General features: G+C 39.1%; 1 protein-coding gene and 2 long non-coding RNA genes across 16 annotated transcripts; 2 read left to right on the top strand and 1 right to left on the bottom strand.

The window, feature by feature from the left end:
• The first annotated feature begins 27,691 nt into the window (after positions 1-27,691).
• LOC124153414 lies at positions 27,692-32,701 on the top strand. The gene is made up of 3 exons (XR_006863640.1): positions 27,692-27,808; positions 27,918-28,037; positions 32,441-32,701. It is a non-coding gene; the product is annotated as an uncharacterized LOC124153414 (long non-coding RNA).
• Positions 32,702-71,533: 38,832 nt separating this feature from the next.
• Positions 71,534-75,736, top strand: LOC124167563. 14 transcript variants are annotated; one of them, XR_006866739.1, is made up of 8 exons: positions 71,537-71,551; positions 71,963-72,021; positions 72,121-72,230; positions 72,470-72,687; positions 72,953-73,153; positions 73,240-73,669; positions 73,924-74,120; positions 74,260-75,736. It is a non-coding gene; the product is annotated as an uncharacterized LOC124167563 (long non-coding RNA). The 14 variants fall into 14 exon arrangements; XR_006866737.1 differs by having other exon boundaries at positions 71,958-72,021; XR_006866736.1 differs by having other exon boundaries at positions 71,958-72,021; positions 72,102-72,230.
• A 7,647-nt stretch (positions 75,737-83,383) lies between these two features.
• LOC124167557 (3 beta-hydroxysteroid dehydrogenase/Delta 5-->4-isomerase type 1) lies at positions 83,384-141,506 on the bottom strand. The gene is made up of 7 exons (XM_046545524.1): positions 141,316-141,506; positions 117,857-118,003; positions 93,051-93,158; positions 90,062-90,232; positions 89,068-89,352; positions 84,127-84,285; positions 83,384-84,055 (listed from the first exon to the last, which is right to left on the bottom strand). Exons 2-7 carry the CDS (start codon positions 117,903-117,905, stop codon positions 83,496-83,498), a joined length of 1,332 nt encoding a protein of 443 aa, XP_046401480.1. The 5' UTR covers positions 117,906-118,003; positions 141,316-141,506; the 3' UTR covers positions 83,384-83,495.
• Between the last annotated feature and the right edge of the window lie 2,673 nt (positions 141,507-144,179).

The raw sequence follows: 144,179 nt of genomic DNA, 5'->3' as shown, positions 1-144,179 counted from the left end.
TTAATATAAGAGATACATAGGTAATTGAACGATCTACGGCCGTTTAACAGTTGAAAGAAAATAAATTTCCCAAGGCCGTACTCTTTTCTGATCAAAGGTGGCAGTGGGAGTTTGGAAGGATGACAGTGGGGTGATGCACAAAAATAAAGCTGAAACACAATGAAACAAACAAATGAATTGGATGGATGAGGCAGATACTTTGTGGATATCCATTATGAGATATGAAGTGAAACACTTTGCACTTTCCACGTAAAAATAGTTTCATAAATTTTTATGTGGAAAGTGCAGTGTTTCACTTCATATCTCAAACAAACAAACCCGCAAGCTCACTTACTCACCTCGCAGGTTTGCTCTAAGGAACAAATTTCCGCGTAGGTCTCGATCAAACACACACTCAAGTTTGCGAAGCTTTCGCTTACGACAGTAACCCACTCGCACCAAAGAAAGACAAAAAAATAAATCTAGGAAAATCACGCTGACACTCGCACCACGCGGATTTTCTCAGAGGAACAAATTTCCACAGAGTACGACCTTGGGAAATTTATTTTCTTTCGACTATAAGAGATATTCATAAATTGAGATTACAACAACTACAATAACCTGGTAGCAGTGCCTTGAAGTATACGGCATATTGGAAGGAGAAATTACTTCTTAGCTTAGGAGTTGAAGAAATAGAAACTTGCTTTTTCCGCGTGGTGATTTATTGTGACCGACCATGGTTTCGTTACAGTGTAGCATTATTAGTCCCCTTGATAATGTCACGCTGTAACGAAACAATGGTAGGTCACAATGAACCACCATGTAGAAAAGGTCAAGTTTTTACTCCTTCGACCCCGAGTATAAAGGATTTCCACTATGTTACGCCTGCTCCTATTAGTTATACTTCTTAGCTTGTTATGGCTGTTATTAGAGCATTAGTTTATTTCAAAATAAATATGACCACGCCACAAAGTTCTTCCTTTTCTTGACCGAATATTCTTCCAAATGATCTTGCTACAATCGCTTAAAAATTTTTACTGGTTGAGTTTAAAAAAAAGGAGGAAATAGTGCCCAAATTTACTTATTATTTGCATCTATGTTGATGTAAAACATTTTTGTTCGTTTATTGAAAGTATATTTTCATTTTAGGGATGAGTAGTCGTTTAGATTTTTTGCAATCATGGCATCAGACACCTTGGGCGGTGAATTAACCGAGCAATAATTCGACGAGGCGTGATTGAAATTTTGACTGTAGCCGCGACCGGGCTCGTTGAAACCACGAGTGTAGCCACGCGTTTTTTTTGTACCTATCGTAATGATGGCGAATAGAGAGCTGGAAAATGCGTCCTTGTATCAATTTGCTCCCCTATCTAGCTTTCGCAACTTATCCCTGTATAGTCTCGCCCGCAATCACCGAGTTGGTAGCGGATAACTCCGACGGAACCATCTCTATTTGTAATTTTCCGTCAAATTTGGCCCTGCGTGTAAACAGGCAGCCCTAAGTGGCTCCCGTTTCGGTGATAATGAGGACTCGGGAGAGAAGTTGCGTGACAAAGGGAGGCAAAAGGTTAAAGGGGATGGTGAGTGGGCCGGAGGATGTGGCGGAAAAAGGAAGAAAGGAAGGATTATAAGGGACATTAATATTAATACATTAACATTATATTAAGGGAGTCTGATGAGCAAGCAAGCTTTGTCCCCCCCCCCTCTCTCTCTCTCCACCTGGCTTTTCATGCATGTACAATGAAGTAGAAAGAAATAATCCAATGAAAGTACAAAGGAAGAGTGCGGAAATTCACAAAGCAAAAAGGGAGTACGAAATGTGACGAATAATAAGAGGACTGAGAGAGGAAGGGAGAGAGGGAGGAGGTCATAAGAGGAAATCTGGGTCCCTGAGGGAACAAAAGAAGGAAAAGAGCGGAGAATATGCATGTAAACTCAGAGAGGTCGCTGAAATTAAGATGGATAAAACAGAGGAAAAATAGGAGGCTAGAGTGGATGGTGAGGATTAATATGTAAGGGAAGAGTTTGGATGTAGGGAGAGAGAACCCGTTTTACTGCACACAAATAGGGAGTCCATATGCACCAATCATATGATAAATTTGTGGACGACGTAATTTTCGAATGAGGAAGAACTAATTGCGACTTTTTTTGTGAAAGTGAACAGATTATGACCGAAAGTTCGAGGAGGAATAATGGCAACAGGTAAAGTAAGCAGGAACGTTAAGTTGCGAAACAAACAAACGAGGGAAATGGTGTCGATAAACAATTTAGACGAGGGATTTAAACTTATTTACCATTGAAAGAGAGTTGCGTGAGTTCAATCAGGCAAAATGTTATGACCACAAATCAGGATATTCTTGATTCTCCCGCAGTGCTTTGTTCAAAAGCAAAATAATCTGTGAAATCGCCTCAGGCGACTTGTGGAAGTTTCCAATCTTCATACCGACACTAGTTAACTCCACATTTCATTCAGTATTGAACCGACCTAGGTTTGGGCAGATCAGTGCTATTATCTGTGTATGTCGACATAGGATTGTAAATAATGCAATTTTGCGTTTTCCGTCTGGTGTTCTCTTTTCAATTTTGAATCAAGCCGCATTGTTGACATTCGCTCCGCTTGGAGGCGTAGGAAGGTGAATGACGTAGGTGCGTCGGCTTCTAATCCCAGTGGCCTACGCTCAAGTCCAGATGACAGAAAAAAGGGAAAGGTTTAAAGAAAGAAGTCGGTGAAAGAAGAAAAACGAGAATAGATGAAGGGTATTATAAATCATGTATGTTTTTTGGAGAGTAAAGAGAAAGGGATAATGGAGGAGACGCAAGGGAGTATGGTGATGAGGAGAGATTTCTATGGGCCAAGCTTTGTGAGTGTAGCACGAAATGGCGGGGATGGGTGGGGTTTTCCAATGGTGCGCGTGCCGGCGTTTTCGGCGAGAGGATGGAAAACACGGCGACACATTAGCTGCAGCCGGGCCCCCACGAGTGCGCCCGACTGCGCGTGAGCTGCCGGCAGTTGTTTTTTTTACCCCTTCTCTCTCTCTCCCAATCTCTCCCCTCATTGCCCTCCCCTTTCCCTCCGGGCACAATCCGCTCCGTGGAGTACCGTCCCGACCAAAACCTCTTCCCTGCTGTAAACGACGCTATACCAAACTCACCCTCCCACTCCCCCACACATGCCCTGGAATCCTAACCGCCCTGTCGCTAAATTCCCTCCCGCCCACACTTGAGGACCGCAGGGGAAAGGGAACGGAGCGAAAAAAAAGCGGAAAAGCGCTTCATCCCAAATCCGAGCCCAACCCCTCGCCCCCCCCCCCCCCTCCCTCCAATCTCCCGGGCACCCCATCCTCCTACACGCAGAGAGGACCGAATCTTCCTCGCTCGCTCCTTTCCTCTGGAATCATCATCTCCCTCTTGCCGCACCATTTGCCCTCCCCTCGCTTCCATGCACGCATGCAACCCTCTCCGAATACATTACTACATCTGGGATTACCATCACTGTCTAAGTTAGCACCGTTCAACTCATATAGTATTATAATATATGATGTAATTCTTTCCCGGCGAATTATTTTCGTGAAGTTCTTCCGAGATTACCAGTGCTTTAAACCTTTGCTTAGTAACAGCTACGGACGACACCTCCATGTCTGTCAGAATGAGTGAATTAGTGATTGATGAAGGTAACGATGGTACTATGCAATGGTTTAAGCTGCGCATCGCATCCGCTCGATGAGCTTTTTCTTGATATATTATTTCTTTAAACCTTTTACTATCGTCTTGAAATCATCGGGAAATTAAAAGTAAATCCCCTCTATATTTATCTGTGTCTTGAGTTCGAATATTTTCCTTGGTATTCCTAGTGTATGTTTTTATAGTTGAGGTAATGGTGATTGTTGGCGAAGGTCTACTCTGTTATTATTGGAGCATCCTACAGGTTAAGAAAGGTTTTTCATAGAGAATTTTGTGAATTACCCAATTCTGTGTCTCCTCCAAATTTGTACTTCAATTCACATTAGGTCAACTTTGCTTTATTCTGTTTATAAATCCTTTTTCCATATTCCCTTCCCCAACAGCATAACATTCTCCCTTTTAACACGTTTTTAACATCCCCTTTCCGCTCTGCACTGGTTACATCCGAACCCTATGTCGCCTCCGTACCCCATCTAGACGTTTCCTCTCCTCGCTCACCTTATCTAGGACTTCGTCGTTCCTCTTTGTCCACTTCACCCTCTCTTTACTCCTCCACATCAACATCTCCCACGCCTTGGCGGTTTTCTAGTTGTCCATCCTCTATGTCGACGTCTCCGCGCCGTAATTAGCTTCAGACAAGACTCTCAACAAGTATTTTCTTTAAACAATTACACAAAGATCCTCTCATCAGTTATTTTCCGTTCTCGAACACCTTCTTCGATAACTCAATTATCTTCCCGTCGTCCTTAAGGTTGTGTCCGTTTTACATTTAAGAGGTGATAAAAATCATCGCTCGAATATAGAAAATTGGGGTGGTTAACTCAGACTCGAAGTTTCAATATCTCAAAGGAATTCGGTAGATGAGAAGGAAAGATAATTTTTCTAGGACGAAAAAAATCTTCTCCAATCAACCATTCCTTCGTACGTGTAAAATTTGAAAACTCAAAATTTTCTACCAACCTTTCATGAGTTGGTGACGTCATTAAAGTTGGGATTCATTCACTCGTTAGGGAGGAACTTTTCACTGACGGTTGTGATCGCTAACAGAGTTTAGGCAGCGGCGAACGACCGGAGGCACATTTACAAGGCCGAGGAGTAGCGATGAAGCGCAGACACGCTCGGTATGAGTTCGTGACGCCATCAACTCATCTGCGAAAGGGTTTCTCGCAGAGATTATCTCGAAAAGTTGGCATCAGATCTAAATACAGATAATAACTGGTCTTTTCATTATTTAAAATCTTTCCACCGTCAACAAGAAAAGGAAATTAATGAACGATTCCATTCCACAACAAAAACGCGTCTACCAGATTTCGTGCTGCTCAGTCTATGCGTCGTGCCGTGGAGTGACAATGTCAATCAGCAAAGAAAATTTATTGGCAGCTTTATCAATTGAGTGTGTGTGTGTGATAGTGAACCTCGGAAAATGAAACGGAAGATGTGGTGTAAACTGTCTGTTTGAGTACTCCTGTGATTTTATTAACCACAAGCAGGATTACTTCTGTATGCTTTGATGAAGTTCGGCAAGAAATGTACTGAAATAAATGCGTAAGTGAAGTGCACACGTATGAATACCATTACCCTTTAACTTCTCCCAAACAAATGCAAGTTCTCTTGATCCCTGAGGTTCTTCTTTCTTGCATCCGTTTTTCTCAACCCAAAATACTTAGCTAACGGCCTTCCTTGGAAAAATTCAACTAAATAGCTATGTATCTGTGCACTTAATAAAACTTAGTAAAATCTTTTTCGTTCGTTTGGGCTTCCTTTTCCTTTGCCCACCACCTCCACCTCCGTCTCGCATACACCGTCGTACAGCACAAGTATGCAAATCTACTTTCGCGCATACATGCGTTCTCTGGTCTGGTCTGCGTTTGGTGCCTCCCCGGAGAGGGGAAGACCTTGTGAATTATGTGGTCGGAGTGAGTGTCCCGCCCCTCGGCGGTGGCCGTCGGGAAGCGGCCTGGGGATCGCCCAGGGGCCCTTTCGCCACCGCCGCACCGCCCTCCTCCTCCCTCACCTCCAACTGAAACGGGTGAGGACTGCACGGGATTGCCACTCGTGTCGCTCGAGAGGTATCGCATTGAAATGTTGAGCCATCATTGAATATAGCTTCGTGTCGCCCTCGCATGACAATTTGATCGCATTCTCATCTGTCTTATACTTTTGAACCGCGTATTTTGTCTGTCTGGTCGAGACAAAAGTGTAATTTTCTGCTTTAGTTTTATTATTGGTAATAAAACTGTATCAGATACCTGGAGATGCACCTTATTGCCCTATTCATAATCTGAAGCTTCCAATCAATTTGATTGAATTCCCGCAAAAGAATATGGCTAATGTTTTTTAATTTGGTCCAAAATAGCGAGAGACTTAAATAACATTTCCTTAGAAATGGAATTTGAGGATGAATGACTCAATTAATTTGGCTGAATTAAAATTGGGAATAACTAATTCTTCCTCAGTTCCCTAAAAAATGCACTTGTTCTCAACAGATAATTCTAGAAAAAGCAGTCTTGGTTGAAACCCGCGATATGTGTATGATTGAAACACATATGCCATTGTTTACCATTATTAATAATCATTAATATAGGCAAATATAATTGGACCATTCCATACAAATTCGGCCCGTAAATTGGCAAAATTGACCCTTGGGGTGACCGGTTTCGACTAAATTTGGCGAAAAGTTTTCCTTATATTACGAAATGAAAACCTCAATGCAACCTTTTTGCAACCCAAACAACGGTTTACATGATTTTGCAATCTTGTAAAACTTAAATTGTACGAAAGTGCGTTCGTATTAGACGCCATATTCCCGAAAATTAGAGAGATATAGAAGCACGCAATCGCTCATTTAAAAAATCTTGAATTAAGGAAGATTAATAAAGGACTTTTAGGGCATTCAAACAATTTTATAAAGTCAATTACAAATTCAAAAGTTCAAATCGATTTTTGACAATGCAGTTACCTCTTCGGTTTTTCTCATTTCACTACATATTGTGATACAACCTTCCTCTACAAGTTTAAAAAATTTGGTAGGTGTATTATTTATTAAAGAAAAAAATTGAGTGTAGGCGTAAAGCTGGCCTACCGCCGTAGTGGCATCAGGCTCTTCGCAATGGACGCCACATGTCAACAGATAAGGAAGGTAGAAATGCATGCCGACGGTCATATTAAAGGTCTTTAATTGAAAAATTTTAATCGTTATTTTGCAAAATTAAAAAAAATTACCATCGTTTTTTACTAATTCAAATTTTGACATCTTTTTTTGGTGATGAAGCAACCCATTTGATTTTACTCATTTTATTCAAATATTCTATTTTCCTCATATGCCTTCATTATGTTCCAAGAAAAATGTTTACATATATTGCGCCCAAGAGCATCCTCATACATTAATTGATCAAATCAAATGCTTGTAAAAAAAATCAACAGTAATTTCGTAGTGCCATCCGTACGTGCCACACAACGGAAACTTTGTTTTCTTAGTCAATCGAATTCCTTTGAGGTCTTTCAAATGAGCCATGGCATTCTTCAATATCTTTCTAACTACAGAAATTATGACATTTTGTGCGGAGACACTAAAGTAAAATTTTATTCTCACAGCATTGAAATATCAATTAATCGTTGCATAAATTTCTTTGATACTTTGGGGTTCTCGTTTTGTAATCAAATGAATAAGATTTGCCTAATTTGATATAAAGTAGTGAACCTAAAAGCGATCAATTGTTCACATTTGATGGAATGATCCAAATATAGCTCACTAAAACAAGGCCCTTCCACTACACTGTAATAAAATGGCCATGATGTTTTTCCCATAAAAATTATGCATGGTGTAAGGTTGTCCACTAAAAATCTATCTTGCGTTTAGATCTTGAATGCCCTTGCCAGTGAACGAGAGTCATGTGAAAATCATATTCCATATTTATAATTTTGATTCGTGTTTTATGTGTTAAAAATCAAAACCTAATATAAATTTTCTTGAAAAAATGGTTATGTGATGTCAATAAACGTGAGTTAAATCCAAATTCACAGTGTCTTTTTTATCTTGCTAGTTACTTTTGTATAAGCTGTACAAGTAAAATGAAATTTTGTACTATGTATTTTGAGTAATCGCAATATGTCATACTGAAGCTAAGAAACGTTGTACTCCGATTATATTTATACAGCCAGCTAGAGTCAAGGTTAAAATAAGAAAATATCGCTTTGCAGTGTTTTTCAATTTAAGGATATTTTTTCGCCCTGTTTAATCACCAAAAATGCCGAAACGGAAAAATATATAGCTTTAAAAAAATCAAAATCACGCCGTAGAAAAAATATATTTACTTTGATGCATTAGTAATCACGTATTCCTGCTACTCCTTTCGTCTGACCCAACGAAAATAATTGGCTTAAAAAAACCAGCATCACGCCGTAGAAAAAAATACATTTACTTTGATGTATTAGAAATCACGCATTCCTGCTAGTCATCTCATCATATCCACAAAAAATAACGCGGAATTAATTGAAAATCAATCTTACTCGGCTCTTCAGTAGAGCGAATATTTTTTTGTGTGATATTAAAATCGTAACTGGACCCTAATAATTTCATGGGCGAAAATAATTATTTTCGCTTCTTCTCCTCGTCCCTTATCCTAGTGAAATGGGAAATGGAGGTAGGAGGGAATAAAATGGAAGCGATCAAAACGCCTCACGTAGCGGACGGTGGGTGGCAGCGGGTGTCACCTTCAAGCCATCCATTCCTCAACCCCCCCACCCTCCACCTCGCCCATCGACTATAAATCTGAACGATGAATCGCGCACTGCCCGAGATTTATTTTTCGCAAACCACGCCGGATTTTATGGGTTCAGCTTCATGACGTCATCCCGGACCTCTTCCCCCTCCTCCTGCGCATCCTCCTTCATGCATCCATTGATTCGCTTTCCTTAGCTTTCTCCTTTTGTCACTCAATTTCACATCTATTGAATTGGATCGTCAAATTCCTAGTCTTAGGAGTCCTATCTATCCTAAATAACGTGGACGAGTCGGTAGCCTGTTGAATAGTTTTTTTTATATACTATTGTGCCTTTTCCAGATGTGATAAGTAATTTCGAGGTCTCCTCTGCGTTAATGTTTACCATTTCTGCGACCGATCATGTTGATTATTTAATTTTTTCCGCAAATAAGTGACGAAAATATGTCTTTCAATTGCGATCTAAATTTTTGAAAATTTTCGAGCAAACGATTCAAACATCCGTAATCACGCAAGGTTTAGGGAAAGCTTGAAAACCCACTCACAGGTCAGAGGTTAGCAAGGCACGCATTTAAATGAAAAAAATACCTAAATCTTCATGAAGTTCTTGTGGCAAATAATCAAAAACTGCTTTGATTGCGTCAGAAGACCCCTCATCATCATCATTACTTGGCGACAATCCAATGAATGGTTTAAAGTTTCTGCTTCCCAAATACGAGAATACATTCATCTCTTCCTGTTTTTGTTTCTCTATTTTATTGTTAGTCTGTAAAAATAGTGTTCACCAAATGCTTCCCAAGGGTGCAAAGGTCATGATTACATTTTCGAAAGTAAAAAAAATTGGTGGCGGCTTCGTTGAAGCAAGCAAGCGAACGTAAATCACATGAATATGCAGATCAGAATTGATTGCGTAGCTCAAGTAAGAGCACTCTATTTTTAATCATCTATCACTTAGCATCTTATATGGAAAGTTCTAAGGGGTAAATTTATTATTGTATTACTGTAGACTTAGCAAATCTAGTGAGTTGGAGCACCTCTCCTCTTGTTTCCTGTGCACTTCCTGATCCCTAAGAAAACCTTTCTACTTTCCACTGCTAATCATGGTTTTTTGACGTAACTGAACCCTTTTTATTCACCATTTCTTTGTTTTTCAAGGCCTCGGGACCAAAGGGACCCAGGGTAAATTTTTGTGGCGTTCCAGAAAGTGAAAAAAGGGGTAGAGACACCATTGTTCCGTGCCCAAAAATAAATATATCTGGACGGCCTTGTATATTTTCATCGCAAAAGTTCTCTATCTAAGCAAGCATTGACAAAATAAATACGTATCATTCGATTCGTTTTCATTTCATGATTTGAGTTTTGCTATTTAATATCTTAAGTTGAAGTAAAGTTATGCTAGACGACTTATGTGCCCCTTGAAATTGCCTTCAAGGTTTCTGCGTGAAATCTAGGTTTTCAATTGGCACCATAGCCTAATCACTTAGATTTTGAGCATTATTTCGAATTACCAGTTACGGAGCTAGAAGTGCGAATGTGATAAATGAAAGCTTTCAATCAAAATTGTGAATCCAATCTGCATTGTCTTCTTTTTCATGTAGCAGCAAAAAAAATCAAGAGTTACGAAAATGCAAACAACCATTCGATCTGTCAGCCAGTTGACTTTGGCCATTCAGAATATTTTTACCTACAAAAAGAGGTGCCATGATGACATGATTCGAGGATGGTCCCCTGCCCAGTTTTTCTGCCGAAATCTCAGCCCAGAGTTCCACATCTCGCAGCGAGAGTTCCCGCTCCGTGTTATGTCGCCGTCCACTGCCTGTGGAGACCCAAAACATCGGCCCCACCCAGCCTCGCTCTCGGGCAGATAATCCCACCCTCAGCCGCCCACGCGGCAATGGACCGCGTTCCGCCTCATCTCGCAGAAACGCACGCGTGACACTGTTAACACCACCCCACCCTGACGCGCCTCCCGTCAGCCAGCCCCGCGGCCACCCCTATCTATCTCTTTATGGGGTTGCCACGGCCCGAGGGGTTATAGGGGGGTCGAGGGCGTAAGGCATGGGGTGCCAACCATGCCCATCCCACTCCCTTTCCCCCACCCCACACTACGTCACTATCCCGATCCCTTCCGGCCGCGTACCCTTCTCCCCCCACCCTCCTTCCCCATCCTCCCACCCTTCCGCATCGTGAAACCCACAAATCATCGGTGCAACTCGCTGGCTACGCCCTTCACCACCCACAACCTATAGCATGGACTCACCCCACTTATCTCTTACTTAGTCTGACCGCCATTTACAGCTTAAGGATTGATGTTATAACACTCCTCAGCAAAAAACACGTGAATCAAGAAACGAATGCGAGATTTTTTATCGCCGTTACCTTCACCTTGTTTTTCCAACAACTTCAAACATTGCTTTGAGATCAAATGATTTTCAAGACTGAATATTTGAATAAAACTCAGGTATCGTCACCTGTAAAAATTATATCAATATTTTTAACTCGAAACTCCTTCAGACTTTACGGAAATTTTCGATGTGATTATAGGTTTAGCTATTGGTGTTCTTAAAAAAAATTTACCTTCACTGATAGAAGTTGCTAGTTCCGACAGATAACCTGACAGTTGGCTTTATACTTTAACGATCAGCCGTGTCTATTAAAGCCTTCAGCTCACTATCGCCGCTCACTGCTGTGTTCATTCTGAGTCTTAACCTCCAGACAATCTCATGGAGCGAATGCCTCTTTTACCTCATTATTACTTAACTTTGACTTTTTCATGCATGGAAAACATCCACGATAATACCATCTGCATGAAATATATTTTTTGGATCCTAATACGAACTTGCAAATACCGATTTCATCATTTTAAACAGTACTTATTAATAGAGAAACAAAGATAATGATTTAAGTGTGTGGATTAAGGCATGTGGTACAATTAAGTGAGCCTCTCTGAAAGTAAGGCGGGAATAATCTAGCGTAATGTATTTTAGAGACAGCATAATATGGATGACGAAATGATCATCAAATTTAAGAATATAGGACGCAGAGTGGACAGGAAGGATTATTTTCTCGTGAAAAATAATGAGGAACAGTGATAGCACCTCTAATATGTATTTAAAACCTGGCATTCTATAGGTCCATTTGGCTATTTGGTTAATTTATAACCTATTAATTTCGATTTTATATGTCCTTACTAACCGTACGGCATCAATAAGTTCAACCGTCCTGCAATAGCAAAATACGGCTGCATTATTGCTTCTGTGATTGTCTGCCAGATATCATCAAAATGTATGTTTAACCAGGTCTTACCCTGGCTACTCAAAACAGATGATAGTGCAGAGCTATCTGCATCAATGTAGCAGGTAGTAGAGAGTTCATGCATATACCTATTTCATTCCAAACACCCCAGATTTACTCGTAGCTATAATTTCCTTATTTGGATGAAGATCAACTTTTACCGTGCATATATCACCCAATCTCAAAAGATATCTCTCTTCGTGTGGGTATTTAGGCGTAAAGTATATTTGATTAACCCTATGAGCACATAAAGTGACCAAAACTCGTGTAATATTCATCGTTTATTTCCCAAATACCCTGGCTACCATTGCACTTTCCGTTAATTTCATTTAACTCCACCGCCCTCGCTCTAGACATCCAAGCGAAGGCTCTCGGGATGAAATTTGGACTTTTTACTTGCCTGTAAGTGAGCCCTCTATCCTTCCCCTATTCTAATTTTACCTCTTTTTCTGCGTAATATTAATGCGACGATTAGAAACATAGGATTAAACGCACGCTCTGCCTTACACCCTGGGCACTGTAAACAATTTCATTCCGCCCAAAAAATCATTTCCTATTCACTGATTTAACGTTCCGGGTGATGAAATAGCTTACGCGTAGAGTTCAATTCCTAAGTTTGAGGCGTCAATAATTTATTTATTTTTATATATCGAGTTAGTACTGGAACACACCTTCCACCTTGCCATTGCAATTTGTATATACATGTGGACTGCAGGGATAAAAATGTTTCCATCCGCTTTCTTAGATTCAGCTGCCTGGGTGTGGTTGTTTGGTGTGGCGTAGGTGAGGATGAACCCTTGCAGTGAACCCTAAAAGATTATATCCCTCACTCTATCTCCCGAATCCTAACCCTTTTCCCTTTCCCACCCTACGTCTCCCTCCACCCCACTCCCAACACCGGCACACCCTCCCCTTTTCCGCGCCCAGCTCCATGAATGCCCCGAGCACCTCCTTCCCCCCCCCCCACCCCCTCTCAACACTTCCGAGAGCACCTCCTCTCCTCCCCGCGCTGTCACTATCAGTGGCCATTAGCTGCTAATCGACTGGTCTTGCCTGATGTGTGGGGCTCTTGCGCTCACTCAGCCGCGCCCCCGGGAGTGGAAATGCGTGGCGGGGGTGGTGTGTTGGATGTGGGGGTTGATGAGGGGAGAAGCGGTAGCTAGGTTTGAAGGCAGGAGGGAGACTGAAACTGGCTTCAATCGCGTCCGACGGTAAATCCAGGGGAATGTGGCCCGAAGGACACAAACGGTAATGTTGAAGTCATCAACTTCACAATCTTGTGGATTAGGGTCTGACAGTCTCCGTACTTCTCGTCATTGAATAAATCTTTTAAGATTCTGTATTGGTGATTTTTCATTAGCTTGGAGCTTTAGCATGAACCAGTAGGTTTGAGGTGTTTTAAACGGCAAATAGATCGAAGATCCCCTTCATCCGTTATACCATGAAGCTGATGACTTACAATATATAAAAAACACCTACGACACACCACACCCAGCCAGTTGGATCAAAAACGGGGTATGTCAACATTTACATGCCTGCAGTCCCCATACATAAACTTGACTTGAGGGTAGAGCTCATATTAGACAAAGAAATCGGTTTGTGAGTATCAAACATTTAGGTGACGAATGGCCAGTTCCTATCTCTGGGCTAGTTGCGATATCTTAACGATTTTTTCGGTGTATTTCGCGCAGACTATTGTAGTTGTTTCCAGAGGCCTAATATACTTATTGTTAGATATAAATTTACTTCTCGCTTTGATATTCGGAGAAACAAATCCAGGTTCGAAGAAGGCAAAGGGATTGAAGTCGGGAATGAGGACAAGGGAGTTGAGAGAAAGGTGAAGGAGGGAAGATGTTGAAGCGGAAGCAGTGGACAGGTGAGGAACTGAAACTGGCCTCCTCTCTTTTAATGTAATTATAACCTAAATCCTACCGCGTGAATGGCGGCGGTGAAATTCACATATAGTCCCACATAAAAAAATCCCCTGGGATTGGGGATGCGAGTTTTGATGATGAGGAAAGGGGTGAGGTGAACGATGGGGGGATAGGTAGCTTACTTTGTGGACAGGAGGGAAACAGAGTATGGCCCTTGTCGTGTGCGACAGTAGATACGTGAGAACGATAATTGAATTATTAGAGCCGTCAAATTTGCAGTACGATGGATTGCGGTGATCTCCGAACTTCTATCCTTTAGCACAACTTGAATAGTTTCTCTTTGGAAATTACATTTGCACCTTCATTAGTGCTTACACCCATCTGCTTGAGAGAGACGAAGGTAGAATCAGTGCTTAATTCCCTGTTGTAATTTTCACTACAAGTTTAAAAAAACTGAAGTTTTAGGGGGTGAGGTTTTATTTGAAAATCATGAGTCATTAAATGTGTGGGTATTCGTTCCGGTACCAAGAATTTTATAAATTGAGCACTGGGCAGAACTAATCCTCGACAAAGTTTTGGGTGAGTGAATATTAGTGCTGCTAACCGTAGCCAGTTCCCCGGTGATTGTGTCGTTGAATCAGAGTCCTCTGGATGGCCATTCTCAACACTACTCCTTCACTAAGTCGAGTCCTCGCATTAGTTTCTACTTTTGGAGAAATGAACAGATACCATGCATATTTGGGGTTTACTGAGCGTATGGAGATCGTCAGGCATTCATAAAAATTTGAGATTTTTTCTTGATCCTTTGAGAATATAACTAAAAAATTTTGAAGCTTGACAACTATTGGATCGTCGGAAATGAAGGGTAAAACGGTGAAGTAGAATTCTCCTTTGAGATTAGCTTTATTTTATCCTCCACTTTTGTATAACTAATGTAACTTTGTTGTTTAAGTAATTGATCGTCAATGCTAACCACTTCATCATGAGATCATTCAAGGTCCTTGAGGTCCAACTTTCCTACTGAGGATGATGCAGTGTTTTGAGATGAAAAATTTTTCTGGATGTAACATTGATATAAAATATTTAAGGCAAGTGTTTGTCCATGCGATCACTATTCAAAGCAGCGTGAAATAGAAACTGGTTCTTTAAGTATAAACTGCGCGCTAAACATTCTAAATGGTCACCAAACCGGAGGGAATTGAGAATTATGAATTGAGAACGATCGACAGAGGCCAATGAACTGGCAGGGGACGATAGAGCGAATTCATTGGCGATCGCTCGAAAGCCTTTTCACCGGCTCAGTTTTCATCGGCTTGCATGGGGGTCGCAGATGGGGATGAGGACGAAGGGGAGTAGGCGTAAAGAGAGTCCAAAAGCCCGAAAGAGATAGAGAAAGGAAGTGTCGGGAAGGGGACAATGGCGGCTGCCCCCCCGCCACCTCTTTCCACTCGCCGTAATAACGACTCTCACTTGTTTTGCTGAAATGTTTCGCGCGCCCGCCGCTTGTTGTCGCGTCGTCGCCGGCGATTCCTCGAGCGGACGCGGTGAAGAGGGTTGCTTCAAAAGCGTTGACAAGGGCAACAACATGACGGATAACGCATTGGTGTGAAGGAATTCACTCCCGCCATTACACGGTGGCGCAATTTCCAGCTTCTTTTTTTGTCCGTGCGCATATGAATCGTTGGGATATGGAGGCGACCAACTCGCAGCGAGAGATAAACATTGTCGAGGAATGTACGATGCGAGGAATGTGGACGCCGTTAACTCTAAATTAATCAGGCCTGCAGAAAAAACACTGGGCGAAAAGTGAATATAGTTATGGAAACTAAATATTGTGTTATAACAGGGTTGGGTTACCAAAAAGATAGTTTCTATTGGGGTTTACAAAAATCATGCCCTATCCTTGGGTTTAATTCTAGAATTCCACTAACTAAGCAATGCTGGCGGCTGAGAAGAAATAAATTTCTCGTCTTGGGGAGGGAAATTTTATTTGTAAAAAGTGGCTTACAATTACTTTTACATTCCAGGTCTTCATACGCTCACAATCCCTTCCCAAATTGCATAAATTTAATTTTTATAAGCCACGAACTTTTTTATTTATTTTACAATTGATAATGGTGATAAATTCAACCAATTCTACCCACTAATTATGATAGCGCATAAAAATAGGGTAGAGGATATTTTATATGACCCTTATGTTTTGACATGACGTATTTAAGACTCCATGACTTCACGGAAAGAGAATATAAGCAGCCAAGTCAATGAATAATACAAGCTATTGTCGACAAATACCTTTGCCCAGTTAATGTACTTCAGGGGTTTAGCGGTAAATTTGTGTAGTTCACAGAAATGTTTTAGTAAAATCATATTATCTTCATCTGGTGGCAACGAAACCTATTGGTTGACAAAATATGTGCACATTTTCTCAATTTTGGTCTCGGCTCGATGTTGTTGAGCTCGGTAAATTAAATTAAAAACATCATGAAAGTTGATCGGATTACCCAATGTTTAAAATCACAGTTATTTTTTCTCGCCATCACTTTTTACTGCTTACTTTAAGGTAATTTTCTGCGTGAAAACCATAAGTAAGTTGCCACGCAGACAACCATCATTAAACCGACCTTGAAGCCTTGTTCCTTGTTATCTAAATTTCTATGGATTCAGGGTTTGTTTTGTACCTACAAGAATTCCAAAATGTTTAAACGAAAATATTCATCCAAATACTGAGCCAAATCATAAGTTTCTGTGTTTTCCAATTTCTCAGATAGGTGTCCAAATTCTGGACTCATCCGCGACTGAAAACGATGAATTTTTATCTAGATAGCAGAAAATTTACCAATACCTGTTCAATGCAATATATTTATTTATGGTTTATTTAACATACGTATTTTAGTATATTTATAAAGAAAGGACGAGTCTTAAACTTAAGTGGGAATGAAATCTAAAAAATTGTTGGTTCTCTTAAGTGGGATTGAAATCTCAAATACAAAAGTTTTGTAGGCTGTCCAATGCAATCGACGAATCTGTTACAGAGATTTTATTACTATAGACTTACGAATTATTCCTATTTTTTTAAATATTCTATTGAATATATTTAGATCAGTAGCTTCATTCACCAAATTCAGTATAGTCATGGTGAAACGTATCAATTTTATTTATTTGATCTGCTAAATAAAGTTTAGGAAGCCGTGTATCGAAAATTATTTCTATTCGCTGATTTTGCAGCTTATGGCTGTTGACCTTAGTGAATGTATACATGAAATTTAGAGGCTTGCAGGTAAAAAATAAAAAAGCATATCACAGTTATACTAAAGTTACCATAATTTTACAATGCTATATTCCATATTAAGATAGACTCACTGAATCAATAAGATGGGAGTTACTGCAATTCACAGAAGGAGAGAAAAATATATGAGTTAATTTAAATTTATTACGTTTGTCTTAAATGGGGTTCATAGAACAAAAGAACGTTTTCATTCAGTTCTGCCAAGAAAAAGTGGGCTTAATTCATTTTCTCACTTGATTTCGGCCCAACCTGCCTTATTTAACCTGATGTCTCACAACTTGTTTTTTTTTCGTTCCGATTCAAATATAAGTATTTGCTTAAGCTCGTTTTAATATTTCATGCTCCATTAATATTTACTTCTTTGAATTTCCAGTCAATTTCAATTGAATTTAGGATTTGAAACCGAATTATATTTCGTTACTTTCCAGGGTGAATATGTTCTTCACTATCCACTGCCATATGACACACAGGTAAACAATGTAACTCCATACGGAAATGTAATTCCGATATTAACATGCAACCACGAAAGTCTATATGTCGCTAGTATTTTCCTTTCGTTGTATTTTATTCTGAAAAAAATATGCAGGCTTTTTTCATTATATCGAAAGATAACCTTACTCCAAATTGCTATAATGGGCCATTTCCATAAACTTTGTTATGCATCAGATCTTATCCCTTTTTTTCCTGTATAACACGAAAATGTTAACATTAAAGTCGAACAATGAATATTTACGCTTAATATTAAGCTTAAATGTATAAAAAAAAGAATTAAGGTATCTGTGAATTCTTCTCGGGTTTCCATCCGGGTGAGCTCCATCTCCATCGCTGCCGACGCGTCGGCAGATTCTATCGAAACGTCGCGACGTTTCGATAGAATCCTTTTCTATCGTCATCAGGGCCGATGATGGCGATGGAGCTCATCCGGATGGAAACCCGAGAAGAATTCACCGCCATCATACGCCGGGAAAAAGTGAAATCTTACAATTAAGGTATATGATTGGCTGATAGCCCGTATGGCGTAGAACCATTAGTAAATATCGTGAAAGACGCCCGTAACACTCGATCTCCGCTATCCTGATAATATACGAGCTCGCTGTGGCCGGTTGCGTTGATTATTTAGCGATTACTAATAAATACAGATTATCCGAGGTGTTTATTCTACTACCTAGAAATGATTCCAGCATTTCCTAAAGGGCAATCAGACAATCTACCAGCTATTGACGCTTTAATGGTAACGGAGTTCATGAGAAACACGTGGCATGAAAACGACAAGGTTGGTTTTTTTTGTTTTAATTGCATCAATTTTCTCATAATCATACGAATGTAATGCGTGATGTGGTGAAATAACCATCATTTACACGCACATTTACAAGTCCTGGAACGATAATTACCTGCTTTCAATAAAAACAATAAACTTTCTTAGCTTAAAAAGTTATAAATATCAATTAATGAGCGTTTTACAGCCGTTTTTTCGTTGAATAAAAGATTTACCCAAGGCCCTCTGACTTATTTGCATAATCCTACCTAATCCTTTTATGTAGCCATTCCATTTCCTTGCCCGCTGAAGAGTACGGTACTAGTAAATTGTTATATTCAACAATTACAGGTGGAGTGACTTGAAAATGCTGGTCTCTGTTGTAATTTTTGTGATTTCTATGAGCTGATTGTTTGGATGTGATTTTTAGTCAATTTTCTCACGTATCAGTTTGAGTGTAGGTTTTCTTAACGCTGAAAAAACGGAAGAACACTAAAAGAGAATAATAGATTTACTTCCAACGCTATCGATCACTTTCATTTATATTTTCCATAAATGGTAAATAAAATAACATACGAAATTTGCATTCCCTTATAGGTATTTTACTCTTTTTCTGAGAGTAGAACTTTGCAAACGCGATAACAAAATTCCTACATGAATCCTCTCGACGTGAAGTTCGCTACCCATATCGGTTGACACTTCCTGGACATTGGTCATCCTCAAATCCCGTATAAATAGATGACTGTATATAGCCACGAGGTTGGATTGGCTGATTGGATTCAGTTCAGCCAAATGTCTCAACCGGGAAGGGAAGGGAAGCCAACAGGGAAGTTACCGTTAAAAGACTTTCTGAAAAAACGCTCATCTTAATTTCAATCTCGACCTAATTCTTAAAATTGGTTTTTTACCACATGCGGTCATTTTTCGAAAACAGGCTATACTGATCACTGAAATCTGCAGATTTCTAACAGACATTTAATTTGGAACCAGCTGCATCATGTTTATCCTTGTCACTTTCTGCTAAAGTTGCTTTCTCCCTACACATAGTCGTTTTATCGAAAAACAGGCTATACTGTTCACTGAAACCCTCACATTTCTAATAGAAATTTAATATGGGAGCAGCTGTACCATGTTTATTCCCGCTAAATTCCGCTAAAGTTACTCATAAATAATTCCGAATTAAAACTGTTGATTCTTGTACTCTACAAAACGTAGAAATAACCGTTAATGTTTTCCCACCGAGCTTATTAAGAGTTTTATCATTTAAAAAAAACACACACAAGCAAAATTATACGTCGCATCGAAATAAACGGAAAATGAAGAGATAATCTTCATTTCCCCTCACTAGTTAAAAGCAGCATTCAATTAAGGGACCATGTAGAGTCGTTTCGCTTCATTTACTTTCAGGATCAGCCGCTTTCCGAGCGGTATTTTGCATAAATTTGAGGTTGTAGAAAAAAAATAACGGGTACATTCGCATAAAAACCTCCGCCCGATTAAATTGGTAAAAGGTCCTATCCCCACCAAAATGTTCCTCCCCACCCCTCGCTCCGAGCGCAATCCTTGCGGTTGACTCCGCTAGCCCACGCATTTTAACTCCGCACGGGACGCGCGGCAGCAATATTCGACGAAAAATCAATCGGTTGCCTAAAAGGGTGAGCTGGGTGTGTGGGGGTGGGGCGAGGCTTGAATGGGGAGGTTTGCGCGAGGTGCCTGTATGACCCAATCAGTATAACCATCCGAGGGAGACGGCCAACGCAAGGGATAAAAAAAAATGAAGGGGGTGCAAACAGTATTTAAAGATAAGGCCGCCCGCGGAAGGTGGAGGATGGCAATTCCGATAATCGAGTTATCGACCGTGGTCCACTGTGCCAGGTCGCCATCCTATTCCCAAAACTTCCCTATCCCAAAACCTCCCCGAAAACCCGACTCCGCCCTAAATTTCCCCAACCCCCTCCCTCCCTACTCCCCCCACCATCACCACTTTCCCCTCCCCCTCTCAATCTCCTCCCGGAATCTCTCCACTCCGGCATACGCACCCGTTTCCCGAGCTCTTTTCTTGCCTCAATCTCTTCCTTCGGGTTTCATTATTTCTCCTTCCCCCCATCGCCCACTTCTCCTTTCCACCCGCCTATTCCTTGCTCCCGATCCTCTTCCACCCCACCCACAGTGAGCTACCTACGTTCGTTATTAAAGGGGTTTCGTTCATCGTAAGGATAGCTCAGTGTCGAATTTTTATAGTCGGTCTCCTCTTTTGTCGTTTCCTCATTGAATGGAAGTCGTCTATCTTTTTGAATTCTTTCATTGATAAATTCAGTATATGGTGGTAAACACTGTGGTCTAACTCAATAGAAATAAATCAATATTTGGGAGTATATTGGCCAATATCTTTTCTTTTTTATTTCCAAACCACCTAATACAGCTCATACTGGCCATTATGTTATCAAAAGTACCATTTTTTTATAACTCAAGTCAATTTCTTCTATTCCAAGCCATTTTCCCCCTGATTCAAATTTCCTTTATAGATCCTCGGTATTTGTCATAATCCACAAAAATCACAATAAAAACCTATCATTACTGTTCGATTAAATTTTTATCCAATAAATTTTCTCTTTTTATGAATTCCTCTCGTATTTTCTGCTCCGAGGACTGCATCCTCTTCGTGAATCAAAATGGAGCTATATAGCCCGATTTCTGACCACGGAATATCCCCAATCCATCTTACAAATTGGTATTTGATACCACCAAATGTTTTGGCAGTATGTCACAAGATTAATATAAAATAATCCTGAATGGTTATGGTTTCGTTATTTACAATAATTGCTCTTGAATCGCTCAATTTGTATCAAGAAAATACCGGCTCTTTAAAACATTTTATTGACGCAAGTTTCGGTTGGGTATTCAAAGGAAGAGAAAATGGAAATTATTTTTCAACATGAACAATTCTAGGAGGTATTTTGGCCCCAATAATTGGATTCTTTTTGAATCTAGAAAAAAGATTGGTGAAGGGTAATACATATACTAAATCATTATAATTGGCTTTTTCAGATGTTTTTGGTTTGTTTATTTGTCACTGCAAACGATTTCACGTTTTTTATCCTCTAAGTAGAACATTTTCATCTATTATTTTCGAATTTCGATTACTAGAGGAACAATAGGAAAATACTTGAACGTAGGTTTTCGCAGCGAGAGGCATCGTTGCTAACGGCTTTCGGGTGCAGCTGCGTGTTGCGCTTCGTCGTGCAAGCTTTCGCGACCGTTACAGGGCGCCATTCATCGCCTGATGATGCACCCTGTAACGGTCGCGAAAGCTTGCACGACGAAGCGCAACACGCAGCTGCACCCGGAATCCGTTAGTAACAATAGGAAAATATGTTTGATTGTACGTATCAAGTGTGACATTTTCTCCACCCCACTCGGGAATTAATTTGAATACCAAAGTTTACATTGATCTGCTACAAAAAGTAACCACTGCTTTTCGAACAATTCATCATTTTGTTAATGACTGCACTGTACATGTTTCCCACTTATGTTGAAAAGAAAGCTTTTAGCTTCCCACTCACATCTTCTTAATTTTTAATGAAAAATTGCTTAAATATAAATTTGTCATCGACGCATACCTAATAAAATTAGAAAAATGATTCAAACTCGTCATTGTAATCACCAATTTCATTAATGCATGTCCGTTTTTTTTTATTTTAAACAATAGCCGTCTTACTTTTAGCAACAGATAATAATTAATGATTTAATCGAATAGCATATTTTTTTCGAATTTACTACTATTCGAAATTAAATTAAATTGGCCAAAAAATAACGTAGCTTCAGTCCGCGCGTGTTTATCCTACTTCGCTGACCGAACTAGAGCATTTACTTAATAAGTAAATAAAGGAACAGCATTGCTTCAAATTGTAGCTCATCTGCACTTTGTATGCTGAATGGTTACAATCTGAAGCAATGCTGGGGGTTACAAGGTGCCATTTGCTTCCTATTGTCAAGACCCGCACTCTAATCGAACCAATACTTACTCCATTTTTTTTGAAAAAAAAACGATCCAATTTGTGGTCTACTACCATCTCAAGTGGAAAACATTTAATTCAATGTTTATCTACCCATTACATTAATTTTTTTCTTGCCAATTTCGTCCCAATTTCCAGGCAGCAACCAGGGAAAAATTAGTGGAATTCAAAAATAAGCTAAAAAGTAATCTGATCTGAGTGTGAAATCCTACATTGAGACACTAACACGCTTTAATAATGGAAAACAAGTCGTTTTCCAAAAAGCCGGCTATTACGAGAAATAACGTCGTGTAGAACCCGAGAGGATTACTAGGATGTTATTCACGAGGAAAACTTTAAATCGTTCAGCATCTCTGATGATTCCTTATTTCATTTTTTTGTGTTTTGATTGGTGCATGTGGAGTACTGCACTCCGTCCGATCAGGGGTGCAGCTAGGAATTAAGGCTGGGAGGGATTTAGGTGCAGCTAATACCGATGTGTGGTGGTATGGAATACCCACCAGGATAAGCGGTATGTGCGAGATTAATAAATTGCAGAATTTTAAAATAAACGGTTCAAAATGGTGAGTTTTAAGGCTTTCTGAGGGACATTTTATTAATCCTTACACTATACTATTAGTAAAATCAATCCGATTAAGTAAAATGGATTAAACTTAAAAATTTCTCTGAGCTATGGGGGGGAGTTTTATCCCCCAAAACACCCTCGCTGCGCCACTGCGTCCGATGGCGAGGAAACTGTGCTCTCGGTGCTCATCGTTACGGTAGTATAAAGCTGGCACCAGGTTTCTCTCCTCTCTTTCTTTCCTTCCATTTCCTTCACAATGGCCTCAGCCATCGGTCAGCTCCTTCCAATACTCAACATCTATCTCCTGAAATCGTCCAGCGAGCTGAAAACATCCTCCTCCTCCTACGGCTAACTCACCCTCCTGCCTTCACCCGCCTAATTTCCTCTCCCCCCGCCCTTCTTCGGCTTCGCACGACCAATAAAAGGACATACACAGCATTCGGCAGGGAATGGACAGTTTGTCGATTGTTTTCTCTCCCTCCCCCATCGCCCATCTCCCAACCCACTCCTCATTTTTCCTCCTATCATCTCCCCACTCCACGCCGCCTCTGAAAAAAAAACCGCCCACCGCTGCTGCCCTCTGTCCTTCGCCAGCCAGTGGCGTGCACAACCCATTGACATCATGGATGATTGACTCGTCGCTTGAATCGGCCTCGTTTCCTCTTCGACGCCCTAGATGGCTCTGTTCGGACTTCCATTGTAATCGTGACCGTTCTCCCGTTCCACCGTGGGTGGCTCTATCTGTCTATCCCTCTCTCTCTCTTACCCGCCGATGTGCAACTCAACAAACTATCCCTCCAAATACTCTCCCTACTATCTATCTCTATCTCTTCCACACTCAAACCCGGCGTAAAATACTCTCCACTCCGCCCGAGCCGCGAGTCCCGAAAAACCGAACCGGTTCGAAAAAAAAAGTCACAAAAATAAAACGACAAAAATTTCCATCTCCGATGCATTTCTGCTCCTTTCCCGTCTCTCCCCTTTTCAATCAATCCACTACACTCCCCTCTCAGCCCTTCAAATCTATCAGCGAATCCCCTCCCGCCCGACCAGTGCGCGCCCACTGCAATTTCTCCCGCGCGGGAGAGAGAGAGAGAGAAGTAAAAACTAGAGAGGAAAAGAGGCAAAAGAAGAACAGCGGGCGAACGTCGCGCCTCGCCTCAATATCGCACCTCATCTTGTGGAACACACGTCACCATTCGGAGCTACATTGAATCCCTAGAAATATTATTTTTTGAAACGGACGTTTATTTTATTATAAGTAAAAAAAAAGATTGATCCGAAGAAAAAGTGAGATAAAAATTAACGCGAGTGGAGTAGATAGAACTGAGTGGAAGCGAGTGAAGGGGGAGGGGGTGGAGTACAGGGGACAAACGGATCAGTTTTAATCCCGCGAGATTGCCTTTCTTGTTTCCTATCGTGGAGTCGAAGCGTGTAGAGCGATCGATCATGCCAGTGGTCTTCGGTCGCGCTCCAAATTTACAAGGGCCTCCGTTCGAGCCAGTGAAACATATTTTAGGGATGAACGCAAAACGTTTTTTACCGTCATAGCTGGGTGAAAAAGGTGTTCGTCACTTCCATTATTATTATTCAATATTCTCGCGGTAATAGATAAAGCAATTTATACTCCTGAACATAGGTATAGAATTTCGCGTTGTAAGAAGTCGCGTTGTATTGCTCGATTGTAGCTTTTGATCAGAAAAGAGTTTCAGAAGAGAGCTTTTTATCAGAAAAGATATCGGAAAAGAAAATGATCTCGAAAACTGCTCTTAGTAAGCTCAGTTTATTCATGAAAACTCATTTTGCCTATTATAATATAAGCTTCAATGCCTCGTGAATGGATTAAACTGTAATCTCCAAATCTTTGTTCATGTGGCGAAAGAAATATTTTTGTGAGTAGTGCCCTTATTCAGAAGCTCTTTGTATGTGGATATAAACAATCTTCAGCCTGAAGACACTGACAGGATAGTAGCGACGCGGCGGTACTGTCGTCCAATCATCATTCAAGACGGATACGAGTGCAAAAAAATGCAGTTAGCCTTTTAACTCCGCTATAGCCGTCGTTCCCACGAAGAATAAATGATTGCATAAAAATTAATGGTTAAACTTAGAAATCTGTCAATCATTCAGGACTATAAACAATCCAACCCTTATTTATCACAGCGAATTTGAAATGTATCCATTAGTTGCTACGAGTCATTATATTGACAACAAGATAATATGGCCTTTACCGCCACTTCATTTTACTAGATATCTTCAAAATTAAAAATTGATGTAATTTAAATACATGATAATTGACTTATTCTAGCTGAAATTTTTATTTACGTAGTGATATTTTATTCGCTTGAAGAATTTATTGCGAAATTGTTGCCAAACATTCCACTAGTGGATTAACAAACAATCTTTGAGCAGTCTAAAACATTCTTCTCACTCGAAAAATAATTTCCAGGATGTATTATTTATATATGTTAAGGGTTTTTGTTCATGCAAAAAATAATGGTGGAGTAAGGTACACATTCATCAAGTGAAATTTTAACATTCTGTTTGATTCTGTTCACTTTCTAAATTATTTTCCAGCGTTACTTTTTAATTTGAATTACATCTGGCATATGTTTACACACATTCAAAAGTAAAATTCTCAATCATTCATTGAAAACTAACACTTTTTATTCTTTCAGTAATGTAGCTGTATTTTTTCAGACGTAACGATACGATATTCATGCAAAAAAATAAGTTTGAAATGTGTCCACTCCTTCTCCGCATAATATTCACAATCAGTTTTATATATGCGTGGAACGATCAGATAGCTTAAAAAATATTTATTAGTACCTATGTTTACGTTGCAAATATTTATTCTCGTCTGTTAACACGCATCCACCAAGTGAAATATGCAAGCATTCTTTGGATAACTTGGAAATTTCACTCACATTTAAAAACAATTATCCAATCCATTATTTTTGGTTTTGTGATACACTTTTCACGTGTAAATATTACTGGTGAAGATTTGCCGTATGTTTACTAATTGATATTAGAAATCACTCCTTAATAAATTTGGAACATTTAGCTCAAATTTAAATTAATATACCGGCTATATTTTTTGCAGTATTCTAATATTTTGTTCAGGCGAAAAATTTAACTAAATAAATGTTGGTCATTACATTCATTCCGTGAAATTTTAAAGCTCTAGTAGGTGAACTTTGAACTTCCAGATTGTTATAAATAAATTTCCTTGTATTTTATTATGTGCTGTTCTCATATTTTGTGCATGTGAAATAATGTAATGCTGAAAAGTGACGACACTTTTCGTGTGAAATTTCTTAGCAAGATTTCAAAATCTAGGATTTTTAGCTTTAGTGTAGGCAGAGATTTCGTTCGGGAGGGATTAAAAAAAAACAAAGAACATTTTTTGAAAAATAGGGTGCCAAATAGAGGATTTTAAACTAATTTATATACTTTTCAGAATCGAAAAAAATTCATTTTTCAAATTAATCTTATGTAAATTCATGGTTTTTCAATACTCGTTTTCTTTCAAGGCAGTGTACACTGCACACACTCAGAACTCACTGAAAAGCTCACAGTCTAAACTCGGCCAGCTATACAAAATCTCCATTACACTCCCCAAGCGGGCGAACCTGAACCTATCATTTGATAATTTATTATTTAAACAAAAGGAAAAACTTTTTTAAAAAACTGTATGATAATTTATTATTTGTAGACTTTCCCTTGCTCCACCCTAAATTTATTTTTTATATGCTTAATATTTCGGGAGGTCCGGACCCTCGCCAAGCCACTGATTTTTAGCTTACTTTAAAAATTCCAAATTTTAGTATTTTTCGCATTTAAAATGAGAATTCTATTAGTAAAAAAATATTCACCAAGTGAAATTTATAAGCATTCATGAATAACCTGGACCTTTGACTCATGTTTGAAATATTGAACCAACGGTATTTTTTCGTCTTCGTGTAATCTTATCGAGTAGAAAAATCAACGATTAAGAGTTGGTACACATTTACCAAGGGAAATTCACAAGTAAACAACTTATAAGTTGATTAACAAGTAATTTTCCGCCTATTTTTTGCTATTCGCACCTGTTATTCGTGCGAAAAATATGCTAAAGTCAGGTCTCACAATCAGCGAGTGAAATTTTAATCTAGTTCTTTATTCTCGTTAAATTTCATCTTACTTTTACATTCATTTGTAACCTAGCGCTAATTTAATTTTTCTGCACTATGATATTTTGGTTCAGCGAAGAAAATAAATCTGTTTTTTTTTACACAAATTTAAAGATTGAAAAAGTAAGTATTCAATAAAAAACCAATACGTTCTGGATGACTTTTATTTTACTACCCAGCTTAATGTGGTTGGTTTTTTACAATATTTTGTTCAGATGAAACGTAATCCTGACTTAAGGTATACACACTATAGTCACATATTCACCAAGTGAAATTCGAAACCATTTTCATAAAATCTAGACCATACACCTCGCTTTTAATTTAAATAATTTTACAGCTGTACTGCTTAAAATATTTGCTCAAAGGAAAAAAATAACACGCGAGTGTTAACACACATTCACAAAGTGATACTTTCCTTCTCTTACAAAGCATGACTAGTTCGTTCATACCGGGACGACATATGATACAGAAAAATTAACGTTTTTCCGCAAAAATAACTGTACGGACTAGTGGATTATCATAATAAGGTTTTTACATGCTCCAACAGAAAAGGTGGAGACATGAATTTGCGCTTGATGTAATAATTTCCTTACTTCGTTCGTACTTCGACCACGGAAGGTATCAAAAACAAGTTTTATTAATAAAAACCAGTTTTGTAAATTTAAGAAAATATTTTAACTGCTTCTGTAAGCTGTATAAAATGCTTGAGACAGTCATGCGGTTGACTGGCCAAATGTCGCTGACCGATTCGTATTTGAAAACCAGCGGCCAACATTAATGACACCTACCGGGACATAAACGCATTGACCACCAGGCGCGATGTTCAGTTACTGCGTAGTTCATTTACTTCTTCCATCGAAATTTAATATTCCTCGTGCATCCGAATATGAGTTTACTTTCCAGTCGTAAAAAATCCGCTGAATATCTTCATTACTGAAAGCCAAATTCCATTCATGATGTTGTTTGTGAGTAATGGCATGTAATGATCTGATTTCTTTGTAATAACATTTGTTTTCAAAGTTTGATATTTTTAACAGACATTCTTCCAATACGATTGGCAATTTGTGATTTTAGGTGCATCATTGATATGGATATCGTGAAATTTTGGCTAACTAATTATGCCGTCAATAGGATCGCCGCAAACTTTCCCAAGACGGGAGCAATACTTCTTGTTGAAAGACTCGGACCTTCCCGGTAAGATCAGTCTTAACTCATATCGATAACTTCGATTAGTTTTCTGTGATCATTCTCCGCTTTAAATATAACTTCTGTGCAACCACTCTAGGGGGACGAACTCTTTTGGCAGATTAAAATTTTCATCATCATCATCACTGGTCAACAATCCTAGGATTGGTTTGACGCAGCTCTCCACTCAGTTCTCCTATCAGCTAATCTTTTCACTCCTACGTATTTCTTCTCTTTCACATCTCTCTTTACTTGTTCCATATATTTTGTTCGAGGTCTTCCTTTTCCATTCTTGCCTTCCACCTGTCCTTCGACGATTGTCTTCATCAGGCCATCATGTCTCAAGATGTGGCCTATAAGGTTGTTCCGTCTTCTTATTAAGGTTTTCATGAGGCTTCTCTTCTCTCCTACCCTTCTTAGGACTTCTTCGTTACTAACTCGGTCGATCCATTTGATTTTCATCATTCTTCTGTAGCACCACATTTCAAAGGCCTCTATCCTTGCTTTCTCCGCTGCGGTCATTGTCCATGCCTCACTTCCATATAGGAGCATACTCCAGATGTAGGTTCTTATAAATTGTTTCTTTACTTCCATATTTAAGTTTCCCGCTGTAAGCATGTCTCTCTTTTGGTGGAATGCTCTCTTCGCCTGGGCTATGCTGCTGATAATTTCTTTCTTGCTTCTCCCGTCACTAGTTATCTTGCTTCCCAAATAACAGAATTCATCCACCTCCATCAGTTTTTGCCTCCCTATTTTAATGTTGGTCTTGACTTCTTCTCTTCTGCTGCATACTAAGATCTTGGTTTTCTTCGTGCTTATTTTCAGTTGATATCTACTCATTACCCTACGCATATTAACCAGAATATTTTTCAAATCCTTCTCTGTTTCTGCTATAACGGCTATGTCATCGGCAAATCCTAGCATGCTAATTTTTTCTCCATGGATATTCACTCCCAATTCCTTTTCTTTGATTTCATTAATGGCTTTTTCAATGTAAACGTTGAAAATTATGGGTAACAGTGTACAGCCTTGTCGCACTCCTTTCCTAATTCTTGCTTCTTCACAGCTGGGCCCTGATTTTATCACGGCTACTTGGTTTTTGTATAAACTGTGGATGATTCTTCTGTCATTATAAAGAACCCCAATTTCCTTTAGGATTCCAAGCATTGTGCTCCAATCCACGTTATCAAATGCTTTCTCTAAGTCCACGAACGCAACGAATGTTGGCTTGTTCTTTTCCATTCTCTTTTCTATGAGCAGTCTTAGGGCCAATATTGCTTCCCTTGTGTCTTTGTTTTTTCTGAATCCAAATTGGTCCTCATCCAAGTACTACTCTTCTGCTTTTCGTTCTATTCTTCTATAGATGATCCTTGTCAGTATCTTTGATGCATGTGTAGTAAGGCTTATGGTCCTAAAATCTTCGCACTTCTCCGCTCGTTTCTTCTTAGGAATAGGGATTATAATGTTCCTCTCGAAATCCTTTGGTATCTCACCTGTCGTATACATTTCACTAATGATTTTGTATAGCTGGTTCAACGTCTTCTCTCCTGAATTTTTGATTAGTTCTGCAGGAATGTCATCAATGCCAGACGCTTTATTTATCCTGAGGTCTCTTACAGCCGCATCAAATTCCGATCTTAAAATTGGGGCTCCCATGTCATCGGCATCCACTTCCCTCTCGTTTTCGATAGCATTCGTTCTGAGGCGACTTCCTTTGTACAAATCTTCCAGATATTCCTTCCATCTCTTCCCTTATTCTTCGGTTTCAATCAATAGTTCTCCGTTTTTGTCCCTAAGGGTATTACATCTTACGCCCCTTTCCTTAAAGTGGTTCCTCACTATCCTATAAGCGGCCTTTACTTTTCCATGTTTAAGATTGTTTTGCACGTCTTCGCAAATGCTTTTCATCCACGTTTCTCTAGCCTTCCGCGCTTTACGACATATTTCGTTCCTTATCCTCTTGTAACGATTCTGTTCTTCCTCTGTTTTCGCAGCCTTGTATTTTCTTCTTTCTTCAATGAGATCTAATACTTCCTGCGTGATCCATGGTTTTTTCATAACGACTCTTCTTTTACCAATAACTTCCTCAGCTGCCGCCTGCAGACCACTTCTAATGGTTTTCCAACTCTCTTCCATTGGTTTGTTGGTCGGATCCTCCCCTATTTTATTTTCTACAGCCTCTTTAAAAGCCAGTTATTGCTGAACCTCCCTCAATTTTTCAACCTGCCATATGTTTTTCACGGCTTTCTTCAACTTTTTAAATTTAAGGTGGCATTTCATCATAACTAGGTTATGGTCACTATCGATATCTGCCCCTGGATAGCTTTTGCAGTCTTTCACCTGGTTCCTGAATCTTTGTTTCACTAGAATGTAGTCGATTTGGAATCTTCTACGGTCTCGTGGCATCTTCCACGTGTATCTTCTTCGCACGGGATTTTTGAATAAAGTGTTGGCAACCACTAGCCTGTGCTCGGTGCAGAATTCAATTAGCCTTTCTCCTCTTTCATTTCAGTTACCCAACCCATATTTCCCAGTTATTATTCCGTCTTGACCTTCGCCGACGACAGCGTTCCAGTCCCCTAAAATAATAAGATTTTCTTCCCCTCTTACCTGCTTGATAACTTCCGCTATATCTTGGTAGACATCTTCTACTTCTTCGTCTTCATAATCTGACGTAGGCATGTAAACCTGTACCACTACAGTAGCTACGGGTTTAGTATCTATTTTCACCATTACTATCCTTTCATTAAACTGCAGGTAGCTTTTAACACGCATCCCGGCGCTCTTTCTAAGCATTATGCCTACTCCAGCATTACCATTTAGCGATCCCGTGTGTATCATTCTGTAGCTTCCACTCCAAAAGTCTCCTTCCTGGGGCCACTTCATTTCGCTGATGCCTAATACATCGAGGTTCATTCATCGCATCTCCACCTTCAAGTTCTCTAGCTTACCGCAGGTACGAAGTGATCTGACGTTCCATGTTCCTATCCGTAACATTCTATCTCGTTTGACCGATGTACCCTCTCGAGTAGTCCCCGCCCGGAGATCCGAATGGGGGACTAGTTTACCTCCGGAATATTTTACCCGAGAGAATTCCATCATGTCATTATATAAATTGAGTGGAGTAGCTGTGACTCCTCGGGATGATAATGTGGTGGTTTCCCCTTGCCTTCCACATCGCAGTACTACAGCCATTAAAGTAAATGTTACCACGCCCTTAGTGGAATGTGTGTCGCTGTACCGACCAGTATGGTCTCCACCTTCGCACATGTGTAGAAGAGCTGCTGCCCTCTCCCCCGGGTGATGAGAGGCATAATTATTGGCGGCCCCCAGTCGCCAAGTCAAGGTATCTTCACAGGTTTTGGTATCTTTTAAATGGCCTACCTTACCCAAGGGTAGCCCAATACCCCCTCAGAATACCGCCGCTTTTTGTCCACGACTGCTTATTCGACGAGAGAACTCGCTTATCTCGCAGCTAACCTCTATATCTAAAGGTCGACTCACCATCCGCAACCCGGTGGATGCACTTGGTGGCTTTAAGCTCAGCCGCGAGATTAAAATTTTATATAATGAAAATATTGGATCATAGGACCTCTCATGTACTCTCCGAACCATGGCATCAATCGTCATACCGAAGCACAAAGGTTCGTGAATCCTCATTTTTCTCAAATTTTGATTATTTATTAGTAAAATAGATGTGATATGTTTTCTCATATGTCGTATGTATGCGCCAATGTATTCATGGGATTGAATGCATAGAGCAGACAGGTGTCTGGTGTTGATTTATTGTTGTGGTATGTGTATCCACATAATCCATATAATAAGCTGAAATTTCAGTTTTGTATCAGACTTGATCTGTGGATGCTGGTGTTCTGTTGCAGGCACTAGTGAATCTTGTTAAGATCATTATTTACCTTGATGACATGGAGAGAAAAACCTGTTCGAATACAGGAGGCAAGCAGTATAATACTGTGTTATTACATCGAAGTTTCTCCATACTTTTGATGTATCATAGCCTTTTAGAAATTTAATTTTACGAGTAGCATTGTCGTACCAGAACCGCCTTAGGAAGACTCTTTTGCTCGTGTTTGTGGCAGCATATATTTTCATATGCACAGAATATTTGCATTCCCATTGCCTGTGAATGCTTTGAGCAATTACAACTTCTCAGTTAACTAAAAAAAATATCAAAATAATGAATATGCTGAAACAAAAACCGGCAAAGTCCTCTTCCCTAGGAAATTATTTTCATTAATTGCCACTACTATGATGCTAACTTCAAAATAAAATACAAGGGTAGAGTTTAAACACTCTTAACATAAAATTCAAGAAAATTTGCTTACTAATCTGATACATATATTCTTTGTTGTGAATTAACCGTGTATGAAATGTATTTTTAAAATCGGCATTAGCTTGTTAGGGAGCAGAAGTGGACATCAGATAATGGGGTAGCAGTTTCACTCAATAGAACAAGAACTCCAAAAATGGATGGGGAGTGAACTCTGGAAATTTCTCACCTTACCAGCAGAAGGCACAGCATCAGCAATCGTGGCAAAGAGGAGGGCAGCTTCAAGATGAGATCCAACAGCAGAATGGTTTGTTACAGCTGTGGCGAGCAGGTGTGGTCACAGGCTTCCAAGTGCTGACTCCAAGCAACATTGGAACTACAAAAGTCAGAGTAAGAGCATGCGATTAACTGGTAACAAAAGCAGACAACCTACCTAATGAAGTCTTCTTGCTGGTATGATTGATGTTAATGAAGGTATGGATTGGTATACCTGGCCAGGGTATAAACAATAGGGTATATATAAGGGTGTTTTAGGAGGAATCAGCAATACTTCAGGAGGTCCTACCGCCTAGATCACTGGAAAAATGTACTGCAGTACAATTGCAAGGTTTTTCTGAAAGTGCGTCCTATGTATCATCGCTTTCAACTCTGATGGGTCTCCGACAACTAGCGACGTAGCCACGGGGGTTTTCCAGGTACAATTCCCCCTTGGGCCTTTAAAAGCGGCAAAGAGAGGACTCCGGGACCCTTTACCCTGGGATATTTTCCATACACCCCAAAGGGCCCAGAAATCTCCAGATAACCCCCCATTTCAAAATCCTGGCTACTCTACTGCCTATAACTATGTACTCCTGGACAGCAATATGACAGGATTTGATTTATTTATACCTGATCAATATTTTGTTACCTGCTTCAATTCTCCATTTCTGGAGAACAAATACGAGGTGAGTGACTTTTTGGACCTGAAGATGTCTCGATAGTTTTCAGCAATTGGATGACGTGCACAGGATTTAAAAAAGAATGAGGCCGAATGCATCACATTTCTAACATATTTAGGTTTTTTAAGGTCAAATTTATTGAAACGAAGTTATTTTTAGTTATAATAAGACTATACCAATATTCAACATTGTCCAATAAGCAAAATTTTCAAAGAAACAGGCGTGGCATTAGTATTATATTAGTGGCATTAGTCAAACAAGAATATACAGCCTGGAAACGCCAACTGTATATGTATATCACATAGATGGACCGGCTTCACTTTGAAGCCAACAGCATCACAAAATAGCAAGATCTGACATGTTCATCCTTGACTCCCTCATTTGTTGCCTCATTGCTTGAAAGATGGGGGAGCGCACTCCTTCCCTTCCACCTATCCTTCACGTACTTCTGCTGCCCACCTCTTCCTCTTGCCGAGCGGTCATCTCGTTCTGTTTTTGCAGCTCATTGCACGTAATGCTACTGTTGTTCTAAACATTGTGAATTGTGTTGCAAATTGCGCAGTTCCAATTTAATTTAGTGATATACCGTTAAAAATGTCTTTCCTTCTGTAGAAACATTTTAGTGGCATAAAGAGAACCATGTGCGTGCACTGTGACGTGATATTATCCCGATGAAGTGCAAAATCGTTGACCGCAACTGAAGCATTTGCCGGAGAAACACAAGTCAGTATGCAATGCGAAAGTGGCAAAGTTCAGGGGAAACTTATGTGAGGAATATTAAAATTCAGGCAATGGTTTTTATGAAGATTGAAACCTTTTTTTATTTCCAAACGCAAGTGTAGCAGTCTAGATCCTGAGCGTGTAAAGATTTTATCATTAAAAAAAATAATTTGAAAGCTACTTTGTTTCCTAGCAGGAATTAGAGAAAGCATTTGGATCCAAAAATATCTGAAGATCCAGCTCCGAAAATCAAGCATCGGATCCAGGTCCAAAAAAAAATTTATTCACGCGTTTGAAATAAACTCACACGAGCATTATAAACAATTTAACAAAACTTTTTCTTGCCCTAGGATTATTTTAGATAGATAACTCCACGGCATTAGAACTTAAACTTCATCAACAAAAACTATTGAGGTGGGCATATGTGTGGCAACTAGACAAATAGCACTGAAGTACAGTGGAACCTCGTTAAAGCGAGTACGGGCTATAACGACACCCCCGCTATTACGAGAGATAGCCGATGCACCGTCAATTGACCCTATAACAAGCGTGTTAAAAAATTCGTTTTTACGAGTCCCTTTCGGTGTTGGCTCTCGCCATAGCGAGGGTTTCACCGCCGGAAGACTTTCATGAAGACTCCTTAACCTCTGTAATTGCTAGCGATCTGTTAGAAATGAAGTTAATGGAGTGCTCAGTCTCAAATTTATGTAGTAAACTGTCGTTCGATAAATATAATGATGACAAAACAATGCTTTGCATGATTTTTATTCAGTGCGGCGCTTATAAATTGTTCGAATAGTTGGTCGTTATTTGAGTAAGGAAATTTAGTGATGCAAAAAAACATCGCCTTTCGTCTGGATTTATGCTTACGTTTATCGGATAGATGTTTATCTGTCGCCGCACCACTCCTGTTCCTGTATATCTGTTCGCAACAGGTATATTGGCTATTATTTGCTTCACCTCCGGTAAAGCGACAATTCGCTATAGCGAGTGTTTATTAGTGCACCGTGGGGTGTCGTTATATCGAGGTTTCACTGTAAATGTTGGTGGTTTTATGTTAAGTGCCCGTCGATATGCAGAATAGGACTTGCCAATTTTTCTCATAGAACCTAAGCGCTTCGATATCAATGTTTTTAGTACCATCAACTTTGTTTATATTAAGGAAATGGAACGTAACAAATCCAGTAAGTGTCTGTTTGGAATATGGTCTATCTTTCCTTGGACTAGTCAACATTCAAATGAGTGTAGTCGTTTTTGCTACTGTGATGTCTCTGCCGTTTTCTGGTTGGATCAGTCAACCAATCTTCACAAACACCTAAAAAAGGAACTATATATCTTTGCTAATTGGCCTATCTTGATTTAATTCTGCTTCTTGTTTTCAATAAGATCTACAGGGAATGCATTAGCCACATCTAGACTGTCAATTATTGATTCATGGAAAGAGTATTAGAGTAAAAACTGTGCTATGGTAACTGCAGTGTGACTGTGCTAAGGCAACTGCTCTGTGACTGTGCTATAACTGTACTGTGATGTTTCAATTTAAGTGCAGTCTAAGTAGAGTCATAGTACAGTCCCTTTAGCACAGTTACAGTGCAGCTTTAGTAGAGTCGCAGCAAAGATTTTTTTGTATGGGTAGGCCCTTGTGGCTGTCCTCAGGCAATTCTCGGCAGCCGGACTATATAGAGGGGTGAACTCAATGCACCCGATCCTATGAGCACGATCCAAGGCAGAGGGCTGATGGGGCCTCAGCATTCAGCTGAAGAGAGGGATTGAAAAACTTCTACCATCCCGTGGACTGGATGTGCCCAATTACACGACAACGGAGAGTTGGGGTGTGGGTAAGGGGTGGATCTTACTCGCTTGGAGGGGTGGAGTGTATATTTTTAGTCTTAGAGGCATAGTTTTTTCAGGTTGTTTGCACGAGTGCATTATGTGTGGGAAACGTAAATATTTTGGTCTTAATAGCAAAATTAAAATTGTAGACGAGTGCGAAAGTAGCTGGACTTTAATGACTGATATCGGGAGACAGCTTGACCTAAATGACGAGACACCAGTGTCTCGTCTACAGTCCCCCAGCAAAGAAGTCTAGACAAGGGCGAAGGAGCGATCGGCAAGTGGAAGCATTGGTGGAATATTTCATCGCCCATCCCCATGTGGCTACTGTGAAGTTTGTGGGGATGATTGGGAGGGAGAAGCTCTTGGGGAGTTGGGAAGTGTTGGCCATTGAACTGAATTCCCTACACAACCCAATGGAAAAGGAGAAGAATGTCAAGTGGTTAGTACTGAAATTTATGGGCACTCAGTTATTGATAGCCTTGATTAACATGCCTTCATGATTATACCCACACAGCACATAGTGAATAATATGCATTTAATATTCAAATGTTATGTGAATATTATGCCACCACAGTGGTATAAAATGTGCATAATATGTACATAAAACGTGCATATAAATGGTATAATGTCCTCATAAATTTCAATACTGGCGGTCCCTGGCTTTTGTTCAATTCACACTTTTGTGCATTCCTAATTGACACCTTTCACTTGACTTTGGTACGCTAAATTCGGACTTTCGAATATTTGTCTGTAAGTAATTTTTTGAAATCCCTGCGATGTTCACTGTGCATCCCAACATTCAACTGTTTCATAGGGCAGTATAAGCGGACAATACGAACATGTACCATCAAGGGCAGTGTTCACTTTAACCCAGGTGATTGTTTTGAGAGAGATACTGCCTGCTTTAGGCTCCTTTATCAAGAGAAAAATAAAGCTGTAGTCCAGCCTTCATTGGAGAGATATTTCAAAAAAGTTGACTGGACACCATAAAGCAGCTTTCAATGAAATAAAGAAATAAGGGTGCTTCTTTTTATTTGTGTTATTCCATTTGAGTGCTGTGTAATCTGTGTATGACATTTACACCTTTAGCAGTGATATTGCACGAAATATCATCGAAATTCCTCATGTCTTTTGTCTTTGAATAACGTGCAAAAGATACACAATCACAAGATACACTGTGACTAGATGTCACCCGCCGACCAATTTTCATTCAAAAATTTAAAGGTATCAAGATTGAGGGTTCAACAAGTGCATATTCTTATGCTTCTTGATGTGTCTTTTTACCTATAGTGGACATTATAAGTGGAATGTCAACTTAAACACAGAGAGGAAGTTCCATTCAGTACCACACAACTACTTTTATTTACATTTTCTGCGTGTTTTTAAAAGAAATTACATAAACTGAGGAATTTTATTAATTCATTAATAAATATTAAGTATTAGTTAGTAAAAATAAAATCTGTGTAAAAAATATGGTTTTAGGATGTATAATTCGCTCTTTTGGAACATAACCCTTAATTAGTATGGAACTAAATGGTTCGACTATCGTACATTCGACTATTGTACAAGTTTTCAGGAATACATTGTGTGCGAAAGTCGGGGACTGCCTGTATGTGCGCATAATATGCGGAATATATGCACTGAATGAAATGGCATAACATTTGCATATATGTATGCAGGGCCGCTTTATCAACTAGGCACAGTAGGCACTTTGCCCAGGGCCTACGAAAGTCAGAACATAAAGTGAAAACAAGTTCAGAATGCCAGTAAAATTTAATAATGTTTGCATTAAAGTAACTATATATGTATGACCGTGTGAGATGAGCACCTTAGAAAGTCAAGCTGCAGTGCTGTAGATCTGTAAATTAAAGTATATTAACTTTTCGGCTTTTGTCTTAGCAAAGTCACATATGACGTCCTCAAATGTTTTTTCCCTCATCAAATCCTTTTCAATTGAAAGTAATGCCAGGGAGGATAGTCGTGTTTGTCCCATCGGTGACCGAAGATACGTTTTTATCAATTTGAGTTTAGAAAAGGAACGTTCCCCTTCAGCACTTGTTACAAAAATTGAAATATAGATCTGGAAAGCAATATTTACATTTGGAAAAATTGTCACCAACCTACATATTCTGTGCACTGAATTGTTGAGGCCTTTACTTTGTAGAATTCCATTATATGGTTGGAAGGAAATTACTTTGCTTTTCTACAAAACAACTACTTTGTTTTGTAGAAAAGCAAAGTAATTTCCTTCCAACCATACATATTATGTGTTTGTGCTGTAAGCATTTCAGCCACAGTTTTCTTGTCAGCAAACATCCATGAGAACAAAAGAAATTCATCAGAATACCTCTTCCTGATCTGATGGGTACATCTCAATTAGTGACTTGGCTTTAGAAACTGTTTGATCAGTTGACAGAGATCTGTCCAGGGGCCGTATTCTGTATTTTGTCGGTACCGCACCGATCGGTTTCCCTTCCCAGCCCACAGACTGGACATCATTCCGTACCGACGACAGTTTCCATACCGACGACGGCACGTTCAGTGATTCAGTATGGTCGTCGGTATTAAACCAGTCGGTACGGTTCCCCCTCTTCCCAAACAGGGAATAGCCAAATACATCCGAAGTTAGAAGTTATTTGACGTGTCTCCATCAATGAAAGGTAAGTGTGGAAACAAGTGAAGACTGAAAATGTTGAATGCCCGCTAAAACTACAAAAGATGGAAGGAATTGGCACATACTATGTTGTCATTGTATTAATCTTTTTACTTGTGGAAGTTGTTATTTAGATTAAGATAATTGATATTGTATAACTTGTTAAAATATCTTGTATAATGTGTGGTAGTAGTGCTCAGCCTACAAAAGCGAAGGAAACAATATTACAACATTGAATATAGTTTGGATATGATGGAGATTGTTGTTGTTGGAATGAATTAATTCAGTTATCCTTGATGTCGCATTTTCATGTATAAATATTTGTACCGATATTTGTTGATTGGTATTGATAAATATAGCTATATCATAATACCTATGAAATGTAGTTGTCATAAAGAAAGTTCTGTCTGAATTATATCAATGGATGCAAGAATGAATTCAGAATTTTTTCTGGAGGGGCACAAGGTTCTGACAGACAAACGGTCGCCTCATATTGGAGATTAAAAACAACATGCAACAATTACTGCGAAAATTATTCTCTTTATTTTAATTTGAAAGTTATTTGTGTGGAGTTAAATATTTAATTGAGGCTCCGTCCAAGATAGCACAACATTTTGTATTACATCAGTAATACACGAAAAATACATGACCAAAAACATATGTATTAGATGGAATTCGATCGTATTGCGTCTCTATATTTCATGTAAAAGTGCTTCAAAATTCCCTCAGTATGTATGTAAACGTGCATATCACAAATTAGAAATCTGAATACCCGTGCATGAAATATACATTTGTATCTACAGGCCCTCGTACGTGAATTAAACATATTGATTTTCTGGCCCACATCCACTTAATATGCTATTCATAATAAGTGCACCTATGCAAAATTTAAAAGTTACAATAGTTATTTTTTAAATTTAAAAGGTATTTTATTCTGTTAGAACGTAGGTTTCCATGGTGATGGTTTGATCTCTGCATTTCTTCAGGGTTTTCTTCCATGTCAGCTTGTTTGTGGACAACAGTTTCGCTGGCTATCCTGCCAGCGTCTTCAGGTCGAAGAATTTTATTCTGTTCAAAAGCGCTGAAAAAAGGAAGTTAATATAAGGAAACCAGGACATACACATGGCAAAACATTTATTCAAAGAGAAAAAATAAAATAATTCACACAAAGAACAAGTGTGGACATGAAAATTGCTTACAAGCGTAAAGGGCCAGCAAACAGGAGATGAGAAAATAGCACAAAGATATATCAAGTACAGTAGATTCCGGTTAATTGGGACACATTGGGACTTGTGCACTATGCCCCACTTAAGCGACTGCCCCAATTAGGCGAACTCTCTTGTGTATGGGCATAAAAAACTTTGAAATGGTAGAAAGAAGGCTAAAGAATGTTTATAATGCAACATAAGTTTATTAAACTATTAATTCAATTAATAAATCAGCGAGTTTAGTTAATTTATTATCATTTTTAAAATTTACTACATTTTTGTTAATAATATTTTTCACAGTCTGGGGCGACGCTGAATGAATGCCTTTTACGAAGTCCTATTAAAGAAAAGTCCTATCCTCTTGCGGATAGTAAAACAACAAGAGCTTTCAAAATAGGGCAAGAATAGGAACATTTGTGAAATTTAAGAGTAAATCAAATGAGGAAAATATAAAAAAATAGTATTCTGAAAACAAAATATTTTAATTTCGTCTCGAGTATAGAGTCTATGTCGTCGACTCATGGCCCAATAAAGCGGCATGCTGTCCCAATTAAGCGGAGAATACTCTGGGATATTCCTCTATTAGGTTCTGTTCTTCAAGATCTGCCCCAATTAAGCAGCTGCCCCAAGTAACCGGTGGACCTATTAAACGGAATCTACTGTACAAACAATTGTTTGAGTTTGAAATTAGCAAAAATGTTAACACGGAACAAGCGTTGCAACCCATGGTACAAGATGAAACCTGAATTTAGGAAACCAAGTCTGCATCATCAGCCACTTCTTGACAGGAGGAAAGAAGAATTCAAGTTTAAAAGTCATGCCAAAATATATCCTTTTGTAAGATCTGAATAGAGCTCCAAGCCTTTCAATTTGACCATGAATCGTATAGGCAGTCAGTCTTCTGTGAAGTCTGTAGTTTTAATACAAATTCTAGTAATACAAATGAACGTAGAGGACAGAAGGGCAAAAGGATAATTCCCTTCATAGCCATTCTACTCCAGCCTACTCAACTTTCATACATATCCTATTCGTAGAACCAAGATTAGGAATTATATTGTACACAGGGGCTTTGTGATGATTGGTGATTCCTTTAAGGTTAGCACAAACTCCTTATTTCTAAGTTTCTACCCATTTAATTTCTTCCACTTGATGTGTTTTTCAGGTGCTAAGAAGATCTCCAGTCAGCAAAGGGAGGTGATGCTGGATTTCATGATAGAGAGTGTTGACCTGGCTCGTGGCCGAATTAGTGGGCCACAGGCAGGATTGAGGAAGACAGAGCTGTGGAGGGAGTTGGCAGATCTCCTTAATTCCTGCCCAACTGGTGGGAGCAAAACCCCTGAGAAGTGATCATGGGTAAACTTCAACACTGTGTATGATCTAATTGTGGTTCTATCACCACGTAAAGGTATTTAAATGGTATTTCCTGTTTTATCATAGCTATGGATGGACTGGCGGTCCGATGTGAAGTAGAAGGCCATCAAGATCAGGAGGTCAGCCCAGCAAACAGGAGGAGGGCCACCCTCTGTCATGCCACTGACTGCCCTAGAAGAGAAGCTAATTGCTTTTATCGGGGAAACGGCAGTTAGTGGCATTCCGGGGATCGTGGACCCCCTTGAGGTGAAGCACCCTGTCATATATCGTAGCAGTGAAGGTAATATCCAATTGATATTTTATGGTGTAAGTTTGCATACTTTATCACATTTCAGATTGTGACAGTTCTGCCTGCTGGTAGCCTGCCCTTCGTAATCGAGGAGGGAGACGCTTCCACCCTAAGAGATGCTACCACCCCTTCCACCTCAGGAATGTCTCCTCCTGTAAAAAAGAGGAGGATTTGTGGTGAGTGGTGGTTCAACCATCAGGATAAAGACTTCTAAAAATTATGTCATTTACCATTTATTTGATACCCATTGATTAGAGTCAATATTTGGGCAAATTACCTGACAGCAGCTTCAGTGATAAGGTTGCTCATGTGAGAATTTTATTTTCCTTCTCTTTAGATGCTGATCTCAATGAAAAGGAAGAGAGGGCCTTGGCTGCAAGCGAGGCAATGGCAGATGCTATGAAGAGAATAGCATCAGCTGTAGAGGTTGTGGCGAGGCATTCAGAGGAGACGAGGAAATCCTTGGAGAGCCTCACCTCTTCTGTTAAGGAGATGAAGGAGATGTAAGTAGTGCAGTTAGACTGCTAAACAACCTTTCATAGAAACAAAACTGACTTAATGTTGAAGGTGTCTGATAATGTCTCCCCTCATCGCTCTTGCTTTTAGAATCAGGGCCCCAACCCTTTGTTCCACTGGCAGTGGTCTATCAATTTCATTCTCCATATGGAATTCATCTTCTCCATATGGAACTCCACCCAGCATACACAAGTTGTGCAGGACGCTGTAGGCATTGACAAATTGGCATACTTTGCTAGGGTCAGACTCCATTTTCCTGGCTTGTAGAAGGCATCTAAACCTTCCCTTCAACAATCCAATGCATCGTTCCACTGCTGAATGTGCCTTTGCATGAAGGCGAGTGAAACATGCTTCCGGTGTGCCCTATGCTGCTTCCAAAATTGGGGTATGGAGCCATAGCTGATGTGGATAACCAGAATCACCTATGGAATTATTTTACACAGAAATTAGAGATTCAATTTTGAATTTTTGAAGAAATTTTCATGACAAACTTAATTTAAGAAATACATACTAACCTAACAACCAGCATCTCTCACCCTTAGCCCTAAATTCTGCCAGCTTCTGGCGAATGGTGGAATTAGCCCACACAAAAGAGTCATGCTGCTGCTACCCGGGTGTCTCACCAAAATATTATAAATTTTGAGATCTGAGTTGCTAACTTGAAAGTGGAGGATGTTCCACGTATGAAATAAGTCAGCCAACCATGCACGATAACATGCTCATTTGTCTATTGCAAAATGATGTAACTTACTATTTGCTCATTAATTGAATGGAATAGCTTTCTGTTCACATATAAGTGCTCTTCATCCCTTGGAGCTTTTATGGCTATATGGGTGCCATCAACATACCCCAAAACACCAGGCATCCCTGCATTTTGTTAGTTCCTGGAGATGTGGAAACCTTTTTTATTAATGAATGCTCTGACAGACATGGAGAAATCAAAACTTTGCCCGAGATCGTTAAAATTTCTCATCATTCTGGATAGTGGGGAGTTAAAGGCATTATTAGTCCTGTGGTAATTAACAACAAATGGGTGTGGATTCCTAGAACTATGGCAGGGTGCATTAAAATTTACTAAAGAAAGAAGAGGGGAACAATCGATATAAGAATTAATAATTTTGTAGAGGAATAGGGCATCGATGGAAGAACGCCTGTCAGATAAGGGTTTCAGATTTAAAAGGGATAGAAGATATGAAGCATTGTAATCAGACTGCAATATTCCTAATTTGTATTTAATAAATTCTTAGACCATATAAGTAAGTAGACCTGCCATTCGGGCGGAACGCTGTGGCCTACATCGCACGGTGGGGAAGTGAGGGGGATGAGGGAGCGTGACGTCACGGTTGGGAATGCAGACGATATTCCGTGTACGCGCTTGAGATATTTTAACGCTCACACGCTGCAAAGTCGCTGAAAAGTGAAGATATAGTGCATGCAAAATGATTATAGACTGAAAAAATATATTTTTACGATGAACTAAGGCATCTTATAGCCTTGACTGTGCGCAAAAAGCTAAATAAATCAAGATAAAGCGAGAAGCGATCGTATTAAATATGTACATTGGTTAAGAATGTCATATGCAAACATGGCCGTACCCAGCGAGGGGCAGGGGGAGCAGCTGCCCCCCTAGAAGCAAAAATCGCAAAAGTCTTTAAGCAAAATCAGTACTGAATTGAAACCAAAGTATTCAACAAATTGTCTTCAAACCAACGAAAAATGATATGTATTAGTATAAGATAATTAACTAAAATAAAACTATTTTTTCAAGGAAATAATCTCATAAACAAATACAGTGGAACCTCGTTAAAGCGAGTACTGGCTATTGCGAGACCCCCACCATTACGAGAGATAGCCGAGACATCGTCAATGGACCCTATAATAAGCATGTAAAAAAATTCATTTTTACGAGGCCCTTTTGGTGTTGGCACTCGCCATAGCAAGAGTTTCCATCGCTGGAAAACCTTCACGAAGAGTCCCTAATCTCTGTAATTTCTTGCGATCTGATAGAAATTAAGTTATCATGGAGTGCTCAATCTCAAATTCATGTTGTAAATGGTCGTTCGATAAATAAGCAGTTCATTTTAGTGATAATATTGTGGCATTAACATTGGAGAATGTTAACCAACGAAACTTGATCTTCTTTTGTTCCTTGGGCGGCAGAGAGCAGACGTCAACATATCCATGCGTCCGTGATTTGCGTGAGTAGAAAGCCTTTGATGGCTGACACCATGGCCGAAAAATACCAAACACGTCGAAGCAAGAAAATAATAGAGTAATACGAGAGTGGCGTATCAAATTTATCTTCCTATTCGCTCTTCGCAATTAAAAAAAAGCGCCCAAGGAATGCAGACCATGAAAAGTTGGAAGGAAATTTGTTCATGTGATTTTGCTCATTTCAATCAGCTGGAAATTCTGAGAAAGCCTTATGCTTAAGCCTAAAGTGGAGTATTTAAGGGATAGATTGCGAATCAAGAACTTCAAGAGTATGGAAGGTTGGTTATACTAATTCAAAGCACCAAAGCGTTATCTCCCGTCATAATTGCTGTTGATGCCTACGGCGTAAACCCGAAGTTGTGGAAGAAAGGACTCCGATCCTAAGTATCTTAAGAAGTATTCCCCGCGTGATATAACATAGATGAAATGGAACTCTTTTTACAACCTACTCCCCGGCAAAACCCTTGCAGTACAAGGTATTTCTTGCAATGATGTTTCTAGAGATAGGTAGTGTGCCGTAGCGATGGTGTAGGATGTACGATACATTGATACTCCGCGTGAATTGTCCGGATGGACGTATTTATTCTCTGTTGCGGTTACAAGTAATAGTCACGATCACAATGTGCTATTCACAAGGGTAAACTATTCGCGCCAGTGGTCTCAGTCGTACTGGTGCTCTTTTCCGTCACCCAGGTGGCCGCTGGAAGAACTCACAGAACAACTGACTCTGGTTTTTGCACCATGTCGTATGCATTCGGTGCCGCCGCAGATGGCATATGTGAAGAGCTGATGCTGCGCTTTTAGTTTATTTAATTAAAAAAATTCTGCATTCCTTTTCATGTTTCTCAGTAATTATTGAAAATGTTAAATTAATAAATTCACACTCGTAAGTTTTTTTGGCCGTAGGGTCCATCACATGCGAGTGCTTTTCCGTCTCTTTGCCGCAAATACCGTATTTGCACGAATCTAAGACGAGGTTTTTTTCCCTCCTAACTCCTGCAGAAAAGAGGGTTCGTCTTACAATCGGATGCAAAATTCTCTACGTCAATCGGGTTGCATAATTTACGTCGGAAAACTTATGGACACTTGAGTTTGCCACCTGATAGCTTTACAACGAAAAATAAACGTCAAAAATAGCTTAACAGTAATTTAGCATATTTAATTTTGCGTTCCAGTAAAAAAAACATTTTCCATTTTTGGGCAGCAGGCAAAGATTCGGTGCGTGCCGATCAGCCGCCAGGTGCAATTCTGCCGTGTCCGCGAGATTGCCTACTTTACCCTGGGTTCGGCTCCATTCAAGTTAAAGCTCGATCAACTCACAAAATGTTCGTGTTATTGGTTACAATTTACCTAAATTGTAACGTTACAGCCTCAATGCCGTCGTGGAATAAACTGCTACAAAGTCGTTGCATTTTTCTCAGAGCAACGGTAAGAAGGCAACATGATTTGCCTCTGATTAGAGAGATGATTCAGTTGTGATTCCGTGCCTTTCAGAGTATTACGATGGCAGAAAAAAGTTATTACACTCCCGCTTTCAAAAGAAAAGTTATTCAGTGGAACCCCGATCTATCGTACCCGTATTAAATTGTTGTCAGTTATGTCTGAAAAAGGCCCAAAAATATCAAAATTTCAAATCTTTAAGTGTGATGCAGCACATATTCCCATTATCCAATTGCAAAAATATTTCTCACAATTTATTTTCTAACCAAATGGAACAAATCTAGGGGGCGTCCCAAAAGAAATTCCGAAACTTCAAAAATAAGGATACCCTGTCTTACATACATGATAATGAGTGTGATGTTAATCTTTTGATGATTTTAATGATTATACTCTGAATAAAAATTCAATCACCTTCCATTTTTTTTTTCTTCTCAATTTCCTTCCTTTTCAACATTTCAACTATATGTTTCTAATCTATTAAATTGTATGAAACTCCTTCCCCCTTTCTTTTTGACATGTCTTATATCTTCTTTTAGATCCTTGGACAGATAAATTATTATTTTTATTAGGAGTTTAGAGGCTAGTTGGGGGAATGATAGTGAAGTGGTGCATTAATAATGCAACATGTGTTAAGTCTACTCAGTTACCAAGTGCATTGCCTTCTTTTTAAAGAGCTTTGTGGCAGAGCAATACAGATCATCTCAATTAGCACTCCGCAAGGCTTCAGTGTGATAGTGGAACCAATGTTAACATGTTATATTGTTCTTTATACACTTCCAAGGGTCAAATAATATTGAATTTTTTATGGAAATGAATTACAGCCATTGTACCATTCAGAGAAGATTCATTTCATACTGACTGCATTTTTATAATTAACAAATCTTACTTTTCAGTGTTGGCATGATTTACAGTCGGCCACAAAAGGCAAGGCATCAGCTCTTGCTCTTGAGGGCTGGAGGGCTAGAGGTGGCCCCATGGAAGAAAAAGATGTTGATGACTGTCACAAAAGAGTGTATGCACTCATTAGGCAGAATGCTATCAATGAGCACCAAGGTACCTCTGAGAGTAGAGGGATGGTAAGAGATTCTGAGACTGCTATCATGCTATGCTATTAAATATCTTGTTGAATTGTGTTCTAGGAATTTCTTTCATATGTCATATCAGTTACAAATTTATTTCCTTTTACAGAGGAAAGAAGTAGGAGATGCAATTTACCCATCATACATGACCCTCCCACTGCCTCTGCATCCATCATCCACAACTCCACGACTGCCACTACTCAAATTACCCCTACTTCACTATAAACCTACCACAGTAGCGTCACCAAGTGTGCCCACAGATGTCCACCCATCATTCTCCAAAGTAGCTGGTAGTGTATAACGGTTGTGTTTTGTTCAGATCCTTAAAAATGGTGCCTATGTTTAATTTGATGATGTTGCTGTGTAAGAGTAAGATGGAACTTTATGCAATGGAAGAGCTCAATGCAGAGCAAAGCAGATTGAGAGATTCGTAAAATACCTTAGAATTACCTGAGGAATCATTCGAATCTTTCTTTTGGGTATGTTGGGAGATTGCATTAAACTTTGTAGCACGCTAATGTCTGTACTGATAAGAAGAAGGAAAAGCGGATTAAGTGTTCGCTCCCAGGTGAATTGGGTATTTATTTATCTTTTGTGTGCCTTATACAATTTCCATTCATTATTTTTTTTCATTCATTTCATTCATTGAATTTTATGTTCATGTGAGATAATGATTGTGGCAATTAGTTCATACAGCCCTTGGAATGTAAATATCTTATAAATCGATCTGTTTCTTATGCCTTTACATTTACCTACTAGAAGGGCAACTACAACCATAAATCCAACCTTAATTTTGCTATAAAATGACTCTTTGTGAAACAAAATTACCTTTTGAATAACATATCCATTGACATAACCTACTGCCGGCGTCAAAATGATGTGCCGTTGTACTTTGCAAATTTATATCTGGACTTCGGTGCATGACATAATAATGAATCATGCGTCATTTTAAAGGAAATTTTATTTTTAGTTCTAATCTATTTTTTTGTTGCATGAAAAATTCAAAAATGTAGACACGCCGGGGCAATAAATAACTCCGCGCACCGTAAAATTAGCCGTTTTGTCAACTTCATGAACTTTGTAACTCAGCCTAGGGAAAACTACTACATTTACAAGATTCATTTCCCACAATAAGTTGCAAATACCATATTTCTCTGAATATAGTCCCCCTCTGAATATAGTCCCCCCCCCCTAATTTTGAGGCTTCAGTTTCGGGAAAAGTAAAAAAAAATGTATTTCAATGTAGTCCCCCCCTTCACTTTTACCACAGGCATTTTTGAAAAAAAGGGGGACTACATTCAGACATATACGGTATTAATGTAGATTAATAGAATGCCTTTTGCTTACTTTCAAAATGCATATTTCGTTGTAAAATAACGAAAATGTTTCAAAATTATCTCGTCCCACAGTTTACCCCTAAAGAAAAAAAGAAAATCGATAGAAACACTTCTTAATTTATTTTCAATTTTTATATATTCCAAAAATACATTATTCATGCGTGGTACAGATATATATGGGCATTAAAAAAATATGCCCGAGCGAACAAATGCTGCGTCTTGTGCGTGAAACTTTGCTTCCTGGTAACCAGCACTCAAAGAAACTGGGGTGATCCCCCCTCTAACCATCAGAGAATGAGAAGGAAATTTTAACGAATACTGATTGTTTCCTTGTTGTGATGATTTCCTGTGGAATTACTAGTGCAACCCAAATTTTAAGTGTCAAAATGATGCAAATTGTATTTCAAGGCATGTTATTTTTCGAAAAATTTCTTCAAAAACTTCTTGGATCGCCCCTCCAGGTTCGCCGTCCCCCCTAAGCATATACGTAGTTATGCCAATGGCCAGAACGGAGGAAAGACGCTTTCTACGCAGAGCATCGATAAAGGAAACCCCTGCCACACTCCCCATAGAGGCGGCTGTTAGGGTATCATGTAGAGGCAGCTGTAAAAGTTATCGGTGCAGACGAATGCGGAGCTGATACCTGTGATATGTACTCACATGACATATTAGTGAAAGAGAGGGGGGATTATTATGGCATATAAGCCCCCTGCGGCGCATGGGCGCACCCAGGATCAAAATTCGCCGGCCTCGGTGGCGGTGGGGTTAAGTCCTCGCCTGCCAGTCCGTAGGTCGCGGGTTCGAATCCCGCCTGGGTAGGTGATCCCTAATCAGGGCATGGATGTTTGTGTTGTAAGTTGTTGATGTTGAAAAACCCGTTATAAAGGCCGCAAAGTGCTGTTTACGGGGAAATGGGAAATAAATAAAAAATAAAATAAATAAGGTGGTAAAGGAGAGGTGGTCTCAGTTCCCTCGCCAAAGTCCTGTGACGTCGCGGCCGACACCAGCCATATTCGATGGATGCACCGCATGGGAATTCAGTTTCTTCTGCAACGAATATTGCGCTCCATAACTAATATTGCCCCTTTACTACTCTTTTTGCGTGATAAAAGCATCATAAAGAATGCGTTGTACAGTGGCTACTTGTGGTAATAGCTCTCACAAAGCTAAGAAGAGCAGACTTCAAATATCCTTCCATAAGTATGTAAATCATTGCGTTGTTGTGATTATATTATTTGAGGCATTATTCCTATTATTAATCTGTTTATCTTGAATAGTTTTCCGAAGGATTCTAGAATAAGGAAGGAGTGGATCATTGAATGCAAGAGGGATATCGACCAATTCGGAGATTACATCCATTTGCAATTCCAAGTTTAAATTTGCCTGCAAATGTAAAAGGTCTTCACCCAGCTGCTGCCAAACAGAAGGCAAAAAATGAGGCTAAGAAAGTTCTTTAGCTGAAGGAAGTAAGTTCTTTATGTTTTTTATGAATATGCTTACAAAACTAGTTCATTGGACGGTGAATTTTGTTCGTAAGCATACAGAAAGTTGATAAAGGCTTCGATTTAATCTCGTATAAAGGATCGAATTGCCTGAAATAGAAAGAAAAAACCTAGTAACCAAGACTGATTACATAGATATTCTTGGAGAAAGAAAAGAAAAGTGAGAAGTCCTACTTGTACCTTTGTGATTGCTTATTTAACACAAAGTTTTTCTTCGACTTATCTGTAGTTTGCTCTTCATGCCACGTATTATTAAACTTGTGTGTTATTCAGCAATATTTTAATTTCCTTATTAATTAGAATATTGGCATTAATATTATTTTTAAGGTCCATGATGGCACAATAGAAAATATACTGCAAGAGCATGTAAACACTGATGAGAACATTGTCTTGGAAAGTCCTTTGCCTACTAACTACCAAGATATGTTTGAGAAGGAGCGTGCCGCATGGATCTGGAGCAAAAAGTGGTTAATTTAAATAAGAAAATTGTCGAGCTGGAGAGGGAAGTTGCAATGTTGAAAAATAAAAGTGCCAAAAGCATGCAAACTGAAGTGGAAAATGCTTTACAAAAGGTTAGTTTTCATTGTAGTGATTTTGGTTTTTGCTGAAGTATTTCCATCAATTGATTGTGATACTTAAGTTTTGGTCTTATGCACAATTCTTTTTTAATCTTGCATATGATGAGTCTGGAGGTGCAGAAATTACAGAAAAGTATAAGCTTATAGCAATGCAGTGTATGTAGTAAACAATATATGGTATGAACAATTATAAATGTGAATATGAAATACTACAGTTACTCAATATTTTACATAGTTCTTTTAGATAGAATTTCTAAAATGTCACTCTTGATGGAGCTGAAGTTCTCTATATGATTTAGACTTCTGTGTTTAACTTGCATGCTACATTTTAAGTAGGTACTATAGTTATGTATCCAATTTTTTATGAAGGCCATCACTTAAGCTTGCTTGAACATGGCCACCCTTGACCTACTGGGGTGTGGATACATTTTCTTGGCATGCATGCGGACACTAGTTGAATCACTCAGCTTCTTTCTCAAAACTTTGGTCATTAAGAGTATTTTATTTTTTAATATTTTCTCATCCATAATATTTAAATAGGTACCTATTGATATTCACTGCTTGCAAATATTATTGCTATTTATGCCCCAGATGTTGCTCTTCTTGTGTGGCTGGCCATTATAAATAAATTTTGCTGTACATGTTCACTCATCACTCAGTCTCACTTTTATAGTAAGCATGCATATCTAATTATGTTGAATTGAAAGTGGGTTTCCCATTAGCCTTACTAGAGATTCAATTAGCTGTCTTTCTGAATTATGAAGTGATTCATGTAGAGCATATCCGTTATTATGAAGTGGTGCTATTGGTCTACGTACTAGTGTCATTTTAAACTTCTTTCATGGTGCTAAATTCATAATTCTGTAAATGTTTGTGTGTATATATAAATAGGAATGTTGTAATTTTATATCCATTATCAACTCTCACTGCGTGAAAGAAAAAAGTTTCAATTCTACCAGGAAAGATAAGATGATTTACTGGCTGAAGTTAGTTCTAATACAATACATTGCTTCTAATTGGTTCTAATACATGGCACGAGATAGATGCGCATCAAATGAAACGAAACCATAATGAGATTGCTTCTAAAACCTCCCCTTAATCAAGGTTTTTGCTATACAATCAAAGTCCTTGGGCACTATTCATTAGAGATGTGCGAATAGTATCCGCGAATACTCGAATACCTCGAATATTAGAAAGTATTCGATATTCGAGGTTTCGAATAGTTATGCGAAAAGTACCGCCTCGAATACCTCGAGTACTTTGAATTTCGCGTCATACACTGTCGCACGCACGTCGTTGGTAGTTGACTCGGAAAAATGTAGAGAACTGTAGTCATTTAATGCTCGCCGCGCCGTTTTACGCAAGTTGACGAATTACATCAAATTCGTGGATTTTAGCGGTGAAAAGAGTTCGACGAAGGGAACCGAAAATGGTCGGGTGAAAAAATACGAATATCCCCGATTCCCCCCACCAGGAGAACCTCAGTGCCGTGGGATAGCAACCTTAGGGCATTTCCCACGATCCGCTATCCCCCTCCATTCAGCACTCGCCTCACCCACTCTGACGCTTTCCTCTTCTCCGAAATCAAACAAAAGGTCCCACCTCGCGCAGGGATCGCATAAGGAATACCCCTGCTTCGAAAAAAATATCGAGTTACGAGAACAATAAAAACTTGTTTCACGCCCTCCCCCCTTTTCTCACCCACTGACCTTTTTCTGGCTACCTGCTTCGAAGTTCCCCATTTCTGGAGGTCGACTGCTGTGTGAGTACCGTGGGATACTTACATTAGCGCATTTCCCAAGATCCGGTATCCCTCTCCATTCAGCACTAGCCCCCCCCCTCTGAGGCTTTCCTCTTCTTCGAAATAAAAAAAAAGGTCACAGCTCGCGCAGGGATCATATTACGAAGACCTTAGCTTCGAAAAAATACCAAGTTACACGAGAACAATAGAAACGTGTTTCGGGCCATCCCTTTTCTCCCCCACAGACCTTTTATTCCTACCAGCTTCGAAGTTCCCCATTTCTTTGGAGGTCAACCGCTGCATGAGTCATCTATTAGCACAAAAGGTGTCTAAGAATGACTTTCGTCAATTGATGTGACACCTTTATTGAATTGAAACATTAGTAATGTGCGCGTAATTTCAAAAAGAATAAGACCAAACACGACGTATTTCTGAGTTTATTTAAGCATTTTACGCAAAGAAATAAATGTCAAAATACGACGGAGACTTAGCATTCTGGCGAAACTCGATATGAGCAGCAGAGCTTCTCGGAAGTTGATGCGGTATTTTTTTCCGAAAGCATATATCAAGTTACAATAGGGTAGTTTCCTTCATCAAAGAAAACGAAAGGCATTGATTGCGATTCATTACCCACCATTAGTGTATTCATAATACACAAATTATTTGGTTTTTGAAATACCGGTTTAGACGAATGGCAAGGGTCAAATTTTATCCTCATTTGAAAAAGGCCAGATTGGCGCCCATGCGATTCCACTCCACGTGACGTCACAGGGACCTAGTTTTTACACGAGAGGATAGGAGTTATACATCGTCTGACGTTACCAATGCATGCATGAGGCACAGAGCTCAGGGAAACATGTCTTTATAATCACCTATTAAAACTGGCTAAGGTCGGAAAGTTTTCTTCGTTTGATAAGGTATTAATAAACCTTTTTTAATCCAAGCGCTACCAGCCAGCAAGGTACTCAGCTACCCGCTAGCATCCTGCGTCCTATCAGCGCTCAGAGCCTCGTTCAAGGTCACCTCACAAGGTGGGAGGGGGAACCAGAAATGCGTCGCACTGACTTTTTCCCATCATTCCTACTTACGCGTCGCGTTTTCGCGCGCTTAAAATTTTCACTTTTCATTTCATCGCGAAAAATAGGTATCGTCACTTAAAAATCTAAAACGTGAAATACGTACTCCAGGAGTAATACTCTTTCGATTTAGGCAATAACAAAATAATAGGAAACCACCCTATTAATGAGTGGTGCTATAAATCTTTATTGTTACAGTCCCAGACAAAGGGATATTTTCTCAGAATATTTGGTTTCTCCCTGATAGCAATTCCAATTCATCTTCTTATCTCGTGAGAACTCCCAAAGATGGACTGAAAATAATTGAAGAAAATCCGGTGGAATAGAGCTTGTATTTTGCAAAATGCCTCAGATTGTCAGCTAGCACTTGGCAGCAGAAGTGGGGGTAAAGCGATGTTAGTTGAATTAATGATATGCCCAATTGTTTCCATATAATTAAAATATTCATTAATCAGCTAAATTCCTGTTCGAATCATTTAAAGGAAATCAAAATTACTCCCCAAAATCTTGTGTTGCCTGCTGCATAGGCAACCGAGTCAAACATTCCAGCATTCATCATTTAGTATTCGAGGTATTCGAAATTCGAGGTATTCGAATATTCGAGCAATGATTTAATATTCGAATTCGATATTCGAATTCGAGAAATCTGCTATTCGACCCATCTCTACTATTCATATGTTTTTGTTTGCTATACTCAATGCAATAGTGCATTTTTTCATTGTCCCAAGTATTTGGACCTCCAGCTAATTTAAAAATGAAGCCAGGATATGATTTTCTATCAGTCCTGGTAGCGCAACTTGTAGAGCTTTACAATTACATGAATCTTTTCAATCATCAGTGTCATTATTTATTGAATATAGTTTAAATACAATACTACTGTGCATGGCTCTAGGAAGATGCCCATCAAAGGAAATTAAACAATAGTGATAGCTGGTAGATTTTTTCCAGCAACTCTGAATCTTTGTCCATATCATTTGTTTACTTATCTCTGCTTATAATAATTATTAAGTATTACTATTGTTTGCAGGTGTTCTCAAAAATCAAGTAGCACTTCTGTTGAAGAAGAAGAAGAAGCTAGTGCATTGGACAGGAGATGAAATTTCTCAAGCATTTACCCTACGGTATTTGGGAAAAAGAGCATATATATATTTAAAATCAGAGCTCAACTTCCCATTGCCAGGTTGGTACATGGTTCATATCGCTGGGGTAACTTATATAAAATTCAGTGCCTTGGAGTTAATCAATATTAATGATAATGAATTTTAGCGTTATGATTTTAAATGTCTTTATAAAATAACATTATGCATTATCGTTACTTTCAGGGTTATAAAGTCTGCAAAGGTGGGCATCTAGGATTGAAATGTGCCATGGTATTTTACCATATGTTATGCGTGCCCTCAAAGTGACCAGTGAAGGCATGGACAATCTTCAGCGATTGACTGTACTCCTATTTGATGAGATGAAGGTTGCATGCACTGTAGAATACGGCAGTAAGCATGATGAGATTGTTGGCCCTAACTCATCAATGATGGTGGTCATGGCAAGAGGGCTCTGTGGCAAATGGAAGCAGCCAGTATATGTGGACGATAAAAAAATGACGAAGTGCATTTTTCATAGAATTATTACAGACCTTCACCATTCATGGTTTAAAGTGGTGAGCTGTGTGAGTGACATGGGTGGAGGTAATGTTGGCTTATGGAAAGAGTTGGGGATTTCACATTTTGCTTCATCTTTTGACCATCCAGTGACTCGGGAACCAATATATTGCTTTCCTGATGTCCCCCACTTATTTAAGCTCTTGAGGAACTGGCTGCTTGATACAGGCTTAGTGCTCCAAGGTGGCAGGTCAGTAACCTGACAGCCTTTGGATTTCTTGTTGAATTTTACCTCAACAGAAATGAGTGTGTGCCACAAGTTGCAGGAGACGCATCTCACATGCAAAGGAAGTCAGCGGCAGAATGTAAGGTTGGCAACACAGCTGCTATCCCATACTACTGCCACTGCTTTGTTGCACTATCTGCCTGGCCCAAATGAGGAGGTTGCAAGGGAGACTGGTCGGTTCATAGACTTAATGAACGATTGGTTTGACTTGATGAATGTACCTATATTTCTTCCAACTTACTTTCTATCACCTTGACCAGCACTGGCCCGGCGCTGCCCCGTTTGGCAACATGGCATTAATATAAGTTATTAACATTCACAAATATCAATATTTTTATAGATTATGGATCATAGAAAAATAAAAAATAAGTTAAGAAGTGTTTCTTTCAATTTTATTTTTTCTTTTGGGGTAAACAGTAGGATTAGATAATGCTTAAAGATTTTTGTTATTTTACAACAAAATATACGTTATAAAAATAAGCAGAAGTCATTTTATTAATATAGATAAATATTTGCAACTTATTGTGGAAGATGAATGTTGTAGACGTAGTAATTTTCTCTAGGTTGAGTTACAAAGTTCATGAAGTTGACAAAACTGCTAATTTTACGGTGCGCGGAGTCATTTATTGCACTGGCGTGTCTACATTTTTGAATTTTTCATGCAACAAAAAAATAGATTAGAACTAAGAATAAAATTTCCTTTAAAATGACGTATTATTCATTATTATGTCATGCACTGAAGTCCAGATATAAATTTGCAAAGTAAAGCGGCACATCATTTTGATGCCGATACATAGTAGGTTTTGGTCACCCTACAATTTCTTGCAGAGGGATCATATCGGAAGGGTTTATGGCAAGACTTTGTAATCACATTTACAAGTAGACATCGCAAAAGTGATGTTCAGGATCTACTGTATTTCTCAGGATATAGTCCTCCCCCCCCCCCCTAATTTTGATGCTGAGTTTCGGGAAAAATAAAAAAAAATGGGTTTGAATATAGTCCTCCCTTTACTTTTACCATGGGCATTTTAGAAAAAAAGGGGGGACTATATTCAGACAAATACAGTAAATGTTGATGTTATTTTCTGAAACTACATATACAGGTAAGGCAGAAAAAGTGTCAAGGCTTTCTTCCACATAGGCCGAGGTTCGAGAGAAATTTGCATTTGGCGCACAATGACTTGTCTTCTTTGTCTCTCTTTCGCACACGTCTTCATACAGTTTGGCCTCAATGCCTCATTGAGGGATTAGCTAGAGTTAGCTGTGGAGGGCAGGTTGTTGGGGTGGAACTCTTTGAAGGGTGCAAGAAGGCATGTCATAAAGGAGACAGGGTGGATGGAAGGGTATTCTGTAGTAAGAAATGATAAGGTATGTTTGGAAGATAGTGGGTGGGTTGTGGAGAAAATATAATGCAGAGAAAACACGGTGGAAATGGTATTATGAATAATGGAATGTTGAAGCCGAAAAATCCCAGTTTGAGCCTTTATTTATTTCAGTGCTGAGATGGGTTGTTCTGCTCACACAGCAATGCACGGCAGCTGTGATAGACCGTCATTTTTGCCAGTTCCAATCCAGCTCTTGATCAGTGAAGGTAAAGTGAAGCATAGCTCAAGTATCCTGCAGCAAGTGTTTTGCATTATGTATTTAGTTTTGCCTAATTAAGGCATCGTGTCATTAGTTTTTGGAAGCCAAATGGAGGGTACTAGAGAATTCTGTCCATCATCCAGCAGCAGCTCCTCATTGTCAGACGGTGATAATGACGCCCTACTATCGGTGTTGTCATCATCCCAAAGGAAAGAAGACATTTCTGGTGCTGTGGGTTGCTTTGAAGGTAAGTGAAGTGATTTTTAGTGAATTTCTCCCATTTTGTGATAATTTTGTATTCTCATCAAACCTGCACCAATACTTAATGCACTTTCTTGTCAATTGCAGACACCTTAAAGACTATACAACTTATCAGGAATCTATCCAGCTCTATCATTTCTCAACTATCTCAATTAATTGGAGAAGAGGCTGCTTAGAGGTTCCTTGAAATGCTAGATGAATTTGAGTTCATTGAAACTTATGAGCTTTTCATGAATGGAGAAGATGAAGGCAAAGCAGAAGATATTCGTTCTCCCAATAAACAAATGTCAGGAGTTTCGGATGGGACCATGGCCATCAGCTCTAAAGCACCGCAATCAGAGGGGAGCGAATATGTGCCCATTCCAAAGAAAGCGAAGCACAAGGAGAGGCCTCTGTGGGTGAAAATCAAAGTAGTGAACTTGGCTAGGGAGCATCCCAACTAGAGCCTTGCCACCCTACAAAATCAAGGTTTGGTGTTTTTGAAGCACAAAGGGATGCTTCAAAAATGGAAGAAAGACATAGAAAGTGGAGGCACCCGCCTCGGCAAACTGTGAATGATTGATGAATGGGTGAGCGATTGGTTCATTGAAGCGAGGCAGAGGTGTGAATCATTGAAGATGAGGACTTTGCAGGAGTGAGCTCTATCGGCAGCCAGTCAGCATATTTCCCCGACTTTTTCAATCACAGTGAGTGCTATGTGGGTGATCTCTTTTAAAAAGTGCAAAAAAGACGAATTTTGCAGTGAATAATTATGAAATGGGAATCAAAATAAGGTCAATACACGCTGGAGGATGTATTAAAATCTACAGAGATTTTACAAATGCAGACGAAAAATTTAATGACAAAATATGATAGGGACTTTATCATTAACACTGATCAAAGTGGGTGCTCATGTAGAGTAGACATAAAGAGAACGTTAGCCTCAAAAAGGCAAAAATCTGTACATGTGGCAGTTGGAAGTCTGCACAAACTCACCCACTCCTGCACAGTGCAGTAAGCAATAACTGTGTCTGGGGAAACACTCCCAAAAGTGTATTTGTTTATGCAAGAGCCTACAAGTGAATTCCATCCTCGTGTGAAGGGCACTGTGAGAACACTGGAGCAAGAGTATGAAAATGTTGCTGTGGTGTGCTCTAAATCCGGGAAACTCACAACGCAACTGCATCTAACTTCTAAAACCTTGCGTAGACGACAAAAACATTTTACCCCTGGTGGATTCCTGGGGAGGGCAAACTAGTGATGCAATCTACAACAAATTCTTCACAAATTCCAAAGGTGATACAAATTGCAAAAGGGTCATACCAAGTCAGTTAATCCAGGCATGACACCCAGCGACTCGGATTTTGATGATACGTGGCAATTTTCATCCTGCCATGTAGAAATGAAACTGTAAAATATTTCTTGGTCATCTCATTTTTTTTCACAACCATTTGAAGTTTGGGTGAAACTGAAGTTTTTCAATCAATGCTGTTTAGATAAAAATAATTCCACCCTGGTGCACACCATTATGCCAGCCTTGCGATATATACTTCTACAGACAAGTGAGGCAATTCATTGCACAGCTGAAAAATAGTAGTTACTCGATAAAAACAAAAAGAGAGATTGGATCACGAGAGGATTGTATTAAAATACATTCTTTGTTGCACCACCAATTGTCATCACCTGAATTTGGTGACACGTTGAGATATGCATGGTATGCATCAAAATTAGTTGATGACAGAACAGTTTTTCAAAATGTTTGATTTTTGTGTAAAAAAAGTATTTATTCCGATTTAGGCTTCATAAAATGTGCTTAGTGCAGAAATGTACTGTGTTTTAAATGTTTGTTTTTATAAATACCACCCAAAAATTTGTAAAGTCACAAAATGAATTAATTAAACAAATGTGAAGTGGAAAAAAGAAAACTGTGTTCTCTCATAATGTTTCAGCAGACTGGTTTTCGGGGTTACTACCGTTTAGATTCATCTCTGCAGACGACAGTTTTGCTGGCATTGCAGCAGGCTTCTTCAGGTCAATGAAGAGATCCATGATCTCTTATTCACCCCGTCGGAGGCCGGTGTCTTCTCATTGGCTGGTTCAGGAGGCCCGGGTGGCTTCTCATTGGTCCGGGTGGCTCTGTCTTGTCTCTCCGGGTTTACTCTTGAGGACTCTTCTCCATATGTTAGGGAGCTGGTATCCGTCCTCCCTATTGAGGTTGTTCGGTGTCTTCATAATCGCTATAGCTTCCCTAATGATCTGGCGGAAGTATCTCTTTTCATTGGCAATGACTTTTGCATTGTCATAGTTGGGATTGTGATTTGGCCCAATCCATATGTGCTCTGCTATGGCCGAGAGGTGCAGTTGTTGGTTTCTCATGGCTCTTTGGTGTTCTTGGAGCCGCACCTTTGAGGGGTCTGCAAGTTTTCCTGATATAAGCTCTGCCACATGCTGAGTCAATTGCACCTGTGGCTGAGCAAATATCGGACATTTGCAGCATAAATATTACTTCCTTGAAGCGAGTCACTGTAAAAGTATGTAATTGATTTGACTGGATGGGGTATCATAGTGACAAAATTTAAGTAGCCTGCTGTTTTATAAGCAGTAAAGATGAGATTTTGTCCATTGAATCATCCATTGAAAGTGAATTTGTGACTTAAGCTGTGGAAATATGAATGATAAAAGATAAGCACACAGTATTAGTTCAATAGTGATAGAGGCAATACACAATTAGTTTTTATTGTTAAAATAATTGCATATTTTCACCTGCTAACTTGGCAAATACAACTCCTACTGTAATGGTTGGCCCCATCACACCGTGTACTCCATTGCTAGATGTTTCTCCCACTTTCTGTTCTTGACCATAGCTTTACCCCACTTTCTCTAAACTCGGCCCATGGAAGAGGGTGAGACAGAATGTGAGAGTGAGTGATGCGTCAAGGTTAATGGAGTAAGTGTGGAACAACTGTAAGAAGTGAAGTTTGAGATCTTGGATTTTTGACCTAACCCATCCCCCATAATGTTTCCGCTCACATTGAGAACCCCACCCTGTCAGTAAAGGGGTATTAACAGATTCAATGAGGATGATATTTTTGCCGAAACTTCCAGTGACGGATGGGTGATTTTCCTTCATAATGGTGGTCTTGGAAGTAATACAACAGAATTTGCAATTTTTTTTGTTTCTATTTCTCGCAATTTGTAAAAAACGTTAATGACATACATGTATGCCACCCGTCACCAGTAATTGACAATTCACGCAACCTGCATTACACACATGCAATTTTCCTTGTATGAACGAGGGAACTTTTCATATTTCCGTTTATTATACTTCTTCTACTCTTGATTCCTAAGGTTAATGACGAAAATATCGTGGAATTAGTCTTTACGTGTATTTTTTTGTTTCAACGGCCGTAGATTTAATTTTTACAAGTCACAGAAGTAGAACACAATTAACGGCAAGAAAAATATAAATTTATGGAATGAACATTTTTTTAATCAAAGCAAATCTATGTTACCTCAGAGTTATTGCAAAATTGAAACATTTCAATAAAAATTCTTACAAATTTTTATGATATATTTGAAAGCAAGGCCTTAGACAGAGCCCTGGTTGACCTTCACATTCTGGGCAAATCGTAGTCACTGTCCTACGGATGCCTTCACGGTTAGCGGAGAAATGAAGAGCCTGCATCATTCCTAAAAACCTATCACGGCACATTTTCTCCCGAATATCGGTACTTGCACTAATTCTGACCTCCAATCATTAGAAATCGTGTTACCCTTATTGCGCCCCTGTGGAGAAGAAGGCCCAGCCAAGTTTCCAGTTCTCCCTGACCAACGGCTTCCAATCCATTATGCCCTTAGTGAAGGCCCTCGGTGAAGGATTTCGGAGGAAAATGCTTTCTTCATTTTTCTCCGTCTATGAGAGGATTATTCCAAAGAAAATATCATTTGCAAGTAGAAATAATCCCTGGGAGTGCCACTGGTAGGGAGGGACCCCAACCTTGAGCCTTAAAAATTATCCAGCAAAATAGTACTATTTGTGTAATGTAGTGTTGCATATGTGATTAATATGTTAGTTTTTATGAAAATTAAGGCTGTATCTGTACCTATCACTAGAATGTATTATTGACCTACAAAATGAAAACACCATAATGAGCAGAGGACAAGTAATTGATGTGGAGCAATGACTGAGAAAATATGCCGTAAAATTAGGAAAAAAAAACAAAATATGTAAAAAAAAAATGTAATTTGCAATAATGATTTTAAAAATTATTAATAAAGTATAAAATATATGACCTTATGGACCGCATGGAAACATTTTGGAATAAAATAGTGAGTTTTGCGACGGGAATACACTTTATTAACAAAAACTAAGTCTGATCATAATTTTTGTGGTTGCACATAAGATATGAATAAATTAAAAAATAAGATAAAATACTATTTAAAGGGAATAAATAATGGTTAAATGCCGTAATGCTTAAAATACCTCTTAGTTTATCTATTCATTTCCACAATTTCATTTACAAAGCTAAGGAAACAAATAAACAAGTAAAAACATACAGACCAATACTGTACATAATGTAATGCAGTGTTGCATACGCGATTAATATGTTATTTTTTATGAAAAGGAAGAAAATCTGCAACTAACCCCAACACGTATGAATAACTCAGAAAATGAAATAAAATTGAAATGAATACAGGATTGGTAATTTACCTAGAGAAACGAATGAGAAAATATGCCTTAAAAGAAGGAAAAAGACCCAAAAAAATCACCCAGGATAAACGTAATTTGCAATAATAAAAAAAGTTCCAAAAAAAAGAAATTCAAATACAAATTATTAACTGAAGCACCGCACTAAGATCATTTTTTTATAATGTAGTGAGTATGAAACGGGGATAAATATATTTAATAAAAAAGTTAGTCTAATCATAATTTTTGTGACAGCACTTAAAATATGAATAAATTAAAAATGAAGGTAAAAAAACAAATTTAAAAAAATAATCCATATGTAAGACATGATGATATTTACGATAAGAATAATGAAAAAAAGGTGAAGGAAAATAAAAGAAAAATCTCAGCATGCCAAATTGTTCCAAAAATAGCACTAAAATAAACAAAAAAACACTAAAAATGAAGGAACACTTAGAGCTAGAAACGGACACTTCCGCAATGGTGTAAGGTCACTCCTGAACTGCGGGAGGGTGAAAAAGTAACGCTAGGCGCGCTCGGAGCACCCTAGTGACCAGTGGAAAAACGAACTCAAGAAGACATACATTTTTGTCATCCGCCTGAGTGGAAAAGCCTTCATGGCATATACATATATATGTCATCCGCACTGAAAGTGTTAACAGTGTTAAGACAGGAGGCGCCAATGCCAACAAGTGGATTGATTGAAGAAACTGGTTTGCAGGTGCATATTATGCCCGTTAAGACCTACTCAGGTTCACGGATTAAAGTAGTGAACATTCAGGGAAAGACGTCTAGGAGAAGAAGCTATGCTGCCAGTAGCATGTGGTCGCTGAATTGTCATGTGCAGTCTATTACAAGGGACCCCCTCCCCCTTTTTTGAAGGAAGCACAGCAGTGTACCTCAATCCAGGGCATCATGTAAGTTCATTTCATTGGTTCATCCTTCATCAGCGGGAGAAAAGAAAAGTCTTCTTAAAACCTTAAGCAGAAAACGGCACAACTTAGTTGGCCACATTATGAGACATAATGGCCCGATGAAAAAATTGTAGAAGAACAAGTGGAAGGGAAGAAGGGCAAGGGACGGCCCGGAATGATTTACATAGGATAGGTTGTAAAGGATGTAAAAGAGAAGAAATGCATTGAGGTGAAAAGGCTAGCGGACATGAGAGAGGAATAGAGAACTGTGTCAAACCAATCTTAGGATTGCTGGCTAATGATGATGATGATATCAGAAAACAACTCCTCGCATTTCATGTCAAAAGCGCTTTATTCAAAATAGCACATGTTATATTACACACCATTGCACATCACTCGTTGTACACTCAACTGCTCAACTAACTGAAGAAGAATTCTGGGACAAAACAAAAGAATGGCAAAAAGTTGGCAAATTTATATGACACGCAATAATAATATAAAATATTAATTCCAATAGATGATCCATCATTTGTTGTAAGAGGGTTATCATATTTTGAAATAACATGCCTGTTAATGAAATAATAATATGTGGTTAAATGAATGGGTAGTTGAGATAATGAGATCCAATACTTCAACATGATTATAATAAGTTTGAAGGACAAGTTATCATTGATTTCTCTGAAAAGGATGCTGAATTTCCTGTTATGATTATGATTATTTTTCAAATACTATGTACTTGTCTTCAGATCTGTGACAGCCACCTGTTATCCAGGTACTGCCCATGATCAGTTTATAAGGACATACTCTCATGTCATGCCCAGATGAGGAGGAACCATGAGAACAGAAAGGGCCATTTTGTACTGCTTGATTATTAAAGCATGTACTAACATTTATCCAGGCCATACCATTGCAAATCATCTCATGTGGCATTTATTGCAACAACTACACCTTCCAAATCATGTCTCCTATGCACAATTTATGGTTTTCTTTATTACACAACTATTTCCTATTACTATCTATTTGCTCTACTTTATTCTGCACTGCTTGTCGCTGTAAACATAGAAATCGCTCATTTTTTATCGCTTCTTTACCTTATTATTGTGTAGCTAAACATCAGTATCAAACTGCTCATCTGCTAAAACTTGTATCAGTTCATTTATTTTAGTTGGTGAATCGACTTTTTATGTCCATTATCTTAATTGCAGAAAGTGCCAAAAAAACTCATGTAACCCAAGTTCACATTGTATTGAATCGAAATTGTCCTAATAAACACCAAAATTCTATAAATATTGAGGTTCGCCACAATGGTGTGGTATTTGGAATGTTCTATGGTTAGGTTGACACATTAAGCGAGCTGCATCCTTTGCTCTCATGGCACTTAAAGCTGACAAGGAATGTCACAGGCACGACCTATCAACAACAGCTGGAGTCAAACTCCAGGAGCATAAGCACAATGGGAATAAATATTAGGGAATGGAATGAACTGAGGAAACTCACGTCCACGCACACGTTTGGCCTTAGGAGTGCTTTTTTTGTGCTGCATGGTGAAGGTTTTCCTATCCTTAGATTCATATTTGGTCTCACTGTTTGTATCGCACTTACACTTGTAAAAGTAGCTGTTCAGGCATAATAGGTCTATCCAGTGTGCAGTATAAGTTGTTATAAAGATCTGGAAGTCCTCAAGTCGGAAGTAATATCATACCTTTTTATTTTTTAAAAGAGACATTCTTACTATCAACATATCTGTGCAGATGAATCAAGAAAAATTCAATACTGAAGTTTTTTAAACAACTAACATTATTAAACTACCCTATTGGAAATATTCAATTCTGTTCAATTGAATATTTACAATAGGGTAAACGTAGCCTCCAAGGTAGTCAGCATTGCAAAAATTTTCACATCTAAGTAAACTTAGGATAGGTAATGCCAGAGAAAACAAAAATTCCAAAACGTGTGCTACGGTGAATCAAGGAAATTATATCAGATGTAATTAGCACTCCCCGTGGAATTCGCCCATCTAATACACATAAGTGTGGAAAAGGACCAACCAAATATCAATCAACATAATATGACCTAAACTTTGTTGTAGTTAATTGAAACCATGTTGCAAACATGTGTGCTGAAATTGAGCATATTTTTCAGGATGCAGATGTGTCCTTAGTAATAGACAATTGGTTTACAGAGGATATAAGTTTAAGCAACAGCAAAGTTTTTTAAAGTTAATAAATATGTATTTATTTGATGGAAACAGAATAATCAATTAATTTGTGGATAATGCACCTATTCCAGTGAAACTGGCTTCTGGCTCAGTTATTTAGTTGCACCTCCTAATAAAAAAACAAATTCACTACCAAGACATGAAAGTATTCATGTCTTTTTCCTCAATTCTTGGTAGGCACTATATCATATCCATCATTAATAAATTCTTTTAACAAATGTTTCTAATGAAAAGCAATATGCATGGCATTGCATTTTCAAACCTCCAGTACTTCAGCAGTTGACACATCTGCTACTCTTCCTCTTCTAAATCTCCAATTACTTGCAATCGTAAAAATGCTAGTATCTTGTTTGTTGTTTAATTGCACGTCCGACAAAGTCTTCACTAGGTTTAAGTGAGGGAGTCAATTCTTGTGTGCACTAGTTCACTCCCCTGACTAGAGCATGCCAAATTCACCAGTCGTTCGACATCATTCGAAAATAAGTTTCAATCTTTGAATAAATTAATGACTGAATTCAAATTTTTCTCACACCGGTTTCCCCCGAATATTGTTACTCTCTCATTGCATACTGACTTGTGTTTCACTCGCAGATGCGTCAATAGTGGAAAGATGGCTTTTCCACTTCCTCGCAATAGTGCCCACAGTGCACACTAGGGGCGATCATCAAACAGCTTTTTTCGAAATTCAAAGTTTGACATATGTCAACATGTAGCCCGAGGTACCAAATGAACAGGGAAAAAATTTTGTTCGTGTAGGTTGACATCCTTCAGTGGCGCCAGGGCCATTTATGGTTAGCATAGGAAACCCGCAACACACACCCTCTTTTTACGCTATTTCGGCGGTAAATGTTGTGATTTCAATGGTTTTTTCAGCCGATTCTGCACCAGTCATGCCTGAAATTGTCAAGGTAAGCAACATAGATTGAATAATCACATTTTTCATACAATCACCAGTATTAAAAGCAAATAAACGTAAAAAACTTTGAAAATTTCTTAATTAGTGGCATATATTTTAATTTGGTGTACTTGTACGGGCATGATTGCACTAATATGACCCTACCGTTTATATAGAACAACACTTTTCCCCTCTCCCATCCCAAAGTAAGGATCTCCTCATATCCCTATGGCCCGCCTATGAACTAATGTCAACGCACTGCTCAGGGATGTGAAAAGCCCTGATGCCTTCCTCTGGATGAATTCGTCTTTCTTGCCTACACTAACCTCCGGAAGAATACTTCGTGCTTCAGCCCTTTCATCATTCACCATTGCAATGAGGATGTTCTCTGGATGAGCGAAGAGCGCTTTGCTCTGGATGAATTTCTCAAAAACTATACTTTTTAGGGAATTGTCTTATTCTCTGAAGCATTTCCCAGACATGTTTTGCTCCTTCTGTAATCTTCCAATTTTTCTTTATTGTGAACCACATAGGAATATAGAGTTTCATGATAATCTTGGTTATTGTTTTCAAAACCACTGTTGGTCGTCTTGTTCCTCTGTAAACGTGGATCACTCTGTTGGCCGTCGTTCCCCATCTGCTGTTATTCATTTCCCCATTATCGCAATCAGCCAGGGCTTGTGGGATGTATCCCCTGGCAATACCACCAGCCATCTCTAGCAAATTTTTTGGTGTGCGCTGATGAGTGATTAATCTAGTTCAGGATCAGGTAGACCAAGATCAGTTGTCTGAAATTTCACTAGAGGTAGCTGCACACAGGTCTTCAGTTGGCGACCAATTGACCCACTGTAGCTATTTGGTCCTGTCGTTGGCCCATCAAATTTCTCCATTATATGTTGAAGAGGGATTTCATTTGAATGCAGAAGGCCCACACAAATCTATAAGGCACGCCGGAGACGCACTTGGATAAAACATACCGTGCCTCCCTTCAAGCTGGTCGCGGTGTTCGAAGGTGCTCCATCACAACCAATGCACCGTACGGAAGACGTGTCAATTCGAGCGGCTTTGACAAAGTTGAGGGTAGAGTTTCCGAGGCATTCTGCATCTCCTGTTTCAGTTGATGTGTGTCCCAAATAAACCCCACTGGGTTCTGCAATAATAAAAACATGCTCTTTGGTTGATTCGTGATGCGCACTTTGTTGTTGCTGCACAATTCCTTTTCGTCTCGTCTTTTCTTCCCTTGAAGAACAATGCTATCCTCAGTTGGTCTCTAAACTATTCCATATCCTCTGCATTCGTAAGCTCTATGTCTTTCTTCCTTTGGCACGCAATTTTCTTCCAGTCGACAATCATCGATGCATTTTCAGGTGTGACCTGGCCGACGTCTTCAAACGCTACAGTCACGAGGGCTACTGCAAAAAGCTTGCTGCGTTGTGCCTTTCCACCAGTTGGCAGGTCACAGGTGGCTTCAGGATGTTGTGCAGCGAGCTATTTGAGGATGGGTGGGAGGATGGCTGCCATTCATCTTTGAGCCCAGGAGGTGAGTCATCTGGAACTTAAGAGCACAAAGACTTGAGTTTCAAACCAAATTTCTGGGCAAAGAATGTTGATGCCCTCTTTTTAAATGATTCCTCCATTTTTATCAATATTTTTCTTTGGCAGCCTTCTTCCTATGTTTTTCTGTGGTTTTCCCAATCAATGGCCCCAATCACTAGTTCTCCGGTTGATCTTTGCTCTAAAAGAAATGATATTTCTTCATTTTTAATTTACATCTTCGGCTTACGAATGCACTTGGCCGATTTTGGAAGACACTTGCATTGAGCAACATCAAACAGACTTTTAATATCATTCTTAAATTTTTTCAAGTCTCAATGGACAATAGATGAATTTTTCTTCTTAGTGCTCTTAATATTTTTTTACATTTCGTGTGGTATCTCTAAACTGCCATGAGGGTGCCGCGGTTCGACATTACAAGTCCAGACACGTTGTTCCACACTTGGTCCCCTCTATCGGCGACTACATGGGCAATCTCCTGGACCGATGGATCAAATTCTCTTCTCTCTTGCACCTTTTTCATCTCCACCCACTTGTTACATTTCATAATATCTTCATATGTGGGAAGATATCTCCCAGACAACTGTCGAGGAGTGCCAAAGAGATGACTCTCAACTGAAGAGCCTGTCAATACATTCATTGTTTTTTATTTGCTTTTCCATTTAAAAAGATCACTTCGGCATGCAATCCTTGCCTCACCAAACCTTGCGAAAGGCCATCCGCATGTACAAGACAATTCATCAATAGTGTACAGGGAATACATATATATAGCAAGGGAGAATAGAGGGGAAATGGAGAAAGAGGAGAGGATACCGGCAATTGTTACTTTCTTTTAATTTGTATTTACATGGCCTTCAGGAGCTCACCTCCTTCCAATCTGTTTACATGCCATTTCTCTCCACAAATTTTGGATCCAAAAAAGATTGCATCTTAACTGGTATGTTATAAGGCTTGAAGGGTGGGTGGGTATGGGAGGAGCTTGAGTTGGAGCCACCTCCACATGGTGAGTTCTGGGTCTCCCTGAGAGCCATAGTGGCATCTGTTCTCATGGTGGGCGAAGAACTGCAAAATTTGGAACGCGGAGCCATTTCCGTAGACGATGTTGCCTGAGCAGTGCGTTGACATTAGTTCGTAGAAGGGCCATAGGGAGATCCTTACTTTAGGATGGAAGAGGGGAAAAGTGTTGTTCTATATTAACTATAGGGTCATATTAGTGCGATCATGCCCGTACAAGTACACCAAATCAAAATATATGCCATTAATTAAGAAATTTTCAAAGTTTTTTACGTTTCTTTGCATTTTAATACTGGTGATTGTATGAAAAACGTGATTATTCGATCTATGTTGCTTACCTCGACAATTTCAGGCATGACTGGTGCAGAATCGGCTGAAAAAACCATTTTAATCACAACATTTACCGCCGAAATAGCGTAATAAGAGGTGTGTGTTGCGGGTTGCCTACGCTAAACATAAATGGCCCTGGCGCCACTGTAGGATGTCAACCTACTGCAATAAAATTTTTTCCCTGTTCATTTGGTACCTCGGGCTTCATTTTGACATATGTCGTACTTTAAATTTCGAAAAAAAGTTGTTTGATGACCGCCCCTAGTGCACACACATATATGGCATACATTGAGTTCTCTTTATCGAATTAAAATGTTTCCACACTATGAAAGACATTGTTATCAGCATATCATTAAATTAAAGTGCAACTGCTTATTCTGCAACACAATAAACAATGTTTAGAACAACATTAAGGTCACATACAACGAGTTGTGGGATAGAACGAGACGACTGCTCATCGAGAGGAAGGAGTGAGCTATAGAAGCACATAAAGGATAGGTGGAGGGTAAGGAGTGTACTCCCTCTGTCTTTCAAGCTACGAGGCTACCAATGAGGGAGTAAAGGACGAGCAAGTCAGATTTTGTGGCATCGTTACCTTCAAAGCAAACCCAGGCGAGGCTTTGTGATATACAGTGGAACCACGTTAAAGCAATTACGGGCTATTGTGAGAGCCCCTCCATTATGATAGATAGCCAAAGCACAGTCAATTGACCCTATGATTAGCATGTAAAAAAATTTCTTTTTTACGAGGCTCTTTTGGTGTTGGCACTTGCTAAAGCGTAGGTTTCCATCATCCCAAAACCTTCACCAAGAGTCCCTAATCTCAGTAATTGCTGGCGATCTGTTGGAAATGAAGTTGACAAGAAGTGCTTATTCTCAAATTCATGTGGTAAACTGTCGTTTGATAAGTAAGTACTTCATTTTAGTGAAAATAATTTGGCATTAACATTTGGGAAGGCGCAATCCTCTTTTGTTCCTCGGGCAGCGGAAAGCAGTCTACAGCATATCCGCACATGCTTGAGTTGAGTGAATAAAAAGCATTTGAAAGTAGGCACCTTGGCCATAAAAAGCAAAACATGTTGAGAAAATGAAAATAACATAGCAATAAGAGAGGGGAGTAATTTTTTTACCTACCTATTCGCTCTTCACAATTCAAAAAGAAAACAAAAGGAAGATTAGGTCTGCCATGGTGCGGGAGAGCAAACCATTACAGCAAAAGCACCCGAGGAATGCCAAACATGAAGAGTTAAAAGCGTAGCTTACCTTTGTCGGGGTGGTTTTGCCAACTTCAGTCTGCGGGAACTATACAGAGAAAGTGGCTATGCTTAAGGGTGTTCTATCCTAATTCAAAAATCCAAATTCAACCGTCGCAGGATTTTAGTTGCGAAGTCGGCCGCTACGGCCAGTGGAATGGGAAGCCTCCTTGGGTGGAGGGGAGGAGTCGCTGATCGAAGGAAAAAAAAGGAAAGGAGGAGGGGTCGAGCTTCGCTCCGACCGAAAAAAACACCCGACGCTGTATCAAGTTTCACTGCGGAGGGGCGATATTGAGAGTGGCCAGGATTCGGAGGTTGATTTTTGCTCTCTGGCGGCATTAGTCCCACCTCAGCCACTCGGTTGCCGTTTCTTGGAAGAATCCAAATACGCACGTTCTCGACGAGGCTGGGAAGTGCGGCCGGCTTCTATGAAGAAAGGCGATTACTTGCATTGTTCTCTCCTTATTCGACTCTCCTCGAAGGGGAGAGCTGGTCAACGTTCATATCACAAAATGGTTAAGTGCTATTCAAAAAATCGTAAAAGTCAATTACGCTAACCGAAATGTGCGTACTTCGTGAAACTTTTTTTTAAAGTACAACTTTACATTTTTACGTTATTCCTCAGTATGAATGAAATAGTAATCACCCACGTCCATTTGAAAACGTGTATTCAATACAGTTACTTTCCGAAACATGTTTATTCAGGGAGAACACTAATGAGACAAACGACTTTTATACTCTCAAAAGCCAAATAAGAAATATAAATTCTAAAATAATCCTTTTCATTCCTCCAAATTATTGCAAAATTGATGAAAATTATAGGGGGCCTTCCCCCAAAAAATGGTGGGTGATGGAGGAAAACGGATGTCATATTCGGATTCAGGTGGTCATTTTATATAAGAATCAGCAGGAATGGTACCAGGGCTCGAGAAAAATTATTTTTTCCGTCCAGTGTTACAGTATCGGCCGAAGAACGAAAATGTGTCCCTTTCCATGGGATATTGTCTCCCTTTTCCGACGCAAAGCGACTGATACCCTTCCCGTATTATGTTTAATTTCTTTGCGATTTCCCTCCACCTGTTGCAGTAGTTGCACAATAAATGATTTATGCACTCTATTACTTCAGGGTGGTACTTCAATCAATTTCTTCGTAACGCTGCTGTCGCCATCACCTACGAATGAAATGACAGTATTATAGTATCTTCCAGACCAATAACAATGAATTATTCCGTGCCTTATATTATCGTACCAATTATCCAATGATATTTTAATTCGCGCATCTTTATACCTGTTTCGAACCCTTCGACTAATATGTCAGCTTCCATTGCTGTCGAGGATTTGCTCCAATTTTTGTAGCATTGCTCTTTCACCTCCGATTTTGTATCGCTACTTCTCGCACAAATACAGCAGTATCTGTTCCTCACTTCAATAAACAAGACCTTCTGAGTTCGAAAGCCGACAATACGGGCCTGTGAAATGAGAGAGAATTTTAATTTTAATGCTATCAAAATGTGGTTTAAAATAAAAAAATTACATCCAATATTGTCCTACAGAAGAATCTCTCTCTTATTCCAATAGTAGCCCAGCCAGCACACTCGCCGACGTTTATGTAAACGTCCAAGACAACGAAGCGGCAACAGTTTATCCTTTGACGTTGCGCCGTGGATGATATCAACATGACGGCAACGCGTTGCCGTGAAGTTGCTCAGTTTGGATGGCTACTTCATGTCTCATTTTATGTGAATGCATTCGCTCTAATTAACGATCTGCTAGAAATAAAAGGTTTCACGACTTACGCAATTAACTTTGCATAATGTGTTTTATGGGATAAGTGGTATTTATTCGACGATTTTGTGGATTTATTAATTAATATGTCTCCAAGTCACTCGGTGGCGATGGAAAAAGATTGAGATAATATAATAAGCGTCTCTCAAGGTTGACGATTCTCTGGATATTTATTATCGGCGAAGTGAAATTAATAAAATACCATTGATAATTTAAGGCTGTACCATTACGATTTCCTCCTTCGCATGAAATTTTACGCTCGATCATATCGTCTGCTCACGACAGCGAGGCCATGCGAAACCATCGTGCGCGCAGTGCGAAATGCACTTTGGGAAGAACAAGAACCCGTTATCCGCCGTTGCCGGTAGCCATAGTAACTTTGGTACCTACATAACTTTGTTGATATGTGAATTCATGCTTTGTGTTCGTCGTGATGCTTTTCTCCTTTTTGAATGGTCGAGGGACGGTTTTCGTTCACCAAACCTTTAGTAAATAGATTTTTTCAAGAACTTTAATTTTACTTAAATTGTTCATTTACTTCATCCGTCAAACTTAACGTGGTTTCAGCTTCTCCATTTTCACTTTTCATTTCATTTCACCTTCATATCCGATTATCATGTCCACCCGTCGTACTCTGACCTTATTGTATTCCTAATTTTCACTGACGTGAATTTTCGTTTGTAATTTTCACTAACTTAAGTTTTCGCGAGTGATTTTAACTCTTGTTAAATCGTGTTCTTAGTGAGAAAAAGTTTTCAGTGGTTACAAGTTTTTTTGGCTTTGGCTAGGGCAGTGCAAGTTAGAAGCCTCTTCGAGGGTTCAACCACCGTATTCCGCCAGGATTCGTGAAAGGTAAGTCTAGACTCTGTTTACCGTCGTTCATTATGAAATTCATTAACAGTACACTTAAGTTTTCATTACCATTGAGTTAGTTCTGTTGTGTTTCTATAGTATGGATCGATGTATGTCTGGTGGGTGCTCATAACTGCGAGTTTGTGGGTGCACGATGGAACGCTTAAGTTTTTCATTCAATGGAGTGCAACGTTCAGTACTGCACGTTGGTGAGAACTCACCCCCTACCAAACACTCTTGAAATATTGAGTTGAGCAGTAAAATTTAGCATAATCGCAGAGATATTTCCACAATTACTGGAGTGTGCAATCATTTAATGCATCACTATTAACTAGTCTTCATATACAATAATTAACTTTACTTTCAATGGAATTTTATGATCTCATGTTTTTAAGTAACTGAAGAGTGATCGCCTCATAGTCATGATTTTTTTTCCTCTTTTTTTCAGGATGCCTTGGCAAGTGTTAATATTTCTTCCACATAAAAAAATTTACTGGCCTCACAGTGCAGGCTTTTGCATAGTCATGGGTAAAATTGGATGGAGATAAGATTATTGAATATTACCCTAGGCTATAACTGGTCTTCAGTGTCACAGGTCATAAAATGGCTCTCGACTCAGTGAGGAATGGGGTATCTTGGGCGTGAAGTTCTGCATGCCTCCATTTGGTGAGTTTGCAACAATATTTGTGAGCATTTGTTTTGATTAAAGGGAGGGTTAACATCTTTGACTTGCAAGGGCAGGGTGCCTTTTAAATGTATTCAAAGGGGTTGTTTCATGGTGTGTGTGTGTGAGAGAACTGACTTGGTTGTACATGTTAAACTAGTTCTCTAAGCCAAGTATTAAATATTTTTATTTTAGTTAATTTTGACATTGACTTCATGCTTTGAAATGTGTGGCTAATGGTGGCATTTTATAATAATCATCTTCCAGAGACTGTAGTGGCAGCTGTCGCTATTGAACAGAGATGGCTACTTGTGAAGACGGAGAACAGACATGGAGGCATTTTAGTCACTGAAATCAAAAAATACTGGGAAAGGAAAAGGACAAAAAAGAATTGAAAGTATCCTGATGTAAGTAATTCTTCATCTATGGAGACTGATGATGACAGAATACTGAAACCACCATCACCTGGTAAATGTTTGCATATAAGAATTTGCATTTTTGAGTGCTTTATCATGTGCAAATGTAAGTGTAAAGCTTATCTATTCTGTTTTCAGTTGCATGAGTGCCTCCTAAGAAGGAAAGGTTGCACTTAAAGATTCCTCAAACAATGTTGGAGTGAAGGAGCCTTAAACTTTTCTATAGAATTGGAGTGTTATTTCTGAAGAATCAGTGAAGTCCAATTGTTAGCACTTGGTACACCCAATGAGGTCAGAGGTATCGGGGAAGATTTCTCAGGATTTGCACCAGGTAAGGTCCTCCATTTCTCCTTCCAATGTTTCCGCAAGCAACTCACCAATCGTCTCCAGGGATTCTGGAATCCAAGGTTGGATTCCTAAATCGTTTGGTTCTTGAATCCCTGAAGACGATGGGTAAGTTGCTTGTCGAAACGTTTGAATGAGATCTGGAGGACCTTATCCAGTGCAAATCATGAGAAATCTTCACTGCTATTGTTTGCTGGGAAAGAACCTGAAAGAGGAGTATTTGGTTGGTATTTCATTTACATTGTCAACTGTTTGACTTCATAGCCTCCTTAGTGTTAATATGCTCATGGTACTTTGTATAGATTATCACTTTGAGTCTTAAACTTAAGTTATGGTACCATCATCACCTCCTTGTTGATATTTAATTTTATGATAACTCTGGGATGTACTTAGAAATTAAAAATGCTGTGCCACTATGTTCAATGGTTCTCAGCAATTACCATAGATAATTAATTATCTGGTCATCTCATTTTTCAGATTTTATTTCATGAAGGAAAGATCTTCGAACATCATGTTTAAGAGCAGTCAGAACAATAAAATGAGGACTGGGCTTAACAAAAGTCAAAAACAAGTGTTCTACCCTAACATTGAATGAGTTAGCTGTGTCTTTCTGTTTGAAGGGACACTCAGAAAACAAGAAGTGCATTTTAGCTCCATTATAAATGTCTCATTTGGTAAGTATTTTTTAATCATTGGTGCTTTCGATTTACTCTTCCCTTATCTTGGAATACAGTTGAATGAAAAGAGCTTTTCAGCATATGTTCATATTTCATATTCAGCATAATATCTAATCCAATTATGATTACCTTGCAGGGAGTGTAAAAGCCAAAATAAGCCTGATTTGATACTATCAGTGTGAAAAGAAGCATCAGGGAATGATCCCAGGCCTCAAAATACAGAGCAGAGAAAGGGAATAAGAAACGAGAAAGTGTTCTGAAAGGCAACTGAAAGGGGATCTCGAAGAAACATGATTCTTCCAATTTGCCTATCTCAGAACCTGTCAGTGTGGAAAGGCAGTTTTGTTTGTAGTCTCATAACATGATTGTGGGATAAGGTGAGGTCAGCGACTGATCACTGTTACGACAGACACAGCTATGTCATTAATGCTCCTTGATTTTTGCCTGACAAGGGAGAAGGAATGTTTCTTCACCTTCTTAAATGCCCTATTTTTTATGATTTTTCAAAATGCCAAATGCTGCTAGGAATAGGTCCAAGTTTGGTTGAATAGCCTTTCGTATAGCTGAAATAAATTAATTTTACTTCATTTCTTTCCTGTGAACCTAGCTCAAATGCTATAGAATGCCCTACCCTTAAACAGCTCCATGGAGTGGTGAAGCTTACGTCTTATTCCATATATGGAGGCATAAAATGCTGCAGGAACGCTAGGGTGTGTTAGCTTGTGGTGATCAGCTTCCTTATTGTCATAGAACACAGCAATTTCATAATAAGGCATTCATAATAGGGCATCGTGCTTGCTATGGCAGTGAACAACTGAATGTGTACATTCTATGAAGAAAACTTCTTTAAAAATAACATTTCCTAATTACCACATGCTAATGTTTCCCTGTCACCACAACCTTGAATGTGTATGTCCTTGTATGAAATGGCTGTGTTCCATGGTAATTAAGTAGTTGACCACTAAAATGAGAGGCCACATTAAATAGTGCACACTGGTGTTGCTATTGCATTTCATGCCTCCGTGTTCGGAATAAGACTTCAATATGTTATGTCAAATATAACTTTACAAAACATTCCCCTGCCTGTTAGGATCTGCTGCAACAGAAAATTGGAAAGTAAATTAAATCTAGACTCCAAAAAATTGAATGCAAGTTTCTGTTAAGACCTCAACCCTTACTATGTAATTAATGATGTAAAACTATAATTTGTTTATTCTCCTATTTTGATATTGGAGTCATGTGTGAGATTGATATTTTTCGTACTGTTCCTCGTCGGGGATCTATTGTGCTTGAGGCTTTAACATAAATATTGCTGTAATTCTATAATTTCCACTTGAAAATGATCATGCTATCTTTTGGTTAGCATTATATTTTGTTTTGTATTGATGGAGACCTATTTCTTTCCATTTTCGGTTATGAACTACCCTGTAGCTCATTGTTTTTTCCAACTGTCATTTCCCCAGGTGGGGCTGCTCTGATTACAAAATCAGTTGCTCTGTGGTGTGTTAGGTGCTTTTGATATCATTGCTGTTGTGACCTCTTAATACCGTTTGCTTGAATATCTAATGGATTTTAATGTTTGCAGCGAAAATAAAAGTTTATTTTCAAAATTCTGTCAATGATTGATTTCTCTATTAAACCCAGACCTATCAATTATTATTGGAATACCCCGCCATGGTAGCAGTATCAACGTGGTATCAAAAAATCCCGCTAGATGGCGCCACAGTCGCGATGCTGCCCATTTAGTTCTCGAAAGTGCCGGTAGGTGTCCCTTGTGTCTGTGACGTCACCGAAAAGAAACTGTTGCTTTATCGTTGGCGACATTTAACGGCATTTTTGCCCCTTCGTTGCTGCCTCGTTGCCGTCATGTTTATAGCAACGTATTCGGCCGTTTCTTTATCGTTGATGGAAAGTTGCCGTAATTTAAGGGGCAACGTCCTGTTCTGTGCTGGCTGGGAGATATGAATGCCAATGTGTTGACAAAATGCATACTGCTACATTTGGGCAATAGTAAAAGTTGTTGGACTAGTGTGCTTCTCAATATTTCTGCTCTTCTAGGTACCAAGGGATTATATGTATGAGATCATAATTATTAGTCAACAATCCTAAGATTGATTTGACGCAGCTCTCCATTCGTCTATCCTACCCGCTAGCCTCTTTATAGCGACATATGTCTTCCCTTTTGCATCCTTTATAACCTGTCCAATGTAACTCATTCGGAAGCGTCCCTTGCCATTCTTCCCTTCCACCTGTCCTTCTATGAATGTTTTCATCAGGCCATCAGGTCTCATAATGTGGACAAGTAAGTTGTCCCGTCTTCTGCTTAAGGTTTTTAGAAGTCTTATTTTTTATCCCACTTTTTTTGCACTCATTCATTATTTACACGTTCGATCAATTTTATATTCATCATTCTTCGGTAGCAACACATTTCGAATGCTTCCACTCTTTGACTTCCCTGCTGCTATCAACGTCTAAGCCTCACTTCCTTAGAGAATCATACTCCATATGTAGCATATGATGAATTGTTTCCTTACTTCTATGCTTGTATTCTCAGATGTAAGAAGATTCATCTTTTTGTAGTAAGCCCTCTTCGCCAGCGCTATTCTACTATTTCTTTCTTGCTTCGTCCATCGTTGGTAATTCGGCTTCCCTGGTAAGAAAACGCTTTCACCTCTTCTAACTTTTGATTTCTTAGCTTAATGTTTGTCCTAGCCTCCTCTCTTTTGTTCCATACTAATATCTTAGTCTTCATTTTGTTGATTTTCAACTGATATCTGGCCATATTCCTTTATATATTTGTCAAAGTCTTTAAAAATTCTTCTCTGTCTCGGCTATGACTGCTATGTCGTCAGCGAATCGTAGCATACTATTTTCTCTCCGTTAATATTGACACCCAAAGCCTTCTACTTACAATCACCTAAAATTATAAGGTTTTCTTCACCTCTTACCTGTTTGATTACTGCTGTGATATCTTCATAGACGTCTTTAACTTCTTCATCCAAGTAGTCCGTCGTAGGTATGTTAACATGTACCACTACGGTATCTACCGGCTTAGTCTCAAGCTTTACCATAATTATCCTTTTATTTAGCGCGGAACCTTTTTCCATGAATATCGATCGTATGATCCTTATCTTTTACATAATTAACGGAAGGAGGAATATTTCTCGCAGTTTTTCAAAGTAAATTAGTAAAGGCATTAGAAATAATTTATCCCCTACGAAATTAAAGCGGGCCAAATGTTGGCAAAGTCGAATCCATTAGTTCGTAATCAGACATAGATTAGTCCCAAGAAGATACATTGAATGAATTACACACAATTTGTACGTTGAAGATGTTGTTATAACATTGAAATCTAGGTCACATTAACTTTTCTTATAATCGTGGAAAATTGCAAGAGTTTCTTTCAATATGGAAAAATTCCGCTCCATCACGTTTGAATCTTCGGATTTTATTTGTAAGTTGAATTAAGTATATGTTTTGATGTAGAGCGTTTTGAAAATCATTAATCATTCTACCAAATAAAGTTGTTAAGCATGGAACGGCAACTAAAAATTATCTACCGTGTAGTGGTTAGAGTTATTCGTAAAAGAGGATATTCCAGCGTCACATGCAAAAGGTTTTGTGCTCTCACTCATACAAAGTACTACATTGAACAAGCAAATTTGTACGCAGTCACGCGCACGAGTGCATAGTTAAATACACTAGTGCATAGTTAAATAAGTATGATAATCGACATGAAAAAATCATTTGACTAACCTGGGATTCGAACCCGGATATCCCCGATGGCCGGTTAAATATGCTACCACTTATACCACGAAGCAACCTTTTTCCTTGAATATGAAATTCACTGACTCTTCAATGACTCTTTTTACTTGTGTCTAAGATTCGCCTAGAAAAATTTACTTGGTAATGTAACGGACCGGCAATCGGGAGGATCTGGGTTTGAATCGCGGCTAACATAAGCGAAATGTTGTTGAAGTTTATTCGGGATTGCCACCGGTTAAGGTTCTCCATCTCTGCCGACGTTTCGATGGCCGAGTCGTCCATCGTCATCAGGGCATCGTCATCAAGCCCTGATGACGATGGACGACTCGGCCATCGAAACGTCGGCAGAGATGGAGAACCTTATCCGGTGGCAATCCCGAATAAACTTCAACAACAGCATACGCCGGGAAAACCTCAGATCTTTCTTCATAAGCGAAATGTTTTTTTCGTGGCAAATAACAGTCTTGGTATATATGTATTCTCATTCATATTAAATAATAGTGGAGTATAAGATCTAAAATTCCCTTCGAAATTAAAAAAATGGGAGACATATTAAGTACAAGACCTAACTTCAATGCAGGGTTCCATCCCGGAAGGGTCATACAGTGTACTCGAGGGGTAGAGAAAAATTGATCGGGTAATGCTCCTGAGAAATTTTAGTTTCTTCCCAATGACTACAACCGCTCTGCGGTGATGTTAGAATCATTCTAAACTGAAGAACTTTTAATGATATTACATTTAGTTGTCATAAATTTCTAGACGTCTTATTATGCCGAATAATTTCAACAGTTAAATATAATGAGTCTACCTGATCCTGCGCACTAGTATTTTACATGAAGTCTCGCATATTTATATCGCAATGTGGTCGTTTACTCTGGCACGAAATCTTAATTTTAGTTAATAACTCGGTCGATGGATGGGTAAAAATAACTAACTACCTCGTTCAGTCATTCTCACAAAAATTAGCATTGAAAAATCGCGGAAATTGCCGCCCACTTCTGAGAAAAGTTGCATTCATCATCAGAGTTTCGGTTCATTACGACCTGTAGTGAGAACAATTCATTGAGAGAATCAATCGCTCAGAAGAGTGTAAGCAGCACGTGAAACAGGTTGTTGGTGAGAGATATAACGCGAAGTTAGTTTGCATAACTTCACTCGAGCGAAATAAATATCCCACATTCGAGTTTTATCCGTGTGTATTGTTTGTTTTCTCGTCACTCCTGCTACACAAGTAAAATTCTTGTCTTATACTTGTAAGACTGGTTTGCATGTTCATTGGATCTCGTGTATCTAATTTTTGCATACAACAAGCATATTTACGCAAATAGTTAGATAGATAGTTAAAGATTAAATTCGGTCATCTAGACGTCGTCGCTGTATTACATCGACCAAACATCAACCCCTGCTTAGTGATACGGTGGTTCAAGTTCAAATTCTTTCTTTTGGGTGACTCATGTAATGATTAATAATAGTAATTTTAATAAATAAGAATATTTTTATAAGAAAATAACTTTTCGAAGTTTTCTCCCTCGGTTGCAAGTTATCGAGAAACATATATGTCGGAAATACGAGACAAATAAACCAACGTGATACTATTCATATCGTGTTTTGATGACATAACGGTTACTTTTGAAAATATTTAGACACGAAATGAAGATATGCACGTTATATTACCTACTCGGTGAAATATTTATTCTTGGTTAGCGTCAGCAAGAACTTAAAAGGCAATGGTGCAACCTAGAATCTAATTGATAATGTGCAGTATATTCTCTGTATTCATCTTATTTTCAATGCTTGGTTACAAAAAATTAATATATTATAGTCACAGCCAATAAATTATCGAGAGATAGGTACTTACTTTAAAGCAGTTTCTCCTTCTGTAGTGTAAATAACATCTATTATTGCAGGTTTGTAATGACTAAAATGGTTAAAATAATTTGATAGTCTATTTCTTAGCTGCATCACGTTTTTACAGATTTTATGTGGATGAAAATACGTGTCTAAAGATATACTAACTGTTAATAATGTAGCACACTTAAAAAGGATTTATACATTCACCATTATTCCTAGTACTTCTTTTCCACCTTCCCACAAAAGATATGCTTCCTCTTTGATTTCCTTTCACTTTCCATGCATAAGAACAAAAAACTTGAAAACTCGCGCTAGCCCCGTTTCAAACATGCCGCTCGCAACACAAGAACACAGGGCTTCGGATAATAACGAAAAAAACTGTTGGCCTGCTGGGGCCCGACCACGGGTCAGACGGGCAAGCTTAGGTCGAGGAAAGCATAGAGGAAAAAAAACAGATGTAGGGGACACAAGAGACGATGGAGGGGAGGTAGTGAGAGAGACTGCTGTGGGGTGAGAAGCTCTTTCACCGAGAGTGGGGGATCATACAGCAGCGCCATGGAAGAAAAGATCGTAAGCGCTTGACGTTGAGAAAACACGCTCGGGAAATTTAGCTATAGTGTGGTTATTACAAATATTACATTGATGAAACGTATCTTATTTCCAAGAAGAAGGATGAATGTTCTCATTTCCCGAAAAAAAAATTCAAATCGCGTTTTCTACGTGGTAGAATTACATCGAGAAAACAGGCGTTTTATTGTGTTTTTCAGCGCAAATAACTAATTAACAAATGCTTTTCAAATAATTTTTTTTCACTTGCCAATAACAATAATCTTAGCTTAAACCATATCCAAAACAAGTTCTCTCCAGAGTGTATAATAAGCGAGCAAATGGCGAGCAACCTGAAGTCTGCAGAGCGGTTTTTCGCGGAGGTATAGAACACCCTTAAGGCTAAAGTGGAGTATTTCAGTGATAGATTGAGAATTGAGAACTTCAAGTGTTCGGAAGGTTGGTTATACTAATTTAAAGCACAAAAGCATTATCTCCCTTCATAATTGCTGGTGATGCCTGCAGTTTACACTGGAAGCTGTGGAAGAAAGGACTCCAATCGTTGCAGAATATCTTAAGAAGTATTCCCTACTAAGTACTTGCTCCATCCATACCATGTCTTCTCTGTATCTCATCTAAAAGCTGCCTCTCCTCACCCACCATGTCCAGCACTTCGTCATTCCTCCTCCTCTCCATCCATTTCACTTTCTCCATTCTTCGCCACACCCACATCTTGAATGCCTTGAGTCTTCTCTCATTCTCCTTCCTAAGTGTCCAAGTTTCTGCGCCGTAAAGCGCTACTCTCCAGATCAGACTCTTCACCTACCTTTTCTTTAAATTCTTACATAGCGAACCTCGCATGAGCTCCTTTCTGTTCATGAATGCCTCCTTTGCTAATACTATTCTCTTCCTGATTTCCTTACTACTGTATCTGTCTTCCTCTAACATACTGCCTAAATATGTATTTAAACTGCTCAACCTGCTCAAGTTTTTCACCACCCACCTTTATCATCATGAACACCCGGGAATCTCACTGATTTGAACATCATTCCTCTCAATTTAACTCCAGCTTCTAACTCATCCCACGCTTCCCTTAGGATCTCCTCAGGATACACATTAAAGAGCTGCGGAAATAGAGGACAGCCTTGCCTCAATTCTCGGCCCATGCTTGCCCACCCAGATTCTCTGTCTGCTATCCTCACTTGCGCAGTCTGGGCCGTATATAGATTACGAATCAGTCACCTTTCCCTCCTATCTACACCTATTTTCTTTAGAATATCCATTAACTTTACCCAGTATGCTCTATCAAATGCTTTTTCAAAATCCACAAAGCAGGCATACACGTCCTGGTCATATTCTAGGTTCCTCTCCACCAAGGACCTCATTATTGTTATTGCATCACAAGTTGACTTCCCTTTACAAAACCAAATTGATCTTCACCCAAATACTTGTATTTTTCAGGGCAGGTTTCCACAAATTGCTCAGATGGAAGCCGGCATCTCTGTTCATGTTTCTCTTCTCAAGTCTGATTTCCACTGCCTCCTTAACGACACGGTACCAGTAATTGTTGGCATGGCATATTATTACCGTTCTATTCTTTCAGACGAAAGCGGACTCAATGTAGCATTTCCTTGGCAGTCATTCATGTGAAATTCAGGCGGCTTTCAAACGAGACTACCGGAGATGGCTCTCTGCAATGCCGTGTGCCGTGCCATGAACGGCGGCCGGCAGAAAATCATTTCGTCTGAAAGTGGTCTTACAATTGAATCATATACAGCATGTACATATACAGTTATTCTTCGACATACAAGCAAGATATGTTCCAAGAGCTTGTTCGTAAGTTGAGAAACCTATGCAAGGCATCGAAAGGTGTTTTTATCTTGCAAAATGCAACACTGCACTACCATTTTGCCTTAACTCACGGCCGGCCAGTTTATCCGTGGTGTCGCTGTACTGGCATGCTGAGGGAGTTTCGCTATCGATTCTGATGATATGTAGTATGTAAACTGTGCTCCAAGCATAGTCTGCGTGGCCCTTCAAAATCAGCATCGATTACTACTGTTTTCAGTGAACGCCTGTTCATGGCAATATTTTTGCCAAAAAAAAGAATAGATTAGACCCAAATAGGTTAAAAATGTTGAATTTTTAAAATCAAAACCTGGAGAAAGAACCAGTGGCTGCCTGATGTAATGTGATATATTGGTCGATCAAGCATTCTTTAACAACATGTTATTTAAACTTTTATGCCTGGCAAATAAAATTATGGTGACGATCCTAAGTTTTTTTTTACAGAGCTTTTCTGCTGATTTACATCTTTAGTGAAATTACTTTCATTCACTTCTTGCGGTTGTTCATTTAAATTTGCCATTATTTCAGATAATAAGAGTTCATCCTTAGTATCGAGAACCGATGGGGAGAACTGGACCGGTACCGAGAACCAAAAAAATTTAACAACCGACTCATCCTTAGTTTCCGGGATTCTCTGACCTTTTGACTTTCTCTTTTTCTGTAATGGGGAACACAAGATGACTTGTCTGTAACTATAACCACCCTCAAGGGCCAGGAAACTCATCCTGTTTGATGAGTTTCCAAGGCTTACATAATCTGGTTCTATGTTTTCAGGAGTTAAACTGTAGGTAGGATTTCCTTACATCCATTGCAAAAGAGAGTTTTTCTCGTAATACCTCTGAGGAGATTATAGTCAGAAGTCCTAGTTTATCTTTGATTTGATTTATCCTACCCTTACATTGGCAGTTGTTGAAAATTACCCCTTCGAATCCTCCTCTAGGGGATGGTGGAATATGTGAGGTTTTTCATCGTAGCAAAGCTAAAGTAATTCATTATAGTATTTCATTTTAAGTATTCCATTATACGTATGTAATTTTAAGCAAGCCCCAGTGTCCATGGGATGAAGCTCCCTTCTGCTAATCCTGAGGCTGCGGGTTTGAGTTCCACCTTTGTGGGTTTTTCACAGCTTCAGGTATTGATACATGTGAAGTTGTTTTGGCTTGGTCGCTGGAAAACCTAATGACGTGCTATGCCTATTAAGGCCCCAGGTAGATACAGGACATCAGAATCATGTAAGATGGAAAAGGAAATTATTTTGGTAACATTAAATTTATTTCTTATGAAAAAGTTGATTTACATAATATCTACAAAACTTTTAACGTAACAGTTGGTTTCAACAATCATGACAAGATCAGAAGTATTTTAAGTAGGATTAGGTATGTGTCCCCCATCGCCTACATTCAATCGTAATAGATTTCTTTTTTGTGGTTTACCCAGTTTCCCCGTATTCATTTGCCTAACTCTAGCATAAAACTCAGAGGAAGACATTATAGCCTCCTCCATAGAATACAATGGTTCATAGTCCATATAAATTGATGCTCTTAATCGGCTGAAAAAAACAACACTCCCCAGATATGAGATGAAGGCACTTGGAGAAACTGTAAGTGTCACTTGAAACAAAGGGCACACTAACCATGACATTATAAGCTCAAATAGGATAGCCACCAAATAGCTTAATACCATAGGTATTGACCACTCCGTCACATGATATGGTGATCTTTCAGTTTTTGCATTTGCATCATTTAATGAATTATTGTTAGGTATCCTGGGATTTGGTCCTCGTCCTCCAGTTACTCTCTCCACAAACCTCAGTGTGTTATCAAGATGTGTGTCATCTGTGACAAAAATAGGTAAACCAGCAATGGACTCAGGATGTTTCTTCAGAGCATTCTTGGCACACAAATGGGCCCAGGCAGCATTTCCTAGGATGAAAAATTGGAAAGAATATAGATATCCATGAGTGAACAAAAATTTTTAATATAATTTTATTCACCTGCGTATGTAACTTGTTGTTTTCCTCCAATTCCAGAGATTTGAATGAGTCGACCATCACAGGCATCAGCAAGCTTGCATATTTCAGGCACAAATTTGTAGTCCTCTTCACCATAGAGTAGGGTTGGTCTTAGGGCTACAGTTTTAAGAACACCATTTCCTGAAAGAAGATTGCAGATTAATTATGTAGTAGTCAATTATAGTATCCATCCATTGCCAAGTTAAAAATTCTTGGTGCCTTAATGTTCACAGCAACAGTGAGAGGAGGGCTTAGTGACTGGAGGAAGTGTGGTTGGTTGGAGAAGAAGGCAAAATTCCCCCTACACTCTAAGCCTCATGGGCAAGGCAGTGAAAAGAATGGTCATTTTCACGTCCCACTCTGTTTTTCATCTGGAAGGTATCAAAACACCCTAAATTCACAAGTATAGTGCAAAGGTTAATCTCTGGCTGCACCCACATGTGTCCAAAATTTCAAGTACATATAGCACATACTCATATATTACGCACAGGACAGTGGCAATATTGTGACTGCTGAAATTCATATTCTCAGAACCATGGAATTTCGCTTTTTTTCAATGAGGTAGGAGAAAATCTAAAGAAGTTATACAAGGGAGTGCTTGAAGATATTTCTCTTTCAGCTTGCTCATCTTATGTGTAGCATCCATCAAGTAAATTTGAAAGTTAAAAAAAGAAAAAAACAATGGATTACACACGTTACCTCGAGAATTTAGGGTACACTCACCTGGGCCAAATAAGGGTGTCTAAGAAACTTTAACGTATTTACTTAATTAATTTGGAAGTAATTCTTTAATTCTCTACATCTATTTATGAAAGCAATGTGAAAACTCATTCTGCATTATACTAATTGTGTAAAAACTAGGGATGAGATGTAGGGTGATCGGAGGAATACATTAATGTATATCTAAGCTTATATTGAATTATAGAAAAGAATTTACATACATATATATTTCTTTTGGATTCATTAGGTAAAAACTTTCCAATTCAGAGAAACGAAGAGGATTACATCATAACCATTTATGAACAACAAGTCATAGAACTATATTATTTAACTTTAATTTCTCCTCCTTATCCACATTTCAAATGCTTCTTCTCTGTTTTTATCCTCCTTTCTCTGTATCCACATCTCAGGGGAGGTTGAAAGCTTTATGCATAAATAGTTCCTCTTGACTCATAACACCTTTACCATAGCATACAGGGCTCCTATCTTTCCATCCCTCTGAAACTTCAATATCTTCTCAATAATGCACTTTCCACCTAGTTTCTTTTGCCTTCTTGGTTTTCTGTCATAATCATTGGTTTATTTTCATTTTCATCATATTGCCTTTGTCTGTGGGTACCTATAATTTTCCACTTCCTTCTCTCTCTTCTATTTCCTCTGTGATCTGTGGTTCCTTCTTCCTGCCCTCCACTTATTCAATCAACTACTCTAGCAATTTTTATAATCCTGTTATAATAGGGTGGTTTCCTATTATTTTTTATTGCCTAAATCGAAAGATTATTACTCCTGGAGTACGTATTTCACGCTTTTAGATTTTTAAATGACGATATCTATTTTTCGCGATTAAATGAAAAGTGAAAATTTTCAAGCGCGCGAAAACGTGATGCGTAAGTAGGAATGATGGGAAAAAGTCCGTGCGACGCATTTCTGGTTCCCCCTCCCGCCTTGTGAAGTGACCTTGATCGAGGCTCTGAGCGCTGATAGGATGCAGGATGCTAGCAGGTAGCCGAGTACCCTGCTAGCTGGTAGCGCTTGGCTTAAAAAAGGTTTATTAATACCTTATCAAACGAAGAAAACTTTCCGACCTTAGCCAGTTTTAATAGGTGATTATTAAGACATGTTTCCCTGAGCTCTGTGCCTCATACATGCATTGGTAACCTCAGACGATGCATAACTCCTATCCTCTCGTGTAGAAACTAGGTCCCTGTGACGTCACCTGGAGTGGAATCGCATGGGCGCCAATCTGGCCTTTTTCAAATGAGGATAAAATTTGACCCTTGCCATTCGTCTAAACCGGTATTTCAAAAACCAAATAATTTGTGTATTATGAATACACTAATGGTGGGTAACGAATCGCAATCAATGCCTTTCGTTTTCTTTGATGAAGGAAACTACCCTATTCTCTCCCACCATTCCTGTAGTCTTTTTACCTTTTTCCCTGAAATTTTTCTAGCATTCCTTTCTCTCGGTCACTTTCAGAGTCTCTACATTCCTCTTCCTACTTTTTTCAGCCTTTTGAACTAGGTCATGTTCAGAAATTGCATCCTTCCGTATAAGGCTGTCTTCAAATGTATTCACTGCTTCTAAATCTATATCTTACCATGGTGTGATACGTACTTTTATTCTCTGAACTCACTGTACTCTATTTGCGACCAATCATTTTCTTGAACATGATGCCATGTATCTTTTTTGCAACCTCTAAATATATTGCTTCCAGGCAAGAATTTTTATATTTTTTCTGTCAAAATTCTGCATAAAATTCAATATTCTGCTGGAAGCTTAAGATCCTTTACATGTTTAGTGGTCCAATGTCAAAATCTTTTCCCATGTTTTTTACGTCAACGATTGATCTGCCTTCTTGAATTCTATGCTATCTTTTCCTAGGTATACCCCCAGAATATGGTAAAACATTTTATGCACTTCAAAGATCTGCCATTTATGTATATGCATTAAACTGAATGATACATCTTTTTTTCCATCATTGAAATGCATAGATTGAAATCTATACTACGGACTTGAAATATAGCTAGCATTGCTAGTGGTCCAAGTTCATGGCTTTCAGAATGTGGATGGAAACAAGGGGCTAATGATCATTATTCATGTAATAAGATTGTTTAAGTATTCTACCAACTAACGTTGGTTTGAATGGACTCCTTGCAAGTCATTCCAGCCAAATCTTCTCCCACTATAGAGTTCCCTCTTCAATCCTTGATAAGACCTCTCCCCTTCCATTTCATCAAAAAATCCTACTCTTTTCTGCCCCTTCCCATGCCTGCACTAAGCATTCTTCCTTCTAGCTTAGTTTTTAAAATCTCCTCTTTTTTCACTAGTTGCTCCTGCCAAACCCTCTTGTCTCCTCGGTATCTCATTTACTGAAAGCTTTCTCTCAACACCCACCTTGTCTAGCACTTCATCATCCCTCTTCCTCTCTGTCAACTTTACCCTCCCAACTCTCCTCTTCATCCATATTTCAAATGCCTCCAGTCTGTTCTCATCTTCCTTCCTCAAAATCAGCATTTTCACACTTTAAAGTGCTACTCTCAAGATCAGACTTTTCACAAACCTTTTATTCAAATTCTTAGATAGTAATCCTCTCATCCAGGGGCGATCAGGTGCAGGGGCACAGCTAGGAATTAAGGCTGGGGGGGGGGGGGGGGGGGGGGTTTAGGTGCAACAAATACCAGGGTGTGTTTTGGTATGGAATACCCACCAGGATAAGTGGTAGGTGCGAGATTAATAAATTGTGGAATTTTAAGACAAATGGTTCAAAATGGTGAGTTTTACGGCTTTCTGAGGGATATTTTATTAATCCTTTCGCTATTCTGTCAGTAATATCAACCCAATTAAGTAAAATGGATTAAACTTAAAATATCTCTGAGCTCTGGAGGGGTTTCATCCCCCAAAATCCCCCCCTCGCTGTGCCTATGGTGTGGGGTGATAGGGACCCTCGGCTGGGGCTCATGTTGTGGCCCTCCTTACCAGGCAATTCAGGGGTCCTCCCCCAGAAAATTTTAGGAAATTGCATACCCGGAAATGGATTTTGACGATATTCTGGCTCTTAAAAACTAGATAAACGCTAATAAAAAATAGCAATGCTCTAAGAAAAAATGCTGTGAAAAGTTAGAATTTCATAGCTTATAAAATTTAATTACCTGTTATGGTTCTATTAGGTATCTATTTAGTGAATTTTTCCCTTGAAACTGCACTGAAATCTTAAGTAACCTCTAAAATTTCCTTTTCGGATAACCCTCTCAGAAAAGCATCATATTCTCTTTTATCTTCTGTCATTTATATTAAATTTTTTTACACAGAGTATGTTGTAAATTAAGCAACTAATGAAACCGTAGAATTTTATCATTACCAAAAGACTTTGGTTCAAGTAATCTGAGGCTTCTTCTAAGGCCCTGTTACATGGGGTACTTAGTTGCACAATCTGACCCATGTACAAAGGCGCATTCAAAATTGCATTGTGTGAAGCGGTGAATTGCCAGAACACATGCGAGAATGCGTGGACGTGAGATGACAAAATAGCCCGTTCTAATTTTGTTCATGCAATGGCACAATTCCATGCCATTTTAGAAATTAATGCAATTCTAACCTGCGAAATTCTGTGCTCCATGTAAAATGACCTTTATATCACCTTTCATACACATTTGACGATAGACACAAGCATTGTGGGGGCTCCCCTAAGCTCAGGGCCCTTCGAGATCGCAGACCAGCCAACCTGGCCAGACTGCCCCTGCTCTCATCAGCTCTTTCCTATTCACAAGCACCTCCTTTGCTTTTTTTAATTCTCTTCCTGATGTCTGTACTACTGTTTCCATTTCCCTCTAATGTGCTGCCCAAAAGTTAACCCGATCCACCTGCTCAAGATAGTGATGAACTACATATGTACAATTGAATCCAAAAGTATTGCAACAAATTGAACTTTTGCCGCAGTTAGGAAATAGTTTTTATATTATCTGTATTTTAGTTTAGACTCCCACTTTGCCATTTTCAATTGTTGTGTACATTGCTGTGCTCCTATACTAAGATTGGTACAACTTTAATTACATAAATAGGAAAAAAATAATTATCATTTTGTTTATCGGTGAATGAATGAAGTCATCATGAAGATGACTTCGTGCCATCACATATTGCTCTCACTGGCTTTGGCTTTAATAGGACTGAAATATTAGATTTAAAAAATGTAGAAAATTTTACCATTTCTTAATGGAGATCCATTGGCTTCCAATACTATAGTTTCAGCTCTCAATTTGGAATATGGATACCCTGGAGTTATTAATCCTTTGTCTTTGGATATTGAGGAAGGTGTTGATTTTGCTATTTCTCCAGATAATTTTGGAGGTAGAGCCTTAGCCTCTGTTTTAAACACAACAACAGAAATATTGCTTCCAAAATATGGTACTAGGGTAACCTCAGCTGTGCTACAGAATACAAGCTTGTCAATGCCTTCTTCAATGCAGAGTGACACGACATTGCGAGTGACTGAAACAAAAGAGGAAAGAATACATAAGAACACACGACAACAAATAAATAAAGCATCATGAAAATAACTGGTAGTTGCTCAAACAATTGCATCGATGACAATATTTCTAGTCTTATCTCATCATAACCTATCATAGATTAAAACAAACATAATTAGTAGATGGTTAAATTTACATACATTAGTGGGCATTGCTTAGCCTGATTGGAAATATTCTAGAGTTAAAATCGTCAGATTGAAGAATTTAGAGCATGTTTTTATATGCATAACAATAGCACAGGCAGTTTCAGTTATGTATTAGGGGGAAGCATAAATTTTTAACTGTGCTTCAGTAGAGTGGCATAACTAGAAATATGGTTTGGGGGGATGGAGCGGACTGGAGGGCAACCCAGGCAATGGAGTCCGGGAAAATTTTTGAAAAATGACTCATCTCAATGACTCAAATGACTCACTGCCATGATATTAATAAAATATATTTATCTTTAAGCAGGTGAAGTAATCATATTTTAAAACAAGTCAATATGTAGTTTAAAAAAATATTTTTATTTCTCGGAGGCTTTGGGGGGGATTATCCCCCATCAGTATGCCACTTTTATTACGCAAATTTATTATTTCAGAATTCATATGGATTATAAAGATTAAGATGTCAGGTATGATGTAGTGAAACGTTTGTCTTAGAGGTATATTTTTTTTTAGCAATCACTCACTTACCCAGGACATTATGATCATGCAAGCCTTGAATGTCCACTGGAAAATGATAGCTAACTAGACCTGCTGCATGGATGACACAGTCAACGTCTGAAAATGCTTTTCTGACAGACTCTGATGATTTGTCTCTGAGATCTCCAATGTATGTTATGATCCTTTTTGGCTCCTTGTGCCCTGGAAGCACCAAAATAAGTCATTGATTATGCTTGAAAATTTTGTAATAAGGACAGCCACAAATGAAATCGTCTGGAAAAACAAAATCCATCATGGTTTGTAGGATTTGTCTGAAAACTATTCACTATCTCATAGCTAAAAATTCTTTGCATGCAACTACTATGTGTATGGCTGAAAAATTTTTAATACCTCAGGTCTACTTCAAACTGTTTTTGGAGGCATACATGATTTTCTATTTAATTTAGTGAGATGCTAAGCTGTGGCCAGAAAATATTTTGAGGGAGTTCTCTAAGAGGCGAATATACATTTCTAAGAGTTAAGTTGGAGGGAGTACATCTTAAATTGTTTGTATGTCTCTAACATTTTGGGACGATTTGAACCCCATGAACAACCTCCCTGCTCGCTATAGCCTAAGTGAAAGGTAAGTAAAATTTCTATCTATCTTCCTCAATATATCCTACAAAAAAAATAATTACCACTCGGGTTGAGCTCTTGATGTCATCGACTTAAATGCAAAATGGTTTGCCATCAAAGGAAGGAAGGAAAGAAAAAATTGTATGGATACCATTTCATACAATTTCTTCCTGATGTCTGCTGTCCCATACAAAAAAATCTGTGCTGTGACTGCACTAAATCTGCACTGTAACTGGACTAAACTCTGTGTTTAGCACAGTCACAGTACACTTTTCTGTACTAGATTGCACTATGGCAGCTAGATTGGAGACATAGCACGTGCTATGTCTCCAATTTGCCTTGAGTGTGCCGATTTTCCCTTCATCATGTTGTCATCAATGTTTTTGCCGTAGCTTTTTATCCATTTCTCTTTATCCTTTTTCAATTCTCTGATAACTTGATTCCTTACCTTTTCCTAGAGGCTTCTTCAGTTTCTTTCTTTTCTTCTCGCTATGTTATTCCTTATTCCAATCTGATGTTATCACCATGTGCCTTCAGTTTCATTTCTTGATTTCTTTATCTTCAATTATTCCTTACTGTCTTGCACTTTCTCACCCAGTGCTCTTATTGTTTCTCCACTGATTTTATCTTCTCTAGATTCCTTGCCATTCTTCAAGTCCATTATTGCTTTCTCGAATGTACGTCTTGCATTCCTGGGCTGTGGTTGTCTTCCTCAACTTGGTTTAGGTCATCAGGTATGGTTTTCTGAGGGGTATCTGTCCCTAGTTTAGCTCTTCAATTTACTACATATTTTACATCTACTGCCTCTAGCATTGTACTATGTTTTTCTTGAATTTTTTTGCATGTAGACTTCCTTATGTTTTATGAAATGTCTCATTTCCAATTTGCCAATCATGCTGTCATCAATGCTTTTGCAGTAGATTTTCATCAATTTCTCTTTATCCTTTTTTCTTTGATGACTTGATTCCCTAGCATTTTGTAGAGCCTTCTTCAGTTTCATTTTTTGCATTCTTAGTACTGTATATTACCATGTACCATGTGCCATTGTATAAGATGCACATCAAGTTTTTCAGTCAATGAATTTGGGAAAATAATAATTTTGATTTAATCAGTGCAAGATAATGTGTATTATAAAATGGAAGAATGACTGAATTACATTATTATAATGGAACAGCATTCTAATGATTCTCAACAACAGAATTACAACAGTAGCCAAGAGCCATACCAACTCTCTAACACACCTTGCACTCGAGATAAACGGAGGCACCTGCAACTGTGACGGGTGGGCCCACCTTAATGCACCACTACTGGCTATGAAATATATATGTATTGCAAAGCCATAGCTTTCTCATTTCTCTGGCATAATATTTCCTTCCTTTGGATACCATTAAAATTGAAATATTCTGATGCATCCTTGTGTATGATGGCTCCCTGTTTTTGATGCTGCTGATTAATGAATAATAGTTGCACATGGTACATGAGAAAATGCTGTTCTTTCTCCTTTCATCTATGAGGACTATAGTGTGCTCTATTATCCATAGTTTTGACCTCAACCTGTTTGCTTTCCAGTTTTTTTTTTGTGCTACTTCATTGTATGAGTGATAATCAGTCACTTCTTGAGGTTGTTTCAACTCTCTGATATGCTTTGGATGGCATTCTTTCCTATTTCTGGCTTGCTATCAGTGGTAGCAGTGAATTTTTCCTTTGCCTTCATCCTCTCCCTGTAACATGTTCCACCTTTTTTCTCATTGTAGACGTATTTCTGTTCATCCTGTTCCTTTCAGTTGACACTCATTACTGCTAGATTGTAATTAATGTTGATATCAATCCAAGGTTAGGTCTTGCATTGCTTCTTTGATTCTTATACCTTCATCTTGCTAGAATTTAGTCAGTCTTTCTCTTTATCATGATGTCTTTATCTTCCATGTGTTTCTTCTCTGATGGTGTTGAATGGATTGTCTTCTCACCACAGAATTCCACTAGTCTTTCCTCTCTTTTATCCACATTCTTCGCTCAAGCTTCCTTCCTCTGTCCCCATCCTTTCCCTCTCCCTAGTAATCATTAATTATGTGTCCCAAGGAAAATAATTATGTGAGAACCAGTTTCATTTTAAGAAAGGAGAAATTTATCCATGGCATAATGAAGTAAGTTCAAAAATACCTATCTATTCTTAATCCATAATTATCTCTTACTTTAATTCAATATTCAAGGCTATCAATGCCGTATTTCTCCAAATATAGTCCCCCCCCCCCTAATTTTGAGGCTTGAGTTTCAGGAAAAAAAATAAAAATGGGTTTGAATATAGTCCCCCCTTGACTTTTACCATGGGCAATTTTAGAAAAAAAAGGGGGGACTATATTCAGACAAATACAGTACATATTTCAACACATTCTGCCATTCTTACCAAGTTTATTCTTATAAGGTTGCCGATCAATAACTCGAATTTCAGTCACACTGTCATCATGCTCTTGCAGTTCTCTAATTATGTGCTGACCAAGGAAGCCACTTCCTCCTGAAAGTAAGCAAAAAATTAATAATTAAATCATGCAATCGCAGCATTTTACTCAAAAGTTTGTCTCTTTCCAAAGGAATTTATTTCGAAATTTAGTGCCCAGGAAATGAGAGAGAAATTCATAATCATACCTATGCATTTCTCAATGGCAGCCAATCAAATATAAGTTAATCAACAGTACGGTCAACAATTAATTTGTCGTTGGTTATTATTATGAACAATCTGCCTGTAAAGTTGAATTTAAAAGGTACTTAAATTAGTCCTGGGGAGATGGAGGTGACCCCTCCCCCAGAAGGTTAATGGCCCCCAGAAAAATTTGACTATGAACTATTTCAGTATTCAGTACACATCAGAAATTTAGTTTCAAATGTGAGAAGTTTAAAAAAAACTGTTTGGAGGAGAAACACTTCATCTAGAAGTGGGGTAACCCCACATACACCCTGAATGTTGGATGGTTCTATTTCCACCCCCTCCCTCCTCAGCAAAATTCCCTGGCTACGCTCATTCTTATGCCACATTGCTACGAATGTGAACGCTACCAGCTGTTTCCTACTGTGAATTATGGAGAGGACGAGGTACATTCTTTCTCAAAGCTGGTGGGAAAAGGTCTGCTACTGGCTAAATACTCCACATTGAGTCGATCTGTCCAGTAGGGCTCGGAATTTCAGTCTCATTTGCCATATTGGCCACTCTGCCCACCATTTGTTCACCTAACCTGCCCACACAGTTCACCCCCTCTATTATGGGCATTTAGAGGACTTGAGCTGTTGCTAGGACTCTAGAAGTCTATGGAAAGTAACTATACCCAGTGCCTTAGCTGAGGAGGCGGCAATCCGCTCCGGGAGGACTTCTTAAGGGCGCTCAGGTTAGCACACTTTTTTCTATGGATTGGGTGCACTCAAGGGGAGTGAGTGCTCTTTGTGCTGCCACAATAGCAGAGAAGTTTCCACCTGAATGTGACTGCTTCGTGGCTGGTGAGTGTGAGTGCTAAGTCATTTCTTGGAGCGGTCTTTTTGGCTGCTTCCTATCTGAGCACTCACTCATCGCTGATTTTCATGAGCTCAAGTATTAATTTCTACTAGGCCAATTTTGTGTTGCTATATTGTTCAAAAAGCCCCAATGTTGTGTCTGCTCAACTTTTTCCATTCAGGGATGCTGAGAATATTCTATTTGGCAGTCTGCTCCCATCCTGAGTGCAAAGGCGGATTTAGGAGGGGGTCACATGAGTCGTGATCCCCCACCCCCCCAAATTTGTTCAAAATATTTTAGTATGTATTCATTAATTTAATAATTTTTGCATCCTTGTTAAGGAATAAAGGGAGTGCATATGCATGGACACAAGTCCCAAACTTGAGTGAAGTTTGAGTTGCATTTATTGCAGAGCGTTGCACTCCCTGCTGCAAAAATGAATGTTCTTCTTTCCTGGGGGCTGTTCCATACTCCGCATTCCATGGACCCCGGTCATGGAATCTTCCCCCCACCCAAATTTGATGCTGAATCTGCTGCTGGCTGAGCGAAAGCTCCCAGCGCTCACTCCCCATGAATGCGCCCATTATGAAGGATTAGAATTCCATATGAAATATGTCGATATCATTTTTCATAACAGTCTTGCTCTGTCAACACTTTTTTTCCAAGGTCGATCGGCTGCTGATATCCCACTGTCAGAATACATTTGGAGCCTGTGGCAGCGTTCCAATTAAGTTACTTCCCACAATTCACATTCGTGAACCACAGCTGTGATGCTATCCAGAAGATTTTTTTTTTCAAAAGGTGTCAACAGATTACATCCCATCCTATGGTCAGAGTTTTTAACATGAAGTATCCAAGGTGCAGGGATCAGGATTCTTCTGAATAATCTTCGCCACTGACAGGCTTTGAAGTGGGGCATTTGGAATAGTAATCCATCACTCAAGTTACTATTACAGAACACCAAAACGTACCATCAAGAGCTGTTCATTGTGCCATGGACCTTCAGCTTGGAGTTTCATAGTTGCCATGGAACCCTTGCAGTTATGAAAATTAAATAATTCAGAGGAGTATTCATATCTGTGGAAAGGTTACCTTAGCAAGGCATAGTACTATTAAATAATTCAATAAATTCATTTAGCATATCTAGAAGTGTAAGAAGGGGAGCGAGACACTCTGGAGTATCGTGGGATGAAATACCCTGCATGTAAAACGTGAGTTTTGGTAATTTTGAAAATAAACACTTGAAAATTACGTTTTGAAGGTGTTCTGAGTTTTTTAATTTCCTGTTATGTATGGAATCATAGGTTTTAAGGATTTTTACGTGTTTCTTCATATTATTGTGAGGAGGTGTTTAGCCTTCAAAACCCCCTCCGTTTATGGGTGAATTTAAATATCTATCATTCGCCCATCGATTACGATGGCCAAAGAGTCTTAGGTTCAATGGCAGAAACATGTGAGGGTCGCCCACCCCCTCTTCTCCCACCCGCATTGCAGAACCACAATTGTAACTTTTATACATCATAAGATGGCATTGTCTGGTGTATGTGCAGAATCAGTTTTAATAAAACGTTCTTAAACTTTGCATGTCACTTGATAATTTTTTTATGACGATAAAAGTATAAAGGTAGCTCAAGATATTTTTTGTGCCCCCCCACCCTCCTCGAGTTTTTTTTCATCTGCCACTGCTTAGGTTGCTTGGGAATATATGCGTTACCCTGGCACTGAAGTCTTCTAAATTATTCAATGAATAAACAGAAGAATTAAATGTTATCAAAGTTCGCTTCAATCATATCTAATTAACATCGACCACAATGCGTAGCCTTCACGTTGAATACATGCGAGATAAGACATTGCTACTTTATACATCACCTCTCCCTTTACCTTTAAACTGTGGCCTTCGTGATTTAAAATTATTTGACGAAGTATTTAAATGCGCCAGCGGCGGATAAATATGTGGGGCACTCGCATTGCCGAATATTGCAGAACCACAATAGTAACTTTATTATATCATAAGATGGCATTAAATATATGCATAATCAGCTAAAATACAACTTTCTAAAACCAAGAATGTGACTTGATTATTTTTTTATTACAATAAAAGGAAAGGTAGCTCAAGATATCTTTTGCACCCCACCCCCTTGAGTTTTTTCTGTATTCGCCACTGAAATGCGCTGAAGTAATTTACTCGATTTTTACAGTTACTGCTTCCGTATTTATCGATGAAATGTAATTTGTAGCAATGCATGCGATCGCGAATTGGAATCCATATCGAATCAGACGCTCTCTTCCTGAGAAGTTGAATGGGCCATTGCTATTCCTTTTTTCTCATCCATTTTAAATGTTTTCAAAGTGTCTTCTTTTCTCGCCCGTAAATGTGATGAAATTTCTTCTTTTATATTTTAAGAATGATGGAATGTTGGTCAAAACTTATGCGTATTATTTTTATTTTTTCTTTCTTTGGGAACGCATGCGATTAAGCATAACGATAGATTTTCCACCTCTTTACAATTAATTTTAGATGTATACAATTGATAAAAAAGCAACGGTAAAATTGACGTTTTTACCTCGAAATCTTTGTCACATAACGTACTAAAATAGTTTTAAAAATATTAAAATTATCATGGGAATCCCCGAAGCGAGTTAATGATCTGCTTATCATGAGTCGCAGACTAACCAATGGAAAAAACTCACAAAAAAATCCCCAACTTGCATGTGGTAACTGTAAAGAGAAATGCGTGAATAATGCCGCAGGACACGCACGAATAGGATCATGCCTCAATTCATTCACAGCGATCCCTCTAGAATGACCCGCCCACCAAGGCGGTTGCTAAGGACAACGAAACTGGTTTATTGATTTTTTTATGAAGCTATGCTATAGCACAGTCACCGTGGCTGCAAATTGAAATTTTCTGTGAAGAAAAATAGCGCGAGCATCCGCGTGATCTTGTGAGAAGGCACGCCACCATTTTGAATAAATTTTGTGATTATTATTACCCTCTATTGTGTTCATTGACATCCCATTTTGGTATACCCGAGAGCACCCTAAAAATTCTGGGGAGACATTTAAAAAGGTCGATGTCCGAATCTATCGTATTTTCTAATGTCTATATGGTCTGGTTGCGCTCTACAGGTTTTCGCGCCCAAAAAGGTATTACCGCTTTATAATTTTCAATACTTTATTCAAAATGTTCAAATTTTTATTGGCTCTTTTGGTGATTCCAGTAAATGCCAATGTTTCCTCAAATATCTTGTTAACTGAACATCATGATATAAATAAAATATCGGCGACTGGAACCATGTTTTGTAAGCTCGGTTCATTTCTATTCTGGGTGGTCGGATGGTTTTCAATCCCTCTGTGCAAAACAGACGTTTTGAAGAATCTCTTTCGAAATACCAATCGAAACACATCAAACCAACTCACGAAACGCATTGGCGTTGTATATAGAACTGGCGATGTTAAAACTTGAGTTGGAAAACCTTATTTGAATGATCACCATTTTTATATTTTCCCATTATCATTACGAGAGGGCGGTCGCTCCATCAACTCACAATCTTCCATTTTTCTCTGTGCTTATTTGATAGGTATTGAAAAATTAATGCCGTGCATGAAACCGATAGATTTTAGGAGAGTTTACATTTCGCTGCGGTCTGCACAAATTAATGGATGAAGTAGCGATCGAAAAAAAACATTCGTTGGCTAATGTCTGTTTTCATGAAGCGCAATTTACTTTTTGATGTCATTGGACGCATGAAAGCGGTGTTTTGAAAGCATGAAAAGTTTGAAATACTTATTTGGCTTGTAACTCAACCTCTGTGTAACCTCCTAATGCGTGAAAGCAGATAAATGATAGCGATAGTAACGCAGCTCAAGGTATGAAAGGGGCTCATCTAATCGAGGAACGGAGCTAAGTTGTGTTACCATTAATGAGTATACGGCAAGCACGATTCCTACAGTCGTTTCTTGATTTCTCTTTCTTAATAAAAACTGCGCGTGGATGCGTTTGAACCAATTCTCATTCCAAGCGCTTCATAGCGTTAGTGGCATGAGTGATTCGATTCAAAATCGCATTTTACCGCTCTTCTTCTGCAACCTTATGGCTGTGAGATGCACTTCAGTCTGCTGCAACAGCTTAGGTTGTCGCGCTTGGGGGTGATATTCGGCCGTTTCTGGGCCCCATTATTCAGAAGGCCTAAATGTTTATCAGAGGAAATAATGGCCGCGGTAAAGACCTTCCTCCCGAAATAAGTTGAGAATCAGAACGCAAGTCCTTCAGTTTATGGTGCGAATTAGAGGAAAAAAGGACCACCAATTTCTATAGAAGGGTTGATCCAGAGGCGTAACTATGAGGGGGATAGATACCCTAAGCCTCAGAGAGGTAAAACAAATATTTAAAACTATTGTTCAGTTTTGATATAACCAATGATTATAACTTTATCCGCTTAAAGTTAAATTTTAAGTGCCAAAGTGAGGTAAAATGTACTTCCAGGTATGCCTTATTTCAAAAATTTTCCCTGACCCCCCTCGCGCGCGCCCTCAGGGCCCCTTTATTGTCGTCCAAAAGCATATTCCTAGTTACGTCGCTGGGTTGATCAGTCTTGATTAAATGGGCAGAAGTCCTCGCTTAGAGTTACATAGTTGGATGAACCGGTCGGAAGCCTCTGGGGTAAAAAGTCAAATTAGAGATAGGTGGTTACAGTGGCGCAGCGAGGGGGGGGGGGGTTTTGGGGGATAAAACCCCCCAGATTTCAGAGAAATTTTTAAGTTCAATCCATTTTACTTATTTGGATCAGTATTACTTGTAGAATAGTATTAGGATTTATCAAATATCCCTCAGAAAGCCGTAAAACTCGCCATTTTGAACCATTATTCTTCAATTTTTTCTGGAGGAGGGCCCCCGCAACTCCTGCTTACCCTGGTGAGTATGCAATACCCCCACACCCGTAAGTATTAGTTGCGCCTAAAACCCCCCCTAGCCTTAATTCCTAGCTGCGCCCCTGGGTGGTTGTATTACCTATTCTATTCACCAGGGACGCCGACTTACAAAAAATATTGGGGGGGGCCCAAACCGGGGATCTTTCACCGGGAAATTTTATAAGTAGTGAGTTTTAAGTTTTTTAATCATTTTCGAAGAGTCATATGATCAAAATTAGAACAATAAGAACTCTAATCTCGATATCTGGACACTCCGGGGAAAATCGACAAGCCTGACACTTTTTTCCTCACACCCATAACGAATTATTGAGGGGGCTCGGGCCCCCTCAAGCCCCATGGAGTCGGCGCCACTGCTATTCACATAATGGACGAGCTTCAACGTTTCCACTTGAGGTTTTTTTCACTTTTATCGCAAATTTCTCACTCCGTACAATACCTTCTCACACCGTCTTCGTATTGTGTATTTTTCCTTCGAAAATGAAGTTCATTCCGTTTCATGGTCTACTGATATTTATCCTAATTTCTTCAAATATATTGATATTTCTAACGTTTAAAGTCAATTTACGTGGGAGTAATAATAAGTGGAGATTGGTGTCTAGAGAATTTCCGTACTTCTTGAAAAAGGAATTGCCCTCGACACTGCACATTTATCATTCTGAGAACGCAGCTTTGCAAAATCATATTTTTTTAATTGGAAAAAGTGGCTCTGAAAGAATTAATCAATCATCACTAGGTACATCGTAAGCTTTAAGAGAGGAAAAATCTCAAATTAAGACTGCATATGCGTAAAAATCATTTACGTTGGACTGGAATTTCCGCCAATTCATTGCGACTCGGGAAAGTTTTCTCTTACAAGATTAACAAAGAAACTAGTAAACGATTCTTGGGTTATTTCGCTAGTGATCCCGTTTTGAGATGGGTGGGGAGATAATTGAAGGAATCCATCCCGAAATCTTTAGAGGTTCCCATGACGAATTAGTACAATAATTAAAATGAAGCAATGAAATATAAAGTACTTCATGAAAATGAATAAGTATAATAGTGAATTATCAAGGTGCACTGACGTGTCGAATAATCAGAAGTATAAGACACAACTTTATTTTTGGAATTTAATCTTCTTGGATTTATATTTCAATTAAATTCCACGGCAGTTTCATTGGCGTTTTAATGGGTGTTTTCAGGATAGGAACCTCAAAATGTTAACTGGAACTTCGGCAAAACTGTCTAGAACTGTCTTTCTACGTATATACCAACGCAGAAGATACCCCGAGTAACAAGCTACGTCTCGTTCACTTTTCTGCAGAAACCTTCATCCAGGGAAAAAAAGGTGAACAAGAGAACTATATTTATGAGGCTTTGCTTAGCTCTCAGCAAAGAAATTCCGGCTTCACCTACATAGATATATGGTCACAGTTTATCACAATATCAGGCGGAATGATTTAATGAAGTGGGAAATGGATTTTCAGATGCATAAATGTAATAATTAGTTGTGGAGTAAATCGTCCAGAACAGCATGAATATCTTAAAGGAACTGCTTTGACAAAGGGAGCGTTCATCAAAATGAAATGGTTGTAAACATGATAGGAAGAATGTAAATGGTCAAAAATCTAGCATGGAGTGACTCATTGTACCGAATAACTGTAGGCACGAATGGGGATGCAGATGGTAAGGTGAACTGAGAGTATTACGAAAGTCTCATCTACATCTACATAATACCCTGCGAGCCACCTCTAGGGTGTTTGGCAGGGGGTGATCAATCACCAGCATGCATTTGGACTCCCACATACACACCACACCGTCCAAAAAACGTCCCGTATAATAACAAACTCTACTACTATATGCTGTTATAAATAGAATATAGAATAGAAATTCAGAAACATGCATTAAGTTTTACATAGGTTAGTAAGCTACACTACAAGTCATGCAATTTATTTACGAGTTCTATTGCTGCCGTTCTAATCTCTTATTGATCGTGGAAAAAATTACATTCGGAATCTGTCAGTTCTACAATCTATCTCTCTTATTTTATTTATATGATCTGATCTTCCGTAGTATGTTGGCGTCCGCAAGATATGGTTAACTTCGGCTGAAAAGACACAGCTCTTGAATTTATCTAAAAGGTTTAGTCTATTTTTCAATCTACGGTCCGACAGAGATTCCCATCCGAGTTTATCTAAGAGGTCAGTTACACTAACAAGACTGTCGTATCGACCTTTCACATACCTGGCAGCTCTTCTTTGCACGCGTTCTAACTCTGTTATTAAGCCTTTTTCATGAGGGTCCCAAACACTGGCAGCGTATTCCAAATGTGGCCTAACGAGGGAAAAGTAGCTAATTTCTCTCACTTTGTCGTCGCACTTTCCTAATATTCTTTTAACAAAACCCATTTTACGATTAGCTTGACCACTTATTTCTCGAATATGTTTATTCCACGATAGATCATTATTGAGTCTAACCCCTAGATATTTCACGGATTCAACTGCCTTTAACTGGGTGCCCCGAATGATATAGTTACGCTGTAGGGAGCTATTCTTCTTCCAGAAATTCATTACGACGCATTTTTCCAAATTTAATTATAACTGCCAAGCATCGCACCAAGCTTGGATAGCAGCAAGGTCATTCGTTAGTTCATCTATATCTTTGCTGGAACGGATTTCTCTGTAAACTACAGCGTCGTCTGCAAATAATCGTAACTTACTCTGCACTACTTCGCCAATGTCGTTTATATAAAGAAGGAATAGGAGTGGGCCTATGACACTACCCTGAGGAACGCCAGAAGTGACTCTAACCTCACTGGAGACTGCACCGTCTAGTACTACTCTTTGGACGCGGTCGCTCAAAAATTCTCTTATCCAGGAAATGACATCTTCGTCTAGACCATAAGATTTCAGTTTTATTATTAACTTTCCGTGGGGTACTTTATCAAATGCCTTTTTGAAATCAAGAAAAATCGCGTCTACTGGAATGTTGTCTTCCCCGGAGACTAAAATATCGTGGGCGAAAAGCGCTAACTGAGTTTCGCACGATCTGCTTTTCCTGAATCCATGTTGAGTTCCCATTAATAAGTTTTGCGCGTCTAGGTGTTTCATTACCGAGCTGACTACGATGTGTTCAAGGACCTTGCATGAGATGGACGTTAAAGATATCGGCCTGTAATTAGATGGCTGTTCCTTGTCTCCACTTTTAAATATTGGTGTTACATTATCAATTTTCCAGTCATTAGATACTTCGCGTTGCTTGATGGATTTACTGAATATTAACTGCAAGTAGGGGGAAATTTCTGAGGCTAGTTCTCTATATACGCGAGAAGGGATTTCGTCTGGACCTGGTGATTTATTTGGACTGAGCGATTTCAATATATTTTCTATTCCGAGCGTACTAATGTCAATAGCTGGCATCTTATGTATACAGGGATTGTCATCGGTCTCGGGTGAGTTCTCGGAAGGCTCGGTGAACACGCTCTTGAAGTAGGAATTTAATAAATTGGCTTTATTGTAACTGATTGTCAACACATCTCCATTGTCGTTTCTCAGTGAAAATACGGTAGTTCGTTTACCTTGAACTTCCCTAACATATGACCAAAATGCTTTTGGATTATCCTGTAATTGCTCTACTAGTGTTTTTCTTTTAAAATTCGTGAATGCTTTCCTAAACGCTTCCTTCGTGGCGGCTTTAGTCATCCTATATTTTTTTATTATTAGCTCGCGTTCATTAGCGGATAAATCCGTGCTGACTTTTTCCATTTCAAGTCCTAGAGGATGGATTAGTAGTGTGTTTTTGGTGAGGTGGGCCGAGTGTATACTCATTTTATTGGGCATTCATAAATGAGCAAGTACACGAAATGAACTCGTTACCCCTCATGTACATGCAAACCTACGATCCACCGACAGATGTGTATGGTAGGGGGGACTCTTGCGGTAGCTTTCGTTATAGGCTCCCCTAGGTTAACATTTCACGAGATTTTTAGCTCTACGGAGTTCTTTTTCTTAAAGGAGTTCTTTTCCTAAAGGATGTATTGATGCATGTGAACTATGTAAAACCTGGCATTTGAACGGTGGTGAAATTTAGATTAATTGCTATGGCAAAAAATTTCTCTAGATCGGGAGGCAAACCGCGAACCTTTCGCGGACTGTGTAATGAGTGGTAGTAGTCTACGCAGCTGTTCAGTTCCATTTTCGCTCGGGGAAAATACATTCCTAGACAATTAATATGCATTTACCTCCATTCACAGCATAAGTTTGGAATAACTCTCACATACTCTATACACTGCTAAGCCGTTGAATGTAGTTCATATATTGGTCCGAAAAGAACTTCAACAGGCTATATAGTTTCCTAAACTATATTTCCCTCTTTTTTGCACAACCCAAAATTTGCACAAATTCGGCCGCGAAAAATGCACTATGCACTGCTCTGCTGAATTTTCTGCGGTAACCTTCGGAACTGTCGCGTCCGCTTTGACCGAGCTTGCTCGTGTGCCCATCAGCGAATTCCTTTCTCGGTCATAAGGGTCTGAAACCCATTCCGTGAATTGCGGGCGGATAACCCTTAAACCTTTTTCCTGGAATAGGGGCATTGTGCGTTGACCACGGTAGCTCGCTCAGTGAGAGCTCAAACTGCAGAAGGAAGATAAGACGCTCGGACAAAATCTCGTTATTGCTCAACCCCTTCCACCACTGCACAGCGTGGGGCTCGATGGCCAGTCCTACCTCCTCGAAACTTCTTCGGTCATTAGGCACGTCGTTACCCACCAACGTCAAAGGCATAGATGGCTCTGTGAGGCTAGTGTTCATGGTACTGTATGCGAGAGAAGTGCTTATGTGGATTTCGTGTGTGATACATCAGTCAGCGAGAAGAGATACGGTGATATTGGAAGTGTTCTGGTTTCCAGTCCTGGTGAGTTTTATACACATTGTATCAGCTCTTTAATAACTTTAATTACCAACCTCTGTAACTATAGCGGGAATGCTCGTTTTTCGTACTCCCACACGTTTTTGTCTCACTCTGGCGTATTTATGGCTAACCCATGCCTCACATTTGTACGTGCGTCATTGTGGTAGCGTCTTATATTAAGTGACTTGTAGCTAAGTACATGTTGGATAGAATTCTCATTCCTGATAAATGCTCAAGAGGTGGTTCGTACGGTATTATTTAGCCGCCTTGGGCGAATGTTTTTACTTAATATTATAAGGAATGGACATTTGTTGCGGCAGCTCTTGGGGATAAATTTTTCCCGACGGGTAGAAGGACTTACTGAATGAAGGGACTTTTGGAAGTTAAGCTGTTAAGATATAATAATGGCAGACTTGGGCGTAGCCAAGGGAACTACATTCCTACCATTGTGTTATTCGCCTGGCCCTTGGCAACGCCCAAACACAAGTTCCCTTGAAGCCACCCGGGAAGAACCTTTTGCGAACCCTGGCCACGCCCTTGTTAGCAATGAATTTCTATAGGCAAAAATTCTGAGGAAATAAAGCCAAATTCATTAAGTCTTTCAAGAATATAGCCAAGAGAAGGAAGGGAGGACAGCTGTATCCCCTCCAAAATGAAGTTGTTCAAATATGTCATTTACAGCCTGCTGGACAAGGCCAAACACAAGTTCCGTGGAAACCCCGCGCAGAAGGATCTACTACCAATCCTGGCAACGCCCATGAGGGCAGAACATATCAATGGGTACAAATTAAATAAAATGAAGTTGACTTCGGCGCATTAGCAAGCCGTAATCATGCCCTTAAACTCATCAAATTCTTAAGTGGACGCATCACCCCGACTCGATCGCTCGTTTTTCACGACATAATTCTGGCTCAAAACTCAACTTATCGTTTTGAAATTTTCTGGGTATTTATTTTGGACCTCTGTGAACTTATACCTGGATCAAAAATGCAGTAATTTCTTCTCTTTATTTTCACCGTGATGAAATTTTAATATTTGAGATGCGGGTAAATTCTGAATAGGGTGTAATCAAGACATTTTAAAAATCATTGCGTAAACTTCGAATTATTAAGCCGATAGGAAAAATACAACACGTCGAGCGGTAGTGATGCGAACATCATTCCGTAACATATTCCTGTGATTTCCCCCGTCCTCACATCTGTCACCTATTGTCCGTTTCTGACCCTTGAGATGATGTAAGTGCAACATAATATAGTTTAAATTATACGAATTTTCTTGTGTTCTGAAGTATAATTTTGACAAACTCGTGTAAAGTGTCAATGGTAGTATAATTTTTAAGTATGCGTACATTTTTTGGACCGTGCGGTGTGCATGTGGGAATCCGATTGCATACTGCATGCTGGTGATTGATCACCCCCCTGCCAAACGCCCTAGAATTGGCTCCCAGGGTATGATGTAGATGAAGTAGAGAGATAGATAAAGTAATTTACATTGTTAATGAATTTTATTTCCGTGAATAATAAAAGAAATCTGTGATCAGCTTTTCGTCGCAGTTCTCGAGTACGTGGTCTGATAAGAATCGGTAGCTGTATTGTGTCTCTTTTCTCTGTATACATAAGATGCCAGCTATTGACATTAGTACGCTCGGAATAGAAAATATATTGAAATCGCTTAGTCCAAATAAATCACCTGGTCCAGACGAAATCCCTGCTCGCGTATATAAAGAACTAGCCTCAGAAATTGCCCCTTACTTGCAGTTAATATTCAGTAAATCCATCAAGCAACACGAAGTACCTAATGACTGGAAAATCGCTAATGTAACGCCAATATTTAAAAGTGGAGACAAGGAACAGCCATCTAATTACAGGCCGATATCTTTAACGTCCATCTCTTGCAAAGTCCTTGAACACATCGTAGTCAGCTCGGTAATGAAACACCTAGACGCGCAAAACTTATTAATGGGAACTCAACATGGATTCAGGAAAAGCAGATCGTGCGAAACTCAGTTAGCGCTTTTCGCCCACGATATTTTAGTCTCCGGGGAAGACAACATTCCAGTAGACGCGATTTTTCTTGATTTCAAAAAGGCATTTGATAAAGTACCCCACGGAAAGTTAATAATAAAACTGAAATCTTATGGTCTAGACGAAGATGTCATTTCCTGGATAAGAGAATTTTTGAGCGACCGCGTCCAAAGAGTAGTACTAGACGGTGCAGTCTCCAGTGAGGTTAGAGTCACTTCTGGCGTTCCTCAGGGTAGTGTCATAGGCCCACTCCTATTCCTTCTTTATATAAACGACATTGGCGAAGTAGTGCAGAGTAAGTTACGATTATTTGCAGACGACGCTGTAGTTTACAGAGAAATCCGTTCCAGCAAAGATATAGATGAACTAACGAATGACCTTGCTGCTATCCAAGCTTGGTGCGATGCTTGGCAGTTATAATTAAATTTGGAAAAATGCGTCGTAATGAATTTCTGGAAGAAGAATAGCTCCCTACAGCGTAACTATATCATTCGGGGCACCCAGTTAAAGGCAGTTGAATCCGTGAAATATCTAGGGGTTAGACTCAATAATGATCTATCGTGGAATAAACATATTCGAGAAATAAGTGGTCAAGCTAATCGTAAAATGGGTTTTGTTAAAAGAATATTAGGAAAGTGCGACGACAAAGTGAGAGAAATTAGCTACTTTTCCCTCGTTAGGCCACATTTGGAATACGCTGCCAGTGTTTGGGACCCTCATGAAAAAGGCTTAATAACAGAGTTAGAACGCGTGCAAAGAAGAGCTGCCAGGCATGTGAAAGGTCGATACGATAGTCTTGTTAGTGTAACTGACCTCTTAGATAAACTCGGATGGGAATCTCTGTCGGACCGTAGATTGAAAAATAGACTAAACCTTTTAGATAAATTCAAGAGCAGTGTCTTTTCTGACGAAGTTAACAATATCTTGCGGACGCCAACGTACTACGGAAGAGCAGATCATATAAATAAAATAAGAGAGATAGATTGCAGAACAGACAGATTCCAAATGTCATTTTTTCCACGAGCAATAAGAGATTATAACGGCAGCAATAGAACTCGTAAATAAATTGCATGACTTGTAGTGTAGGCTACTAACCTATGTAAAACTTAATGCATGTTTCTGAATTTCTATTCTATATTCTATTTATAACAGCATATAGTAGTAGAGTTTGTTATTATACGGGACGTTTTTTGGACGGTGTGGTGTGCATGTGGGAGTCCAACTGCATGCTGCATGCTGGTGATTGATCACCCCCTGCCAAACACCCTAGAGGTGGCTCGCAGGGTATTACGTAGATGTAGATGTATGCCTTCGTTAATACTCTGATGGGCCACAGTCACGATTCATCCTCTTGACTAGTAGTTATCTAATGAAATCCTCGTCATTTCCTGCCTTGATGATTTCGATGACCGCTTCATATAATCGCGCATTGGGTGCCATGCCATCTTTATTCGTTTCCTTCCCTCACTTTCCAGTATACTGGGTCGCGGTGTATCCATCATCTTCATCTCCCGTCGCCATCGATTTCTGCATTTTGCAACTGATCATCCATTGATGTAATTTTTACATTCCAATTCTTTATGAGCTGCTGCGCCCAGAATTGATGTTTTTTACCGCGAGAAAATCGTTAAAAAGAAATTATTGCTATTTTACGTTTCCTTAAATTTTAATTTAAAGATAAATACATTTTTAGCTTCTTTCCTATTCACGCTCTTAAATTCGTTCAATGTTATCTCTCATCTGACAGATTTTATGATAATAGCCTTTTATTCAGTCAATTATAACAAAATGATGGGGGCAGCATTATTGGCAGTTCATTCCATTTCTCTATAAATATTTGAAAAAAATAATAACTATACACTGTTTGTCTTGTGCTTCCTTTGTAGCGTTGTGTTATGTCTGGTGTCAAACTCTTCGCAGTTATTATAAATTAAAAGCTTTCCGATAAAATTTTGATCGCCCAGAACGGTCTCGAATTATTAAGGTGTGTTAGAGTTGGGAAAGAACAGAATTCCTCCGCGGCCCAATTTCTTCAAATATTTCTAGGCGGCCCTGGATAAAATTCCATTGGCATTCGCCCTGGTACCCTCAATGAGACAGTACTTTTGAAAATAAGGACAGTGTGCACGGAGTGATGATAGTTCTGTTACACTCTCACTGAATGTTTTGGGCCTCTTGTAAAATACAGTATTTTATATCTTCTTGCCGAAAGTTTATTTTTCCTTGAACAAAATCAAGGCGTTTCCGCTAAATTTTTTTTTTTTTGCTTGGCCAGACCCAAGGTGATCCATAGTTTCTATCACCATGGGCCAGGCCTACACCCTATGGCTTCTCGTTCTCGGTATATTTCCTGAAAACTAATCGATTTTTACCAGAAATCACTCGTTGTGAGGGTGTTACCAGGTGTGAGTCCGTCGTGTTGTTGGGGCCGCACCGCGGAGGGGGAATGGCAATCTGGAGAAGCAATCACTGCTCTCTTGGCACGAGACACGGACTACCCCGTAGCACCTGGCAACGGCCGCGGTAAATAAAAAAAATTAGCTCAAATGCTCCGGAGAGTTTAATGAAAAAAAATAGGGCGCAATGGACGCCATTCCTCGTTCCTCTGAAGAACTCAAGAGCAAACAGCAGCACATATTACATTGAAATTGAATTGTTTCTTAGTTGCTTCGATGTCTTTTCTGGAGTTAACTTTTCCATTTCATATTTTATGCCACAATTCTTTCCTAATCCTTCTTCCAATCCTTTTTTTAGTCCCTAATATCTCCTGGTCTTGCGCTTTTCTTCAGCCAATTTATTGTTGATTGTGTAATGGCGTTTCTTTGGAAGATATTGCATGCATAAGAATCAAAAAGAATAATGCCTCTCCAGATAGCGCCACTGTAGCGAGGGTGCATGCCGTCATTTGCAATTAATATTTTGGCTAATCATCTCAAAACTTAGATTTTATTTTAATTTCCTCGAACATTTCGTATTTCATCGTGAGTGAGGAAGTGAGAAATAACCAAATTACGCGAAATGAGAAATTCTTAAGCTGTCATAACATTTTATATGGTGTAGTAACGTACGTCGGGTGATCACTTTAACCGCTCAAAAGATACGTGGTCATCATTTTAGTTTTCTTATCTGGTAGGCACTTCGTAAATATTTAAGAGAAGCGGATCTATTTTCGCCGCTTTACTACAAACCAAATTTACATCCAGTGACATGAATATTGAAGTTGGAATCGCTCATGAATAAAAATTCCGTTGCTGAAATGAACATATTTAACGAAGGGGCAAATGGAAACTCTAACTTCTTTAAAAAAATCTAAATTTAATTACTTACCTGCTTTACCGATTATAAATACAGTTACCTTCAGCTTAAATTGAACTTTTTTATCTTTGCTAAAATTTTCAAGGCTATAACCTTGAATATTTCTTTTATTTTGTTTATAAGCCCAATGTAAAGGCCTTAGTGCTGTTTTTGGTGTGACATAAATAAATAAATAAATTATTCCCAAAACACTCTTCTACTGCCATAATTATACGTTAATATTAACCATCATTAGTCTATTTCAAATTTAACCCACTACTATGAATTAAGTAGTAATAGTAGGAATAGCGCTGCGGATAGGAATATGTTTTAGGTTTATGATGCGCGCCTAGAGGCCCTCGAAAAGTATACCTAGGTGAGGAATATGGTGGGAGGGAATAAGGAGGCCCATAGCCGGCATAAGCTTTTTTTTTGCGGCCTAAGGCTGGAATGCTACTGCTAAGACCGCAGCTCAATATCCCATCAGATGGAAACGGTGATGTCAATCAGTGACTTTCATCTCATAACAGCGTCACTTGTAAGTTGAATAAGTACCTGACCTCGATTCCGTATTTTTAATTTGCTCATTTGTCCTATCAGCGTTTTCTATAAATTTTCATTTGAACAGTTTGACCTCGTGTGAGGAGGGATTAAGAAATATGGAACACGTGCGTGATACAAATAGAGTCATCATGTTGGAAGCTTACGTCAAGAGGTCGTTGGGTCAGGGTATTCATGTAATTTAATTAATAGGAATGTATGCTTATGTGTCTATTATGCCATTTTTGACCTTGACTAGTTAGCTTGGATGCTTCTTGTAAACCATATCTCAAGCGCACCAAAGTTAATGGCTTAACTTCCACCTTGGTGTGGCACTTTTATAAATATTTTATAGCACCTTTGAAGGCCCCTCTATTTCTCGGTTCACTTATTGACTTTTTTGGCCATTTTTTAAGAGCGCGAATTACAAAAATTAGAATTGAACACTCAAAACATTTTACTTGAACCTTATCTTTATCCAAATCCTTAACTTATCATGAAATCTTCAAATCAGTCCATCTTACTTTTAAATCATCATCATCCTAAGTCATCGTTTTACCGTATAAGCGTTATTTCACTCATTTTCTCGGAGTCTTAAGTTTGTTTTTTATTTAAATTCTGTTTTTCTTGTCGTATACGTTATTGATTTCTCCCATTGTTGCTTTTTTATTCATTAGTTTGCTCATTTAAATACTCCATCTCGAACTGTCACATTCTACTCGTGATTCTTTCCAGTGGCGCAGCGAGGGGGGTTAGGGGATAAACCCCTACCAGAGCTCAGACATTTTTTAAAGTTAAATCCATTTTACTTAATTGCATTAATATTACTTATATAATTTTGAAAGCATTCATAAAATATCCCTCATAAAGCCGTAAAGCTCACTATTTATCCTAATTTTTATTGGGGACTATGGGTTAGTACGCTCCGCTCACAGATACGTGCACTGGGATTCTTACGAATATGAGTAAAATGATGGAGGAGGGCGTCATTCCATTTTCATCACGTTCGAATATTCATAGGAAAATTCGTCGTAAATAATAGTTGTTTCTCACAATATTGGATTAAGAATTATTTTGTAGCATTTTTAATCACATTAAGTCAGTAGTATTTCGTAAAAATTTTTATGATTGCAATGTTCTTTTTCTGTTTAAACGGGAGGGATCACAGATTTGAGGAATCTCAAGGTACACGCAGGCACAAATTTTGGTCGGGGGTGGAGGAATGCGTGCGGCGGTTAAATGTGAACCTGGGGGGAATCCCGAGCATGCCTACCGCGGTCAGCATCGAAGGTCGTCCGGTTTACCCGCAGCTCCGCTTCCAACTAACTCCATGGTTACGTTCTTCCACAGGACAATGCACCCTTTGTCTGCCGTCCTCCTCAGGTACTCCCCCGACCTCCATCCTCAATTCCCTCAATGAGTTATAACGGTATGCGCCTGGCGAACGATGGGTTTTTGTCGATGAGGTCTTGCGTGCATCGATAGATTCGCTCATGTAAAACTAACCAGCCGCTACCGCGCGATCCAGAGCTAACTCTTTCCTCGTATGTTATTATGAAAAAAAAAGGTTTTGTCATCACAGACGTTATATCCGTTGAGTTTAAAAATCAAAATTAGCACACACAGAATGTTGATAATACATTCCGTACGTTTTTTCATTTAATACTTTCACAGCTATTTTAGACGACCTTTGTGCCATTTTCATGTAACCATCAGAATTTCACTTCAATTATAACTTCATTTGCCTATAACTCAATGGCATAACGAAAATTATATATAGAATATTGCCTTTTTTGTGAAAATGGTATGTATAGTCTCTACAACGTTTATTCTCGACCTGAACACGCGTTGGCAGTGAAAAAATGCAAGTTTAGATATGGAGTTCCCAGAAATTGTAACTCGAACAGCCTATTTTGTCACCGTCAGTTAGTGAAATTCAATTAGGAGATTGTAATGACCAATTTTTACGAAAATATACTGGGTATACTTGTTTCTCGCTCCAACGTTCAACAAAAATTGTAGCTTCAATCAACTGCCTTGCCTATCGAAACTCGCTCGTTTTCTGGCGTCTTTTTTGCTGGAAATCTTTACTTACCAAAACAATATGTACTTGACGAACACAATCTATCAGAATTTTATGTATGTCCTATTTTTGTAAGCAAAGGACATTAACTAGAACGTAAATAATTATTAATTGATTGCAAAAGTGCTGGGAGAAAAATTGGTGTGTGTCTGGAAAAAATTATGAGGGGGAATATTGTGCCCTCGACGCTATGTTTATAGAAAACTACGGCAAAGGTTACAAAATTTTCTACCGTCTCTCACAGCAACTTAGGTTTCTAATGATTATATCAGTCGTACTGGAACACTACGTAAATCATAGACTGAAGGCTGCAAGAAGAATACGTTAACCAGATAATAACCCGCGGTGAAGTTTCGAGAAAAATGAGAACAAATAATGGTTGTTGAACTCAAGAGTGTGGAAAATAAGTATTCAACAATGTCGGCTGATATGATTGGAACTTATTGTTGAAAATGGCTATATCTGCTGGTAAAGGGGAGGAGGATTTTTATATGATTGTGGATTTTTTTTAATTGCTCATCATCTGATTCTTGCACTCATGTCATCAGTTTTGTTTTTAGAATGTTAAGAAAGGCAAATATAATTCATATTTTGTAGTTTTACCTTTTTCATCTATTGTGGTCGTATACCATTAGTTAACGATCCATAAATCGTGAGACAGGTAATCCCCTATTAAATTATCGGGTTTGTACGTTTACAAATCCGCTCAACTTGCATTTGCAAAGGGTGATTCCGATTAGTAGCGATCGCCGGCTAAAGACGGCCATATCCCCTAGAGCCTGAAGTTCCCTCGCTGACTGGCTAAGCAACATCTTATCATCCGCGAACCTCACTGATTTCAACCTCAATCCTCCCACTTTTACTCCAGCTTCCAACTCATCTCACGCCTCTCATACCGTCCTCTCAGCGTACACGTTAAAAACGGGCGGCGATAGAGGACAGACTTGCCTCACTCCTCGGCCAATCTTTGCCCACCAACATTCTCCATCCGCTACCCTCACTTGCGCAGTCTGTGCCATTTACAGATTACGGATCAGTCGCTTATCCCTTTAATCTACACCATCACCACGATCGCCGTGATGTGTTCGATTTAGTATCTATTTCCATTGAAGGGAGTCGAACTAAGGAGCCATAATCCTGCTGCTGGGTTCATTCGCCCTCATTTATTGTGTATAGCTGTTCTTAATCAAAATAGCCTAAAGTAATCGTTGTTGATAAGATACCTACCAGCGTAATTCAATTCTAGGGGATACAAAATGAGTGGTTTGAGCGGAACCAATGAAGGAAGAAGACAATCTCAGTTTACGATGTCCGTTGGATATACGAACTTTGAATTTTTCGAGCGTTCGCCGACATACGCAATGATTTTTGGTGGAGACTATTCGTGAGATGTGGGAAATACGTGGAACGTCCCCCAAAAATTTTATGTAATATTTTTTTTTGAACTTATCAAAAGTTATGAAATATTGAAAAGAGGGAGTGGTTTTATGTACTCTCAGTTTGTTTTCCTGAGGAAAGTGGATTGGATAAGGGCAGAGCCTTTCGTAATGCTTGTTCAACCTCTCGTGGGAGTAGGAACTTCCGGAGGTACAGGAAAGTAGGCTCGGGACCCCACCTGAGTAAATTATTGCTCAAAACTTGGCAGGATGAATCGATGGAAGCTTTGAGATTTATTAATTTAAAAGAATTGGTTACTGGTTGTTTAAATAATTATCTTAATGGATGAAGCTCAGGAATACGGAGATAGGACCAATGGACCATTTATGCTAGCGCACAAGGTTCAGTTGCATTTTCGTCCTCCGTAACTACGTACGCAAGAAGCTTTTGAAAGTGTACAAAAGTTCTCATTAAATTTTGCTGTAGACATTCTATTCCTGAAATTGGCTCAGTTGTTCTAGCACCTCATCCTTAAGTGGTGTTTTATTGCGTTAGTTATTTGTAAGAATACTCAAAATACTTTATAGTGTTACTTTGCCCATAACGACTATCGATTGTAATGCCATATCGTTCTGAGTTATAAAAGAGTGAATTCGATTATCCAGATTTTTCTGAGCCACTTCAAAATAATTAGAGTTTAGTTAAGATATCTAATTTATATTCAGTATTTCTTTTTGAAATGTATCTAATAAACCACAGGAAACTGTTTTAATGATTTTATTGGATGTATCTACTTGTATATATGATTGCTATTTTTTCAAATGAGCTAAACAAATTACTCCATTATTTTATTGTAAACGCATACACCAGGCCATTCTAACAGCATATGGTGGTATTATTTGTTAGTATGCGTAACGTTATTTGTACTGTGTGGTGTGCATGTGGGAGTCCAATTGCATGCTGCATTAGGGTGTCCCAAAAAAACCGAAAGTTTGAAAGTTGAGGGGGCATTTCCATTTTCCTATGTGAATGCATGAAAAAACATCCCCTAAAAATTTCAGCTCAATCGGACAATATTTGACCCAGCCGAAACGCATTCAAAGTTTGAATTTTTGAGTTTTCCAAATTTCATGCAATGTTGCCTATCTCTAAGGGTCTTGGGGGATTTAAAATTAGAAACCTCTGAGAGAAAATGCTCTCTTATTATTATACTGTCACAATGCGGATACAAAAGCACTGGGAACAACAAGCAATATGAAAAACTAGAGTTTTTTGCCACTTTTTTCATACATTTCCCTATGCCGCTTAACAACTAGTAACAGATGTTGCCTATGAGCCTCATCATTTGTCAATTTTTTCTTGAATAGAAAATCTTTTATTAATTGAACTCCTCTCTCTGCAGTATCATTAACAGCCTTAAGGTGTTGAACCATAGATAGGCCCTTCTGATAGTCTACGTCACTTTTCCATGTGCACGGATCTCGCGACAAAAATGTCGGCGAAATACCAATAATTTTGAAAAACTTCACAGAATTTTTCGAAGCGAAGTCAGCGAGAGTCAGCTCACCAATAGGTCGATTAGGCGGAAGAGTAGCCCGAGGTGCGTCATCATCAGACCCCTGATTGCTTCCGCAATGTCTCTTTTCTCATCGTCAGAAAACATTTCATCGAAGAGGGCCATACAAATCAAGTTTTCGGAAAGATACCATAGATGGTGACAAAACTTGGCCAAAGCTGCTGCGTAGTGAGGGTCTTTCTTCCGAGCAAGGACTTTAAGTAGCTCAAGATCCATTCCCCTGCCAATTCACCCCCTGCCAAACACCCTAGAGGTGGCCCGCAGGGTATTATGTAGATGTAGATTTATGGGGTAACTGCTTTCTTCATTAGATCTATTTTCTGTGGTAATCCTGAGGGTGATGACCAATCACAGTCACATTTTAGTGAATATTTTCGTAAAAATGTACGTATTTGTGAAAGAATGCAAAAGAAGGCTGAGGTTTAAACGTTTACTTTGGCCATATACGGACACAGATATTCCACCTAATACACTTCACCATTGGTGTCTTATCGCTCATATTTTTCTCTGAGGAACCAGTTCATGACATGTTTGGTCACTCACTTATTGGTTCCACCCTAAGACTGTTAAAAATTAAATCAAAATAAGATTATGGCGTAAATCATGCAATTTATTCAGTGAATGTATTTTTAATTAATAAATTTTTCCTTTTTCTGAAGGGCGAATTAACGTCTTCTTCGCTAACCCTAGTCTGTATTGTAAGTTGATCGGTGTTGCTCACGCACTGCCTGACTCGTGCCGCTTATGAAAATAGTAGTACAGAACAGGCTCTTCATGGAATATTTTTGAAGTTGGAAACAATATTTTTCCCTTACAGCACATCTTCTCATATATTCTTTTCTATGACCGAAGACTTTTTACACATGCATAGGCCGTTACACGATCGTGGATATAAAATTTAACAGCTTGACCAACATGACAAATATATTTATATGCAAGAATTGTCATGAGAAAAAATTCCCCTGGACCGGGAATAGAACGAATGACCTTTGGCTTTCCGACCACTGCGCAGACTACTACACTATCCAGGTTCTTTAATTTCCATGGCAATTATACCGAGGCTCAGGCGTTAGGCCCTCGCGGTCCATTAAGGATGGCAACGCGAGGGAGAAATTGCCATCTTTAATGGACCGCGAGGGCCTAACACCTGAGCCTCGGTATAATTGTCATGGGAATTAAAGAACCTGGATAGCGTAGTGGTCTGCGCAGTGGCCTGGAAAGCCATAGGCCCGTGGTTCGATTCTCGGTCCAGGGGATTTTTTTTTCATGGCAATTCCTGTATATTTCACCGCCGTTCACGCGGCAGGATTACAAATATCTACATCTACATAATACCCTGCGAGCCACCTCTAGGGTGTTTGGCAGGGGGTGATCAATCACCAGCATGCATTTGGACTCCCACATGCACACCACACCGTCCAAAAAACGTCCCGTATAATAACAAACTATACTACTATATGCTGTTAGAAATAGAATATAGAATAGAAATTCAGAAACATGCATTAAGTTTTACATAGGTTAGTAGGCTACACTACAAGTCATGCAATCTATTTACGAGTTCTATTGCTGCCGTCATAATCTCTTATTGATCGTGGAAAAAATGACATTCGGAATCTGTCTGTTCTGCAAATCTATCTCTCTTATTTTATTTATATGATCTGATCTTCCGTAGTAAGTTGGCGTCCGCAAGATATGGTTAACTTCGTCAGAAAAGACACTGCTCTTGAATTTATCTAAAAGGTTTAGTCTATTTTTCAATCTACGGTCCGATAGAGATTCCCATCCGAGTTTATCTAAGAGGTCAGTTACACTAACAAGACTATCGTAACGACCTTTCACATACCTGGCAGCTCTTCTATGCACGCGTTCTAACTCTGTTATTAAGCCTTTTTCATGAGGGTCCCAAAACACTGGCAGCGTATTCCAAATGTGGTCTAACGAGGGAAAAGTACCTAATTTCTCTCACTTTGTCGTCGCACTTTCCTAATATTCTTTTAACAAAACCCATTTTACGATTAGCTTGACCACTTATTTCTCGAATATGTTTATTCCACGATAGATCATTATTGAGTCTAACCCCTAGATATTTCACGGATTCAACTGCCTTTAACTGGGTGCCCCGAATGATATAGTTACGCTGTAGGGAGTTATTCTTCTTCCAGAAATTCATTACGACGCATTTTTCCAAATTTAATTCTAACTGCCAAGTATCGCACCAAGCTTGGATAGCAGCAAGGTCATTCGTTAGTTCATCTATATCTTTGCTGGAACGGATTTCTCTGTAAACTACAGCGTCGTCTGCAAATAATTGTAACTTACTCTGCACTACTTCGCCAATTTCGTTTATATAGAGAAGGAATAGGAGTGGGCCAATGACACTACCCTGAGGAACGCCAGAAGTGACTCTAACCTCATTGGAGACTGCACCGTCTAATACTACTCTTTGGACGCGGTCGCTCAAAAATTCTCTAATCCAGGAAATAACATCTTCGTCTAGACCATTAGATTTCAGTTTTATTATTAACTTTCCGTGGGGTACTTTATCAAATGCCTTTTTGAAATCAAGAAAAATCGCGTCTACTGGAATCCTGTCTTCCCCGGAGTCTAAAATATCGTGGGCGGAAAGCGCTAACTGAGTTTCGCACGATCTGCTTTTCCTGAATCCATGTTGAGTTCCCATTAATAAGTTTTGCGCGTCTAGGTGTTTCATTACCGAGCTGACTACGATGTGTTCAAGGACTTTGCAAGAGATGGACGTTAAAGATATCGGCCTGTAATTAGATGGCTGTTCCTTGTCTCCACTTTTAAATATTGGCGTTACATTAGCGATTTTCCAGTCATTAGGTACTTCGTGTTGCTTGATGGATTTAAATTATATTTATGTTTACTCAGCCGTTCGGGTATTGGTATTTCACCCAACATCAAATTGACTCGTTTGCGTTTCTAAGATTTAGGTTTACCAACATACGACTTACGGTCGTTGTAGACGGGTCATATGCCCTCAAAACTAACCTGTGACGAGTACCACCTCCCGGTCTCCGTTACTTTCCGTTTTCCCCATCAGAACGCTGTCCGGAGCCCGGAAGCACTGGACACACTACTCCTTATCTTCTTTTTCGTCTTAGACTCACAGCTTTTCGTCCGAAGCAACGCCTCAGCCTGCGAAAGAGATAAATATTGATGAGTCGACAACGTCTCAGAGAGAGCGTCAAAAATATGTTTCCAGGGCGTTCCACCTGGATACGAAGTAAATGGCATTTTCTCGAGAATAAAAAAACGCTTTGAAGAACTGAACTTTTGCGGTTAATTTACTCATTGGTTCAATCCTAAGGGTATTGAAAATGAAATCAACATAAAATTACGGCGTAAATCGTGGAATTTATTCAGTGAAATTATTTTTAATTCATATTTTTGTTCTCGTTATTGGTGGGGAAATTAAAGTCATCTTCATTGACCCTTGTGTGTATAGCCCGAGCAGCAGCGCAGCGAGGGGGGGTTTTAGGGGACAGAACTCAGAGAAATTTTTAAGTAGGATTTATTTTAATAAATTGGATTAATATTACCTTTAGACTAGTGAAAGGATTAATAAAATATCCCCCAGAAAACTGTAAAACTCACCATTTTGGACTATTTATCTTAAAAAAATTTTTTCGGGGGAAGGGCCCCCGCACCTCTCGCTTACCTTGGCGGGTGTGCCATGCCCCTCAATCCCCCAGTATTAGTTGCGCCTAAAACCCCCCCCTAGCCTTAATTCCTAGCTGCGCCCCTGAGCCCGAGTACCACAATCGCCAGGAATTGAAAAGATAATGTTCCAAGCAATATTTTATCTTGAGCTCATTGATATACACGATTTATCATTTTATCAGTATGAAAAAGCCAAACCGATTGTTGCACACGGAAAATGAAAATTTTAAAAGTTACCGTCTCAGCCTCACTCAAATATCTCTTAGCTCATCTTTGCTTTACTTATAAACCTCAAATCACTGTGACGTTGCATCATGGATGAATTTTACCTTAAATATATCATTATTTATTAATTACTTAACGAGTAGTTTGTTCGTTAGTTCATAGTTCGTTAAACTTTAATGACAAATTTAAAAGCTGATGAAATTATTTCTTCGCATTACTGAACGTGCCTCTACTTTTTCAATGGCAGAGACACGATCAATAAGTACGTAGCTGGGCAACCCACCGAATTTTTCTTGTGTGTAAGAAAATCCTTGTATACTCACTAGGGTGAAAGTAACGTTTTCTTACTTTAATTACTGTGTTAGTATAACTCTAGCAGAGTAACGGTTTTGTCGCCAATTTTTGCTTTCGTCGTGACAAAGCGTATAACATTTTATATGAAGTTTTCGCTTAGTCACGTCGATGTTTATATTAAATGTAGAGTATTAGTGGCGGTGGGGGGGAGGGCGTATTTCCCATTATTGCCGTATAATCCCAAGAAATTAACGGATATTTTTAATGAAATTTTCCAGTACAAATTGAACCTCAATTTGTTGCACGATTGTGGATAGTGTATTGTTTGAAAGACGTTTGATGAAGTTGCGGGATTGTAATTTATTGCTTCTATTGTCCATGGAACTTCCTAGAAACCCGCGAGGAAAACTGATCAACTGTGGGATATAAGGATCGACTGCTGGGCGTGCGAGTCATTTCCGTGAATCCAGATGGTGTATCATTTTCCTCGTATACGAGCCTTTTCTAGCGAAATGAATTTCGGACGGTTCGGTAGGATGATAATGGATCAAAGGCAACCCAGATTCCCAGCTCAGGATGATGCTAATTCTGCAATAGAGAGGGTCTGTGATGAATTTATATTGTTTTTAGCACAAGATTTCACTGAACCTGAGTTGCCTTTTCTTGAGCCCCGCGAACGAGTCAAAACTCACAAAGCATGGAGACTGATCAGAGAATAAAGGTTCCTCCATTATGGTTTAACCGCATTCTCGACTATATTTTCGTTTTTTACTAGGAAGAGGCAACATGGATTACGTCCTACACATTCAGCCCACGACAAAAAATTATATCGCCTACAAAACTAGAAGATTGGTATTTATTTATTATTTTGACAGTTCAGTGGCGGATACAGATGGGGGCGCAAGGGGCGCGCGCCCCACCCCCCCTTGCGGGCCAGCCCGTATTGCCAAACATTGCAGAACCACAATTATAACTTGTCTATATCATAAGATGGCATTGTCTTGTATATGTGTTTAATAAATTTAATTAAAATATTCTTAAACTCCGCATGTGACTTGATTATTTTTTACTTGGATAAAAGTAATAGGTAAATCAAGATATCTTTTGCGCCCCCCTCGAGTTTTTTTCTGTATCGGCTACTGTTACAGTTAGTGCAATGAAAATGCCGGTGAAATAGTGTAGGAGCCGCCTTTATTTGGTGACCCGATTATTTGTGCACAAAAGTATCTCGTATAAAAGTTTTTTTTTTGCTGAGCATGCGGTCCACAGACACGAATACGTGGAGAGTAATACTGTTTCTAAAATATAAACAGTGGGAATGATCAAAAGCAGCAAATAACCTATTAATTATTGACTCTTTTAAGCAAAGAGAGTATAGTTGGACTTATTTTGAAGGGGAAGCTCAACCCAGCCCTGTTTCCTTATTTTGGTCAAGCCCATGATCCAATGTTTTGTTACCACTGTCCTGCATTTTCGTTGATCAGAGGATTGAAGCCAAATTGGCCATATTGTCAGAAAATGGGCGTATAAAACTTATATAGACATTATTTTCGCTACCTCTATTCATTTGCATCAGAATTTACACGAGATCCTCCACATCATGAAAATCAAAATCAAACTCTGGAAATAACAATCGTCAGGATATCTTTCTATACTGAATACTCGAAACGAAAAAAAAGCTTCCTGTACGTCAGGAGCAATGAGCGTTTCAAATGACCCTGTAGTCGACGCACTCCTAAAATGCATTTCTACTAATAGGGAAATACCTCAGGAGAAGACGGCCCTGCATTTTCCAAATATTATAAGCCTTCCACACGACAATCTATCGTTACGCTGTGGCGCTTTCAACAAAAGCGGCCCATTCAAATGGACGTGTGACTTGTGTAAACAAATGACGAGTGCTCGTCATGGGTATGCGGCAACTGAGTGCCGAGGCCGACATCGATGTGATTTCTTAACAATGCCGGAGTTCTCATGGAAACTGACAAAACGTCATTAATATTCTTAAAATTAGTTTCAAAAGCAGGTCTGATGTTTCTTATTCCATGCGAGTCTTAATGTTAGCGGGAGTTAATGAGAAAAACTCGCCGTATAAAATCAAAAAAGGGATGGAATCAACGATGAAGTGGTCTTCCTTGTCGCGGAGATGTCAGGGTGTGGTTAGGTTCCGTGACTTCGTGGTTTCCCGTCAATTGAAAGTTCACCATCCTTGGTGGTGAAGTGAACATCACACATAGGTTTGTCGCGTTATATATTTTGGAAATAGTGTAGCCCTATTTATTTGAAATCCCATTGTATCCCAACGAATCTTTCAGTTTCCATACACGTGGTTTCGAATGGCACAGGGAGAATTACGACGGGGCAACATGACATAAAGGTAATTCAAGGCGTATTTCCACATGTTAGCAACAGCTAATCTCTGTTATGGACCCCAACTTTAACCTGATGAACTTTCCGTCACGAAAGATTTACTGGTGAGGAATCAAATGAATTTCAATTTGATATTAGCATTACTCAGAGCTCCAGTCCTTCCCGAAATTTTTCCCATGTGGCTACTACCCGCGATACATTTTCTGGGGAGACAACTAACCCTGTTGCGTCTATCCTCTGACACTCCACGATGATTTGATGTTTTCCCGTTAAACTAATGATATGACTTCCTGTAGAAGCCATCGAGAGAGCGATCAAAAAATGGTTTGGGGAATCATTTAAATCCTGTAATATTTTACGTAAAGTAATTTGGACCTTTGAAAACTTGAGAATGTACCATTTTTGTCCATGAAGCTGCCCTCGCAGAAAAGAGAAAATGTCATCAAGTTTTGGTTGAATTAATTTCGTGTCTAATTGGATTAATCCCTACATATTTAATGTTTGAATTACTCCAACTAATTAAGACTAAATTTAAAAAAACTAATAATTAAATAAGGTCTGTTTGTAATTAGCGCAGAAGATGTCGAGCCAACTGAAAAAACTACATGTATTTATGTTTTTCAAACGAGTTAGACGTCATTATCGTGCGATACGGGTTGTTGTGTTTATTTCCAACGAACAAATTTGTCTCTCTGCGAATGGAAAAACGTCATCGCTATTGCGTACTCCAGAGAGAAAGTACCAAGTGTTGAATTTTCTCAATCATTTCTGGTATCGTAAGTTTATAAGTTCAATTTTCTCTTTTTTATTTTATAAAACACTCCACCTTTATTGCTTCCAATTTTTCCGTACTCCCATTATTGAATCATTGCATAGTGTCATTCTTTTAATAAGTAACGAACAATGTAAGTGTGGTCTTTGCTGAGGTCAAATCAATTTAGCTGGTTTTTCAACTTTTTAAAATTTTCATGGAGATGAATGGCGAAAGTAATCCAATTTTTCAATATTTATACCTCGAGCCCTCTTCAGAGCTCGCCAATCAAGAGAATTTTCCTGGTGCAGCGAATTTATGTCCTATCGATCCATTTTTTATTGGTGCTCCCTTCGCAGAATTTCATGTGAGTGTTGGAAGTGCCCGCACTCGCATTGATGAGAACCTCCCAATTCTCTGGGTCATGAGCTCATCCAGCGTTAGTGTTTAGAAGCATGGTCGGTAAATATTTGATTTTGCAGAAGGTGAACGTGACCGTTTGCTAAGCTCGCGAATGACTCGCAAATTTTTAGAATTGTTTGTGTGACGCACCGTTATGCGGGATTTTTTAAAGTAGTAGTTGATGGCGTTCTTAAGAGCAGGGTGACTCAGTGGCTGGAGCGTTGAGTTGCTGACCAAAAGATCTCGAGTTCGAAGCCCGGGTGAAGTCATCGCTTACCAACGAAAATCCTCGAAGTGAGAAATGGCCTCCGGTAAGGGACGAGTGTGAAAGTACGCTGAATGCGTGAATTTCGAATTTCAGTGGCTTAGTCTGGGGTAAGCTCTACCCTCTCTGCAAGAGCATATCCAGAATCAAAACGAGAGGAGGGCAAGGCGAGGTCGTTCAAGTTGTAACACAGAAAAGGTTATGGAAACCAAAATTTTAAGAAAATTAAAGTAGCGCTTTATTAGTTTTTTACATCATTATCTCGAAAAATGTTTTTATTTTAATAACAAGTTCTATACGAATCTTAGTTTTTTTCAGATTTTAAGAATATTGGTTCAAAACTTTCCTTCTGAATTAAATTTACTTTTGCTTCTAGGGGGGGCGCAGCCCTCTCCTACCCCTCGCTGGGTACGCCCATGCCTCCCTGATCTAAGCCAACCTACAGGTTTAATTACTGAGTGAGTTTGATGCCGGTTCATTGTATCGGTGGACAATTTCTATCAAAAGTAAGTTCTTTTCGAGATTCAAATTATTACAGTTACTTATTCCGAGGAAGCGACAGGCCACTTAGGTCTTTCGCGCCATTTCTGTAAGGGAAGGGTGGAGAGAAACGAGGTGCTAGTATATCTGCTCCAAACGAAATGCACAAATGGCCATAGAGTAAAATCCAACCCGATGCTACACTTACAGCGCCCTCTAAACGGTACGCTAGCAGGGATCGGAATTTCATTGAACAATCTCCGCCACCATCAGGATTGGAATTTGGATCGTACAAGCAGTGCGGAGGAAAATTGTCTCACTAATCTTTTTGACCCCGAATAACTGATGTCAGAAGGAACCAAAATTACTGATGATTTTTAGGCCGAAAATGCACCATTTTTTGAAGTACATCAACTTTTAGTCAAGCGCCCCGATTGGCCGCGAGTATGCCCTGTTGCCGGATGACTTGGATACATACCGAAATCCTTCAGGTTGTCCGGCATCATTCGAAGTCTTGAGTTGTCCGGAGCATCCGGCAACAGGGAAAACACTCGGCCAATCGCTGCGCTTGGCTCAAAGTTTCTTTAATTTAAAAATAATGTCATGATAAAAACACAAATGGTAATTTCCACACTATTTAATTCAACGCTCAACGACCGACCATGGTTTCAACACTTTGTGTCATTTTCAAGGAAGTGTTGAAACCATGGTCGATCGTTGAGTGTTGAATTAAATAGTGTGGATTAATTATTGGATTGTGGATTAAATTAAATATTGCCTTTTGTTTTTTTATCATGGATATAGCATACTTCCACAAAATTGAGCCTGAAACGATTTTATACGTAAATATAATGCGTTTTCGACCCAAACATAAAAAGTAATTTGGCTCCTACTGACATCAGCTATCTAGGGTTAAAATTTTGTGACACAATATTTCTCCGCCCTGTATTGCCTACCATTGCTCAAAGTACCGACCTTTTGTTAATCATGTAGTGAAGCGTCCAAAACTGATGACACGAGTTTCGCTTCCGTCATTGGGATTCGAACCCGAGGATATGGCATTGCCAAGCCATTGCCAGTAGCGCGTCTTTGATAAAACTAGTGTGTGAGAGTAAGGTCCAAAATTGGAAATGGCCTATGCGAGCTATTCGTTTTGATCATTATTAAATATGGACAATTATCTTTATAAGCAAAATCCTTAATAGGGATATAATTATACACAGATGCATTAAGGTATTCACATATAGACCAGTAATAACTAGTTTTAACGTGATCACAAAAATTCCATGATTAGTTTCTCATTCTGTACGAAAATCAAAAAAATTTGGAAATGTAATGAACATATCTTTATATGCATTAATGATTTCATAATAAGCAGCCCCGCTTTGAATTTCCCTCTTCAAATAATTGCATAATGATATGGTAAATAAGTCGAAACTTCGTTAAATACCCGTGTTTTTTGGACCAACTCATTCTGGTTTTAGTGGTTTTGATCTAGCCGTCGACAGCTAAATTTATCATAGGTTGAACTAAATATGGTTATAGTTTTTATGATGCATTTCCACGACCTATAAACTCCGAATTTCAAGTGCACGGAGTGACTTAACGACGAGCATACGTTTTAATACTCTCGTGATTTATTTCAGTGCTGATCTTTGCTTTCAGTGGCGTGACCTAGATTCAGTGCGCAAGATTCAATAAGGAGCCGTCGAAGTGTCTTTAATGGAAAATACCTCTCCCCCTTGTTTGTGAATAAATTTGATGAAGCTCGTTGAAGTGTTATTGAAGTCAAAATCAATGGCAAAGAAGTGAGCAATGCGTTGACTGTAATCGTGTTCTCCTACGGCGGATTTCTTCTTGCTGTAGGCGTAGTTATAGAGCAGCAAATTATTACATCGGATGAATTTTCCTCGAAGCAGGTTCGCTCAAATTGACTGAGTGAGTTTCCTCCCTAAAATAAAATGTTGAGCATTCCTTGGCGCGAAACTTAAATGTTAAAAATTTTGGTCTGAAATCGAGGTACAAGGTGTCACAATGTCACCTGTTCACCTTTTACATCATGAACTTTTAAAGTTGCTGGGTATAAAATCCGAGCTGCTGTCGCACTTCAAAGTAAATTCCACAAAGGAATCATGCATAAATCCCATATCCTTGAAAAAATAAGCATAGGAAGGTGGAGTACGGTATGTTAAAAAGTTAGAAGCAGCCCTCGATGAGAACATCCACAATAAAAACACAAATGGTAATTTCTCCACTATTTAATTTAATACTCAGCGACCGACCATGGTTTCAACACTTTGTGTCATTATCAAGATAATCCAACCAAATCAGTTGGATACCTTGAAAATGACACAAAGTGTTTGTCTGAAATATTGGTCAAAAAACCAAATCGGTTTGATTAGGTACCTTGAAAATACACAAAGTGTTGAAACCACGGTCGGTCGTTGAGTGTTAAATGAAATATTGTGGAAATTACCATTTGTATTTTTATCATGGATATAGCAATATTCCACAAAATCAAGCCTGAAACGATTTTATGCGTCTCGATAAGAATCCTAGCCTTCAATTTTCCAGAGTGGGAGCAATAAATAATAGAGATACTCTATGGGAAGTGGAGTTTAGTTATTTTTGTACCTCTGCGATTTCCTTCTACAGCCCTTGGAAATTTGAGCTCTCTGAATCAATAATAAACTATGTCTACGCCAAAATATATTCATTCCCTATTACATTGTGAAGAACTAGAGAGGATATCCCGTTGCCACGCGCTCCTGCTCCATTGCTCCCCTACACTCAAGTGAGGACGATAATGATCCCATTATCTAGCCTACTTGACCTAATAGGCTTCGAGCTAACAGAGGTTCTGGTAAACCATGCATTCCAAAAAAATGGCTCGATAGTCAGTAAATATCACTAGAAAAGTTAAAAATGAAAAATATCATTGCAGAAAAATCTCCATGAGATGATTATTACTTTGGTCTTTATACTCTCGGGACTGTTATCATTGAGAGAGTCTGAATTTAAAGTGATATGTTGGGAGAGCATTGGCCCAATGGGTAGAGCGTTGGGCTATTGATCCAAAGGTCCCGAGTTCTACCCCCAGTAGAAGTCTGCGGAAGGACTCGAGCGAAGATACTAGGTGGCACTGGCCCTCCTGCCTTGAAAATGTTATGTCCAAATAACTGTGGCTTAGTCATAGGTGAGCTCTCTCCTCACATCCGATCAAGCCTCAGAGTTTAATGAGTGAGTTAGACAATGTGAAACAATCAGTTGAATAGCTGAATTTCCGACTTTTTTTCTAACTAAAACGAAAGCTACAGAAATAATACACTAGCATAAATTCCTGAAGCTAACTACACGCTGGAATATCGTTCTTTGTGAACTAACTGTTTAAAAAAATAAAATGAAACTTCTTGAGCGAAGGTGTCTATCTTTTTCCAAGGGCTTACGTTATGGTTTATTGGTAGTTTATCAGTCAAAAACTTGCTACCTCCCGCAAGATACGCTTCGAAATATTTTCATCGCTCAGATAAAGGAAAATCATCTCTAAATCTCCCTCATTAGTACGGTCATAGGCGGATCCAGGGGGGGGGGGCACGGGGGCACGTGCCCCCCCCCAGACCCTAAAGGCGTGTTTACACGATGCATTAACACGTACGAGTTAATGTACGTTTGCGTGAATGTTTGAGTGAAATTTTGGTGGACCGGAACGGAACATGTACGAATGCATGAACCAAACAAGAACAGATTTTATTTTCTGTGCATGCATTCGCACAAGTTGGGTGGTTACACGGTGCATTTTGGCGTTCATTTTCCTATTCATACATTCAGACATTAACCCGTACGTGTTAATGTACCGTGTGACCAGACCTTTAAAATATGCAAGATTTTTAATACGGTCCCATTATCATTGCGTTCTTTTTGTATTATGAAATATCCTTGTGCCCCCCCCCCCAGAACAAAATCCTGGATACGGTTTTGCTTGTGCCCCCTCCAGAAAGAAATCCTGGATCCGCCCCTGAGTACGGTGGCAGGTATATTCACCACGGCATTGAGAGAAGCCAATGTTTAGCGTCGCAGAAAGCCCACAAAACTTCCCGCAAGTGGAGCGGCTAGAAAATTTATCTCTTATACTAAAAACAATCTGCTATGGTATCCCTTGGCCACCGTTGTCATGGTCACGGTCATCATCCTTTTTTTATCGGTTTTCGGGAAAACGCGTTGGCCCTTGACATGCCTACTATGCTGCACTCCCCGGGCAATCAAGTGCAGAAGATCATTGCGTGGGAAGATACCCAGTACACAAGTCATCCCCACCCGAAATCCTGATGACTTATTGATCTACATGCTATTTGCCCCTTCCCGGCACTTGGCTTCGCACCCGGGGAGGAAATGGGGGAGGCGGACACGTGGCGTGCGTTGCAGCCTCTGGAAAGCGTTTTATTTCCGACCCTCGCCCCCTAGACTAATCCTTTCCGGTTTCTTCGAGCACCTGTTGACGCCGACACCCCCAACCCCCATCCCGGCGTTTCCTCCATCGCGGCCGGACAAATTGATTCGGCCGCCCTTTTCCTCCACATAAATCGTACCCTAGGCCTGGACGATATATCGGAATACTTTCGCGATATTTACATGTGGTGCGAATTCGATATTTAGTCTCGGCAATCCTGACCGTTCGAGGTGAGCCATCTGTGCTCGATTGAAATAGTGATTTAACGCCTGACTTCAAAAATCAAAATATCGCGCCCGATAAAAATATCGAGATGAAATATAGTGATGCATCATTCGATAAAAAAATCGCCGTCCGATGAAATGTGACGATAAGTATTCGGTATTTCTTAAATAATCCGACTTATCGCGAAATTTCATCCACAGGTGATTTTATTGTGTAATTATATCCATGATGAAGAACACAAATGGTAATTTCCACACTTTTTAATTCAGCACTCAACAACCGACCATAATCAGGTAAAATGACGCAATGTGTTGAAACTATGGTCGATTGTTGAGTGTTTAATTAAAAAGTGTCGAAATTACCATCTGTTCTTCACAAAGGATATAGCGAACTTCCGCAAAATCATTCCTGAAACGATTTTATACGTTTGTAATTACATCTTTTTATTTCAACAAGAGGCGAATTTTTATCGAGAGATTTTCCACAATATAATATCTTGATATTTTTATCGGACCCGATAAGACTAAATTATCATCACGGTACTTGTGATGGAAATCGCCAACCATCGATATTCACAAATTATCTTATTCCGATGCTGAATATTCCGTATCGCCCAGTCCCACCGGGTCCTCCCTCAATATTCCTCATCCGCGCACGAAATCTACCGTCCGACATGCTCGTTGACCACCATTCCCGTTCGTACTCAGTCGGTAGAACAGAGGGTTGGGCGGCGAGAGCATAAAGAGCGCGGCTAACTGACCCGGGAAACTTTCCGCGGGTCTGTTATATATGTACCGTTCGGGAACCCGAAGGTCCCTCCCTACATGGCTTAGACGAAAGTGGACTGGGTGTGGTGAAATGAGTGATGCTCTCTCGCCTTCAAAATAGCTCCTTACGCGGGTCGGGAAAGTCCACGGCGATAGGTAGGTCAGGGAAAATGTGAGATATAATTTTATACCATGGGGAAAGCCTCCCGGTTGACCGGTGAGGTAAGAACGTCATCCACAGGTGTTTTCCTTGCCAATAGTGAACACCGCGATGCGCACTTTTAGCAGTGCAGTTCACCACTCCTCAGTTACAGACCCATCCATCATCGTCTACTGAAACAATCATGGACGCATTTCATTCTCCATTTATTCCACTACCACTTATATAAAGAATGAATCGTATACTGTGAATTCTTATCCAGAACTTTGTTTTTATGGAATCAATTTCGCTATATTTTGATGGGACCTACATTTTTTTATCGGATATTACTTAGACTGGACTCTAATGTAATAACATGTTTAATGCTTCGTGCAATTAAATTACTTCACACTCAATCCTTCATTTGGGAAGTAAAAATAACCAATAAGCGGTATTTAACCATCTCAACTGGATGGCACTAACAATAAGTAAGGCTTTTCCGTATTTTAGGGACCCATAAACTTTGCCTACGGAAGTACTTCTATTAGCCAGTTTCATTTTTTTAATAAGGCTCATGAATCGATTGAATGGTAACTGTGTTTTTAACTGTGTACATATGTTCCCCCAGGCTTCAACGAAAGTGGACTTGGTGAAATGCACGGTGCCCTCTCTCCTTCAAAATAGCCTCTTATACAGGTCGGGAAAGTGCAAGGAGATAGGTAGCTCGGGGAAAATTTGAGATATTATTGTATCTTATGGGGAAAGCCTCCCGGTTGATCAGTGAGATAAGAACGTCATCCTCAGGAGTTTCCCTTGTCAACAGCATACAACGCTAATTACACTTTTGGCACCGCAGTTAACCACGGGAGCTACAGAGAATATCTTGTAAGTTAAATATGGAAATATCCTCATAATTAATGGCCATGTTAATAGCATTCTTGGCAAAAGTATTGTACTCAGATGCAACATCCGCATCGAACCAATGGAAACGAAACCCTAGGGCGGGCTCGCGGGGATACACTCCTGGGGCAGGGACTGTAAGCGCTAGCTTTTCTCCTCTGCACCCAGAAGGGGGAAGGACGGGAAGGAGCAAGGAAGGAGGCGCCGCGATGAGGGCCCAACGACGCCTCCGGGGAGGGGATAGGGAAGGAAGTGAAGGGACGAGGAATCCCGCACCGTCACAAAGGCGGGCGGGCCCTACTAACAGTGAAAGCAAGCAAAACGCAATTAATATTCTACCAATCCTAGTGGATTTTCCTATGAATCCGCATCGTACCAGTAAGTTGTTCGTTTTGACCAAAATACATTATTCTGGCATTGAGGGTGTGACTTTTGGTGCCATTGGTCGGAGATGAGGATTAAGGCCAACATATATGCCTAGCTTCACTAAAGCTGCGTGATCGTTTGCAAAATTTTGGTTGGATGAGTAAAAATTTCTTCTTGCTCTTGATGTTTTTTATCCATCAGGTATGACGCTTCAGTTCAAATAATATCCGTCCTTTTATCAAATAGAGTTTTGATTTGATTACTTGTAGTAGATCAAAGAAAAAAAAGATTAAATAAAGCTTTAAATTGAAGTTTCATTAGAGTTTACTAACGACGGTAAAGAAAAATTATATTACCAATCGTATAATAATACATATAAGAGTATTAAAAATTAATACTGTAAAAACGGCTGGCCGTTACTCGAAACAAAAATTCATGTCTTCTATTACATTGGAGGAGGGAATTTTTTTCTCAAAATCGGTGAATACTACTAAATTGTAAAGCCAAAAATATATAGAGGTATTGTTTCCATTCCACCCAAATAATCGTATCATTCCGATTGCAGTTTCGGGTAGAAACTAATCAGCTTATGGCATTTGATTAGTGATTTAAATCAACATTGCAACCTTTCGACGAATCGTTATTCGGATTTGTACGAGGAACCTGGCTATTTCTGTACCTGTTTTCAAAGTGAATTTTCAATCATTTTTTTAGTCCGTGTTTCCAAATAGACCTCACGAGTCTCCGCGAGTGGGTACGCTTTAACAGGCGGCTGCTCGATTTTCCCGGGGTCCGGTCGTCATGGTGACTGGCTGTTCTCGGCTGAATTCCGGGAAATTGTATAGGCTAACGACGACGCAGACTGAAGGCGTGGGAATTTTATGGCGGAAAGTCTAGCGCAGCGGCTCCGTGCTGTGCTCTTCAATGGTGTGGAGAGCAGTTTTTTTTTGTCATTAAATCCTACACTGGTTATTCAAAAATATAAACATTATCGCACGGTGACTTTAAAAAATATGACAGTTGAAATTTAGTTAGCTACTCCCGAAAAATTTACCAATAATGGTTCGTAAAATGGTAGCCTTGACCTGAGATATTTGTGTGATTCATGATGTCCCATTGTTTACTTAATGAAAGCAAACAAATTTTAATCAACTACGGGATTTGGCTTTTTAATTATACGGCGTATGGGTGATAAATTAGAAATATTAATTAGCTTCAGCAGTGACTGTTACCACTGATCTGTGAAAGGTAAAGTCAACGGTACTTCAAAGGCTCTCCGATTAATGATTTGAAATTCATAATGTTAATGTTTCTGCTATCCCCACCCCTCCTATTTAAATGGTTTTATTGGAAATCACTGAAAAAACCTCTGAATTTCCAAACGAAAGGAATTTGATCGTTTTCCGCAAAAGGTGATCATATCCTTTTTTCACCTTTTAATTTTTATAAGGTTTCAGTACAGATTTTGTGCACTTTTGCAATCATAACATGGACGAAGAAATATTCTTAATATTTTCCATTTAAAAAAGGTTAAAATCATGAATTTATATGTATCCGAACTTCAAATAGCTTTTTCACTCTTTATAATCTTCGAGTTGTTTTTTTACCAAATGAGCGGAGTCTGCGCTTAAAATAAATTTTATTTTAATTCAAAATAACCTTTGCCTTTAATTGACTAAAACTATCTATTCGGTAATACATTCTATCTTATGGATATTATCCCATGGAATAACAGGGTCACAATGTTCCCCTACCTACGGAAGCACTGCTCTACCTGACTCGCCCAAATCAGGCAGACGTCGCAACGTGTCGTACCTTCTTCGATTACATCTTTTTTTACTGATATTTTCCACATGCTCAATAAAGTAGCACAGTGCATGCGTAAATAATTGGCTTCTCATCTAGTGACCTAGGATGAGTTAAATGGTTTCAGACGACATTAGTTTTAGCGTGTCAAATTCATTTTTAATTTATCTCGATTCGCATAAAAATCCATAGAACTTCTGTGCCGATTCCAGATATTGTGCGATTGTATTCGAGATCTAGATCGCGTAATGAGGAACTTGCATGGGTCGTAGATTGCTCTAAAAACTATTTTGAATAAGTCAAATGGATACATTAGCTCGCAAAAATACCTTCAGTTTCTCCATTCGACATCAAAAGAAATAAAAAAATTGCATTTAAAATCGAGAAAAATTTCTCTGAGCCGACCACTGCGCGAAGACACCCGAGCGTTGCCGAGGCCAGGCGTGACGTCATAGGTGCCTAAACAACCGTGGGGAGTAGGGAAATACGCTGAGCGCTTGGAGTAAAATTTGTTTTGAGGGAGTATTTAGCCGCTAATCGTCACTTTATTTTGTTCTGTTATTCTTGGGCAAGTTTTCCTATTGCTACTGTGCCTAGATTATTACTTGGGATATTAATAATGCGGCATCGGGATGATGAAGTACAAGCGTTTCACTTCGTGTGTTTTAGTTATCAGAAAAATGGATGATAACGTTGCCACTCGATCGAATAGTACACCTGAAATTCATCTACGTCTACATAATACCCCGCAAGCCGCCTTTAAGGCGTGTGGCATAGGATGTTAGGACACCAGCCTTTTTTTTAGGACACCAAAAATTGATGCCATGACCCTCATGGAATTTGTTAAGACAAATTATTGCTATACGTTGGCGGCAAATCGAGTAGTAAAAGAAACTTGTAATACTGGAGGATAACGATCGTAAGCTGTGCTGTTGACATTAGAGTAAGATGTGCTATTGAATTTGGCATCGCCGGATTAGCGGAGAAGGTAGTCCTATCCGTCCTACGGTACGAATTCACAGCAAAACAGTCTGCACACAATCCACATGTGAGATCGCGATCGGTTCCGCTGCCAACACACACACAAGCTACAATCTATTTCAATAATATAGGTAAATCCATAAACAATATACTAGCATATACCATAAAAATATAGCGGGAAATAGGCAAATACTCTTATCAAAAACTGGATGTCACTGTCACATTCTTATATTCATCACGTACAACTTACAATAACAGAACTCGTTATGATGAATACAACTATTTATTCACTGATTTAAACCCTTAAATTAGCCCACACAAGTGACACAGGTGACATTTCTCACTACTATTCGTTGAAATAATGGAATAACAAACTTCACACACAGTTTTTATTTCAATAGCGTGATCGTGAAATGTCATATCTACGGTGAACAACGGAGATTAGCACGCCACTGACAATTTTTACACTACTGTTAGACATTTATCGATAGCGTAATAGCACTTTTTACAATTCAATCACGATGGAACACTGATAACTCTTGGCCGATATTTTTCAACCTTGTCAAACTTTGTGCATTACAACCACTGGCACTGTGATTATTAGCAGTAGCTTAACGGGAGACGTCACGTTGAAAATAACACTATTTTGGCACAAAAATGTTCCTAGATGTCTCCAATCAGCGAGCAAAAGTTGCATTGACTGGAATTCACCCCATAATACAAGCACAGATAGTCCTAAACGACGAATTCTCCGGTACCTACGAATAAACGGATGAAGTTATTGTATATAAAAGCTAAGCGGACATCAGTAAACATCAAAATCCTTCTAATTACATACTTAAATGAATGATATGCCGTCGATAACATCAACTTACAATTAACGTATCCCCCTTCCAAAGGCCGTGGCTCAGACTCCTACCACGATGTTATTTAGGTATTATATAATTTTTGGTTTAACTGCTCCAGTTTTATATTTTATGCCCGTACTCAGATATTAATATTATAAATAATGCAAAATATGAGGGCTTCCAAGTCTCTATCGTCGGATATTTATCTTTAAATATAAAATAATCAACACGTCTAACAAACGAAGCTCTCATAACTGCTGGCAACTATTATAAACAATCACAACAATAGCTTCGCGTGATGTTTAGGCACCTTTGACGTCATCGAGGCTTCGTCGGCAGTGGCTTGGGGGGTGAGGTAGTTTTTCCCGCGCTTTAAAATTCGTAATATTTATCATTAAATATCTCGCGAAGGAAAACTCAGATAAACATGCGGTTTTCTTTGTTGTATTCAGAAAATAATTTTCTATCCGCCTGTGAAATAAAAAAAATTCATGCAAGTTCCCCATTCTTGATGGGTTTCTGATTGACTGATTCTACCGTTAGCGTTTGCTTGCGTGTTGTTTATTTCGATTATAAATTCAATTGCCATTAAATACAACACTCAAGAAGAAGGAAAAGTGTCAGAACTTCGGTATAATCTAATTATTTTTATGTACAGCAATGGTGAAAAATGCAATGAAAAAATAATTCGTTCAGCAGGGCTTTTTACGATTTGCAAATGACTTTTTTCATGGCAAATTCCGACCTTGGCGCTTTGCATATATAACTAACTTGTGCTTGATGTATGTAACTAGCTATGACGCTGCGTTTCCTTGCTCTTAGTTTCGTACAAAGTTATTTATTATTATTTCATTTGCTAACTTTTTGCCGTTTGCCATGATTATTATTCAAGCATTACTATTCAAGCTGTTATTTATGTAGTATTTATTTAATGGAAGCATTTATTTATGGTAGCATAAACTACCGTGTTCCCTAAAACCAACAAAATCCCGTCGCGGGAAAAGATGTCCTGATGCGAATCCAGGAAATCCGGGTCCAAATCCCGGTCAAATTGAATGACTTTTCCATGTGGAATTTTTGCACTTACCAAAGTAATATTGAAGTTGGGGATTTCAATGATGGCCTCGGCATTTGGTTGCGTTGCGTCCACTATGAGTGCTCTTGTTATATTTACTCTCGAGGGAGAACCTTCGCACTCCACCTGAGCTCTGTAGACGTGTTCCGGAAAACCATTTCACCACCATTCTCGCATCAGTGTTGTCGGAGAGTGTTGCGTCACATGCGCGATGCCACGTAATCAACATGAAAAATTCATAACTTTCAAAGAAGAGTGATCGGAGTTTTAATGTAATTTATTTATAACCTCATACACCAATGGTGAAAAACGCATCCAAAAAATAGTTTGGCTTTGACAGGGTTTCACGTTTGCCGAATTACCTTATTATGGCCAATTTCGCTTTTGGTGCAAATAAATTTGCTTCCATGCGCGTGACAAGGTAGTTTTTATTAATTAATTTTGATAGCTTTTGTCCATTTCACATAGTACTGTTTAAGTCGTGAGTTTTTAACGCTGGCTTCAGCTTTAAGTTTCTGCGTATAAACTTTTTAATTACTCTTTTTATATTTACCTCGAATGTTACGATGTAGGAATCTCTACTCGACTGCTAAGTGTACTATCACCCAACAAGCATTTGAATGGGTTTACTTACTACAGTTTCCAATGGCAGGTGTGACGGTGGAGCGATCCAAGTTTTTCGGGGAAATAAGCCATAGTTAGGTCTACTAAAGCTTATTTCCCCGTGATGAGATTGGTCATCGAATTCCTACCTTTTACTGCTATACCTCGCCAGTGCAGATATTCTATGAAAATTTTGGGATTGCTCTACGCTCATCGCCACCAACGTTTTGAGCCCCTCTTTGCAGGTGCGCAGCTAGGAATTAAAGCTAGGGGGGTGGGGGGGGGGGGGGGGGTTTAAGAGCAACTTATACTGGGGGGTATGGAATACGGGAGGTGCGAATGCCCTCCCCCAGAATTTTTTTTTATGGTGAGTTGTACGGCTTTCTAAGGGATATTTTATTAATCCTTTCGCTATGATATTAGTAATATTTATCCAATTAAGTAAAATGGATTAAATTTTAGAATTTCTCTGAGCTCAGGGGGGGTTATCCCCCAAACCTCCCTCCCCTTTCTGCGCCACTGCCTCGTTGAACAACTCGGTTGGGTATCTCTGCCAGACCATATATAGAAAACTATACTAATCCAATAATGTAAATTCAAGAGCAGTTTATTTTAGGACGAAGTTAACCATATTTTACAATCGCCAAAACACTACGGTAGATCAGATCTCAAAAATAAAATAAGAGAGATTGATTGAAGAACAGACATTTTTGAAATTGTTTTTTTCCGCGATTGATAGGAGACTATAGCGGCAGTGTTAGGACTCATAAATAGGTTCGTTGACCGGTAGTGTATCTTACCAACTTATGTATTCCTTTATGCATATTTCTGAATTTTCCCAGCATTTCTAACGCCATGTTTTGCATGTTCTTGCATCATAGGCAATATTGCCTTCATAAGTAGGATATAGTTGATTTATGCTGCGTACACGACGCGTCATGCATGTTTTTGCAAGTAAACTTTAATCCTCAGGTGCATATTGTTAATGGTTCACCCCAGGCCAAACACCTGTGTGGGTGGCTTGCATGGTAATGTATAGGTGTAAAAATAACGTTAACTGGTAGCATCAATCAAGCTTTTATTGGAAGAACGGGAATATCTCCTCGATTTAGTCCCCTCGAATATTACTCTCGATGTGGGACCTTCGCACTCTACCTGTATTCTGTTCTGGAGAACTATTTCACCACCAGCCTCGCCTGGTATTGTCGGAGAGTGTTACGTCATTTGCGTAATACCTCGCTCGCTCCCTTTTCCTCTCCAAGTGGGTGTCAAAGTCAAATGCTAACGATGGTCGCTCGTGACCGAGCCCAAGGGGAAATTTTCCTTTCTTCCCGGTCTTCCTCTTGGACACTCGTAGACGCCGTCTCCCATTCCCGAGATGCATTTTCTTCTAAAAGGATGGCAAACAAAATAATCGTCGGGAGTCTTTTCCCCCGTTTAAAATACGAGTTAGCGTTCTCCATTCTCTCGACCCTCGGCAAACATGGGAGAAGTCATTGTTTGCTTTGTTCTTTTCGCGGCTCTAGCTTTGTTTGACTGTAGTTTAAAAATGCCCCACTACAAACAACTGGGATCATTGCATAATATTTCTAATAATTTATGAGACATATTTTGACACCGCTTCATTTATATTTTAATAATTCGATCTGAATATCCTTCAGACTGCATTCATGCTTATAAGATCAAAGGAACTGATGACCATTAGAGCTCCTTCTATTGTATTTTTAATTATGGGATGAAACTCGCTCAAATCCTTTTCATGTCACCGGAAGACTCAATTTCTTATATTGATTCATTAAATAGGTTTACTGATTACTTCAAGTTTAGAATACAATGACTTTGAATGTAGTGTGCATGAATATTTGGTGGGTGCTTAACTAAAAATTGATTCACATTGTAGAATTTTGCTTTTTCAGCTGTCATGTGAACTTGCTCAATTTTCGAGCAACCTCAACTTTTGTGGGAAAAGTATTTTCCTAGAATGAAATAAATGAGAAATGGCCAATTTTTACGGCAAACCCTGAAGTTATGCGCGCACCTCTTCATGGAACAAAGAAATTGCCCGGGAAAAGGAGTCACTCTCCATGCAAGTGCCTAATCAGATGCAGATATAGATAACGAAAAATCAGTGAAAATATCGATTCCATTCTTTCTAAAAATTTTGTATCACCTCCAAGACGAGTAATCCGAGGTTTTTATTATTATCTTTTAATGAGAATTGAGACTCTCATATATATGCTAATTAATGATATTTAAATGGCATGTAAACGTTATGTTGATGACGATTCACCTCTCGAGGAGGTGAGAACACCTTTAGAACGTCATGACGCAACGATTGACTCCGGACAGTTCTGAATGCCTCTCAATGCCGTAAGAATTTTATCATGGGGTTATTTAATCAACCCTGCATTCACAGATTCAGTTGGTATAATTAATTATTAGTTTTAGCTCATGATACAGTATAATCTTTGTGCTCAGTCCATGATCACATAGTAAAAAAACGGTTACTAATTAAGTTAGCTCCATTGTCTCTTACTGAAATTACTTAAATTGAGGTGAAATCGTTATGCATGGCTGATTTGAATTTTTGACTCTATACAGGGAGGAATAATTGGCTGAGTTTTAAAACTTCCTGATTGAATTATATAACTTTTAACCTTTCAAATGATTAAGCGCATATACGGTTATATCACAGATGTGACATAGGTAAAATCCGTGGGAACCAGTCCGCATTGATAGCATTCTAAATTATTTTAAATGAAATAACACCTGTCATTTTTTTCGGTTAATTTATAATAGGTAATTCCACAGCTAATTTCCAAATAGTTGATATATTTGGTCGGAGTATGTTATTCAGAGCAAATATCTGCTGCTACATGACAATTACTCAAATATCATCCAATCAATCGCATACAAATTATTTGCCCTTGCTCTCATTTAACCGATATTCTCCGGAAAATGATGTATATATGTCAGTTTTATTTATTTTCCTAGTATCAATGTTTTAATGAGTAGCGCTGTATTGGAAAATAAATTGGCATCTTTTGGAAAATAAATCATATCATGGGAAAATTAGTTATTTCGACTGAAGATTTACTAATTTATGCATGTAATTGGTTTATAGATTATTTCTATTAGCTTATTTGACCAAAATGCCATCCCATTAAAAGTTTTTGTAAAAATATTCATTCAAAAGATGGTAATTTATTAATTTAAATTACAAGACGATTCCTCGATAATTATTTCAGAGAATATTATTATGGTTCGCCTTTTTTCGACGAAAGGTGGTTGGTAACGAATACGTGTTGCCAAAATTCTCTTGTTTGATTTCATATAATATATTAGTATGAAGGTACCTGAATTTCGACTGACAATCTCAAGAATAAATACTCTTTATGAAGACAATTTGGATATTGCTGTGATAAGTATACGTTCCTTTAAGCATACATCCCTCTCGGTCTTTTTTCGTGACATTATACATTTAAAGCTTTATCTATAATCTATCAAATTCAGGGTTTATAAGAGAGACTCTTTTCAGCATTTGTCTGTTATTTTAAATGAGAAACATTTACCTACAGATGTCCTTGTCGGATGTAATTTTTTTAATGCTTAAAATTGCGTTAAACCTCAACGAAAATTTACTCACAACATTTAACGTGCAATTTTTCGTCGTAAGCCAGTTCCTCTTTCAGAGCCTAATTTTTCTAAGAGCCTTTGGGGAGCAGTACACATACGAAGCAAGTAGGCATTGCCCCCGTACTACTACCAGCATTAAATAGCCAACTACCATGATGAGCGACTTCAAGCAGTTCTCCTTCACTCCTTTCATTGTTGTTATCTCTTTCATCTAATTTTTCCTCCTTAAGCGACCTTAGTATTGATATTTTTGTCACTAATATCATGGAGTAAGTAAATACTTACTCTATGCTAATATATACTTAGTAAAAACTAGTGAAAATTTTTGCCGTTCGCAATGGCTGATTTTAATGCGAGGCATATTTGATAGCGGAAAGAGTCCAACGTTGTTTTTTTTATTTGTTCTCAAATCGTTTATTATCTGAAATGTCATTAATTACTGATGATCACGCGGCTATTAATTTGTATTTCCGTAAATATTAAGTGTGTAAGTACGTTTGAGTTCGTAAAGCCTCCCAATGCCAGTGTGTACATGACTATTTATTTCCAATCTTAACTCATAGTATAAAGAAGCAAGGGATCTCCATCTCATGTCGTAATTTATCATGCATATAATCGTTAGTTCTGAAAAATCGGCGTAGTAACCAGCTGGATCATCATTAGGATAAAAATAAATCCAACAAACAAATTAATCGATGCAAGCACGATTGCGCTGATAGTGAACAAAAACATTCAGATATGTTTTGCCTACTCCGATCCAAGGTCGTCAGAACTTAAGAGGGACTTAACGTCAGAGATAAGGTTTTATCGCGAAGATTTTGTTGAATGGCTTGTGGGCAGATGCTGTGTGGGTATAGTGCTGACTTTTCAGTTCGGTTGCAACAAGGCATCCGCATAGTACATGCTACGTGCCTGAAAGGCAAGGCAGATTGGCCAAGCCATCAATCCAGTCATATTTTTATTTTACAAGAATTTTCAACCAATTCCGTTATTGTTAGTAAAACATTATTTCGAACCTTCCGATTATGTGAGAAGTTGGTTTTAAAATGTTGCCTTTTTTCGATGTTGTTATTCTTATAAAAGTGGCCACAAATAACGCTAAAGTAGTGACTACTTCCTCAAAAGCATATCATAGCTAAGCTAATCTTTGCAGATCCATGAAAAGGTGTCCACAGAACTCAATGTACCGTAAAAATCGACCTTATATCTTAATTTTGTTATATTTGCATATTTAACTATCATGTAATATTAGAAAATTTTACACGTTTTTTATGATAGTTATAGAGCATTTTAAATTTCGAAAGTTTGTCCATGAATGCATTCAAAAACCTTAATACTGGAATATTATGCATAATTTTTGGTCATGTGAAAAAACGTTCATAAGCTAAATAAAGCCTTTTCATCACGGTGCAGAACTCCATTGCTTAAAAATGAACATCGCACTCTATTTTTACACGTTTTAGGAAAATTATACATCCTCCTCTGCATAATATCGATACCCGAGGGAAGATTAAAATCCATTAATTTTCAATTCTATGGTAGAGAGCGAGATGTAAGCGAGCACTATTCTACAGCCTAAAAATGTCCTCTTCCTCGCTCATGCTTTTCATCTCTATTTCCACACTGAAGGCAAATGACCATCACCCACACAGAGATATTATCAATAAATCTTACAAAGCGTTCTTACGTTCTTCCTCTTCACAGAGTGTCATTCAAATTCCATTGGTAATTAAGGAACATTTTGGATTTCCGTTCAGTCGAAGTTAGTTAACTTGTTTGAGCTCATAAAACCATTCAATGCTAATTTTTCCATATCAAGACAAATTTTCCATTCTTAAAGGCATGCCTTAAATGCAATAATGCAGGGAATCTGCGTCTTACGTCATTGTTCTTTCGCAGCTTTGTATCGATGCTCATGCGTGTATAATTCGCCATGCGTCCGCGTTAGCTTAAGTATGTACTGCACAATAATTTCGCCAATCGTGCTTCTATCCTACAACTGAGGACACCGGGCGAAAGTGTTGTGCGTTATCTAAACTTACGCGAACCCATCCCGAATAACGTGTGCATCAGCGTCTTATGCCATTTTTTTTTACGATTCACAAACTTGTTGACAGTGTATACCTAATATCGCCTTGGCAACCAGCCGTATCGCATTTCCGTGTATGGAAGTTGAGGAGTGGGAGGAGAGTAATCACAGAACTCACCGATTTCTGCTGCCGAGTGTCGCGGTAGCAAGGGGTCCGCACGCTAAGCCGCCGAATGCCAGCCCGGTCTTGATGGATCGGCCCTCGGTATCGCGCACTACGGTTTCAAGTGCTCGAGTTGTCCACCACGCTGTCGTAAACGGTACTTACTCGTGTGTCGACTGATTCTTTTGACGGACTGTCGCTTTGGGTGAGATTTTTCCGTGGAGGGCGCGACGCGGGAGGGAGGGGGGGGGGGGTTCGCGTGCTAAGCGTTCTTCCTCTTCTGGACCTTCCCCTACTCAACCCTTCCTCCCCCACCTCCTATCTCTCTCTCTCTCTTGAGTGGTGCTCTCTCTCTCTCTCCACAAAAGGGAGTGCACTCCTTTCGCTCACGCTTGTGTTCAAATCAGAAGGTTGGTTCGATGGTCGAAGGTTAGAATTGTAGTAGAAGGGAAGATTTCATTCAATTGTATTGCGACCCAAGGATTGATCTCCCGTTGCCCTCCATTTTCTCTTGACCAATTAATTGATTCATAGAATTGCAATTCTAATTCCTTATTCCAAAACCTGACTCAATCTTGAGTCCTCACTGTGCACTCTCTCAAACTCAAGATGACTTTCAGTTGGATTTCGTATTTTAGAAGCTAACATCAACTAAGTCCGTCATCACTTGAGCCTGAGTAATAGGGTAGTTTCCTTCATCAAAGAAAACGAAATGCATTGATTGCGATTCGTTACCCACCATTAGTGTATTCATAATATACAAATTATTTGGTTTTATAAATCCCAGTTTAGGCGAAAGGCAATGGTCAATTTTAACCGCATTTGAAAAAGGCCAGATTGGCGCTCATGCGATGCCACTCCACGAGACGTCACAGGGACCTAGTTTTTATACGAGTAGATAGGAATTTTACATCGTCTGAGATTACCAATGCATGCATGAGGCACAGAGCTCGGGGAAAAATGTCTTAATCTACTATTAAAACTGGCTATGGTCGGAAAGTTTCCTTCGTTTGATAAGGTATTAATAATCCATAATTAAGCCAAGCGCTATCACTAGCAGGGCACTCTGCTACCTGCTAGCAGCCTGCGCCTAGCGGCGCTCATGTCCTCGCCCCAAGGTCACCTCAATTTGCGGCAGCGGGAACTAGAATGACGTCACACGGGCTTTTCCCGACATTCATACTTAGCCGTCGCGTTTTTGCGCGCTTGAAATTTTTCTCTTTTCATTTAATCGCGAAAAATATTTACCGTCATTTAAAAATCTAAAAGTTTGAAATGCGTACTCCAGCAATAATAATCTTTCGCAATAAAAAACAAAAGGAAACCACCCTATTGAGGTAAAGTGTACAAATAATACACTTACCTTTACTATGAGGGTCAGATGAAAAGCAAGGTCTCCCATTTTTTTCATAGTTATTGATCTTTGTTGCTTATGTATGACATGGTTATAAGCCTTGAACATCCAGCTATTTTTCGATATAGTTGCCCTTGCGCTCGATGACTTTCAACATCCGCTAGACGAACTTTTGTGATACCCCCTTGAACCGTCTTCCCGCCGCTAGGAAGGCAAGAAACGTATTGCGCACGGCTTTTAGTGGCGCCGCGGTCGGTTTTAGATTTGGCAAACCACACTTTTTCAAATTTCGGGGGATGACTGTTGTATTTATTTGATATGAATAAATAGCGATCGGCTGTATCTTTCACAACACTCCGAACCGAACACTCCGTTAGCATAGCTCACCATATCGATGACTAAGTTCTAACAACACGTATCTAAAAAATTGCAACTTTTCAGGAGAGCAAAAACACGATTAATTTTTTCTTATTGTACGCTAAAATTAAAAACCAAAAATTCATAAAACTAAAAAAGAAGCTATTATTATTATTATTATAGTATTCTACCGATTAAGGTAGGTTTCCATGGAGTACGCAAGAAGTGATCTGGGAGCCTCCCTTTCCTTCCAGCACTGACCTCTTCAACTCACAGTAAGGCCTACTCTCTTTCAATCTATCCAAAAATCCTATTCTTCTCCTTCCCCTCCCTCGTTTCCCTAACATTCTACCCTCTAGCACCATTTTCAACATCCCCTCACCACTAAGCACTAACTCCATCCATACCTTCTGTCTCCTCCGTATCTCATCTAAAAGCTGCCTCTCCTCGCCAACCATATCCAGCACTTCGTCGTTCCTTTTCCTCTCCGTCCATTTCACCCTCTCCATTCTTCTCCATACCCATATCTCGAATGCCTCCAATCTTCTCTCGTCTTCTTTCCTCAGTGTCCACGTTTCCGCACCGTAGAGAGCTACACTCCAGATCAAACTCTTCACTAACCTTTTCTTTAAACTCTTACATAACGATCCTCTTAGAAGCTCCTTCCTGTTCATGAACGCCTCCTTCGCTAATGCAATTCTCTTCCTGATGTCCTTACTACTGTATCCATTTTCCTCTAACGTACTGCCTAAATAGTTGAATTGCTCAACCTGCTCAAGTTTTTCACCACCTACCTTTATCTTAAGTCTCACATTCCTCGCTCGTGATGCTTTACAAAACCGCATTACCTTAGTTTTCTTGTGATTAATCCTCATCCCATATTCCTCGCAACGCTCGTATAACGCATCTACTAGAGCCTGAAGCCCCCTTGCTGACTGGCTAATCAGCGCCTGATCATCCGCGAATCTCACTGATTTGAACATCATTCCTCCCACTTTTATTCCAGCTTCTAACTCATCCCATGCTTCCCTTACCATCTCTTCAGCGTACACGTTAATGAGCAGCGGCGATAGAGGACATCCTTGCCTCACACCTCGGCCAATGCTTGCCCACCCGGATTCTCCGTCCGCTACCCTCACTTGCGCAGTCTGGGCCATATACAGATTAC

The sequence above is a fragment of the Ischnura elegans genome, chromosome 1, assembly GCF_921293095.1.
Source record: "Ischnura elegans chromosome 1, ioIscEleg1.1, whole genome shotgun sequence".
Classification (NCBI taxonomy): Eukaryota; Metazoa; Arthropoda; class Insecta; order Odonata; family Coenagrionidae; genus Ischnura; species Ischnura elegans.
Note: the sequence above shows the minus strand (reverse complement) of the source record. Positions and strands in the feature narration are given on the sequence as shown.

What these genes read in the sequence shown, in the direction of transcription:
- LOC124167557 (XM_046545524.1), bottom strand. Translation starts at nt 117,905, where the DNA reads ATGGGGAAAACGGAAAGTAACGGAGACCGGGAGGTGGTACTCGTCACA. An exon ending in GGAGGTGGTACTCGTCACAG is followed by an intron (nt 93,159 to 117,856) that starts GTTAGTTTTGAG and finishes GCTTACTTTCAG; the next exon opens with GAGGAAGTGGCTTCCTTGGT. An exon ending in ACCTTATAAGAATAAACTTG is followed by an intron (nt 90,233 to 93,050) that starts GTAAGAATGGCA and finishes TGGTGCTTCCAG; the next exon opens with GGCACAAGGAGCCAAAAAGG.